Below are 140,564 nucleotides of genomic sequence, written 5' to 3'. Positions count from 1 at the left end.
GGGATAGAGCATCCTTGGAGAGCTAGTATGGTGTACTGGAATGCAGATGGGAAAGCAAATTAACTGTAATGCAAGGCAATGTGGTATTAGCATAATTTCTGAACTAGATCTTTTTTCCATAAATAGACTAGCACAACAGTGCCCCAACAATTCAGCAGGACAAGGATAATCTTCAGTGGGTTTGGAGGTAGTATAGTTTATTTCTTCTCTGTTATACTGGTTACCCTTGAATTTATAACATGTGCACTTGATGTGCAAACCCTTAAAATTAATCACTATCTCTGCACTACTTCAGCCTCTGCATTTTTGACATTTTGGACCAGATAATCCTCTGAACCATAAGATGTTTAGCAGCATCCCTAGCCTCCACCCAGTGGAGATGAGTTGCCAGTGGTATCCTTACTCTCCCCACCAGTCACCGCAACCCAGGCAGAACCAGATGTTCCCTGAGCAGCAGAACCTTCTGGTTGACAACCACTGGCTTAAATAAAATACAGTGTCTTCTGTTGGATCTGGTGATCAGTTTGACTTTTTTCCCCCCACAGATTTTAAAACTGAGGAAGAGCTACTATCTCACATACATGAAAATTACCAAAAGACTGTGGCCGCAGGAGACACCATGCTGTACTCATGTGCTCGAAACACCATCTCAAACATTAAAGCGTTCCTAAAGTCCCAGGGAACCAAGGAATTAGAAGAAGCCAGTCTGGAGGTTGTCGTTTGTCCTAACTATGTTGGTTCCTTGTTGTTGGGTCTGGCTCATGTGTTTTGTAAAATGTCTCTTATGCAACGTGCATTTCAGAAATGATGAGGGAGAAGGGTGAGTCCAGTCAGTTCTAGGTCTTGGAGGGTGGACATGGTCCACTGGGAAGGCGAAAATCAAGGGAAGGGGCCAATTAGGAATAATTACATGTATTTCTTTTCAAATGGAAGCTTTGTCCTCATCCGAGCTGCATGTTAGCTGCATGAATTAAACCAGTAGCTCTTAACCCTGTCTGCACTTTAGAGTCACCTGGAACATTTCTTTAAAATGTTGATGTATTTTGCTTAGACTTCTCAGTCACTACTTAATGAAATCTTCCTTTTATGGAAGTTCAAACCTGCAGACTTGCTGTATCCACGCCCACTTGCTCTCAAATGCTTTCAACATTTTTTTTAAATGTTCTTTTAAAATATATAAAAGAATAGTATACTATTTTTCACTCAAATGAAAGAAAGAAGATATACTTCCGTTCTTAGGGCATTAGAAAATTGTGTGAAAATTAGAAATAATGATAAACATTAATATTAATACTCTCCTATGTAATTTATATTTTTAGATGAACTGCCTGTATCAAGTAAGAAACAACTTCTTGAAAACTAGCAAAAGTCTTCGACAGAACGTAGGAAAACTGGATAAAGAAGGCAAAATCAGAGAGTAATTAACTACCTTTTCTTTTAAACAGTTACTCCAAAAACAGAGCTCTGAAGATTTGCTTGTATTGATTTTAATATTTTTTAAATTTTTAAAAAATTCTTTTTTATTATAGGATATTGAATATTGTTCCCTGTGCTGCACATCGGGACATAATTTTTTGTCTATTTTATAAATAATAGTTTGTATCTGCTAATCCCAAACTCTCAAATTATCCCTTCCCCACCTCCTTTCTCCTTTGGTAACCGTAAGTTTTCTATATTTGTGAGTCTTTTTCATAGGTAAGTTCATTTTGTGACATATTTCGGTTTCTATATGTATGAGTGATCATGGGATATTTGTTTTTCTCTTCCTGACTTCACTTAGTGTGATAATCTCTCAGTCCATTAATGTTGCTGCAAATAACATTATTTCTTTTTTTTCTATGGCTGAAAAAATATCAGTTTAAAATAGATTGCCTATTGCTTGAAGAGGCTTTTGTGGCTGATTCTTTATAATGTCCTCATGTGCAGTCTTGGAGAAGGAAATGGCAACCCACTCCAGTGTTCTTGCTGGAGAATCTCTTGGACAGAGGAGCCTGGAGGGCTACGATCCATTGGGTCGCAGAGTCGGACACGACTGAGCGGCTAAACCTCCAGCACCACCGTGTGCAGTCTGCATCACCTACTCACCTAATAACCCTGCGCTATTCAGAAAGCCATGGCTCTTCTTTTTTTGTTGTTGTTGTTGTTTCTTCTATAAACAGCTCTCTACATAAAGAAAATATTTTCATTTTAGTTAGGTGACACTCGAAGTAGATATGACTGAGTGTTTTTTTTCTCTCAAGGTGCCAACTTCAGGTGTTTCTTCGTTTGGAGCTGTGTCTGCAGTGCCCTTCAGTGCATGAACGTGCAGAGGATCTGGAGCAAGTAGTGGAAGAGGCAAGTATACTTCTTAGTGCCACTGGGCCATGCTGTGTACAGATTGCTTCTGCTTCCCTGCAGAGGCCATGTGGTAATTTTCTAAAATCTTCAGGTGACAGATTTGCTGCGCATGGTGTGTTTAACTGAAGATTCAGCATACCTAGCAAAGTTTCTGGAAGAAATTTTGGAATTGTAAGTTTGATGACTAATTTAAATTTTACATTACTTTACCAAGTACTGTATGGGTATTGTCTCAGAGCTGTGGGATTGTAGGGACTATTTCTCATCCTAGGTGAGGGAGGGATTAGAGACGGTGGAATGGTGACTGACAGTTGCACATTTAACCAACCTCTTCCACAGGTATATTGACTCAATCCCAAAGATACTGGGAAGTCTTTATGACAGCCTAGGATTTGTGATTCCTCAGAAGCTGGCTGGTGTCCTTCCTGCAGATTTTTTCAGTGATGACTCCATGACCCAGGAGAGCAAATCACCCCTTTCTGTGCCTCTTACATCAAACGCTCATAGGTCAGTATCTGGCGGCACTGAATCTGACCAACTGGAGGAGCTTCGTACCAGATCAGCCAAGAAGAGAAGGTAGGAGTGCAAGGGTTTAAAGGAATTTTCTTGCACTGTTACCGTCCTGGCATAGGGCACGTTTAAGCCCACAGTCCAGTTGTCTTTGTCTATAATTTATTGAGTTAATCACAGAAGCCAATTATTAAGGGGTCTTAACAAGGAGCATCTGACGCGCTTTATATTATCTTGGGAACATACAGTATAATATGTATTGTATAGCCATAGTCTTCTCTTTACTGTCCATATGAAGTCTTCAAGAACTAGGAGCCTTCCATGAGATAAGCTTAGGGTTTTAGCTTTTTATTTTTGTGATGCTATTCACTGTTCTTAACTACTTAAATTTGTAGTTGTTATTTTAGAAATTCTGGGGTTGACTTGTTTGGCTGTAAGTTCAGGCTAACCTTAAGATAATTGACTTTTATTTAAATGTATTATTTTAAACTCTAGTTCCATTCTAATCTAACTAGTTGTCACCTGTATTAAGTGTATATTGACTGTTTCTTTCTATTTTTAAAAGGAAAAATGGAATCAGACATAAAAGCATCACGGAGGTTTCACAAAATCTGCGACAAATTGAAATTCCCAAAGTTGCCAAGAGAGCTACCAAAAATGTAAGTCATTTCCAGGAGATAGAAAGTGGTGCTATGCCAGAGTTGTTCCTTTGGTCATGAATTGATGCAATAAATAAGAATGAACGGCAGTATCTTCACTTTTAAGAAATGAATGTTAGTGGATACAGAACTAAAATTAGGTATTTTTATGAATGTGTGGTCCACAACCGTGGTCGAAGGAGTAAATACATATAAATTTGTTAAAGATTAATCACTTTTCCCAAAAGTGTGACAGAGGTAATATTAAAGGGAGAAAAAATCGCTAGTAAAAGTTAGGGATAAGTTAACGAAAAATCTTTAACGTAGTTAAGAAAACTCATGAAATAATAACTAACATAAGCAAAGAGACCGTTGAAAAAGTAATGTGCAATCATATTAGGACTTTTAGGTACCAGAAAATACTTTTCAGTGAATATGTGTTACTTCAATAACAAGTTAAAAAAACAAAACACATGAAGCCAGGTGTAATTATTTTTCTATGTCAGTAGATTTAGGACTTGTTGGTTACCAAAAAAAAAAAAAGAAATCCAGCTGGAGTCTATTTACTAAATAGAATTAATGTCTAAGAGGAGAGAGACAAAGAATGCATTGAAATTTTTGAACTGCATGAATTATGAGAAGAGTTAGAATTCTAGGAGAACTAGCTTTCAAGCATTAGTCATTACAATAGTGGTTTGTTTCTTGAGATTTATAGCTGTGCTTTAGAATAGGAGGTGGGGTTTCTTTTGAAGAGTTAATGGTGTTCACTTTGTTGTTGTTTAGGCGCTAAAAATTCATGTCTGACTCTATTGCGATGCCATGGACTACAGCCCTCCATGCTTCTCTGTCCATGGGATTTTCCCAGGCAAGAATACTGGAGTGGGTTGCCATTTTTTCCTCCAAGGGATCTTCCTGACCCAGGGATTAAACCTGCATCTCCTGCATTTGGCAGGCAGGTTTTTTACCACCAAGGAAGCCTGTTCACTTTCTTAGTATACCTGAATACATATAAGTAAATAAGATTCAAATTTTAGATTTTGTTTGGAGAGTGTGAATTCCAAAGTGTCAGAACACCTCTGTCAGTAGATTCTATATGATAGGTCTCCTTTCTGAAAACTTTTGTTTCAGATTGGGCTAGAAAGTGTATTTCTTTAAGACCAGGTTTTGTGATCAGGATTTGATTTTGGTTAAAGAGTATCATTTGTTAAATTTTTCTCTTCTATGACTTTGCTTCTTCAGTGATTACAGTGGCATACTTGAAAAAAAGCAAGAAAATCTTTAAAACAATTCTCTCATTTAGATGCCATTTGATCTTGGGCACTTGAATTCTCTACTGTAATAGCAAATAAATAGCAATAATATTTTTTTTGTTTTTTGGCAACACCACATGGCATGTGGGATCTTAGTTAATTCCCTGACCAGGGATGGAGCCCAAGCCCCCCTGCAGTGGAGGTGAGGAGTTGTCTTAACCACTGGACTGCCAGAGAAGTCCCCAAATAGCAGTTTAATATGGAGACGTTCCTCAGAGTATAGCCATCCTCTATTGGGGTTTTCCTTATATTTTAGTTATAAAAGGTATACAGAAACATTGTTTAAAAATTGAAATTAGGGACTTCCCTGGTGGTCCAGTTGTTCAGACCCCAAACTTCCACCACAGGGGTTGCAAGTTCAACCCCTGGTCAGATGGGTAAGATCCCATCTGCTGTGCGGCCAAAATATAAAATTAATGCAATTTTTTTAAAAATAGAAATTATATAAAGTTAAATGTTAGTACTTCTTCACCATCCACTCTTCGGAAGTAGTCACTGATCGCAGTTTGTTGTGTATATTCCCAGACCCTGTTTTTGTCCATTTTACAACGGTTTCTGTTACAGATTCCTACAAGTGAAATTGCAAGGATCAAAGGGGTTTCTTTTGTGGAATTCCTATTCTTTTAAATGAGTACCCGTTGAAGTTTTCTTATTGGATTTTCTCATCTTTCAGGCTACCTTTCAGCAGCCTCCACTCCCAGTGAAAGACACAGTACAAGGTATGCTTCTGTTTCCTTGTTATGGCCAATGACAAGTTTATTTCGGTTACATATATTTAAGCAGCTGCATACAGTATATATAGTTTTGTAGTATATGTAGTATATAGTTTTGGAATATATATAGTATTTAATTTTGTAGTTGCATGTGGTGTATGTAGTTTTATAGTGTATATGAGTATATAGCTTTGCAGTTGCATGTTGCAACTGCATGTTGCAGTATATATAATACCTAGTTTGGTATAATTATCAGTTGGTGAAACGTCTATATACTGTGTGCTAGGAGAGTAAGATGTTCACATGGGCTCAAAATACCGCATTTTGTAAAATAACTGGCTGAAATATACATATATTTTTAAATACCATTCACATGAAAGCCCAAAAAGAAAAGAGGCAGCAGAACTGGTTTAGATAAAAGGAGTTTAGGTGTGACATTCATGCCCCACATGATCCCTGCTTGGATCTTAAATTTAGGGCAGAAAAGCTGTAAAGGATGTTACTGAGTGATGAGAGCAGATGGGTTAGATAGTGTGCCCCTGTTCTTTGGAGATACCTGCTGAAGTACAGGAAGCTGCAGAGTTGTGATGTCTGCAGGTCACCCCACACCGTTTTGGGATGGGCAACTGTATAAACGTAGAGAGAGAGGACAAGGGAGAAAGTGAATGTCCACAGTTGATAAATTTTAGTGACGATTCTATTTATTGTATTACTTTTTGAAATTTTCTATCGATATTAAACTTTTCCAAAACTAGGGAAAAACAGAAAGTAATAGATCAAATTTGAGTGTCAGATCATAGATTAGTTTCATAGAACAGCCTAAGGCAGGTTACAGAGGCTTTCATAATGGAGACAGAGAAACACTTTTTGGAAACTTTGTATATTATTGATATTCTTAATGTTTATGTTGTTGATGGGTAAACAAAGAGGCTTCTCCCAGTTTGTGAATCCCAGTTTATTTGGTTTTTGTGTAAATGACTTGCTCTTAGAAATTTTTTTTAGGATAATTTTATTCATTTTTATTTTTGGCTGTGCTGCATCTTCGTTGCTATGCACGGGCTTCCTCTAGTTGTGGCAAGCAGCATCTGCTGTCTAGCTGTGGTGTGCAGGCTTCTCATTGCAGTGGCTTCTCTTGTGGAGCACGGGCTCTAGAGGGCACTTGGGCTTCAGTAGTTGCGGCTCACAGGCTCTAGAGCACAGACTCAATAGTTGTGGCACAATGTTTTATTTGCTCTGCCTCATGTGGGATCTTCGCAGATCAGGTATCAAACCTGTGTCTCCTACATTGGCAGGTGGATTTTTTACCACTGAGCCACCAGGGAGACCTGGTCTTAGAATTTTTTTTACCCTGAGTGAGTTTTTGAGTATAATCCACTAGGCCATCTTGCTTAAGTTTAAGATGCTATCCCGCTCGCCTTGTTAAGTATTTCTTGACTCTTAAGCTTTTTTTTTTTTTTTTTTTTTACTAACTTTGAGTTTAGGTGGTTGCAACTCTTATGCTCTGGAGTCAGGAAGAGGATTTCAAATATAGTAGTTCCCCCTTGTCCACCCTGATGGCTCAGACAGTAAAGAATCTGCCTGCAATGCAGGAGACCCAGGTTCGATCCCTGGGTCGGGAAGATCCCCTGGAGAAGGGAATGACTACCCACTCCAGCATCATGCCTGGAGAATTCCAGACAGTGAAGCCTGGTGGGCTACAGTCCATGTGGTCTCAAAGAGTCAGACACAACTGAGCGACTAACACACACACACACACACACACCACCCCCCCGAGTTCCCCCTTAACCACAGGGGAGTATCCACAGTGGACACCTGAAACTTCAGTCGTATACATACATGGAGCTTCCCAGGTGGCGCTAGTGGTAAAGAACTTGCCTGCCAATGTAGGAGACATAAGAGATGTGGGTTTGATCCCTGGGTCAGGAAGATACCCTGGAGGAGGGCATGCAATCTACTCTAGTATTCTTGCCTGGAGAATCCCATAGACAGAGGAGCCTAGTGGGCTACAGTCCATGGGCTCAGAAAGAATTGGACACAACTGAAGCAACTTAGCATGCACATACATACATGCCGAGGATAAAATTTAACTTCTAAATTAGGCACGGTAGGAATTAATACCTTATAAAATAGAACAGTCATAACAAAAGTTAACATGCATTTGGTCTCTTGCTCTCAAAATATCTTATACAGGTTTAATGCCTCTTCGATCCTAATGAAACACTTTCATGCATAATTTTTGCAGTTTGAGATGTGACAGCAAATCTAGCATGAATTTTTCCTTCACCGTTTCACAAATGATTCATTCTTAATCATAAATCGTAGCAACTTCAGCATATAATTTTTTTTCTTTCCTTAAGTAGAGAAACTTTTCATTTAAAGAAAGCACTTTGCAACTTCTTTTCGGCATATCCCAGTTGCCAGCATCACTACTTTGTGCTTTGGGGCTCAAGAGGTATTTGGGTAAAATAGGGGTTACTTGAACACAGCACTGCTATATATTACGATAGTTGATCTAATAACCCAGATGGCTACTAAGTGACTAATGGAATGGTTTGAGTGGGACAGAGCAGAATGGCATGAGATTTTATCATGCTATTCAGAAAGGCACACAACTTTGATCCTTATGCATTGTTTATTTCTAGGATATTTCATTTGATATTTTCAGACCATAATTGGCTGTGGATAAGTGAAAACTTGGAAAGTGAAACCGTGGATAGGGTGGGACTACTGTTACCCAGTAAACTAGTAAAATACTCGAAAGAAGAAAAATGAAATCTTTTCTAATTTAAGCGATGTGGGCCTTCCGTGTATTCCCAGAAGGTTGGGTTTAAATTAAATTTATAAGAATAAATAGTTTTGATATGCCATGTGAGTGTACTATTTAAGGAAATCCTATTACTAAATGTAAATATATAATAGCAATCAGTCTATAAAATAGTTTCCTCAAGCAGATTCTCTGTTTTGGATATCTTTCTTTTCTCATGTGTGGCATTTACTAACGATAATGTTTGAATTTTTCTTTTTTTAATGCTTTCAGAAGTAACCAAAGTTCGAAGAAATCTCTTCAACCAGGAAATGATTTCTCCTTCAAAGAGATCTGTAAAGAAGGGGTTGCCCAGAAGCCATTCAGTGTCAGCTGTGGAAGATCTGGAGTATAAACATGACAACTTTAAGAGGACCAAAGGTACCTCATTGTAGGATAACCAAGAGAAGGGGTTCTCGACCTCAAACCAGTCTCTGGGCTCTTTGTTGCAGGAGCTCATTAATCTCATGTTTTCCTCTCTTCTGTGGTTGCCATCAGTTAATTTTCCACTTGGGATCTCTCTCCCTCCAAGCTTACATGAAGAATTAATCCTGGTATTTTTCTCATTCCTCCCTTCTGAAAGACAACAGACAAATACCTATTTTATAGAACCAGTTAAACAGAAATGAAAGACGGTGACTATCTGTTTTCTAATCTTTCTAATCTGTTTTCTGATCTAATCTTTCAGCGTGTTTATTTTTGTTGTTGCTTGTTTGTTGTAATTGAGGTAATTCATGTATCATAAAGTTAACATTTAGTAGTTTTCAGTATGTTCACAATGTTGTACACATCATGACACATTCCAGAACATTTTCATCATTCCTGAAAGAAACCCTGAACCCATTACTAACTAGTCACTCTCCATTTCTCCCAATCCTTCCAGCTGTAGGCAACCACCAGTCTACTTTATATTTTTATAGATTTCTTATGGGTATTATAAGAGGAATCATATGGTCTTTGTAACTGGCTTCTTTTACTTTAGCATAATGTTTTCAAGGTTTATACATGGTGTAGTGTGTCTCAGTATTTCATTTCTTTCTGTTGGCAATAGTATACCATTATATGGATAAGCTCCATTTTACTAATCCATTCATCAGTTGATGGTCATTTAAGTTGTTTCTACCTTTGGCTATTGTGAGTGATACTACTGTAAACATTCATATACAAGGTTGTGTGTAGACATGTTGTTAATTCTCAGGCATATGCCTAGAAATGAAATTCGCTGGGCCATATAATAACTCTGTTTAACTTTTGAGCAGTTACCAAACTGTTATCCAAAGTGGCTATATTCCCACTAACAATGTGTGAGGGTTTTGATTTCTCCACATCCTTACCACCGCTGTCCATTGTCCCTTTTTGATTCTACTCATCCAGTGGGTGTAAAGTGGTGTGTAATTGTGATTATGAATTGCATTCCCTTGATGACTAATGTTACTAACCTTCTTTTCTTGTGCTCGCTGGCTACTTGTATAGCCTCTTTTTGTTTTTTGTTTTTTTTGGTCTCACCACTGCACGGCATGCAGGATCTTCGTTTCCTGACTAGGGATCAAACCTACACCTAGTGCAATGATAGCACAGATTCTTAACCAATGGGCTGCCAGGGAAGTCCCTGTATAGCTTCTTATGAGAAATCTTTGCCCGCTTTTAAATTGGGTTGCTTTCCAGTCCTCTAATGAAAAGGACATCTTTTTTGAGTGTTAGTTCTAGGAGATCTTGAAGATCTTCATAAAACTGTTCAACTTCAGCTTCTTCAGCATTATTGGTTGGGGCATAGACTTGGATTACTGTGCTATTGAATGGTTTGCCTTGGAAATGAACAGAGATCATTCTGTCATTTTTGAGATTGCATCCAAATACTGCATTTCAGACTCTTTTGTTGACTATGATGGCTACTCCTTTTCTTCTAAGGGATTCTTGCCCACAGTAGTAGATAAAATGGTCATCTGAGTTAAATTCAGCCATTCTAGTCCATTTTAATTCACTGATTCCTAAAATGTCAGTGTTCACGCTTGCACTCTCATGTTTGACCACTTCCAATTTGTCTTGATTCATGGACCTAACATTCCAGGTTCCTATGCAATATTGCTCTTTATAGCATCAGACTTTACTTCCATCACCAGTCACATCCACAACTGGGTATTGTTCTTGCTTTGGCTTTGTCTCTTCATTCTTTCTGGAGTTATTTCTCTGCTGATCTCCAGTAGCATACTGGGCACCTACCAACCTGGGGAGTTAAAACTCAACATTTAGAAAACTGAGATCATGGCATCCGGTCTCATCACTTGATGACAAATAGACAGGGAAACAATGGAAACAGTGAGACTGTCTTTGGGGCTCCAAAATCACTGCAGATGGTGACTGCAGCCATGAAATTAAAAGACGCACTTGCTCCTTGGAAGAAAAGCTATGACCAACCGAGCCAGCATATTAAAAAGCAGAGACATTAAAAAGTCTGTCTAGTCAAAGCTATGGTTTTTCCACTAGTCATGTATGGGATATGAGAGTTGGAGTATAAAGAAAGCTGAGCACTGAAGAATTGATACTTTTGAACTGTGGTGTTGCAGAAGACTCTTGAGAGTCCCTTGGACTGCAAGGAGATCCAACCAGTCTACCCTAAAGGAAATCAGTCTTGAATATTCATCGGAAGGACTGATGCTGATGCTGAAACTCCAATACTTTGGCTACCTGATGCGAAGAACTGACTTTTTGGAAAAGCCCCTGATGCTGGGAAAGATTGAAGGCGGGAGGCGAAGGGGACGACAGAAGATGAGATGGTTGGATGGCATCACCGACTCAGTGGACATGAGTTTGAGCAAGCTCTGGGGGTTGGTGATAGGTAGGGAAGCCTGGCCGGAGAAGGCAATGGCAAGCCACTCCAGTACTCTTGCCTAGAAAATCCCATGGATGGAGGAGCCTGGTAGGCTGCAGTCCGTGGGGTCGCTAAGGGTCAGACACGACTGAGTGACTTTACTTTCCACTTTTCACTTTCACACATTGGAGAAGGAAATGGCAGCCCACCCCAGTGTTCTTGCCTGGATAATCCCAGGGAAGGGGGAGCCTGGTGGGCTTCCGTCTATAGGGTCACACACAGTCGGACACGACTGAAGTGACTTAGCAGCAGCAGCAGCAGGGAAGCCTGGCATGCTGCGGTCCGTGGGTTCACAAAGAGTTGGGTGAGACTGAGCGACTGAACGGAACTGAAATTGGATTGTGTGTCTTTTTACTATGAGTTGTAAGAGTTCTTTATATGATAGTCTAGATACTAATCTCTTATCAGGTATGTGATTTGCAAATATTTTACCCCAATTTGTTGGGTTCCCTTTTTGTATTCTTGATAGTGTCCTTTGATATATAAAATATTTTTAATTTTGACGCTATCCAGTTTAATCTATTTTGTTGTTATTTGTGCTTTTGGTGGCATGTTTAAAAGTCCATTATTCAACCCAAGTTTTATGGCTTAAAATCTTAAATGAGGTCTTTGACTCATTTCCAGTTAGTTTTTGTGTATTGTGTGAGGTGAGTATAGTGTCATTCTTGGGCCTGTGGTTATCCAGCTATACCAGCCTCATGCATTGAAAAGACTGTTCTTTCCTCCTTGAGTTGTTTTAGGTGCTTTTTTAATTGCTTAGGTGTTAGGGTGTTAATTCTTTTTTTAATGTGAGGTAGAATTCATCAATGAAGCCATCTAGTCCTTTTTTTTCATTCTGCTCAGATTGGATAATTTTGGTTGTCTTTAGCTTCAAGTTTATTGATTCTTCTGCCTGCTCAAATCTAAGGTTGTGAACTCTAGTGAACTTTTCCATTATCGTACTTTTCAGCTCTGAAGTTTCTGTTTGGTTCCTTTTTGTAATTTCTGTTATGTTATTGATATTCTCACTGTGTTTATCCATTGTTTTCCTTATTTCTTTCAGTTCTGTGTTCATTTTTTTCCCCTGAGCTCATTTTATATTTTTAAACAGTGATTCCAACATCTGGGATTTCTCAAAGGTACTTTCTATCAAATTCTCTTCTTCCTGGACAGATTTTCCTGTTTCTTTGTAATTCTTTGTTGAGAGTTAGGTATTCTGAATATTATAGTCTATTGACTCTGGAGATAAGATTCTCCCACTCCTGTGAAATCACTGATCTTTGCTTATTGAGAGCCTGTCCATTTGTGCCTTTTCCCAGCTATTTTTACAAAGCATGTATTCCTCTCTGTGGTCACTGAAGTTTCTGTTCTGTTATCTCTGTGATTAGCTGGTAACCTGAAAAAGATTTCCTTAAATGTCTGGCTCCAAAAAGGGACAAACAAAAAGTTGTTCCTGTCCCTTTAAGTCACTTGTTGGATGCAGTGAGGGAAAGCTGCTGGCACCCAAGGGCAGAAATCAGGGCAGATGTCTGCTCCGGCCCCACGGGGCTCCACTCTCCAAGCACACTGACTGCACCTTATAACCCAGAGTTAGAAGACAGGGTCCCCACTGTGCTCTACCACCCACCAGCTGCTCCTAGGATGTGGGCCACTGCCCCCACCGCTGCAGCCGGGCTGAGGAAAGAGGGCTGGTAGCTGTTCCGGGCACGTCATCCCCTTACTAAATATCAGGCTCTCCCTTCATTAGGCTCTTTCCTGGTTGTCATTAGTGCTAGTCAGGTTCCAGGCATTCCAAAATATTTCACTCTGATCATTTTTTTCCTAGTTTACTAGTTGTTTTAGGGGAGGGACCAAACCTTAGAGCTTCCTACTTCACTGTTTTGTATGGTGTCCCTTTCCATGGGGGTTGCAATTAATTTCTTAATTTATCCAGTCAAGGTTAGTATCAACTTAATTTCAGGAGTTCAGCAAACACTGTGCTCCTCTGTGTAACTGTTTTCAACCCCCTTCTGTGTGCTGTCTTATACAAATTACATCTTGATTCATTGTGTGCCCATCAGCACATTTATAATCCTGCTTTATCTTTAAACTCAAAGGAGAAAACATAGAGAAGTAACAATACTGTTATTCTGTTGTTGGCATTTACTTGTATGATTGCCTTTACCAGTGCTCTTTAATTATTCATGTGAACTCATGGTACTCTCCACTGCCCTTTTCTTTCAGCCTAAAGCACTCCCTAGAGTATGGTTATTACTTTTAGGGCTGGTCTGCCAGTGTCAGATTCTCTTAGTGTTGTTTTTTGGGTGTATCTTTGAGGGTGGGGAGGATGTGCTTATTTCTGCTTCATGTTTGAGTAATAGTTTACAGGATTTATTGGTGGTGGTGATTTAGTCCTTAAGTCGTGTCTGACTCTTGCAACCTATGGACAGTGGCCCTCCAGGCTCCTCTGTCCATGGGATTCTCCATACAAGAATACTTGAGTGGGTTGCCATTTCCTTCTCCAGGGGATCTTCCTGATCCAGATATCAAATCCGCATTTCCTGCATTGCAGGCAGATTCCTTACTGCCGAGCCATCAGGGATTCCCTTACAGGATATGTTGGGTGGGACAAAAAGTTCATTCAGGTTTTTCTGTAAGATGTTATAATAGAATTCTTGATTAAGTCTTTTTCTTTCAGGCCTGTGCCTTTCATCACCCCGCATTTTTGTCATCCTATGTTTCTGAGGAGAAATCAGCTGTTAGTCTTATCGAGGACTGCTTGTACATGATGGATCACTGCTTTCTTGATTCTTTCAAGAGTCTCTCTTCCCCTTTGACTTCTGATGATTTGATCGTGATTTGTCTGGTGTGGATCTCTGTCTTTATCCTATTTAGGTTTATTGAGCTACGTGGCTATGTAATGTCTTTCATCAGACATCAAAAGTTTTCAACCAGTATTTCTTCAAAGTTTTCCACATCTTTCTCTGGAACTCCCACTATGTCTTATGTTATTATGCTTGATTGTGTCCCACGGGTGTCTAAGACTGTTTGTTTTTCTTTCTGTCCCTCACACTGGATAATCTTAATTACCTGTCTTCAACTTTGATTCTTTCTTTTGCCTGCTCATATCAACTTCTAGGTCCCTCTAATGAGTTTTTTATTTTAGATAGTGTACTTTTCGATTTTAGAATTTCTACTTGGTTCTTTTTAACGACATCTCTCTATTGATATTCTGTACTTGGCAAGTCATCAGGCTCATACATTCCTTTAGATATTATTTTTTTCTTTTTTAATTCTTTGAACATATTGCAGATTGCCAGGGTCCAGCCTTGGCAAGAGTCCAGGGATACCCTCAGGATGAGTGGCGTCGGCGAGAAAAGAAAGAAAAAAAAGCAAGTCGAGTCTTGGTAGAGTGCAGGATCAAGACCGCTTTATTTTTCTACATCAGTGCTTATATACCCTAAAACCAGCAATACTAAAGTGAGGAGGGATTGTCTTGATAAAATTGTGCCAGGAATGTAGTCATAGACCATCTTCTAGAACAGTCAGTACCTTCACACATAACTCTTAAACAATGGGTTCTTAGGACATCAAGGCCACAAGGCATGAGAAAATGGCTTTATCTGTGTAGCAGTTAGTCAACTGTAAAAACTATTAACAAGCCTTATCTTGGGAGCCTCAGTTCTGCGCAGACTTCGTGACTACCTAGGTAGCGTGGTATCTGTTTTTGGGCTCTACCCCCATACATCTGCAGAGACAATTTTCTACACTTAATACTATATGCTTATTCATTTTGTTAGCAACCTTTATCTCTATGTTTTCTTCTAGTGTACTCCCAGGCATACCATAGACAGGGGGCAGGGAGACATATCAGCAAGCACTGGTATGTGATCTTGAGGGCCAAGAGTCTCATGAGCTCCTTCCAGATCTCATTCTAAGGGGCCCTTCTAAACTCGTGAATGGCTTTGTATCTATTTTGCTTGTGGAATGTTTAGGCCTATTGTTAGCCGACTTAGTTTTATGCCAGGGGTGCTTTGTGCAGTCCTGAGCATTCCAAATTCTAAATTGACAATTATAACTCCAACAGGGCCAGAAGGATTAGGATGTTCTGTGTAAAAATATTTTTTTCATTCCTGGCCTGTTTATAGGGCCCAGACACCCTCAGGGATTGTATTGCTGCCATGCAAAGGCTTCAAGGGGGATATTTGAGCAGGAGTCAGAATTCTTAGAAAACACAGAGGACTACCAAGCATCAGAAGAAGAAAAGATGGAGGCCCAGGAGTAGATGATGGGGTGGCCCTGAGAAATCCCCAGAGGTCTGTATGGCGTTGCGTGCCAGCTCCTCAAGCCAAGACCTTGTCATGGGCGGGGTCTCTCATGCCGGCTCCCGACAGTAGATAGCTGATTTAAAGTCTTGTGCTAATGAATCCATGTCTGAACTTCTTCAAGAATGCTTTCTATTGAATGGGTTTCCCCCGACCCACCCCGTGTTTATGGGCCATACTTTCTTATTTTTTGTCTCATATTTTTTGTTGACAACTGGACATGTTAAATATTGAGTCAGCTCTGACAATCAGATTGCCACAGTGCCAGGGCAGAGTTTGTTTTTACTCTTAACTGCTTTTGTTTATTTACTGAACTAGTTCTTTCAAGTCTGTATTCTGTCATGTGTAACCACTAAAATCTCTGCTTGGTCAGCTAAGGGTTGGACAGAGATTTTCTTCCATGCCTGGAACTAGTAAGTTTCCCAGCTTTTGCTGAGGGGCCCTATGTGTGCATTGGCTCATGTCTTCAAAACTTAGCCAGACATTTTACAACTCTTTCTGTTTTCTAGAGCCTTGGGGTCAGCCAAAGGTGACAGCCAAGAGGAAATGGTAACCCACTCCAGTATTCTTGCCTGGAGAATTCCATGGACAGGGGAGCTTGAGGGCTGCAGTCCATGGTGTCACAAAGAGTTGGACATGACTAAGCACACATGCAAGGGCCTTCTTGGGTCCATCCTGGGCATGCACACAGCCCTACCACACATGGACTTGTAGGTTCCCGGGAGTTTGTCAGAAGTTAACAGAGTCCCTTGTGATGTATCATTCCCCGGTTTTCACATCTAGACTTTTGGTTATCTTGTCTGCCCCAAGAGTTATCACCACCTCAGGCAGCTGTGGTGTTTACAGTTGCTGCTGATTGTTTTTAGTAAATGGATCCCTGGGAAAAAGTTGTTTGCATTGGAGTTCTGAGGCAGGTCAAACAGAGACAGGCCCAGTGAGTGGGATTTTCCAGGGAACCACCAGATAGGCCAAATAGACCTGGGAATGGGGCTGTGGAGGAGCTTAGACACCATTTATTCATCCAGGGGCCACTGGGCTGTTGGTGCTCAAGGCTGCCGCAGGGCCAGGGAGAGGAGGTCAGGGCCAGGGGAGTTAAAGTTGTGCAGGGCTTGCTATTCTTAATGAGGTTCAGCTGTTTTTGTTGACTAACTACTCCTTGGATTACTCCAAACTGGTCAATTTCCAGAGTTCTGGAGAAATTAATGTTCACTTTTGGTCAGTGTTCTCATTCCTTTTATGGGGGAGTTTTCTCAGAGGTCCTTACCCCACATTCCTGCTGACATCAATCCTCTTCCTAGTCATTTTTATCTCACTTAAAACCAGTCCTCCCATGAGTAACTTGTCTGCCCTACGCTATTGAGAAAATTTATGCCAGAGCATAAATTAGATTTATCTTTGTATTGAATATCTTAACATTGCATGACATATCAGCATTTTCACATGCCTTATTTAATCATAAATGCAATAATTTAATCATAAAAGAACCACCAACTCGGTGGACAGAAATATTAGCCCTAATAAATAAGAACTTTTTTTTCAGGATCATTATTTTAAATTTTCATTATATTTTATATTGGATTATTTATTGTTAAACTCTAATAGTGCTGATAAACTATAATGTCATGTTAAGTCAAATCTTATGGTTAGACCTTGGTCCACGAGACCATTAAGAGCCACTCTGGCTAAGTGTTAAACCGTATTTAAGTTCAAATTGCTTCCATTGCCTTGCTTTTTCTGCTTGATAAGATTATGTGAAATTTATCCTGTTTACATTTTAGGTTATCGCAAGCTGTTGACCAAGAGTGTGGCCGAGACGCCAGTACACAAGCAAATCTCCGGAAGGCTGCTTCACAGACAGATGAAGGGCAGGTGAGTGACACCCTTGTCTAGCTTCTCGGTGCTCCCACGCAGCCTCCTGATCTTAGGGCCACACTTACCCTCTCGTGACATTTGTGACCCAGCCTCAACCGTGTTACCTATCAGCAGAGAGCGTTCTGAAAATTCCATGAGGGCTGCAGGACCATACAGAGTGCACTCTGGTGTCCAGCCTCTTTCATTGGCATAATTATTTTGAGATTTATCTGTGTTGTTGTATATATCAATAGTTCGTTCCATTTTATAGCTGAGTAGTGTTCTTGCCTGGAGAATCCCAGAGATGGGGGAGCCTGGTGGGCTTCCGTCTATGGGGTCACGCATAGTTGGACACAACTGAAGTGACTTAGCAGAAGCAGCAGTATTCTATTGAATGAATATTGCCTAATTTTAAAATCTGTTCATGTGTTGACCTGGGGAAGGAGGGAGTCTGGCTGCCAGGCCTGGGATGATCCCAGCTAGGCCTGTTCAGGGGTGTGGTGGGGCCGCAGTTTTCCATGGCAATTGGTTGGAGTAGGGCAGCTCTTGCTGAATGTTTCTGTCTTACTTGGCTGCCCCTTTCCTGGTTCTTTGTCTAAAGAGAACTAACTCTCCTCAGGGCAGTTTTTGTCAGCATCTCTTGGTATATTGGGGTTGCCAGCTTGTTGAGCACCCGATCCAGGATCTATGAAGCAAATCAGAAACTCCCAGAGCTCACTGCCCTATGTCTGTCTCTTCAGGTCCTGAGGTCCTAAGTCTTCTCTCCACCTTTGAGAGCCTTCTGCTTGCTCTGTATGTAATATCCGGGGTTCTTAACTTACATGAGAGGAAGAATGGGGAGAAGTACATCTACTCCTCCTGGTCAGGGCTACATCTGGACATTATTCGTGTGTGGATTTTACACACTTGTGCTCATTTATCTACAGGGTAAATTATAAGAAGTGAAATTCGTGGATCAAACGGTATACAAATTTAACTTCATCAAACTGCTTTCAAAAAGAAAATGTTCTTACCCTTTCACTCCTGACAGTAATGTCTGAGTGCTCCTGCCTATAGCGCTGTCACCATTTGTGGTCTTTGTTGCCTTGTGAAGTAAGAGCCTGTAGGTCTGTGATGTGCATTATTTATGAGTGATGCTGAATAGTCCTTGTACCCGCTGTTCCTCAAGGTCCTCTGATCCTGGTCCTGATATCGACATCGTTGAAGAGTCCCCAGAGAAAGGAGAAGATGGTATTACTGACTTTTGTTTGTTTCGGGGTTCTGGGCTTTTGCGTTTTCTCTGCTTTATATCAAAACTTTTCTGAACTTGTATTCTTGCTCAGCATATCCATTATGACAGCTCTGGGCCCACAGTGTATATCAGTACATGTTAACTGGTGAATGATCTGTTACACAGAGTGTACTGAGTTTCTGGAGAAGAAATATGTTTACATAATAGAAATGGGATTCAGAGTGAACGCTAAACTACTATGTTAATATAAGGTACTGTGGGGCTATCCTGGTGGCTCAGTGGTAAAGAATGTTTACTGCAGGAGACATAGGTTCTATCCCTGATGGGGAAGGTCCCACATGCTGCGGAGCAGCTAAGCCATGTGCCACAACTATGAGCCTGTGCTCTAGAGCCCAGGAACCACAACAAAAGAAGCCTATGCAGCGCAACTAGAGAGTGGCCCCCACCTGCTGCAACTGGAGAATAGCTCGTGAAGTAACAAAGATCAAGCTCAGCCAAAAATGAAAAAAAAACAAACCTGTGGCTTATTTTTAAAGTATACATGAAGGAGGGGTTTCCAAAAACATATTTTTTTAAAATCAAGTAGTTTATTGGAGAAAAATTAGAAAACATAGAGAAGCCAAAAAACACTTAGTAATCCCACAAATCAGAAATAGTCTAATGTTTAGCTTTAATAATACTCTTACAGGTGTTGTTTCTGTACAAATATATGTAACATAAGTATGAAAACCGTGATTTAAAACTTTAATGAAAGTCAGACTCTACAAACCTTTTTTATCACTCTGCATAATGCTTCAGGTGGCAGTTCATAATACTTACGCAGATTACAGTCTGGAGGGGTTGGGTTTTTTGGGTTGTTTTTTTTTTTGGAACTTTGCTGGGGCCACATATCATAGCCCTCCCCTAGCTTTGTCACACTTCAAAGATCTCAAAACCAAGAGCTTGTCCAGTTTCCATCTGGTACATGAAAGTGTTAGTCGCTCAGTCATGTCCGACTCTGCAACCCCATAGACTGTGGCCCACCAGGCTTCTCTGTCCATGGAATTCTTCAGGCAAGAATACTGGAGTGGGTAGCTAATCCTTTCTCCAGGAGGATCTTCGCGACCCAGGGATGGAACCCAGGTCTCCTGCATTGCAGGCGGATTCTTTACTGCCTGAGGCACCAGGGAAGCCCCTCTTGTACATGGTGTCACATAGATCTTACCCGTTTCATAGGGGAAACCCCAAGCTTGCATTTCTTCTCAGTTACTAACTGTGATTCTGGTCTTACAGTGGTGAGTTTGAGACGAAGTCCTCGAATCAAGCAGTTGGCGTTCAGCAGGACGAACTCTGCTTCCTTCTACTCTGTGTCTCAACCAAAGTCTCGAAGTATACAAAGAGTTCACTCGTTCCAGCAAATGAAGTCAGGTAACACACTTTGCCTGCCTGTCTTCAGAGGTCCACACAAACTTGGTGGGAAGAGAATGAGATTTGGTATTGGAGAAACAGGTCAGGTACAGTACATTGCCTACGTTTGAACCTCCAGACTGAGCTTTCAAAGGTGCTAACGCGCGTTAGAATGTCCAGTCGTGTAAGTTCATGTGTCTGGTATACGTTGTCATGTGCGTGCATCTTCTACAAGTGGTTGTATTTGTATGTACTTTACTGTATAGGGTACTGTAGTACAGTATCTTTATTTCAAGCCCAGGACGTCTGGAAGCAAGCATAAAAACAGTGGTGATATAGCTGGTAGTTGTTGCTTGATGCCAGCTGTTATACTGTACTTTGCAAGGTACTGTACTCCAAGGCTAAGAATATTTTAATTTTTGTGTGAAAAATGTTACAAACCAATTATAATACAGTAGTACATAGCCAATTGTGTTGGCTGGGTACCTCGGCTGACTTTGGACTTACGAACAAGTTGGACTTAACGAATGCGCTCTCAGAACGGAACTCGTTTGCATGCAGGGGACTTACAGTATAAACATTTGAGGTTCAGAGTGATGACCAGATGAACAGGTGACCATGGCTACCATTATCATAGTCATCCCTTTGGCTTTCTACGACTGGCTGTCCACACTATGCTTGTAGGTACTTCATTCAAGAGGAAATGACCTGTAATTTCCTCCATACATTTAGATACTATGGGAAGGTATCCCCAGGTTGAAGGTACTATATGACCTTCATTCTTTTATCCATTGTGAACTTGGCTCATCAGATGTATCTTTTTATATTTGTCTTTTCAAATTAAATTATTTCAGTTGCTCACACCTCCTAACATAGGAACTGGGCTTGATAATGCAGTCTCACAATGCAGTAAAGCAGCACTTGTTACCACTGCTGTCAATTAGGTGGGACTTCCCCCCATTTGCTCCCAAATTGTCATCTTTCTTATATAGACTGGCTGTTTTATGAGTATTGGGTCGGGGGTGAGAGGGCAGGAATTGAGAAAGAATTAAATATTGTCACTGTTTTTGACTTGCAGACCAAAGAGAAAACTCTCCAGTCCAAAGTATTCGGTCTCCCAAGAGACTTCTATTCGGGGCAGTGTCTGAGATGATCAGTCCCTCAGAGAAGGGCTCAGCACGGATTAAAAGGCCTTCAGGAAACACTCTGGGTTCTGAAATACCTACAGCCTATCAGGTATAAAATTACTGTGATGTTTAAAATAGTATAGTTTGGGGAACATGTAGACGTGGGCAAGGAAAGCCACTGAGGCCAGTAAGGAAGAGAAGACAATAATAGAGATTTGAGGTGGTGGAGGCTGACTTGGTGAGTGAGTATTGGGTGTATGGGGACTTGAGGCAGCAGCTGGACTGAGCAGATAGATCTCGTTGGCTTCATCTCCATGTATATTGGGCACTAGGTCTGTGTCTGTCTGCAGTGTGCAGTAGCACTCTCACCTGTCCCGTGAGGTTGCCCACTCGATCCAGTCACCCATGTTAGAGACCGGGTAGTCATCCTGGACTTCTCCCTCTCCTCAGGCTTGGCTGATCGATCGGTCCTGCCCCTTTTATTGACAGCCTATGTGCTACCCATCCCTCCTCTCCATCCCTTCAGTTCCTACCCCAGTTCGCGTCTGCCGGCACCACTTCTGTAACCTCTTCCCTCTCAAATCCGTCCCACCCCCAGAGGTTGGCGGGACCTCGGTGACCCCGTTGGGTGCTCCTCTGACTACCTCACTGAGCTAGAAGCTCTACAGACTCTGCCCCAAAACCACTTAGGGGATTGGGGGGACACAGAGGAAGCTGTGGGGAAGGGTCCATAGGACCGTGTTCCGTCTCCTCCCTGGACAGGCAAGGACCTCTGTGATCTGATCCCTGCTCGCCCATCTCTGCTTCACACTCCACCCTCCCAGCCGCCTCAGGACGCACGCAGCTGCTGTTTTCACTTCTGTGCCTTTGCTCAGACTGCTGTCTGTGCCTCAAGTCCTCTCTCCCGCACTGTCCACCTTGTCTTCACCTGCCAACACCCATTCTTTTAAGACCTGACTCACTGTCCGTCGCCTCCCCAACCCCCAGCTGGGTTAGACAGCCAACCCTTCTGTGCTCCCGTAGTGTCCCTTGTTCACCCTGTCGTTACATCAGCCAGTGTATTATCATCCATCCGTGTGCTAAGTTGCTTCAGTCATGTCTCTTTGCGACCCTATTGACTGTAGCCCACCAGGCTCCTCTGTCCATGGAATTTTCCAGGCAAGAATACTGGAGTGGGTTGCCATTTCCTCCTCCAGAGAATCTTCCCCTCATCTGTCTATACCCCACATGAAATGCCAACTGGACCAGGACTCTTGAGATAATAAGATTAAACAATAGTTGTCAGAGCTCCTTACCTGTTGGAATTAACTGCAATTTTTGCAAGAAGGGAAGTTTTTTTGTTGGGAAGGTTCCTCTCTGAGATGTTATCTTTGTTGCTGTGTATCCATAGAGTCCATGTTTCACCTTATCCTCCTCCCCAACCCTGGCTTTCTGCACACATTTTGCCTGAGGCATATCAGCTGCTTAAAAGCACATGTTGAAGGCGGGTGAATAGCAGATGACATGGCTCCTAAAGGTTACTTCAGGCAAAGATCAGAAATAGTTTTCTCCTTGGAGGATAAGACAGCTGTGAATGGAGTGATGTAGAGGCAAAGCATATTTGCACTGTAGTGTGCAAATTATTAAAACAATTTGTCTTAGAAGAAATGAAGCTTGGATACAGTGCTCAGTGCTAGAAAATGTTGACAGGTAAAACCTGGGTCATGTTTTGGAAGTGGAAACATGTCACTGTATGAAATCCAACTTATCATTCCTTTGGCTGATGATAAGAAACCTCCCACTGTACTTTTTAATCTTCTTAGAGATCATTAAAACATTTCCGAGACTATAGGTTATGATGTTCAAAGCACTGAAATAAGCATCTTTCTTTACAGACGCCTGAGAAGAGTTACTGGAAGTCTCCAAGCTCTTGTAAAGCCACACCAAGAAAGGTCCCTCAGACACCACAGACTCCACTGCGCACCCCGGAAAGGCTGCAGAAATCCCCTGCGGAAATGACCCCTGCCAAACAGGTCATCTTTAAGGAATTCTTGAAAGACTTCTCTCCACATGACTGGGATTCACCATCACGACCAAAAGTCACCCCTCGGAAAGGACACTTCCTGGCAGAAGGTTCCTCTCCTCTTGAAAAGGTACCGAGAACTCCCCAGAGACAAGGTGGTCAGCCCCCCAGATTTTTGCAGAATTCTTCTTGGCCACGTTTGGTGGACTCCAGTCCGGAAAGCCGTCCAGCAGCCCTGGTTTCATCAACTGCCCAGACTAGGAGTGAGTGTCTGACCCCCAGCAGATCCTCTGCTCGAGCACCTCCCAGGACAGCAGCCTCTGGGCTCCAGAGACAAGCCACTTCCGAGGACACATCTCCAAGTCAGAAACACCAGCTCCCCCGGGGCTCTGGAGCACCTTGGGCAGAGAAGCTGCCGCAGCTGTGGAATAACAAAGCTGTCAAAACCCCAGAGAGACCAGGGAACACAGCTCTGACTTCTCCAGAAAAAGCTGTTACCTCTCCTTCATGTGGTATTTCCAAGAAGAGTTCACTTGGGGAATTTCCCATAGCATCTCCTTCCTCTGGACAAGTGGGCTGGCAAGAGGTCCAGAGATCACCCAGTGTCACACCTCCCTCTTGTTCTGCTCCCTTGACGCCCCTCAGTGCTGCACAGGTAGCTCTGTCTGACCTCTGGCCCCCTCCGCCCCCTTCCAAACATGGGAAACGCCATAAAAAGATCTCAGAAACAGAACGAGACTTCCTGGAGGGCCAGCCTGACAGCTTGGCTGCTCTGAGAGTTGCCATAACTGACAACCCAGCTGCCATCACAGACACTGGAAAGAACCAGAAGGCAGCGACCCTCTCTCCTCCAACTTCGCCTGAAAGACACGGTTACCCTGGAACTGACTTTGAGGGTGACTGGCATACATCCTCTCCTTTGCTTATTGCAACAGACTCAGACTGTCTCACTCTCCTGGATGAAGCTGAGCACCATGGCCATGATAACTTAAAAAGCAACATTTCACCCCTGAACGAAGGTGAGGGGTTAAGGACGGGTACATGTGAGAAGCTGTCTCCGTGTGACCCTGGGATTGCTCCCACCTCTCCTTCCTCTGGGCCCCGTTCTCCCCTGATGCCCCCCTACGACCCGCACTGCACGGCAGACATGAAGCAGCACCAGGCGGCCACGCAGCTAGAGGATCAGCAGGCATCAACCTGGCCCTGCAGAGCCCCTGCCAGCCCACAGGCCTATGAGGTTGAGCTGGAGATGCAAGCTTCTGGCCTTCCCAAGCTCCGAATTAAAAAGATAGACTCCAGCTCTTTGCCAGAAGCCGAACCCCCGCCAAGGGAGGAGAGCTCCCTCCCGGGTCCCAGTGTGCCCAGGACCAGCAAGTCCTCAAGCAAACCTGAAGCCACCTGCCTGTCGGCCCCCTGCCTTCGCCCCTCACACAGCACCCCTGGCAAGAGTCGGGGACAGACCTATATCTGCCAGTCATGCACCCCCACCCGCTGCCCCTGCGGTACCCCCTCTCCGTTCCAGACAGAAGTTGGGGTTCCTTGGACCCCATCCCCCAAGCACAGTGGGAAGACAACTCCTGACACAATTAAAGACTGGCCCCGCAGGAAGAGGGCGGTGGACTGCAGCCTCGGCCCCTCTGCTGGGAGGAGCGAGGTCAGTGCCGACCTTCCCGGGGGAGTGTCATCACTGGAGCCGGAGGGCAAGGAGCGAGGCCTAGAACTTGGCATCAGCAGGCCCCCCATCCTGGGGGATTTTGAGCTAGAGGGCGTGTGTCAGCTGCCAGACCAGTCGCCTCCCAGGGACAGCGTGCCCCAGGCTGAGGAGGCCTTCTCCTGGGGACAGTTTGGCTTGGGATCTAGGAAGAGATGCCTTTCTGCTAAGGAGGAGGCTGAACGTCAAGTGAAGAGGGCCTGCGACCAGCAGGGAGACTCGGAAGGGTGGTCTCCAGGCACGAGCGTTCGCCAGTTGCCCTCTGCAGCTGACGATGAGGCGTTCGTCCCAGGTGAGTTGGCCATGTTGGGCCGTGTGGGCGTGGGGACACCAGGGGAAGGCTCGGGCTTCCTCGTCGGGGCCGCGGGCTGCACTGACTGTGCCATCGCTCCAGGTGCCACCTCGCCTCCCGGCTGTGCCCTGCGGAGCTGCCTCTCTACCAGCGGGCTGCAGGCGCTGACCCACTCTCCACTGCTGTTCCCGGGGAAGACACCCTCCTCTCAGCGTAAAGACACCAGAGGTAATTTGTTGGAGGTCCTAGAGACATCACCAGGATCTAACTTCTGTCCTTTGGTTAGCTCAATCTCAAGTTACCTCCAGGGTTTTCAGGCAGTTGAATCTCGGAGGGGTCGTCGGGTTAGGGTGGCTTTATCCCCCGCCTTGTCATGGACTCCCAGAGAAATACCACGTTAGAACTTACATGCTTTGGAACCATCACCACCAAAAAAAATAAACCCTCAAAACCCTACCAGATTACTTTAGCTTCTTGGAGACAGTGACAGCAGTGGGCACAACCACTTACTGCTCGTCTGTGGTCCCTGGGATCAGAGGGGCAAGCAACGCAAGCGGCAGGTTTGCATGGTTTGTGTCGAGCCAGCCAGCCATTTCTCATTTGGAGAAACCTGTTTCCATCCATTTGGCCTGAAGGACTGGCTATTATAATCACCCTTCAGACTCTAGGATTCCCCTCGACCCTCTCTGGGAAGAATGGGATTGAACCTATTAACTGCACCGTGTACCTAGAATTGTTGAGGGGGGTGCAGGAGGCGGGGGTCTTCAATGGTTCTCCTTTCTCAAGACCATGATATAAACCCCCACCATCTGAGACAAAAAGAAGGTGCAGAAAACTGAAGTGCCACAGGCTTTCTGCATTTTCAGTTACTTGTTGCCATTTGCTCAGTGCTTACATTAAGAGTAGAGGGCCTGATAAACAGTGAATGAATGCTTCCACGGACTGAGCATGTCTACAAGCAGTGCTGGTTTTCTTAAGTCCATCTTCACACGTAACCCCCTCTGCAGGTCAAGCCCACTTTCCTCTGTTGTATTCGCGGTTACGTCCTGCATGCTGTCTTTCCGCCTTTTTCTAGATGAGGATGTGGATGTGTTTCCCCCTACGGCAGAAGACTCTCCTTTCAGCCAAGCATTCTCCAGGAGACGCCCTATTGGCAGAACTTATTCACGGAAGAAGCTGCTCAGCTAGTGAGAATGGAACCATCTGGGGGATGTGTAACTACAAACACTACCGACTTTTCCCGGAGCCACTGCGCTTCCTCACAGAAGTGCTCTGAGAGCAGTTTTTTTCTGGACATACATGGAATTCCAGACGTGTAGAATAAACACATTCTTAGTCATGTACCCAGAAACCCAGTCCATCTGAGCCAGGGCCCTGATGGTCCACCCCTCATATGTAACCCTCAGCTTGCTGCACAGAAACAGGAATAACCAGGGCTTAATGGAACTGAGGAAATTTAAAACATGAGGGTGGGGTCAGCCAGGTCCCCACAGGCAGAAAGAAACTGGTGGCCTGGTCCCAAGCCTCTTTTACCAGGATCAGCTTTCAGAGTCCCAGTAGAATGCTTTCAAGTTTTCAAATCCCCCCTCTGGAATCCATCCATCCCCCAAGCCCAGCCCTAATCCACCACACCTGCCTGGCCTTAGTGAGGTGGTAGAGCTGGTGGTATAACTCAGAGGTGGCCTGGGTGTCCAGAATCAGACAAGGAACTGTAAGGGCAGGATCCCGTTCCAGCCCCACATCAACAGTGACCATGGCAAGTTCAGAACACTCTGTGTCACTTGTGAAATGGGAGAAGGACCCCTATGTCGGTCCCTCGAGTTGCTATAAGGCCAGGACCCCAAGTCAGAGGCAGCACTTGGAGATAGAAGCAGCGTACACAAAACCAGGCTGTGTCACAGGGGTAGAATAAAGGTTTGCATTCCCTGTGTAACAGTAAAATCATCTCTAGCATTTGGTGCATTTCTGTGTAACATTACAGCCTGAGGTTAAACATGACCAAGGTCCAGCTCTAGTGGTTTCCAGAGCAGCCGTATCTCAAGGTCTGCCCTGGGAGCTGGCCAGTCCCCAGTACAGTTCCTGTCCTTCACAGGGAAACTCACCTTAGTCGAGCTGTCCAGGGCACCCCGCAGCCCAGCTGGCTGCCAAGTCCAGGCCAGGGCCTGGGCTAACAGAGCTGATTCAGAACCGTCTCATGGTCTCTGAGAAGCTTTCAAGTCTGTTGTGTTTCCAAATCTGAGTCCTACTATGATCTTATAAATAAAACCCTTAAGTTAAAAACTCCCATTATTTTTTCCCTCCAGAGATTATTTTCATTTATTATAAAATAGTTTTCTGAAACTCAAGCCAAAAGGTGAGAGAGAGAGACAGGACAGTGGAGTAGAAGGACTTGAGCTCGTCTCCTCTCAGGAAAACACCAAAATCACAACTGCTGAACAACCATCAACAAGGCTCGAACCTACCAAAAAAGATACTCTACACCCAAAGACCAAGAAGAACCACAAGACAGGGAGGAGCACTTTCATGATGTAATCAGATCCCACACGTGCAGCGGTTCTCCCACAGGAGTGAGGTCTGAGCCCACGTTAGGCTCCCAGCCTGGGGGTCTGGCATCAGGGGAAGGAGCCCCCAGAGCATTTAGCCTGAGTGCAGGAGCTCCACAGGACTGGGGGAGACAGACTCCACTCTTGAGGGCACGCACAAGGTTTCATGAGCACTGGGGCCCAGGGCAGAGCAGTGACTCCATTAGAGCCTGAACCAGACCTACCTGCAGGTCTTGGAGGGTCTCCTGGAGAGGCAGGAATTGGCTGTGGCTCACCATGGGGACAAAGACATAGGTGGCAGACACCTCAGAAAATACTCATTGGTGTGAGTTCTGGAGGTCACCATTTTTCCACCAAGACCTGGCCCCACCCGACAGCCTGCCGGCTCCAGTGCTGGCACGTCTCAGGCCAAACCAACAGGGTAGAAACAGTGCCTCCCATCAGCACACAGGCTGCCTAAAACAGGAGCCAGCAGCCACCCACAAACACCCCTGACAGAGTCCTGAGCCAGAGGGACAACCCCGCTCCACCCACCAGTGGGCAGGCACCAGTCCCTCCTATGGGAAGCCTGCATAAGCCTCTTAGACCAGCCTCATCCACCAGGGGGCAGATACCAGAATCAAGAAGAATTGCAATCCTCCAGCCAGAATGGAGACCACAAACACACAACAAAAAATTAGACAAAAGGATATGGCACAGAAATAGTTCCAGATGAAGGAAGAAGATAGTAAAACTGCAGAAGAACAACTAAGTGAAGTGGAGACAGGCCGTCACCTTGACTGTTCTGCCTGTGTTTTATAGAACTCTTAGAGGAAAGCGGAGGCAGAACATTCTTCGACATAGATCACAGTAGTATCCTTTAAGATCCACCTCCCAGGATGATAAAAATAAATGGTACCTAAATTAAACTTAAAAGCTTTTGCACAGCAAAGGAGACCATAAACAGACAACCCACAGAATGGGAGAAAATATTTGTAAATGAAGCAACTGACAAAGGCTTAATCTTCAAAATACACAAATAGCTCATACAGCTTTACATTAAAAAAACAACAACAGACAACCCAATCAAAAAATGGGTAGAAAAAATAGACATTTCTCTAAAGAAGACATACAGGTGGCCAGAAAACATGAAAAGATGTTCAACATTGCTGAGTATTACAGAAATGCAAATCAAAACTACAAGGCATCACCTCACACCAGTCAGAATGGCCATCATCAGAAAGTCTGCAAACAGTAAATGTTGGCGAGGGTGTGGAGAAAACGGAACCCTCTTGCACTGTCAGTGGGAATGTAAGCTGGGACACCCATTATGGAGGACAGTATGGAGGCTCCTTAAACTAAAAACAGGACTACCATATGATCCAGCAGCCCGACCCCTAGGCATATATCTGGAGAAAACTATAATTTGAAAAGATAAACACATGCATTCCAATGTTCACTGCAGCACTATTTACACTAGATAAAACATGGAAGCCATCTAAATTTCCATCAGCAGAGAAACAGATAAAAGACACGGTACATATATACAATGCAATATTACTCAGCTATAAAAAAATGAATGCCATTTGCAGCAACACGGACCTAGAGATTATCATACTAAGTGAAATAAACCAGACAGACAAATACATCACTTATATGTAGAATCTAAAAATACAGATGAACTTATTTACAGAACAGAAACAAACTCACAGACTCTGAAAACAAACTTATGGTTACCAAACGGGAAAGGGAAGGGAAGGGATAAATTAGGAGTTTGGGATTAACATATACACACTACTATATATAAAATAGATAACCAACAAGGACCTACTGTATAGCACAAAGAACTCAAAAATCTGTAGTAAGCTGTATGAGAAAAAAATCGGAAAAAGAGTGGACATATGCATATGCATAAACATTCTGCTTCACATTTGAAACTAACAATGCTATAAATCAACTATAAATTTTTAAAAATTATATTAAAAAAAAGCTAAAACATGGCAACTGGGTACCGCATCCTAAAGGAAGTGACTGGTAGAAATCTGCACCTTTTTTAAACAAGTGATTCAAGTCCAGTTCTGGGCAGTAGCCCAAATTTGTTGACTCTTAACGAGAAAGATCAGGACCTGATTTAGAGCTTGAGGTAAGAACTCCTTCACAGAAGGGAGCGTCAACACCACACCTTTGGGCAGGCCCCAGATCTCCTAGGTGTGCCTACAGGGGGTTTTTCCTGACGTCAATCATCCCTGGGCTGACCCTCCGCAGTTCCCGCCGGGGCTTGGCCAAGGGCCCAAGGTTCCAGGGCAGACCTGCCTCACCCACTGGCAGCACCCGCCCCACCGGGGGCTCAGCGGCCTCCCGCTGCCGCAGCTCCTCAGGAGAGCCCTGCTCCTCACTGCACAGGCTCGAGCGTTTCCATGTCAACGGTAATGGGGCGTGGACCAAGTCCCGCATCTCCTCCCGTGGGCGGGGGGCACCCTCCGTGCCGGTGGGCTGCCAGAGAGGCTCAGGCGCTGGGTAGAGCTCATCCTCGCTTCCAGGGGCTTGTCTGTTCTCCAGGCACGGGGTCCTCTTCTCCCCGCCCATCACTGGCAATAACAACATCCTTGTCAGAAATGGAGGTAGCCAGCCACCCCTTCCTGAAGCCCCAGCCTTCTTCCAACACCCCTGTGCAATCAACATGTGAAATGACCCAAGAGCTGAAGGCAGAGTGGTTTCTAAGCTTTGCCCGGAACAAAGAAGACCCGACGTCAGGGCTGAGCCCCCGCAGGCCTGGTGACGGCACGCAGCAATTACCCCTGCTCTGGCCGGCGGCACTCAGGCTACTGAGCTTCTGCTTCAGCTCCTGGTTCAGCCGCACGTGGCGGGCCAGCTCCTTCTCCAGAGCTTGGATTCTGGTCTCGTACTGCCTCCTGCTGTCCGCCAGCCCTTCACCAAGATGGTCTGGAGGGAAAAAGGCAGGAGGAGGTGGTGAGACACTAGGGGGGCGGGCAGCGGCCCCCGCGGCAGGCCCAGGCCCCACCTCGGCTCTGCTGCAGCAGCAGCTGCACGTGCTGCTCATGTCCCCTCTGCTGCAGGGTCAGCTGGCGGTCCATCTCCAGGCGCTGCCGCTCCAGGGCCGCCTCCAGCCAGTACACCAGCCTCTGCTGCTCCTCCAGCTGCAATTCGAGCTCCGAGAAGGCCACCTGCTGCTGGTGCTGCTCCTCGCGGAGCGTCACCACCTGTCCCCAACAGCCAGGCTCAGCCCCCAGCGCCGGGTCCCTTCACCCGGGACTGTTCTCGCAGGGGCAGCAGGCGTGTGGCCGGCTCACCGCCCGTGCCGTCCACCTCCCCCCACCCCGGTGGACGCGGGGGTCTGCAAGCTCCGTGACCCACTTTGTCGAAGTACTTGCAGAGCAGGGCTCGGGTCTCCGAGGACGAGAGGTAGCTGAGCTTGGCCATGAGGTTCATCTCGCACTGGGACAGCAAGGAGGCCGAGGCCCGTAGCACCCGCTGGCGGCACGTGATGGCCTCGTTCTTGTACTCAATGGCGGCGTCCAGGGCCTCAATGGCCTCATCCAGCTGGAACAGCGTCCGCTCCTCCTGCGGGAACACAGGGATGGGTGGAGGGAGGCACGAACTACCCGTTCCATGGGACATCTGCCCCCTGAACACCGAGGTCCTGGGCAGTTGTGATGGCTACACGCAGCCACAACCCAGCCCTTAAGTGCCCGCTTATCCTCAGAGCCAGAGAGGTGCCCCCGCCCACTACAGCAGGAGCAGGGACACTTACATCTCAGCCTTGGCTCGGGTTGGGGAGGCAGGGGCTCTGCTAGGAGGCTGCTCTCTGAAGCTCACAGCCTCTGGAGTGACCTGTGCTTGGGAGACCCTGCTCTGAAGGGAAGGCGAGGTGGGGCTGCAAAGGCACCCAGGGTCTGCTGGGGCCCACTTCCAATTCTTTTAAATTTTAACTTTGGCTGCACCATGCAACATACAGGATCTTAGTTCCCCAACCAGGGATCAAACCTATGCCCCCTGCAGTGGAAGCACAGTCTTAACCACTAGACTGCCAGGTAAGTCCCCGGGGGTCCGCTGCTCTAACACAGGCTCTCTGCTGGCAGGAGGGCAAACCTATGTGGCTGTGAGGTGTGCTGACATGGTCCCGACTTGCGTCCCATGTTGGGAGTTGAGAGGTGTGAGCACGTGCTATATGCCTGAGGTCAATGTGATGCAGGACACAGGACGAGTCCCGAGTCCAGCTGGGGCAACCGAGAGCAGCGAGGCCCAGCTGGTGCCCCAGGCCCAGGGGCTGGACCAGCGGCGGGAGAGCTAATCCTGCGCCTTCTTTGGGGACTGACACCCGGGAGGGATGTGTGTCCCGAAGCAGGGAGGCCTGCACCCAGCGGAGAGCCGGAGCCAGCGGCGGAGGGGAGCAGGCGGCCAGACTGGCCCGCAGAGCGCACCTCAGGTGACAGCAGGCTGCCCTGCCTCAGCTTGCTGTCGATCTCCAGCCGCTGTTTCAGCAGCGAGTCCTTCTCCTGGCGCAGCGCGTCAATCTCCCCACGGATCTGCTGCTGGCTCTGGGCACTGCCCTGCCGCAGCTGCCCGCTCTTCTCGGACAGCTCCTTCTCCAGGTGCTCCAGCCGGCTGGACACTCGCACAATGTCCTCGTTGAGGGCCTGGGGGCGGCACCACCGGTGATGAGGGAAGGGGCAGGTGCCACCCTCCCAGGGGCCACAGGAACAGGCCAGCCCTGCCATGGAGGCTAAGGAGGCGTGCTGTCCAGCAGGAGCCCTGACTCTCAGTTCTGTACAAGCTGGGGAGTGGGAACCTAGGGGACCCAAGCCTCTGAAGAGGGGCCCCCAGAGATGGCCCAGAAGGAGGATACAGAGAAGCTGAGGACAAGAGGGGCAACATGGGCAAAGGCAGAGCGGGGTGGTGGTGGCCTGTCACTGAGATGACCTGACTTCAGTTGGTGATGGGAAGGACGGGGGATTAGTGGCCAACCCCAAAGGCCCTTGGGGAACCTAATGTGGAAGGAAGTGAGGGTTCTAATGGCCAAGGGACATTCCAAAAAATCCAGCTGAAACCCTCTAGGACTCCATGACAGCAGAAGAGGGTCTGGAACCCTGTAGGCACATAGCCCGAGCACCGGCTTCTGGGACAGCTCTGGGCTCTGTGTGAAGTGATGTACCCCTTCTCCAATCCCCAGGGCAACGCTGTGGTTCCTTCTGAGAGGAGGAAACTTGGCTCCGAAACTTCCTACTCAAGAGGGAGCAAGGAAGCCAAGTGGAGCTGGGTGGGGCCAGGTGCAACTGCCTCCAGCCCCGGTGAAGGCTTTCTCTCTGGCCAAACCACCTCTCCACACCTGCGGTTCCTCGTTCTCCCTGCACAGAGCAGGTGGTTAACGAGGTACAGTGCGTTGTGGGAGAGATACCAGGAGAGGTTCTTCTACCCACATGTCAGAACCCACATCACAGACACTCTGAAGACCCATAGGGTAGGGCCCGGGAGGACAGGGACCTGGCTGGAACTTACCCAGCAGGGACATCACCTAGAAGAACCTCATCTGTCTAGAACTCACCTGGCAGGGTTGTCATCTGGAGAGATCTCACTTGGAAGGACTTCATCTGCTGGAATCTCACCTGGGTGGGCCTCACCTGGCAGGATCTCACCCGACTGGACCTCACCTGGCTGGGCCTCACTTGGCAGGATCTCACCTGGCTGGGCCTCACCTGGCAGGATTTCATCTGGTTGAGCCTCACCTGACTGGACCTCAGCCGCTTGCTCTCCAGCCCCGTCTTCTCCTGCATCAGGGCTTCCTTCTTGGCCAGGATGGCCTCCCGCTTGTGGAGCTCCTCCCCCAGCTCCTCCAGCGCCCGCCGCTGCTGTAGAACCTTCTCCATTTCCTGGTCCAGCCACTTCTTCTGCTCCTCAATTTTCTGAGGGACAGCGGGGGAGGCGGGAGGGAACTCAGCTCCCCACTCTGGCCATGTGGGTGGTGTGGATGGCCACCCGACTCAGAAGGGAAGAATGGTGTGCCCACCAGCTGACCTCACAGGGCACTCTAGCAACTAGCCAGGCTGCCGGGCCAGGCTATGGGGTGCCCCGGGGGGTTTGGTTCAGCCCAGACCCCACCTGCTGCTGCTCCAGGCTGACCACAGAGCCATTGCTGCCGCTGCGCCGCTTCCTCTGAAATGCCGCGATCTCTTCTGTCTTGATCCTCAGGATCTTCTGCTGCTGCTCGTGCTTCAGCTCCAGCTCCTGGGCATGAAGTTCAGGGTGAGTTCGGTGGGCAGGGCCCTGGGGGGTACCAGTGTCCTCCCAGAGTCCGTGATCCCCAAAGCCCATGGGAGTGCCTGCCCCGCTCCCAGGACAACCCTGCCCAGCACCCCCCAGCCTCGCTACCCTCAAGTTCTGCTGGGGACCTGCCAGCCGAAGCAAACACAAGATTGCTGGACCCCTTATCTGGTTCATCTCACTGAATTCTCACCCTAGCCCTGAGTTTCCTATAACTCGCATTTTCAAGTGAAGAAACAAACTCAGGGAGGCCACGTGACCAGCCTTCTACGGTCACGTGGCGGTACGCGCCCCCCTCAGCCTCCTGGCTGGGACGCAGGCACCCCACCAGCCAAGCACCCGACCTTGACACGGTGCTGCCGCTTGTTCATCTCCGTCTCCAGGCGTCGCTTCTGCTCTGTCTCCTCGCGAAGCCGCCTCTGCAGCTGCCCCTGCTGCTGCCGCATGAGCTGCACGTTCCTCTCCAGCTCCTGCAGCCGCTTCTCGCTCTGGGCTGACAGTGATGCCAGCCGCTCCGTTGCCTGCTTCTTCTCCTTCAGTACCTGGACCAACACAGCTTCCGCTGGGCCGCTCATGGCAGCTGCCAAGAGCCAGGCATGGCACCTGGCACTCAACAAGGATGGGCAGGACAGAAGGATGATGAAGAGGGACAGACAGAGGGGAAGAGGGGCCAATGGACAATAGACTAATAAAAATAGCAAATTATAAAAATGTCAAAACACTGACATTTACTACATACCATGAGCACACTAAGTGAACTCAGTATATTAAGTGATCCTTAGAACCCTACAAAATGACTTTCAAAGTTTCCTACTTAACAGATTAAGGAAACTGAGGTGCAGAGAGGTTAGGAAACTTGACCCAGGACCCACAGCTAGTAAATGGGAGAGCTGGGATTCAAACGCAAGCAGTCAAGGCTCCTGAACCTGCGCTCTTAATCACTCTACTGTAGTGGAGGGACAGGTGCAAAGATGAACGGATGGAAGGGTGGGTGGACAGACAGATGATGCGCTCATATAAAGGTAAGAAACAGGGGACTTCCCTGGTGGTCCATGGCTAAGACTCTGAGCTCCCAAAGCAGGGGACCTGGGTTTGATCACTGCTCAAGGGAACTAGATCGCACATGCCTACAACTAAAAGGATCCTGTGTGACAACTAAAGATCCCGCATGCTGCAACTGAGACCCAGTGCAGCCAAATAAATTAAAAACTTTTTTTTTAAAAAAAAGTAAAAAATAGGACGAACAGACAATGCAAGGATCAATAAACAGAAATAGAAAGACAAATAAACAGACACACAAATAGTCACATCAACTGATAAAAGGAAAACTGGATGGATGGATTAGACAGACACCTGGACTGGTGGGTGGATGGACAGAGTGATGATGGGCTGGAGGGATGGATGAACAGACAGCTGGAAGGGTAGACGTATGGAGGGAGCGGAGGGCTATAGGAGGGAGGGTTAGTTTCTTCCCATACCCTTCCCTCATCCTTGCTGGTCTCCTAAGGTGGTCTTCAGGCAGGGCCCGCCTCTGCCTCTGCTGTGTTCAAAGATCCCCAGCACTGCCAGCTCCTACCTAATACCAGCCTCACTCTGGAAGGCCAGGAGGGCGTTCGCACCACCAGCTGGGGCTGGGGCACTCCCTGGTTCCACAGTGGGCGTGGGCTCTGGGGCTCACACATGTCTTGATCCCAGGACCCCAGCCTGGGAGGCTGCAGCTACCACACCAGGGTCCTGACACTGACCTGCACTTGGTTCTGAGCGGCAGCAACCCTCTTGCGGAACTCCTGGAGCTGCGAGCGTTCACCGGCATCCTGGAGCTCCCTGCCCTCGAGCTCCCGCAGCTGCCTCTGGCCCTCGCTCAGCTCAGCCCGCACCCGCTCTGCCTCCCGCTCCAGCTCCTGGATGCGCTGGCCGTGCTGACGGTTCAGGGCCTGGGCGGCCTTCCCTGGAAGAACCGGGGCGCAGTCAGCACTGGAGGTCCCTCCCTGAAGCATCGCAGCTCCTTCCCCAGTGGCTTTCCCAGACATCTGTCGGTCCCCGGCACCTACAAGGACTTCACGACGACTCTGTACCCCCCAGTACTGTGACCATTTACTCCTTTTCTTTGACTTATTTTTTTAAAATAGCCTTCTCCATAGCAGTGACCCAGGGGAAATACGGGTTAACGAGTTTTCCTTTTACCTAACACATGCTGAAATAAATATGTAACTTGAGCCGGCACACAACTAAGCCTCTAGAACTAACTTCCATTTGTAGGAAATAGGGAGAACAAAGGAACAAGCTAAATGACACCACAAGGAAGCTAATAGACAAACCCAGAATATCTGGGATCTGGAACATTCTACAGGATGACTGTGAAAAGGTGAGAGAAGGGAGATTTCAGAGACCTAATGAGCAAATGTGTGGACAAGCCCAGAGCTGCACACAGACACTGCTGAGCTGCTTCTGTTCTGAGTCTGTGAGGGCGTTAGTTCAGTTAGATATGCTAATGGCATTTTGGTTAAAATATCCAAAAAGAGACATACTGAAAGGTACAGGAATGAAATGACATGAAGTCTTGGATTTGCTTCAGAATACTTCAGCAAAAAAGGACTTCCCTGGTGGTCCGATGGCTAAGACTCCATGCTCCAAATTCAGGGGGCTCAGGTTCAGTCCCTGGTCAAGGAACTAGATCCAGCATGCCACAGCTATTAATGACTTTGCGTGTTGCAAGCAAAGATCTGGCACAGCCAATAAGTTAGAAACAAAAAATATCAGCAAAGAAAAAAGGGAGAGATGAAGCAAATGTGGGCCAAGCTTGGAAATGCTAAATCTGAATGACGGGTATGTAGGGACTCTCATATGTCTGTCTGCAATTGTTCCCAATACATTTTATAATAAACTCGCTCAGTCGTGTCCAGCTCTTTGCGACCCATGGACTATACAGTCCATGGAATTATCCAGGCCAGAATACTGGAGTGGGTAGCCGTTCCCTTCTCCAGGGGATCCTCCCAACAGGTCTTCCGCATTGCAGGCGAATTCTTTACCAGCTGAGCCACAAGGGAAGCCCAATAAACTCATAGCTATTAAAAAGCTTGACCAGTCACCACCTAAAACCATCCCCTGCTCATTCGCCTGTGTCACCAGTAGCAGATGTACTGCTGTGACTGGGGGACGCTGTTTGCCCTCCAGGACCGCTGTTTGTGCCCCATGCAGTGTCTGACACACAGCAGGCAACTGATTAAAATAACAGAAATAACGCTTCCTGAAAACTAGTCTAAGCATTTTACCTGAATTAACTCATCCCAACAACCTATAAAACAGGTGCAGTTACTATCTCCATTTCAGAGCACACAGCGGTTATCCTACCTGCTCAAAGTCACCCATCTGGAAGAAGCTGAGTGGGCAAACCTAGGGCACCTGGACCCTGCTCCTAACCACCCACCCTCAGGTGGGAGGCCCGGCCCAAAGCCCCTCCCTCACCTGTGCGCACCAGCTCGCCAATGAGCTCCTCCTTCATGCGGATGTTGATGGCCAGCTCACGGATCTTCTGCTGGGCTTGGGCCAGTCGCCACTCAGAGGCCATGGCCGTGGGGGCCTGGCGGGGCTGAGCCAGGGCCTTGCTCCCACCAACCACTGTAATGGGCTGATGGTCAGGGCGGCTGCCGCGACAGACAGTGGGGGAAGCAGGGGTGGGCGGAAGAGAGGGAAGGGGAGTAATGCCTTGGCCAGGGGCAACCAGGGATGGTATATGGACTCTCCAGGGTGGCCAGTCCAGGACCATGAGTGGGTCAACAGGTCAGGACCCTCTCTACGCCCCACTCAGCTCACCTCTGGGTCCAGGGATAGCCACACCCAGCTCCTCCAGGCAAAGATCTGGGCCCTTCCTGTTGAGTGGACTCCCTGGGCGGGCCCCCATCCTCTGGTTCCACTTGCTGATCCCATTCCTGGAGGGCAGAAGGTGAGTCTGTACCCCTCCCCAGCCCAGCCACCTCCCAGGCCCAGAGGGGAAGAGAGAACCCCAGGCCTTCCATCACCCTAGGGTCACCTTGACCCCAAGATGTCCGTCTAGTAGAACTCAGAGGCCAGTGGCTGAGCTGAGAGGGTGCAAGGCACCGAAGCCCACCTTGGAGGCCGAGAACCAGGAGGCCAGGTCCATCCCTCAGCACACCCACCCCAGCAAGAATGCCTGATTCAGAGCCCACAGCCCCTGCCTGCTCTCCCCCAAGGGCTGGCCAGGGCGATGGAGGCAAGGGCACGCTGAGACTACAGTGGGATCACCCTCTTGCCCAGCTGAGGCCCTGAGCTGGTCCTTGCCAGGTGGGCCATGGGTCCCACCCACCTTCGTGGGTGCAGGCTCTGTCGGGGCAGCCCCTCCTTCTCCCCTTCCTCTTCCTCCTCTTCTTCTGATGCATCTGAAGAGCCGCTTCCCAGCCTGAGTCCCTCTGTCAGAAACTTGGCTGCAGCCTCCCTGCCATTTTTCATCTGCTGGGGAATGCCAGGGTTTCAGGCCAGGCTCCCAGGGCCTCTCCATCAGCCATCTCCCCCCACCCAGTCTTCGGCCCGCCTCGTGTGCTCCTTACGTCTCTGCCTCTTCAAGCCCGACCTCACCTTCAGGATCTAGCTCCAGTGATCTCTGAGAGGCCTTTCCAATCTCAAGTTGGAGCAGAAACTTCTCCCCTCCTCCCCTGTTCCTTCCTCTACTCCTGTTCTCTTGCCCCCCACCACCCCCACCCTGCTCCAGCTCCCACAGCTAAACTAGCACCCCTCAGGGGACAATCTCCCCTTTCCACCTGTATATAAGTCACCTGCAGCAAGTCTTATCTCACCAACAACGCCCCACCAGAGTGGGGGTGGGGGGCCCGTAACAGGCTTCTTCCAAACCCATGTCCTCCCACCCCTCAGCCCCTCTGGCCTTTAGAGCTCAGATGTCCCAGAGCTTTCAGGCAGATGCAGGGGGAGCCTTTGTCCAAAAGGCCCCAAGGGGCAGAACTAGAAACAAGAGACCAAGCACAAGGAGCTCAGAGCTCATGGAAAACTGAGCTTGCAGAGGAAGGCATCCAAAGATGGGGTGTGTGTGTAGGGGGGGGGACTTCAGAGGTGATGAGCTCCCCATCCCTGGAGGTAGGCAAGCATTCCATTCCATACTGGAAACCAGAACCCCCTCTGTAGTCCTCACTCCAAGCAATCTCCAACTACTCCAAGGATGCTCCATGGCACCAGATCCCTCTGAGAGGTCCTACCCAAACTTGGGCCATTCCTCCAGGAACACCAGAAAGGGGCATCTCATAGCTGGTCCCGTGAAAGCACGAGGTGAGGGACACATTCCCCAGGATTGCCCCTCCCCTGCCTGAGCCTGCCCAGCTCAACCAGCAGACACCCAGCCTTGCCACCTTCTCACCTCTCCCCGATTCTCAGGGCCAATTTCATCTCCAGGAATGCAGGCAGGGGGAACCACGCCCAGCACATGGGTGTGGGCACCTCCCAGGGGGGCTGTGTGAGGCCGGGGCACAAAAGACCCAGGAGGCAAGCCCTGCAAGATCCCTGGGGCCCCCCAGCCTGGCCGCACCAGCTCCAGCCGCAGTCGCAGCTCTGCCATCTCCTCCTGCTGCTCACGGAGACGGTCACTCTGCAAGACACGGTACAGGTACTGATGGAAGACGTGGATGAGACAGAGGTGGGGTGCCGGGGTGCTGACAGGCAGAAGTGCAGGAAAATGAAGAACACATCTGAGACCACCCTGCCCTCTCTGTGCCAAAACGGAGGAGGGCCAAATGCCTCTGACCACCTCTTGGTGTCCCTCTGGAATACACAGTGCATTAGCTCAGGTTTAAACTCTCCCCCAACTCGATGGACGTGAGTTTGAGCAAGCTCCAAGAGTTGGTGATAGACAAGGAGGCCTGGTGTGCTGCAGTCCACGGGGTCGCGGAGTCGGACAGAGTGACCGACTGAACTGACCCTGCCCCATCTATCACTCCCTCCATATTCATGCCACCAGGGGGCGCCAGGAGCAACGCCGACCTGGTTATCTTTCCGTTCGGTTCAGTCGCTCAGTCGTGTCAGACTCTTTGCGACCCCGTGGACTGTAGCCTACCAGGCTTCTCCGTCCATGGGATTCTCCAGGCAAGAATACTGGAGTGGGTTACCATTTCCTTCTCCAGGGGATCTTCCCGACCCAGGGATCGAACCCGGGTCTCCCGCATTGGGGGCAGACGCTTTAACCTCTGAGCCACCAGGGAGGCCCAAAAGGAAATGCAGCGCTCAGGAGTCTCATGAGGCTGCCCCTCCAGTCCCCCCCAATTGCAACCCGCCCTCGCACACCCACTTGCACCAATCTGTTCCTTTCCTCTGCACTTCTGCTCACATCTCTACCCATCCTGCCAGAACCCACTTCCCTCACTCCGACACAGCTGTTTAGCCTCCGGGAAGAAGTCCCCCCTACCCACCATCACTGTGGCAGGGGGCGCCCCACCTGAAGTTTGTACTGCTCCATGGCGTCCTCCAGCGCAGCCAGAAAGTCTCGGTTCTCCTCTTCCAGCCGGGCCACCTGGCTCTGCAGGGCCAGCAGCTGCAGTGGCCCCTCATCTTCCTAGGGGGGCAGGGAGAGCAGCTTCAGGGGAACAGTCAGGACGAGCCTGCCTGTCCCTGAGTCATCCCGCCGGCCCTGCTTGCTATTCTGCTCCAAAGCCTGCCTGCAAGGGGGAAGGGGTCCAGACCCCCATATGGCCTGCAATCACCTCCACAAGCCACTGGGCTATCTCTTGTCATTATTAATCATATTTTCATTAACAGTAATATCACCACCACAATTATTAAGAACTAGCCTTCACCAGCACTTATGACACCCTTGGTCCTTACCTCCCAAGGAGGTAGATACTCCTGTTATCTTTAACAGATGGAAACACTGAGGATACATCAAGGTCATCAGCAGAAATGCCTCTGAATCCCTGTATGGAAAACCTTTTTCCTCACCCCCCCAGCCCACTCCCAGGCCACCCCCGGCCCGTGGTCACCTTTCGCCCGCCGGGTCCCTGGGTGGCCTGCTCCTCGGCAGAGGCGCTCTCAATGCCGCTGTCGGGCCCGGAGGCGGAGCTCAGGGCGCTGCGCTCGCCCTCGACGGCGCACAGCCAGTCGCGCACCTTGCGGGCGGCGGCGCCGGGCAGCCCGGGCTCGGCCTGCAGCTCTCGCAGGAGGCTGTAGGCGGCGTCGGTGCGGGCTCGGTAACGCGCACACTCGGCGCCCAGGCGGGCAGCGGCCGCGGCGGAGGCGGAGGCAGGGCCCGGGGCGCGCCGGCCCCGGTGGATGATGCGTGTCTCCGACCGATGCCTAGGCGGCCCACGGGCGCTGGCTGCAGTCTCCTCCGGCCCCCGCTCAGCCTCGGGCCGCCAGTTGACAGTGGCGCGGTTGCGAATGTTCTGGGCGCGGCTGGCGTAGTTGAGGGTGTTGAGGGTCTCGTCAAAGTCGGAGGAGGAAGGGCTGACGCAAGCGATCATCATTGTCTTGGCGTTCCCGCCCAGGGAGTCTTTGAGGATCCTGAGGGGGCCAGGGAGATGCGTCAGGGGCCCCAAAGTGCCAGAGCCAGAGGTTCAGACCCCAAAGAGGGTTTGAATCTCTGTGTGGCTCCCTGTGGGCCCCAGACTTCAACCACATGTAGACTGCGCCCCAGAAATCAGAGGGGGACCCATCTCTTGTCGCCTCAGCCCAGCCAGAGAGGCCAGACAGGAGCCAGGACAGACTAGGGGGCTCACGGGGCCTCTTTTCCTCGGGCCAGCAGCAGTGGCAGCTCACCGGGTGATCTTGGAGTCCCGGTAAGGGATGTGGCTGCCCCGGCGCTGGGGCTCACCCAGGGCACTGATGACGTTGCCTAGCGCCAAGAGGCTGCTGTTGATCTGGATGCTCTCCTTGAGTCGCTCGCCTGTGCTGCCTGTCTTGAGCACCCTCTCCGAGCCCGCCAAGTCCACAAAGTGGAACTTGGAGACAAGCAGCTGGCCGGCTGCAGGTCGGGGCAGGCGGCTGGGGGCGCGACCCCGCTGCTCCAGGGTCACGGTGAAGATGGTGTGGGAGCGGCTGGAGAGGCGGTTGAGATGTGTGGCTCCCGTGTGCCGCGCTGCATTGCCCATCTCCAGGAGGCTCAGCACCTCGTCCAGGCCCTCCACGTCCACTTCCTTCACCCCACACAGCACTGCGGGCACAGAAGGCTGTGAGCCCAAGGCAGGGCAGCCAGGAGGGCAGGCTGAGCAGGACTGGTTCTCTACGGCTCTTCCTGACTCAGGGGCCCCTTCTGCATGCACAGGGGGTCCTGCCCATCCTGCTTGGGGATTAAAGGGGCTCCAGCTTCCCTGGTGGCTCAGATGGTAAAGAATCTGCCTGCAATGCAAGAGACCAGGGTTCGATCCCTGGGTTGGGAAGATCCTCTGGAGGAGGGCACAGCAACCCACTCCAGTATTCTTGCCTGAAGAATTCCATGGACTGAGGAGCCTGTCAGGCTACAGTCCATGGGGCTGCAAAGAGTTGGACATGACTTAGCAACTAACACTTTCACTTTTATCAGCTTCCCCCATGCCCACCTCAGTGACTCTCACTCTCGGTACACCAGTGTATACCGAGCTCAGCAGAGACAGGGAAATGAAAGCAAGACTTCCCAGAGCTTGAATTTCCTAGTTAGGAGGTACCCCTCTCCAGACAGGGTATCCACCCTAAGCAGGTAAAGCCTCCCCAAGCCAGGTTCCCCACTCCCAACCAGAGGAGGACCCAGAAGTTTCTTACCAACATTCCCACGATCGTCCTCCCGGAGCTGGATGTCCCGGCTGGCAGTGCCCACCTCCAGCAGGTCTCGGAACTCCTCCTTGTACACTTCCAGGTAGGACACATGCACCAGACAGTCCAGCAAGTCATTCTCATCAATCAGCTTGAAGGCCTCGGCCATGGCCCGTGGGATGATGCCCTGCTCATCCTCGTGAAGGGAGGCTGGGGAGACACCGCAGGGCCACCTGCCATGGTGCTTTCACTGGGGCATGGCGCCCACAAGGCCCAGAGGCTCCTGCCAGAAGCTGGCAGATGGAGCTCCAGTGTGGAGAAGGTAGAGGCAGAGGCCAGCATGGGCTGGGCAGCCAGGCTAGGCTCCAGGGTGCTCAGGCAGGATTTCAGAGTTGGAAGCAACCTCTCAAGGTTCAACCAACCACTTTCATGATGTAAGCATCCCTACTACATCCCTGCCAGACAGTCAGATACCCTTTGTTTGATGACTCCTGGGGACTCATTATCATAGTCTATGCTCAGTTATTTAAAGAAGCCCCTAAATTTATACCAAGGAAGTAATAAAAGGATGTTCAGAACACCCTCATAACTTAAAAAAAACAAAACATAAACACCCTCAGTGTCCATTGCAACATCCAAGAGGGGGTCTGATTAAATAAATTACCTTATATTCACAATGGCACACTAGGCAGGCATTAAAGTTTTTGCTTGAATAATAATTAATGATATAGAGAAATGTTCATAATATTAATATATTATTAAGAAAATAAAACAGGATACAAAAGAATGGTACATTGGTACCATATTTTTTTAAGTATAAAAATTTTCACCAGGAAAAACTGAATGTTAACAGGGTGAGTGAAAGGCAATTATCAGAAAGTGTGAAAGTGTTAGTCCCTCAGTTGTGTCCAACTCTTTGCGACCCTACAGACTGCAGCCCACCAGGTTCCACTGTCCTTGGAATTCTCCAGGCAAGAATACTGGAGTGGGTAGCTATCCCCTTCTCCAGGGGATCTTCTCAACCCAGGGATCAAACCCGGGTCTCCTGCATTACAGGCAGATTCTTTACCATCTGAGCTACCAGGGAAAGGCAGTTATCAACTAAGTTTTCTTTTGTGGATATGCTTTTCTGTATTTCCCTAATTTTCTACAACAAACATGTACACTTTTCAAATCATGTGCCTTAGAAGCAGGCAATCCCTTCAATTGGCCCAAAGCATCTCTGCAAAACTCTGCTCCAGAGCCTCATGGAACCAGCCCGCTTCCCTGCTATGCAGCCCCCGGAGCATGTCTCTTCCAGGACAGTCTCCCTTCCAGCCATCCTGACCCTTGACAATGATCCTGACAACCTCCAGAGACAAGACAACTTCCCATGCCCTTCCTCCCCTTGAGGTCCCCAGAACCAGACAATACGATCCCATCTCTATGGTCTTGAGAGGGCCACTCACCTCTGAGGACTCTTCTTCCTGCCCGACCCAGCCCAGTGACACAGCTGATCCTACCCTGGGCTGCAGATTGACTTAGAAAACCCACCCTCCCTCCTCCAGCCTCCTCATCTTCAACAGGAAATGGCAGAGGCAGAAATTCAGGAGATGTTTGAGGCCCCTCAACGAGGGCAGGGGGTCTCAAGCCAGGTCACTCACCCACACTGGCCTCCCCCATGGTGTACGTCTTTCCGGAGCCTGTCTGACCGTAGGCAAAGACGGTGACATTGAAGCCTTCAAAGAAAGCCTCGAGGAGGGGCTGCACACAAGCCTGGTATACAGCCTCCTGCCCGGCGTCCTCATCCAGCACTACGTGGAAGCCGAAGTGGCGGTCTCGGCCCAAGGTGACCCGGCCGTGTCCCGGCTCCACCGTCAGGCAGCTCTGGTGCCCGTGCAGCAGCTCCTTGGGCAGGAGTGGGCGGACTCGAAGGGCCACCCTCACAGGGGCCTCCTCGGCCCCTGGCAGCCTCTGGGCCTCCAGCCCCATGTTGAGAGACTGCTGCTCCTGGCCCTGCGGAGAGAGGAAGAGGCCCCGGCCATCAGCGCCTGGACTCACCTTGCAGGTGACCCAGAGCCAGTTCCTGCAGCTCCTGACCTTGGAGGGATTAAAAGGTGATCAAAGTTCAAAACATCCTCTGTGCCCCAACCTGATGCCCAGATGCTGCAAGGGCCACAACAGAATCCTACATGGGAACATTTCACGGCTCCCACCACTGACCAAATGAGGCCCGAACTCCTCCACTTGACACCCAAGGGCGTCTGTGTTCCCGCTGGGACCCCATCTCCTAGAAGACACACACACAAGCAGCACTGCACAAGGATCTCTTTTCCCTTTCACCCACCCATAGTCTCTGCCTTCGTAAAGCTCAACACTCAGAAAACTAAGATTATGGCATCTGGTCCCATCACCTCATGGCAAGTAGATGGGGAGACAGTGGAAACAGTGACAGACTTTTATTTTCTTGGGATCCAAAATCACTGCAGATGGTGACTGTAGCCATGAAATTAAAAGACACTTGCTCAGCATATTAAAAAGCAGAGACATTACTTTGCCGACAAAGGTCTGTCTAGTCAAAAATATGGTTTTACCAGTAGTCATGTACGGATGTGACAGCTGGACTATAAAGAAAGCTGAGCGCTGAAGAATTGATGCTCTTGAACTGTGGTGTTGGAGAAGACTCTTGAGAGTCCCTTAGACAGCAAGGAGATCCAAACTGTATACTCTAAAGGAAATCAGTGCTGAATATTCATTGGAAGGACTGATGCTGAAGCAGAAACTCCAATACTTTGGCACTTGATGTGAAGAACTGACTCATTGGAAAAGACCCTGATACTGGGAAAGATTGAAGGCGGGAGGTGAAGGGGATGACAGAGGATGAGATGGTTGGATGGCATCACTGATTCGATGGACATGAGTTTGAGTAAACTCCAGGAGTTAGTGAAGGACAGGGAAGTCTGACGTGCTGCAGTCCATGGGGTCACAAAGAGTCGGACATGACTAAGTGACTGAACTGTTTGCCTTTGTCACAGCACAGTCCCCACTCCACCTTCTTAAAGAGAGTCAGCACATCCTTTGAGGCCAAGCCCCCACCACCAGATACTGCCAATTCCATCTCCTAAATATCAAGTCCACCTGCTTCTCTCCATCCTATTACCCAAGCCCGGATACCGCCCACTGGACAGAATATTTACCAACCTCCTCACTGGCTTCAGCCTCCCTGCACTTTCCTATGTGGCAACCAGGGGCATCTTTCAAAAATGCAAATGTGACCACTCCACTCTCCTCCTTAAACTGCCCCCAAAAGAGGAAAAGGGGTTCCCTAATGCTCTAGATTCAAAACCTTAACAGGAAAAACAACTTTTAATGGGCCCTGCCTACCTTGATGACTTACCCCCTCCCTGCTGCTGCTGCTAAGTCACTTCAGTCGTGTCCGACTCTGTGCGACCCCATAGATGGCAGCCCACCAGGCTCCCCCATCCCCAGGATTCTCCAGGCAAGAACACTGGAGTGGGTTGCCATGTCCTTCTCCAATCATGAAAGTGAAAGTGAAGTCGCTCAGTCGTGTCCGACTCTGAGCGACCCCATGGACCGCAGCCCACCAGGCTCCTCTGCCCATGGGATTTTCCAGGCAAGAGCACTGGAGTGGGTTGCCATCGCCTTCTCCGGACTTTCCGCTAATATCCAAGGCTTCCTCACCTTTCTCTGCCTGCAGCACACTCAGCTGTTGTTAGTCCCACCTCCAGGGAGCGCCCTCCCCTCCAAGGAGGGGCGTCTAATCTGTGGCCCCCACCACCCACCCACACCCAGCGCTTTAGCTCTCCCATCAGCCACTGACCACTCCCTTCCCTTGCAAAAGACCAATGGATTATCCATTGGCCTCCCCTCACCTCCCAAACTGGGGGCTGGGAGGCAGGGACCCGCCTGTCCCCTTCATGCTGTATCTCCAGCACCCAGCACAAGGTCCGACGCTGAGTAGCTGATGAGTAGTTTACATCCAGGGAACTTTCCCCATCCCCACTCCTCGCCCCCACCCCGAGGGTCACAGCTCTTTATTTTTCACTACTTCTCTCAGCACCTGTAATCGTTCGCTCGTTCGTTCACTCTTCAGTCCCAGCTGGGTGGCCGGCCCTGGGGCCGCAGCGGTAACTGCCACGCAATACTACGGGCGCCTTCGGGCATCCCTCAGCCATAGCTTTTCCAGCCCCGCGGTCCCGGCTTCTCCGCGCCCGGGCTCGGGGCCCAGTGCTCTGCGCACCGAAGGCGCCGGGACAACACCGAGGGTGCCGGAGTCGGAGGCGCCGGGCACGGGACAGGAGCTCCGGGAAAGTTGGGAGAAGTGATTACAAAGGCGAACCCGACTCTCGAGGCGTGGGTGCTCGCTCCTCCTGGCCAGGCCCCGAATACCGGCCTCAGGCCCCGACTTAAGGAAGGGGAGTCTCCGGTCCACTCGGAGAGGGGCCTGGAGGAGGTTAGCAAAGATGGGGAGGGAGGGAGTGGTCCTCGTGCTCGGTCCAGGGTCCCCGGGGTGCCGACGCCCAGTGCCACCCAGCCCAGGCGTGCGCAGGGAAGGGGCGAGCGCGCGCCTCCTCCCTCCCACCCGCGTCCTGGACCTCCACCCCTCCCCGACCCGCACCCACCTGCTAGGGTGCGCGCGTCGTCCCCCCGCGGGGCACCGAGGCTATGAGCCCGAGCGCGGCGCGGTCAGATGCCGTCACCGGGACCCCCGCCCACCAAAACATCCCGCCCCTCATCCTCAACTCCTCCCGCCTGGGCGCTCCCGGGAGGAGGCGCGGGCTGCGCGGCGCCGGGGAGTCTGTCCGCAGACGGGGCGGAGCGGGGGCCGGAGGGGCGGGGAATCGGGTGTGGCCTAGGCTGAGCGGCTGGACCACCGGTCCCGCTACCCCCAGCACCACCTGGAGTCGCGAGCGCTGCGCGCCGATATTAGCATCTCCTCGCCGAATGCTGGGGACACAGCAACCAACAAGGCCTCCCGGATTCTCCGAGCTGGAGAAGCCCAGCAGTTCGTGGAGGGGGGCATCTTGGTTTATGATACAAGTTGTAACAGATGAATGAAAACTAACTAGGAGACAGCTTCGTTCCACGAGCATTTTCTGAGACTCCGGTTAACAGTGGCCTAAAAATCAACTCCTGCAGAAGGAAATGGCAAGCCACTCCAGTATTCTTGCCTGGGAAATCCCATGGACAGAGGAGCCTGGCGGGTTACAGATAATGGGGTCTCAAAGAATCGGACACGACTGAGCGACTAACGCTAACTAAAGATCAGCGACTGTAGTTCGATTGTTCATTCTCACGCAGAGACCTTCCCCCTTCCTTTCTATCGCAGCCCTCCCCACGCCCGATCAAAGCGCAGCAAGCTCTTCTTCCTAGGCCCTAGGAAGCCTCCAGCCTTGTTTTCCTCTTATTTCGCTGCCTCTTCTAAAGCCGAGAAGGACTCATCCCCTCTGAGATATTCGGGGTTGGGATGGTGTAGCAGAGGCCCTGGCTGTACCTTGGTCACTCACACCAGGAAGTCACCGCCGCACCCCTTCTCTGCCCCAGAGCCGGGGTGACCCCAGAGTAGGGGTGGATGGATGAAAGCACGAGGGAGCTCCTCTTCAGGCCTTCTAGCAAGCTGGGCAGAGAGCAGAATGGCCTGAGGAATTCTGGCCCCACAGTTCTGGCTTGTAAGTCCCCAGTTTGGAATGGGCATGGGATCCACTGGTGGACCACACTGCCAGCCAGTCTTGGGTTCCTGGCTGGACAACTGGCCCCAGAAGAGTCTAGCAGGAGGTGGGGGCTGCCACAAAGTTCTTAGCCAGCCTCTCCAGTCGAGGAGGCAATTCTGTGGGTGAACAGCCAGTGGAAATCCTACAGAGGGAGTTCATCCTGCATCTTCCTGAGCAGGGACTGTCCAGGAAACCGCCCTCAAACATCTCTTCCAGCATGCCCCGCACGATCCACCCCATCACTCAAGCCATATTTGACTCTTGTCTTCTCCGATATACCAGCAAGTTCCAATGTTTAGGAAAACTATGCTTAATACAATGAGCATTAAAACCCAGGTTGTAGGACTTCCCTATTAGTCCAGTGGTTAGGAATCCTCCGCCTGTGTTCCATGGACATGCATTCAATCTCTGGTCTGGGAAGATCCCACATGCCGGGAAGCAACTAAGCACGTGCACCCTAGAGCCTGTGCTCTGCCACAAGAGAAGCCACTGCAATGAGAAGCCCGAGAACCACAAAGAAGACCCAACACAGACAAAAAAAAAAAAAAAAGCATGATAAATGTATGTTATTAAGTGTAACGGCTGTTTTTCCATCTCCAAAACTGTGATTCAGCTGGAGGTGCATTTTGTGAGCTACAATAGAAGAGTCAGGACAATGTATTTCTCTGGAGAGGGACCTTGGCATCCCAGTGTGAAGGGGAGGTCTTCCTAAGGTCCAGCATGTGGGTGAGCCATCACACCCACATGAGCAGGAAAGCCAGCCAAACTGATGTCTCTCAGAAGAAAAGCCCCACATCCAGCCTGGAGCCAACGAAGCAAATTTCTGTCATTTAGAAAAGATGCTTCACTCTCATTTCTCACCAGAAAGTATTCAGAAAGACTGAGGGCAAGGCTCAGAGCACTTTGCTATCAGTTTAATGATAAAAACAGAATTTTGTGGGTAAGTTGTTTGCCTCCTGGGCTGTCCTGTGCCATATGTTGGTTCCCAGCACCCTGGTTGGGATCCAGGACAGGGTGATGGGTCTGGGTCTGGCCATTGGGTATGTTGACTTCTATGGCTTTCCTAGCAGGAAGAGCCCCAGGGCTATGGAGGAACAGACAGTTAGGAGTGTGGATTCTAGAACTCCAGGAAGAAGGCGGCACGGGCAGGTGATGCCCAGGATAGCTGGGTGTTTCTATCTACACCACCAGGCCCGAGGCCAGGTCTCCAACAGCTGCCCATGGGAGCCCTGCCAGGGCTAGGCTGGACTCTGTCTTCTTAGCCATGTCATATCAGCTTCTAAAGGCCCCACTTGCCAGATCCACACCCCCCATCCCCAGGAAACTGATGAGTGTGGTGTGGATTGTGAGCGTGAGGTAGGGGGAGAGGGTGGAGGTGGGGGGTGAGGTGGGTGAGCTTGATCCCAAAGCTAATTCAAGGTCCTGACCATGTCCACCTGTGTATGTCCATCAACACTCCCCTTTCCTCATTCTGGACTTCCCCAGATTCCAAAACCATGGGTCAAGGCCAACGACTCATTACACCAAAGATCTGCCAGGGTCCAGAGTCGGTGTCAGGGAGAGTCAGGGAGCTGGACTCTTAGGTGTGTGATAGAGTGGAGGCCAAGAGGGCACTCATGGGTGAGGGGATCAGCGTGTGTATACAGATGTCGAAAAGGATGGACAGAAATGTCAGAATTACCTGTGCAGGTGCAGATGACAATAACAAGGAAAACCGAGTTTGGTTTGGAAAGCTACTTGGCATTATCTAGCAGTATTTTCTCTTATTTAGAATGCATTTATATTTTGGTTGTTTTGGGTCTTTTTGCAGCACAGGCTTTCTCGAGTTGTGGTGAGAGGGCTACTCTTTCTCGAGTGCTCGGGGCTCTCATTGTGGTGGCTTCTCTTGCTGTGAAGCAGGGGCTCTAGGGGCACAGGCTTCAGTGGCTGCAGCACTTGGGCGGCAGGGGTTTCCAGAGCACGAGCTCAGTAACTGTGGCACATGGGACTCAGTCCATGTGCCACACACATGTCCCACATCCCACGGCATGCGGGATCTTCCCGCGCCTGAAATCGAACCCACATCCCCTGTGGTGGCAGGCAGATTCTCATCCACTGTGCCACCTATCAGTATTTTTAAATGAATGTGCTCTTTCACTCAGTATGTCATGGTTTCGAGTTATAAATGTACCCTATAGATATAAGCACACATCTACATGAAACATTGTTGTATAAAGATATTTATTGCAGCCCTGTTCCTGGGAGCAAAAAAAAAAAAAAAAAGGAAATAACAGAAAAGTTCATGATTAAGGAACTGGTTTAATCAAATATAGCACGTCTGTATTATGAAGTACTTACTATGTGGCTGTTAAAAACAGCAAGGAGGATTTATGATACTGCTTACAGAAATACTTCTAAGATGTACTGCTGAGTGAAAAAGCAGGGAGTATAACACCGCACAGCTTGTATAAAGGGTGGGAGGGTATACATGTCTGCTTGCGCACCCAGTCTGTAATGGAGAGGGTACACAAGACTGGTGCCAAGACTGCTCTGGGGAAGGGGAACCAGGGAACTCAGGGAGGAAAGCACACACTCTTTTGCAATGTTTGAATTTTAACTTATATGTATGCATTTCTAAATGTAGCAAATATTAGCGTTTTCAAAAATAGGTTTGGAATGAACTATGGCTATAGGGTCTATGCTGTTGTTGTTCAGTCCCTCAGTCATGTCTGACTGTTTGCGACCCCATGGACTGTAGCCCACCAGGCTCCTCTGTCTAAGGGATTCCCAAGCAAGAATACTGGAGTGGGTTGCCATTTCCTACTCTAAGGGATTTCCCAACCAAGGACCAAACCTGTATCTCCTGCATTGCAGGTGGAGTCCTTATCGCTGAGCCACCAAGGGACGCCCCATGGATTCTATATATATTGTTTATATAACTAACGTTCTCTATTGTCTCCTAGGACTGGGAGTGCCAGCACTCAAAACTCGGAAGGAAGAGTGAACATCTAGGTGTAAAACCGGAACGGTGCGAATGGCAATGTGGCTGGGAACAGAAAGGTGGCGCTACAGAGCACAGGTCAGGACTCAGCCTGTGAAGAGGGCCGGGTTCTCAGAAAATGACGCTAATATGTATCTAGGTGCTTCCCAGGTGGCACTAGTGGTAAAGAACCCGCTTGCCAATGCAGGAGACATAAGGGACACTGGTTCAATCCTGGGTCCGGAAGATTCCTCTGGAGGAGAGGGCATGGCAACCCACTCCAGTATTCTTGCCTGGAGAATCACATGGACAGAGGAGCCTAGCGGGCTACAGACTATGGGGTCGCGAAGAGTCAGACACGACTGAAGCGACTTACCACACACGCACGCTGTTCCCTTCAAAGGAGGCAGCTGAGAGCCTGTGTACTCATAGGAATCTCTGCATTCGGGGCTTGAACATGTGTCAGAATCGCCTGCTTGAACTCTTGGCGTGGTGACACGTTACTGGTAGCAAATATTTGTCTACAGAGGATAGATGTAAATATTGGAAACAGTTAAATGTCAGCAGGCCACAAGTCTGGTGGAAGAAGTGAGAGATGAGTTAGGCAATTAATCTTTTGGTAAAAAAAATAAAAATAAAAAAACCAAGGCCTAGAATCAAAGCAGACTGCTACTCTGATGTTTCTCAAAAATGGGCTCTGACAGCTAAGCCCAAAAAGGATGCTCAAAAGATGTGTGCCTTGACAGCATCCTTGGAAGGAGGCTCGGGACCCAACGGGACTACTTTGAGGAAGCCAACGCTCACTTCTTCGTAGCTTCTGTTTGTCTGCTGGCGACAACGGCCCGGCCTGGGGTGGGGGAAGAGCGCCAGGCCGGGAGGGCGGTGGGGAGGTGGCTCAGCTCTTCTTGCGCAGCTGGCTGTACTGCGCTCGGCCCAGGATGGGCTCCATGACGCTGGGCCGGAAGAAGCTGTCGCTGACCCGGCGCGTGGGCTTCTCGCGGGGCAAGGCCGGGAAGGCGGCGCGCGGCAAGGCGGCCGCGTCCACGCGTTCCTCCGCACCCGGGCCCCGAGCGCTCCGCAGGCTGCCGCGGGGCGGCGCTGGGCGCGGGGCGGGCTCCGAGCAAGCGGGCGGCGCCCCGGACCCTCTGCGCTCCGCCTCCCGGCGCTCGGCCTCGGCCGGAGGGTTGTCGATGTCCCGGAATTCGCTCTCGGGTTCCATCAGCGACAGCCTGGGGAGCTGAGGGCCCGGCAGCCACGTTAGGGCCCTCGGCTTGGCTCTTGTCCCTGCACCTCCCACCGCCGCCTCGTCTGCGGCCCCGCGGTCACGCGCGATCCAGAGGGCACAGGCGGGGGTAGGACGGGGATAGAGGATGCAGGGGAACCTGCCGAGGATGGCCACCCCTGCCGGCGTGCAAGTGCGGACCCCAAGGCAAGGCAGGCCGCCACCCTCTAGTTTCCGGACCCCGGGGTCCCTTTCAGAGGTCCCTCAGTCGGAGGTCAGGGGCTTTCCTGACCCTCCCTTGGCCCAATTCTGTGAGCTAAGGACAGCCCACATCTTGCCCCTGCCTGGGTCAGAGTAACCACAGCTGGCTCCATTTTGGGTCCAAAGTGAAGGGAGCTCTCTGCCAAGACCCCTGTTTAAGCCTCTTGGTGAGAATGAGTGACTAGTAACCCATTCCCCACCCCTACCCTCCCAGACCTCCCACCCTCAGCTTGAAGGGGCCTCCTGCTCTGACCAGCTCTCTAGTGCCTGCATGACCTGTTAACTTGCTCTGGGAAGGGACCCAGGGACCCCCAAAGTGATAGTAGGCACCCCCTGTAGTTTTCCTGCTGAGAACAGGTATTGGAATTGGGATGGGGACAGCTGCTGTCCCCTGGAACACAGCCCACCCCCCAAGGGGTCCCGGAAGCCTCCCTCCAACACTTCCCCAGGGAGCAGCATGCAAACCTGCCAGGCCCCTCGGTTGGGAGCTGAAGGGTGAGGGCTGGGCCACTGGGGGCCCCGGACTTGTGACTGGTGACCTCTCCAGCAGCAGGTAGGAAGGATGGATGTGGGGGAAGGTCTCAGGCCGAGGCCACTGGTCTATATTCTTGGGGCTGCGAAGGCCCCCAGTCAAAGCCACAGTATGTCAGAATGTTTCTGGGGCACCGAGGATCAGAGACTGGGGAAGGGAGAGCCGCTGTCGCCCCTTCAGTCTAGTCTGCTTTTTTGGGGGGTGGGCATTAGCCAGAAGGGTGGGGGGCGCTCACCGGCACGTAGTGCACCACTGTGTCCACCACGTTGTCAGTAACACCCTTCAGGGCGTCAGACAGGGACATGGCCCTGCCCTTGGTTGAGGAGGTGGCCTGGGCCGGCGTGAGGTGCAGCATCCTCCCCGCCGTGCCCAGCACAGCTGCCGGTGCCCACATCACGACTGAGACGGTGCTCTGGAGGGCCTTCTGCAGGGTGTGCGCCACGCTGCCCAGGAGGCCCTGCGGGCCGGGCAGGGCTGCTCCCTGGTGACCAGAGCAGGGTCAGTGCCTCCACAGCAACTCCCCTGACCCATCCCCTCCTCACCATCCCCAGAGCTAGAGGTGAAAGAATCTGGACACTAAATCGGAAAAAAAAAAAACCTATTGCCCAGGCTCTTGGGCAGGTCACTTCTGTGCTCTGAACCTCAGTTTCTTCATCTGCAAAATGGGGATGACAGTCTCTGTCCTGCCTATTTTGTGGGGTTGTTGTGAGGATCTGCTGAGAGAACTATTAGCTGGGTGCTCAGGGGAGAGGGGAAGAGTGCTGCACCCACATACATGTCCCTGGGCCTGGGGGCAGAGACCCTTGTGTCACCCTGTGCCTCTGCGGCTCACACCCTCAGGGGGCTGCGGGACCGCCAGGTTCCTATATGCCCGCTCGGCTTGCCCTCTCCCCCTTACCTCACTGAGCTTGCTCTCCTCGGTCTCTGAGTCCTCCTCCTCCTCGGTTTCCTCCCCTTCAGTGTCCGAGTGGTCCTCGTGGGCCTCCTCCCGGGTGGCGGTGAGGCTGTGCAGCCAGGGCACCCGCACCTCGCTCCGCCGCCGCGACACCACCTGCATGGCTGCCGACGCGCCCCACTGGGCCAGGCTGCTCTGAGGGCAGGAAGGCGGCGGTCCGCTGGCTTAACCGCCCCTGCCAGAGGCCAGGCAGCCCCAGCAGGCAAAGCCCTGCATCCCCAGGGTCAGGGTAGGGGGAGGCGCTCAGGGCCTGGCCCCAGCGGACTGTCGCAACTTTTTATGGAGTGATAACTTACACTCACTGAGGTGCGCACGGCTTTAGTGTAGAGCTCTGGGAATTTTTAGAAACACATGCGAGTGTGACCAGCACAGATCAAGACAGAGCCATTTTCAACACCCCAGAAAACTGTCCCCTCACCCAGTCAGTACGCCTAAGGGGACCACATGCTGGCCTCTATCACCAAGCATTAATTCTGCCCATTTGTGAATGGACTCACACGTGTTTTCTTTCATGCATAGATTTTGCTCAATGTTATGTTGTAAGATTCACCCACATTACTGAGTAGTTCCTCCTTTTTCATTTCTGTGTCACACTCCACTGAATAAATATACTGAAATTTCCCTATTCTACCGCTGATGGACATTTGTGTTGTTTCCATTTCTTAGCTAAGGATAAAGCTGATAGTAGCATTTCCAACATGTCTTTGGGGGATATAAGCTCTCCTCTCTGTTGGGTAGAGTTGCTGAGTCATAGGGGATGTGTGTGTTTAGCTTTCAGAGGTACTCCTTGCAGTTCTTTAAAGAGTGAAAAAAATCAAGTGGGCCAGAGGGTCCCATGGGAGGAAACTGACCTGGGCAGGTGGGCAGGTGTCTGCTGAGGCACAGCCCAGCTCATTTCAAACCCCTAGGGGGCCCCACAAACAGAGTTTCCTTGTTATACATCCTTAGGGGACACCATTATTTTCTATGTAAATGGTGGTGTCTGAGGTGCTGTAGAGTGGCCTCTGTCCACTCTGGGCTAGGCTAGGGCACAGGAGTTAGTCTAGCCCCCATGGGGAAGTGACCCCCAGTGCAGGGGACAGGGGAGAACTACTGCTCCCTATAGGACCAGGCATGTGGTGGGCTCTCAGCAAACATTTGCTTGAATGAATGAGCCAGGTTTGACAGTGCTTTTAAAAGTACCACCCTCATGATGGCTGAAAAGTAGTTATCGTGTTCACTGACCTTTATGCTATAATGTTTTTATTTCCTTTTTTGGTGGGGGCAGGGGGCTTAGTTTCTTATTAAAGTTCCTATGAAAAAAATCCAGGCTATCCCTGCGAAAATACACAGAGAGTGTGGTGTGGGGGGAGTAAGCTCTATCTGGGGCTAGAGAAGACAACTTTACCAGAGGTGCAGTGGGATGCCAATTAGAAGCCTCTAGAAGGGAAACCAGGAGCCTGGGGGCAGTCAGGGATAAGGCCCAGCTGGGGCTCTCTGCCCCACAGGAGGGGTTTGGTGCCTTGCACCTTGCTTATTCAGAGGTGACACTCCCTAGTGCCTACAGAGAAGATGGGTGGGGGAGGTCTCTGCTTTCTCCCAAGAAGGTTGGGGGATAGAGTGGAACCTAGAGGGAGAATGGGAGATATAGAAGGGGGTGGGGTGGGGTAGGATGATCCTAACAAGCAGGCCTGTCCTCTTCTCCCCTTGCATCCTAGAGGGTTAGCCCTCCACCCCACCTAAGGTCTCTTATCCTTAGACCTAATGTTCCACCCACCCCCCACCCCTAGCTGGAAGACACGATGTTCTCAGGACAGGAGGTGGAATTGGATAGGGGATGGGAGGGACCAGGAGGTCCACAGGGTTCCCAGGCCATGGCAACTCAGGGCAGACACTCACCAGAGGCGCCACACCTGGTATCCACATGGCCAAGGCATGGCCCTGTTTCAGTGCCCGGGCTGTGGTCTGGAAAGTGTGTCTAGAGAGAGTGTTGGCCAGGGTCCCAACCCTGCTCATGAGGCTCGGCTTGGCCTTGGGAGGTTTCTGAGCATCCTGGAGTCCTGGGGCAGGGGCTAGGTGGGAGTTGCGGGGGGAAGGAGAGGAAAGCAGATCAGAGAGGGGCTGGACAAAGCTGGGTTGTGTCTAGGGTTGGAAAGGGATCACCCTACTCTAACACAAGCTCACTGGAGATTTGGGGAAGTCACTTTCTCCACTTAAAACTGGGGAGAGGGGCCAAATGAAAATGGAGCCCTCTGGAAATCTTGCTGGGCCTTCCCTGCAGTGGCTGTGTGCTCAGTCACTTCAGTCGTGTCTGACTCTTTGTGACCCTAAGGACTATACCCAGCCAGGCTCCTCTGTACATGGGATTCTCCAGGCAAGAATACTGGCGTGGGTTGCCATGCCCTCTTCCAGGGGATCTTCCCAACCTAGGAATAGAACCTGTGTCTCCTGCATTGCAGGCAGATTCTTTAATCTCCCTGAGATTCTTTAACTGAGCCACCAGGGAGAGCAGTGGCTAGATGAGCCCTGGCTGCCTCTTCCTAATTCACAAGCAGCAGGGCAAGAATGGGGGGGATCTCCCTTTCCAGTACCCCCCACAATGGCAGATACCTGACTCTTCATTGGCTGGAGGGAGGAGAAACTCTACCATCTTCTCAACACCACCCAAGGCCAAGTCAGCCCCTCCAGAGGCCAGCCGGCCAGCTCGGGTGTTGGCGGCATACTCGGCAGTGTCTTTGGCCATCCCCCAGGCAAGCTCACAGCCGGCCAGAGCGGCCCCTAGGACTTTGTCTGAAGTGCTGGCAATGGGCACGCTGATGCTGTTCCTGGCACTGCGAAGGCGGGTGGAGATGGTGTCCTTCAGCTCAGAGGCGATCTGGTGGAAGCAGGGATGGGGAGTCAGGCATGAGGTTCTGGCAGGGCCTACATCCCGCTTCAGGAAAGCCTCATTTAAAGGCTCAGGGGACTGGTGCCAGTACTGGGGCATCTTGATTGAGCTCAACTTTAAAGGGAAAGGGCTCCAGTCCTTTCTGCACCAACCACTTAGATCTCCTGGCTTCTCTGCACCCCATTTCTGCCTGTCGAGATGCGAATCATCCTTCAAGAATCACCCCAGTGACCACCTTCTTGATAACACTTGTCCTGATATCCTCAAGGCGCCTCCTCCACGGTCTCTTCTGTCCTGCCCTTAGAGCACTCCTCACATTCCCATCTGTGCTTAGGTGAACGGACGGATGTGGCTGGCCCTCATACAGTTTCTGCACTAAAATAATGTCTTTCTCTCCTTTGACTTTTTGCCTTTTAATACTGTTCCTTGGGTTCCTGAATATTCCTTGGAAGGACGGGTGCTGACGCTAAAGCTCCACTACTTTGGCCACCTGATGCAAAGAACCAACTCATTAGAAAAGACCCTGATGCTGGGAAAGATTAAAGGCAGGAGGAGAAGGGGACGACAGAGGATGAGATGGTTGGATGGCATCACTAACTCAATGGACATTAGTTTGAGCAAAATCCGGGAGACAGTGAAGACAGAGAAGCCTGGTGTGCTGCAGTCCATGGGTCTCAAAGAGTCAGACACAACTGAGCGACTGAACAACTCCTTTGACTCGGGAGCTTCTTTGTGACAAAGGCATTGCCCTTTATCTGGAAAAATAAGTGAAGAGCAAGACCTCAGAGCTGAATAGCCCTGATCTCCTGTGGCCTCCACTTCAGGCTGTGTGGTCAGGGGGAAGTCACTAGTTTTCTCTGTCAAATGGGGATACCACCCTTATCCCAGAAGGTTGAAAGTGTTAGTTGCTCAGTTGTGTCCGATTCTTTGTAACCCCACGGACTGTAGCCTGCCAGACACCTCTGTCCATGGGATTCTCCAGGCAAGAATACTGGGGTGGGGTGCCATTCCCTCCTCTAGGGGATCTTCCTGACCCAGGGAACAAACCTGGGTCTCCTGTATTACATTCTTTACCATCTGAGCCACCAGGGGGAAAGAGGATTAAAGGAGAAGACTCTATAATCACGTGTCATGACTCCTGGCATCGGATAGGGCTCACTCAGTAAATGTGAGATGAGTGGTAGTTTATCAGTGAGATGGATGAGGTCTGGGAGTGAAATGTATTCCCCTAAAGCACCAGACCTGGCCCTTACCACGGCAAATACCCAATGAATAGATATCCAGGTGAAATGACTTTTTCAGTCTCACGGTTCATAAGGTGTTGGATTGTGAAGACATGGGACTGCAATCCTGAGGCCTGGTGAATGTGACGCATGATCTTAGGCATCTGTAGTCATCAAATGGTCTGATGTAGGCCCATGGGGTATCTCATAGAGGGGGGGATCAGAAGCAGTGGACCCCACCCCAAGCTCCTGTATTAGTCTGCCTCTGGGTTGTGCCTGCTCGTTTCAGAAAGCCTGCCTTCATCTGGTCCCACAGGGAGAGGAAGAAGCCCGTTGTGCAGTTTTAGGGGCAGGCAGTGGCCAGCAGCCTGGGAAGGCATGTGCCATGCCATCCTACATCACGGGCTCATGCCTGTTCCTCCACTGAGAGCAGTGGCAACAGAAGGTGGAAATGCTGGAGCAGAGCAGAGGGGCTCACCTTTTCAGGAGGATACTGGAGGGCGGGGATCTTTTCCTCCAGGTGGTCCAGGCCTCGGCAGGCCAGCTCGTTGGCAGCTATGACTGGAAGCAAAAGGCCGTGGTGGGGTGAGCCCTGCCTTCACTGTGAGGACCTAGCAGGGACCTCTGTGCTGAGGAAGGCACTTTGGAGCCCTCAAAACCCCCAGCCCTGCCACCTCCAAAGCACCGGGCAGCCTGAGGCCCTCTGCCACCACTGGCCCCCATCCACTGTGACTCCTTCAGACCAGGATGTCTTCCCTCTGGGTAGAAGCTCTGCGGTCATGCAGACCTGCTCTCAGAGCCCGGTGCCTGCATCCGCAGTGTGACTTCAGGCAAGTCATAACCTGGCTAAGCCTCAAGTTCCTTATTTGTCAAGTGTGGATTAATATGGACAAACCTTGCAAGGTTGACATGAGGAGGAAGTGACAGAATCTATGGGAATCACCAATGGATCTTGGTCTCTCGTTCTATGACCCCTGGGTGAGCGCTGGGTGAGCACGACAGGGGAACGCAGAAGTGGCAGTGGGAAAGGAAAGGCACTCAGGCCCTAGGGGAAGACCTTGGTGGGAGCTGGCCTGGTACCGCTTAGGTCCAGAGATGACAGGCTGGTCTAGAGTTCCAGATGGTCCGTGGCCCTTCATTTTAACCTTGAGGAGTGAAATGGTCAACAGTGGGAAGAGGGTCACAGGGAAGAGAAAGCAGCAAGTGACAGAGGATGCCAATGCTCCTGGAAGACGTGGCCCAGGGGCTACTGAGGACATCAGCTCTGCACCCATGATCATGGAGATCACAGTTTCAAAGGATACCTACATCTTCTCTTTCACATATTCTTTCTCCAGGTATCTTAGGTTTTCACAAAATTCTCAAGCAGCAGAGAAAGCCAGATGACTCAGCTGACTTCTGATATTGGGCCAAATGAGACCCAGGGAGAGTGTTTAAGGAACTTGCAGGCAGGGAGGTGGGCCCAGGCCCAATTCTTCTTTATATCTTTCCTCTCCTGTCTGCTGTGCCAAATCCACAGGTACCCATAACTCTCTTCAGGATGGTGGAAGGTCCTAGACTGGTGGAATTTCCCTCAGTCCTGTCAAGAGCTGTGCCAGGGAGACCATATTTTCAAATGAGGCGGAACAAATTGAGCAGGGGCAGGCCTGGTAAGCTGTCCTCCACCTTCAGGACCCTGGCTGGCAGCTCTCTTCTGCCGCTGCCTGTCATGGGACCAGTACCATCAGCTGCGGGACCCAGAGGGCTTCCCCTCTCCCTCCACTCCCCCCAGCCCTGCCAGGCCAGCCCTCCTGCCCACTGGCTCTGTGCCAGACTCTGCCAGTTTCTGCTGCTGCTGGATCTGGAGCTAAACTGTGTGTCTGGTCTGCCGGATGCCCCACACCCCCCACTGCCCACCCCATAACTCTGTCCACCCCTTCTCCTGCCAGTTATCATCCTAGGAAAATGCTAGCTGGATCAGAGGTGTGGCGTTATAGATGAGATGAGACCTATGTCTGTATCGATCTCTCACCTCTCACTTAGTAACATGCTTGCATGCTAAGTCTCTTCAATCGTGTCCGACTCCCTGTGACCCCATGGACCACAGCCCTCCAGGCTCCTCTGGCCATGGGATTCTCCAGGCAAGAATACTGGAGTGGGTTGCCATGCCCTCCTCCTGGGAATCTTCCAGACCGAGGGATTGAACCTGCATCTCCTGTATTGGCAGGCAGTTTCTTTACCATTAGTGCCATATATCTACATCTAAATTATCTGTATCTATAAATGAAACAACTATGCAATGGGATGTAGAGAGTTAGGAAGGTAGTCAGATACAAACAAAAAGGCAAACAGACAAGCTGGCTATCAGACAGACTGGCAGACAGGTAAAAGATTGGCAGGCAGTCAGCCTCCGAGTGCCACGAGGACTCACACTGGGTGGACAGCCTGCGGACCACTGGCTCCATGCTCCAGGCCGCCAGGCTGCTGGCGCCCTGCACGCCCTTCTCGTAGGCATTGCATACAGAGGCCACCAGGGGGTGGGCTTCCTTGGTGCTGGCGTAGGTCTTCTGGAAGCACTCGCAGGTGCCACTCACCACCGGCAGCTGCAGGACCCGCTGCAGCACATTCTCCTGCTCCTGGCATGGAAGGAAAGCAGCGAAAGAAATCAGCCTACCTCCTTCTCCCACCTCCCGGGGAGGCAGTCTCAGAGCCGTGGCACCCTCTAGGGCTGGCCTGGGTCCAGATGACCTAGGAGGAATCCAGACTAGAGAGGCATCTGCAGGCCTCACAGGAAACATAAGAGCCGGGTGGCCGCGCTCTCCTGGTCATAATCCTGGCTCTAGAGAGCTCCTGGGGCAGCCTCCATCCTCCAGGGGCCACCCCACCCTGCAGCCACTCAACTTGAACTTCATGGCCAGGAGTGAGTGTGCCAGTGCACCTGTCTAGAGCTTTAGTCCACTGTGGATTGGGAGTTTCGCCTGAACATCTTTCGGGTCTTTCTGGGACACACCTCCTTGTCTCCAGTGCTGGTCCCACTGCCTGCAGTGCTCCCCTTCCCTCCCACAGCCCTTTCTGTCTGGCAGAAGACACAGCTTGAGCATCGTTTCTTCTGAGAAACTTCCTAACTCTCCCTCATATCAGAAGTCACCATCTCCCTCCCTGGGGATGTGCCCATACTCGCACATGCTTGTGCTGATCACCTGTGTACTTGGCTCCATCCCAGGAGACTCTCACCAATGTATCTCCAGGGCCTCACTGAAAGCCTGTACAGTCACGTTAGCTGACGAGGTGACAGGGCTGCACCTAAGGTGTTTAGACCTGCCCAACTGGACAGAATGACAGAATCCTAGGCCTCCAGGGGCCTCTGAAGCAAGAGTGCTTCCCACATCCCTCTGGGAGGCTTGCATTTGGAATTCTCCTCGAATGGAGCTCACTCCTCATAGAGTGGCCTATGCCCCTTGTTGGACAGCGTGGCTGAACCAGAATCCACCTCCACCCACTGCCCTGTGGAATGATGCTGAGCACATCTATTTCATCATTCATGGGCTGGCCTTTCACACACTTGAAGATAAGCATCTCTGCCTTTAGCAGTTCCTTCTGTATTCTAAATAGCTGTAGTTCCTAACTTAGCTTATGAATGACTCAGTGCCCTGATCTGCTAACTCCATCCTCTGCCCACACTACATTTTGACATAGCCTTTATAGCATTCAAGCTTGAAGACAGCATTCCAGGTGTGATCTGAATGTGTGGGGTCCAGTGAGACCATCACCTCTCATTATTGGGATGCTGGGCTCTTATTAATCCATTCTAAATTTAGCAGCAGCCACATAATTAAACTTTGGATCACCTAGGAATCTTAGTTAAAATTTAAAAAGTGGTCTTTGAGTTAAAAAAAAATGCAGATTCTAATTGTGCAGAGACAATATTTACTCAGTGCCATTATGTTCCAGGAACTGATTGAGGTGCTTCGGTAACATAACCTCATGTAACTCTAACAGCAACCCTCTGAGGTCAGCATTGTCACCAGCACTTTGCCAATGAGAAGACAAAGACTCAGAGATATGAAGTGACTTACCCAACAACACACAGTTAACAAGTGGCAGAGCCAGGCTTCCAACTCAGGCCTGAAATGGCAAATCTGTGATTTGCTTCAAAATAACAGAAGATGGGTGAGAAGAAGGCAGTATGTCCATGGGATTCGGTTGCTGGGCTAGTGAAGGGTATTGTATTTTTCCGTCTATTCTTAGGAATGTTAGGAATTCTCCACATAAATATCCCCAGTCTGGCTCAGATGTTCAGGTTCTTTTTTTTAGTTTTGAATTTGCACTGCTACATAGTTTTTCTCCAGAGGGGAGGACCTAGCTTCTTCTGATTGTAGCAGATTTGCATGTACACCAGACCGAAGGCTACAATATTTCAGATTTTGGTCTTGCAGATGAGTTTGACAATTTGAACTAGAAAAAGGTTATGACTATAAACAAGAAAAATTTTCTCTAATATTTTAGACAAAGCCTTTGGGAGTTGATTTAGGCAAAGCCAAAGAAGGAGAGAGGTCCTGGGATGGAAATACACTACCATCTGTTAGGATAGCTTAACTATGCACATGACCATTTTATGCCTCTCTGTGTTCTATGATCAAATACAACACATGGCGATTCCTATTGCAAAGGTTAGTTGAAGCCTAACTCGGGACAAGATGGATATTATATGGGCTCACAATTTTTCAGTTTCATTATTTGAACCATGCCTAAGTTGGAGAGGCCTTGCCAGGAGGCATCAATACACCTAAACGTGTTAAACCTCTCTGAGTCATGCTGAAGGCCAGGCTCCACATGCATTACTTGACATTCTGCCCTGTAGTCCCTTCTCACGTACATAACGTGTGCTGTGTAGCTCTAAATGGTGCCATTTACATAGACTAACATATCCAAGATGGCTCTGGAGTTACAGAATGTAGAGTCTCAGCCCTGAGAATTCAATTTTGCCTGGATGGACAAAGCATGGACTTCTATGTCAGGCTTTAGAAAACAGTAGTTCCCTTCCTCTCCTTGTCCCCCACCAGCCAATTGTTTCTCCAAGGTGCTTAGTTTTTAATAGGCATCCTTCCCCCCACCCCTCACATTCTCTAACAGCCTTCTGCAAAAGCAAGAATAGTGAAGATGTAATGCTCATGAGTTATGAATATAACCTAGACATATTTTGCTCTAAGCCCCCTGAACCCTTCCTCCCAGCTCCTCCTTCCCCCTAGAGTTGTCTACTGCTTCATATTAAGCCCAAGTTACTTACAGGGAGGTCTCCATCCAGCAAGGTGGGGCCCTTGTTGACTGCCATTGGAGCTCTTCAAGCTGCAAAGCAGAAGGTTTTAGGTCCATGAGAAAGTCCTCAGCCTGAGAGCCACAGGGTCAGTCCCTATCCCTCAAGGCCATCAAGGGGACCTAGGCTTCAAGTTCCCTGAAGAGAAGGTATTTGGAGGATGAATGTCACAGACAAGTGGCCAGTCCTTAGAGTCCCACAAGGATGAGGCCTGGCAGCCTACTTGTCAAGACTGAAGTTTCTTAAAAGTATTCAGGGTAAGAAACAAAAAATGAAAGTAGCTTCTAAGAGATAAGAGGTTTTAGATGAAGTTTAGGAGCTCTTAGATGAGGGTCCAAGAGACTAAAAGAATGAGTTTCAGGTTTAGTCTTTTTTTCTTTTTTTTTAATGAAAAAGTTCTGCATTAATTCCTCTCTTTTTAAGCAAGCATAGCTGCTAGTCGTTCCTCTGCTCAGCCAGATAATAAAGTAGCCATTCGTAAAATCAGCCATTTCAGTTGTGTTCTGGAAAAGCCAGTGGCTTCAGAGTATTTACATTCTTGGTCATTCACCCTCAATAACCTCTCCCTCAGGGGTTTCCCTGCAGGCCTCTTCATCCTCAGTAAAATTCCCAGAAGACCCTTACCCTCAACTTCTTTACTTCTCAGAAACCAACCAGGTAAGGTTGTCTCCGAAGCCCCACACTCACTCCAGCTGATGTTGTCTCAGTGCCCCAGAGCCCAGGCTGCCGAGTGTCTCGTCCGGAGGAAACAAATCCAATTGCTCTTGAGCAAAGCTATTAACACCTCCCAGCTAGAGGAGGGCAGAGAGGAAGAGAAAGTACGGTCAGCCTGTTGTCATGGTTATTTGACCCAGGGTCCCCTGGGCATATCCTGACTTCTGTAAGGAGATTTAGCCAACTAGGGGGTAGAGAGCAGGGCTGAGGGAAAACCAGACTCAGAGGAGTTATTATTCCTGAGCAATGAAATATATGCTCTGTGACCCATTTCTGACCCTCTCTTCTCAAAAAAAGCTGTTTTCCAGAAAGAAGATGTTGGGGTATATGTCATTAAACTCATAACCTCTAAAGTTTTATAATCTTTGACTCCTTTTCCATAGAGGGTCCTGTGGAATGGTTTTCAATCCATTTCCCTCACCCTTATTTTTTACTATCAAGAATGACTTTTGAATAGTAAGATTTAAGCCCACACAGGAACATAGTTTACCTGAACGTGTTAGTCTTTTGATTATGAAGATAAATTACTCTCAGTGAAGAAGAGAACCAGAGCTGGGGTAGATTAGTTGACAATCTAGGCTTTAATGGAGCTATTTCAATCTTTGTAAATCCCAGATTTCCAGAAAGTTTATTGAACTCTACCTGGTTTAAGATGCCACCAGAATATGCAGTGAGAAAGCCAACTGGATTTTGTCAAGTCTGGAAAAGACAATGTTGACCAAGATTCAGTTACTGATCAACAGCATCCAGACAGCCACTCTCCTCCTTTCCTTAGAGATGAATCAGACAGGACCCCAAGTGCTAATCCCTGGCTTCAGAGATGATGGAGGGTTGTGGTGTAAGCCATAGTTTTCAGATTATCTAAGAAGGGCTTTTTAATTAACATAGGTAATAGGACAAAACTCATTTCCCTTATTTTTTGCACTATCACACCTACTGTTGGCTCTCTGCTAAGCTGTATACTGTGGGCAATCAGAGAAAGAGGCAGCAAGTGGAGAGGAATAGAGACGTGTAATAGATCCTCTGTAATCAATTCTATGTATAGGATATGATAAGGCAGGAAACTAAAAGTTAGGAAGGGGAGGAAAGAGTCAAACGGAGTCTCCAAAAAGAATAATAAATATGTGATATGATAAAAAGTCTTCAGAAAGTGGGCTTAGAAGGATCCTACCTCAACATAATAAAGGATACTACTACACCTAATAAACATATGACACACCTACAGCTAACATCAAACTCAATGGTGAAAAGGTGAAAGTATTTCCTCTAAGGTAAGGAACAAGACAAGGATGTCCACTCTAGACACTTTTATTCAACACAGTTTTGGAAGTTCTAGCTATGGCTATCAGAGAAGAAAAAGAAACAAAAGGAATCTAAATTGGAAAAGAATTAAAACCGTCTGTTTGCAGATGACATGATACAATACCTAAGAAATCCTAAAGATGCTGCCAGAAAACTACTAGAGCTCATCAGTGAATCTGGTAAAGTTGCAAGATACAAAACTAATACATAAAAATTTCTTGCAATCCTATACACTAACAATGAAAGACCAGAAATATAGATTACAGAAACAATCTCATTTACCATCACATCAAAAAGAATAAAATACCTAGGAATAAAACCTAAGGAGGCAAAACTATAGGATACTGATGAAAAAAATCAAAGATGACACAAATGGAAAGCTATACCATGTTCTTGGATTGGCAGAATCAATATTGTAAAAATTACTATACTACCCAAAGCAATCTACAAATTCAGTGCAATCCCTATCAGATTACCAAGGGCATTTTTCACAGAATTAGAACAAAAAATTTTATACTTTGTATGGAAACACAGAAGACCCTGAATAGTAAAAGCAATGTTGAGAAAGAACAGAGCTGCAGGAATGAGGCACCCTGACTTCAGATTATACTACAAAGTTACAGTAATCAAAACAGCATGGTACAGGCACAAAACCAGACATATAGATCAGGGAAACAAGATAGAAGTCCAGCGATAAACCCATGTACCTGCACCTATTACCACCTCAGTTCAGTTCAGTTGCTCAGTCATGTCCAACTCTTTGCAGCCCTATGGACTGAAGCATGTCAGGCCTCCCTGTCTATCACCAACTCCTGGAGTTTACTCAAACTCATGTCCATTGAGTCAGTGATTCCATCCAAGCATTTCATCCGCTGTCATCCCATTCTCTTCCCACATTCAATCTTTCCCAGCATCAGGCTCTTTTTCAAATGACTCCATTCTTTGCATTAGGTGGCCAAAATATTGGAGTTTCAGCTTCAGCATCAGTCCTTCCAACAAATATTTAGGACTGATTTCCTTTAGGATGGACTGGTTGGATCTCCTTGCCATCCAAGGGACTCTCAAGAGTCTTCTCCAACACCACAGTTCAAAAGCATCAATTCTTCTGCGCTTAGCTTTCTTTATAGTCCAACTCTCATATCCATACATGACTACTGGGAAAACCATACCTTTGACTAGATGAACCTTTGTTGGCAAAGTAATGTCTCTACTTTTTAATATGCTGTCTATGTTGGTTATAACTTTTCTTCCAAGGAGCAAATGTCTTTTAATTTCATGGCTGTAGTCACCATCTGCAGTGATTTTGGAGCCCCCCCCAAAATATAATCTCTTACTGTTTCCCCATCTATTTGCCATGAAGTGATGGGACCAGAGGCCATGATCTTTTTCTGAACATTGAGTTTTAAGCCAACTTTTTCACTCTCCTCTTTCACTTTCATCAAGAGGCTCTTTAGTTCTTCTTCACTTTCTGCCATAAGGGTGGTGTCATCTGCATATCTGAGGTTATTGATAATTCTCCCGGCAATCTTGATTCCAGCTTGTGCTTCATCCAGCCCAGCATTTCTCATGATGTACTCTGCATATTAGTTAAATAAGCAGGGTGACAATATACAACCTTGACATACTCCTTTCCCAATTTGGAACCAGTCTGTTGTTCCATGTCCAGTTCTAAATGTTGCTTCTTGACCTGCATACAGATTTCTCAGGAGGCAGATCAGGTGGTCTGATATTCCCATCTTTTGAAGAATTTTCCATAGTTTGTTGTGAACCACACAGTCAAAGGCTTTGGCACAGTCAATGAAGCAGATGTTTTTTCTGGAACTCTCTTGCTTTTTCAATGTTCCAGCGGATGTTGGCAATTTGATCTCTGGTTCCTCTGTCTTTTCTAAATCCAGCTTGAACATCTGGAAGTTCATGGTTCACGTACTGTTGAAGCCTGGCTTGGAGAATTTTGAGCATTTTCTATGACAAAGGAGGTAAGAATATACAGTGAAGAAAAGATAGTCTCTTCAATAAGTGGTACTGCAAAAACTAGACAGTTACATGTACAAAAATGAAATCAGAACACTCCCTAACACCATACACAAAAACAAACTCAAAATAGATTAAAGACCTAAATGTAAGGCTGCTGCTGCTGCTGGTGTGTCACTACAGTCGGGTCCGACTCTGTGTGACCCCATAGACAGAAGCCCACCAGGCTCCCCCGTCCCTGGGATTCTCCAGGCAAGAACACTGGAGTGGGTTGCCATTTCCTTCTCCAATGTGTGAAAGTGAAAAGTGAAAGTGAAGTTGCTCAGTTGTGTCCTACCCTTAGTGACCCCACGGACTGCAGCCTACCAGGCTTCTCCATCCATGGGATTTTCTAGGCAATAGTACCGGAGTGGCTTGCCATTGCCTTCTCCAAATGTAAGGCTAGGTACTATAAAACTCTTAGAGGAAAATATATGCAGAACATCCTCTGATATAAGTCACAGCAAGATCTCTTTCAAACCACTGCTTAGAATAATGAAAATAAAAACAAAAATTAAAAAATGGGACCTAAGCTTAAAAGCTTTGCACAGTAAAGCAAACCCTAAAAAAAACGAAATGATAACCCTCAGAATGGGAGAAAATATTTGTAAATGAAGCAACCAACAAGGGATTAATCTCCAAAATACACAAATAGCTCATGCAGCTCAATATCAAAAACAAACAAATAACCCAATCAAAAAATGGGTGGAAGACCTAAATAGACATTTCTCTAAAGAAGACATAGAAATGGCCAACAAACATCTGAAAAGATTCTCAACATTGCGAATTATTAGAGAAATGTAAATCAAAACTACAATGAGATATCACCTCACATCAGTTAGAACGGCCATCATCAAATGGTCTATAAACAATAAATGCTGGAGAGAGTGTGGAGAAAAGGGAACCCTCTTGTACTGTCAGTGGGAATGTATACTGGTACAATAATTATAGAGAACAGTATGGAGGTTCCTTAAAAAACTAAAAATAGAACTACCATATGACCCAGCAGCCCCATTCCTAAGCATCTATCTAGAGAAAACCATAATTCTAAAGGATTCACACACCCTGTTCACTGAAGGACTATTTACGGTAGCCAGGACACAAAAGCAAGGTAAAAGTACATTGAGAGAGGAAAGGATAAAAAAGATGTGGTACATATATATAATGGAATATTACACAGCCATAAAAAGGAATGACATTTGCAGAGATGTGGGTGGACCTAGAGTAGTTATGTCAGAAAGAGAAAAACACTGTATAATATCACTTATATATGGAATCTAGAAAGTAGAGTTATTTCAGAAAGAGAAAAACACTGTATAATATCACTTATATATGGAATCTAGAAAAATAGTAGAGATGTACTTGTCTGCAAAGCAAAAATATTTATAGAGTCACAAATGTAGAGAAGAAACTTATGGTTATCAAAGGGGGAGGGGGGAAGATGAGTTGGGAGATTGGGATTGACATATATTTATAATTGATACAATGTATAAAATAGGTAAATAATGAGGGCCTACAGTTTAGCACAGGGAACTCAGTGCTCTGTGGTGATCTAAACGGAAAGAAAATCTAAAAATGACTGGATATATATATTGGTATAACTGATTCACTTTGCTGTACAGCAAGAACCAAATACAGCATTGCAAAGCAACTACATTCCAATAAAAATTACTAAAAAATTTAAAATATGTGATACATTTAATACTTATTGATCCAACCTGGGCTTTGAAAATATAAGACAGTAATAGAGAGAAAGGGAAGTACCTAAAGAAGTGGCCTCTGCCTTCACCTCACTTCAATGTTAGGTCAAACTATCTATGTGTCAAGAGAGCAACCTGGGCCAAAGGGCAGTGTTAAGACTTTGAAGTCATGGCTTTGGGCCAGAGGGAGTACAGGGCTCTGTGCCTGAAAGCTCTGTTGACAAAGCTGGCTCTTTGGCCGTTTCAGCTCTGTTGACAAAGCTGGCTCTTTGGCCATTTCAGCTCTGTTGACAAAGCTGGCTCTTTGGCCGTTTCAGCTGGGCATCCAGAATGTGGGTGAGAAGTGAGAAGTGGTGAAAAGGGTCTAACAGAGTCCCTTGGGAAGAGTCCACTTTCCAGCAGAAGCTTGAAGGACATAGTTATTTCCTTTTATTCCCCATTCCTATATGCCCCACCCCCAACCCTGTCCAACTACCCCATGAGCACAGGGACCTCGGTCATCCTGTATACAAATAGATCCCAGATCTAAGCATGGCACTCAAATATTTGTTGTTGAATAAACAAATTCTAGGAAACAATGTTCAGCTGTGAATGTGCTGGTCTATACATCTAAGAAATGTCTTCAGACAAATATTCTATGGTATCACTTAGTGGTAAAGAACCTGCCTGCTAATGCAGGAGACATAAACGATGTGGGTTCAATCCCTGGGTTGAGAAGATCCCCTGGAGGGTATGGCAACCCACTCCACTATTCTTGCCTGAAGAATCCCTTGGACAGAGGAGTCTGGCAGGCTATAGTCCATACAGTCACGAAGTTGGACATGATTGAAGTGACTTAGCATGCACGCACATATGGAATCTAAAAAATAATACAAATGAATTTATATACAAAAGAGAAACAGATTCACTGACATAGAAATCAAACTTATTCTTAGCAAAGGGGAACAGGGGTAGGTATAAATTAGGAGTATGGGATTAACAAACTACTATACATAAAACACATACATAAGGATTTTTTGTATAGCACAGGGAACTATATTCAATATCTTATAATAACCTATAATGGAAAATAATCTAAAAAATACATATGTATCACTGATTCACTTTGCTGTACGCCTGAAACTAACAATACTGTAAACCAGCTATACTTCAATTTTTTAAAAAAGAAAAACAGAAATACAGTTATTAAGAATACTTACCATTTGAGGTGAGGGTATGGGGTAGAAGAGCAAATAGGTGAGGAAGATTAACAAACTTCTTACAGTTATAAAATAAATGTGTCACAGGTATGGAATGTCCAATGTGGAAAATTTAATCAATAAATATATAATACCTTTGTCTGGTGACAGATGACTAGATTTATTGTGGTGATCATTTTGAAATGTGTAGAAATATCAAATTACTATGTTCTGAACCAGGAAATAACACTGTGCTGTAGGTCACTTTTACTTCAAAAGCAAACTTGTAGAAAAACAAATCAGATTTGTGGTTATCAGAGGCAGGGGGTGGGGAGAGGGGTAACTGGAGGAAGGCAGTCAAAAAGTACAAACTTCCAGTTATCAGACAAATAAGTACTAGGGATGTATGCACAACATGATAAATATAATTAACACTGTTGTATGTTATTTATGGAAGTTCTTTAGTGAGTAAACCCTGAGGGTTCTAAATGTAAGGAAAAAAATTTCTATTTCTTTAATTTTGTATCTATATGAGATGATGGATATTTACTAAACTTACTGTGGTGATCATTTCATGAGGTATGTAAGTCAAATCATTATGCTGTACACCTTATACAGTACTGTGTCAATTATATCTCAGTAAAACTGGAAAAGAAAAAAAATATCTTTGATTTTTAGAATCCCTCCTGAATGAATATGGAGGATTGAAGGTGGGGATGGTTAGTTAGAAAGGAGAAAGGTGCACAGGGAAGGAGGTACCACTAAGGTTTTCACAAATTCTAGAAGAGGTGGCTTTTCCCAAGCTCCCTATCACCCACTCTAACTTGCAAAGGACAAAACTACCAAGATGGACACACTGTTAAAATGCCATTACAGATTCAAGCTTTACCAGGCAGAAGCAAAAACACCACTGACAGGGATAATATATGGGACCCTCAGCAGTCTGGACAAGATTGTCTTAGAGGTCTCTTTCAACCAGGATGTTCTATACTTAAATCTTTCTTCATCCTTCTCCTGCACTTGGACCTTCCAGCCAAGAGTTTATTTTACCAGAACTCACTCTATCAACTGTGTAGACTGTTTATCTTAGGACCATCTTACTTTAACTCTTGTCCATTCCCAGAACACATTCACAGATACATGAGTAAATTTCATCCACAGATTTATTAGACATAATTTATTACAGTAGAAGATATGGACAAAGTAAATACAGTTAATATTTATTTGCCCCGATCTAGCAGCTTTCATTTCTCTTAAAATTCCCAAAATGTTGTCAAATCTTGTCCTTGATTGGTTACTCAAAAAATAGACAGCCAAGTACCTGAATCTAATTTTTAAGAATCTCAATCACATATATAGAAAATTTACTGAGTGTACATTTCTCATTGCTGTTCAGATAAATGTGATGGTAAGGCTCACACTGGCCTCTTATCTGATGCTACCCTATTTCTCTACCTCATTTGCCCCAAATTAAGAGGATCTGCAATCACAAGAAAGAACCCAACACCCTGCAGGAGCAAGTGGCATCCACTCAGTATTCTGGTGTCTTCATCACTCACAGCTCACTGCCCTTTTCCACTTTTCCCAACCACTCCTCAAATATGAAGTCTGACTTACAGAATGTTATGATCCCTCTACTTTATAGTATTCATGACATTTCTTAACTTCATAAATTTCAATGAAAATTAATGTATAAATGCCCATACTGTTATATGGCTTTAAATAAAACAATCCAGTTGGTGGATCTAGATACAGTTTTAAATTCTGTAGAACAGAATATGAACAACTGGCCAACAAATGTTCTTTTAAAAAAAAGGCTTTTTGTATGGGATTCTGGAGAGTCTCACACTTCTACCCAGTCAGGAAGGCAATGACACATGGAAAGAGCACTGGATTGGGAGTCAGAGAAACGAGGTCTGGCCTCAGTTTTTGCTTTTTGTTTTTTTGGCTGTGATAGGTCTTAGTTGTGGCATGTAGGATCTTTAATTGCAGCATGTGGAACCTAGTTCCCCAACCAGGAATTGAACCCTGGACCCCCTGCATTGGGAGCAGAGTCCCAGCCAATGGACTACCAGGGAAGTCCCTGTCCTCAGTTTTAACCTCAGTCTCCTCATCTGTCACAAGCTGACCCACAGGTACCAACTGTGACTTTCCACATTATTTTCACTTCATGTCCGTTCTATCTGCTTTTTGTTTTACCTCACTGCATTACCTAAAGACACGATTTATACCATGAAGACACCTGATGCATTTCTGATTTTACTCCTGGACAGAAGAAGGATAGGAGTGCAGTGATGTGAAAGGTAAGTTAAGAGGCTAGAAAGCCAGCTCTGCTCCATCCTGGCACTGACAGCTATGGAGGAAGTGGGGGTAACTGAGATCAGGGGCCTCTACTAGATCTGAGAGAGGGTTATGCATCAGACCTACTGGAGTTGTGAAAAGTAGCCAGGCACACGGACTCAGTCATGTCCAACTCTGTGCGAGTCCATGGACTGTAGCCCACCAGGCTCCTCTGTCCATGGGATTCTCCAGGCAAGAATACTAAAGTGGGTTACCATGCCCTTCTCCAGGGATCTTCCCTACCAAGGGGTCAAACCCAGGTCTCCCGAATTGCAGTCGCTATATATTAGTGCCCACTTGTTAGTTTCAGTTCAGTTCAGTTCAGTCGCTCAGTCGTGTCCGACTCTCCGCGACTTGTTAGTTTAGATCTTCTCAATTTTTCTCTTTCAATTTTTATTCACTTAGCAAACACTGAGCTCCTAATATACACATAAGAGTTGCTCAATAAATGTGAGATGAAGGAAAAATACACAGAAATTTAGAAGTCACTCCCGCAGTCTAGAAAACATATAAATCTTCAAGCTCTCCCCTTCACCATCCTTGGCCCCACCTCTGTTCATGTCACAGTCACTAAATGTTCATGTGAATAAGTCCTCAAGCACAGTATGACATGGCTGTGCCTAGTGCAAATGTCCATTTCACTTACAGCTTGTCTTCAAAACAGGTACTGGTCTTCAGCCTGAAACCATGTCACTGGGTCTTCAGTTTCATCTGAGGATATGCCACAATGATGATGCCTGCTAGAGAGGACACGAGGCCTCCAAGGCCTATGATGCCAGGATTGGACTTATAGATCCCCAACTGGTCCAAGGGGTTCAGGATGTCACAGAAGTTCTTCACTGTGTCCAGAAACAAGGGAGGATGCCTCTTCAGAGAGTGGAATAAGAGAAGAAGAAGGGACTGGAGCCACTCTGTCTCCTCGTCAGTCACACTGTACCCGAGGGGATCCTGGAATGGCGACTTCTCCCTCTTTGCCCTGTCGTGTGCAACCTGTTTCATCTGCAGGGAGACTTCATACAGATCCCTGACCAGGTTCAGCAGAAGAGAATAGTAGTAACAGCGGGCAGCCCACCTTCGCCATTTCTCTTTGTTAATGCCAGAGGTGAGCCCTGTACTCCTCACGAAGAGGACGGTGTCACAGATGAAATAAATCACACGGTTCAAGCTGGCTAATGTTAGGCATACACGGGGCACCAGGTCAGCGGCACGAATGCTCTGCTGTGTCGCCTGGACAGCATGCACCACATTGCCTATTCTGAACCCTGCAAGAAGAACCCACAAGAATTAATGGTTATTTAATCAGATGTAACAGGATTTTACAGGCAGAAGCCCTGTATCAGGGTGAGAGGTCAGCACTGCTTTTTTTAACAACTGACTGTCATCTGTGACTCAGTCTTTGCTCAGGAAAGGAAAAGCACTTTACAGTAGGTTAAGGACGCCTAAGAAGATCCTGGAAGGCAAAAAAAACAGCGACCCTTTAAACTTATTGCCTTCATTTGAATGACTACATTAACAAATGACAACATACTTTAGGCCAGGTCAATCATTAAGTGTGGGTTGTTACAATTTTCATATTACCAGCTATACTTCTTTAGAAGGAAGGTACTGCAGTAACATGAACTCCAGAATACAACATTCTTTTGGAGAGTCTGATGCCTTACAGTTATTTACTTTCCAGTTAAAAGACTGCTTTTTAAAAAAACACTTTCCTTGGTGGCTCAGCAGTAAAGAATCCACCTGCCAGTGCAGGAGACATGGGTTCAATCCCTGGATTGGGAAGATCCACTGGAGAAGGAAATGGCAACCTATGCCAGTATTCTTGCCTGGGAAATCCCATGGACAGAGGAGCCTCGAGGGCTACAGTCCATGAGGTTACAAACAGCTGGACACAACTTAGCGACTTAACAAAACATAATCCTGCAATTTCTCTGGTCCAAAGCCCCTACGGCTCCCTACTGTCAAAAAGTCAAAGTAGAGAGAGCAGGATTTAGTGGGTAGCACAACTAATAATACTGTCATATGTGACGCCTAAGTCAATTAAGTCAATCATCGCCAGGGCATTTCCTTTATCAGAGCACATAACTCGATCAGTGATGCACCAATCAATAAATATTTGTATATATTACAATCTGAAACATTATGGAGGATACAAAAGAAGTATTTCCATACATGAATATATCTTAGCGACTCAGTAAATTCTCAAAAGTAGCTACCCTCAGGAAACACTGATCTCAGAAAAATGTTTGGTATTGTTTTATCAAAATAACACAAAATATGTAATGAATAATCCAGATTTCCAGTTCCAGCTGTCGCACTAACTAGCTTAGTGACCTTGGCTAAGTCCTTTCTAAACTTCAGAGACCAGTGATTTTTAAAGGACCTTTGAGCCCCAACATTCCGAAGAGGGAGAACTTCTAATCTTGACTTTCCAATCCATCCAGAAGACCTCCTTCCCATCCCTCTGCTTGAAAAATTAAGTTTTCTGCTCATCAAACTAGTTTCCTCATTGATCGTCCAACACAATGGTTTGCTCAGAACAGTCCTGAGCCTCCACTAGAGGAAACCACCTTTCAAGAATGCTCTACTAAGCCTTCTCTCTCTTGCCACACCTCAAGTTGCACCTCCTCAAAACACCTTTCTTTTTCTCAACCAACATATTTGGTACTAAATCTTAAATCATTAGACCATGTGATCTTAGTTCTTCCATAAAGCTCAGAACTATACCTACATGAAGCAGATACTCAAAATGAATTAAATGAGTACAAAACACTGACTGCTTTTTGCCTTTTACATGAAAACAACCCCACAAATGACTTAAGAAAAAGCATCCATCCATTTCCTCCAGCAATCCCTCAAGAAAAAGGAAAAGGGAAGGGGGTCAAGGATATAGCTATTATATTCTTTCAGGGCTCCCAGGAGCCAGAAGTTCAAGTCAGAGATTGCCAGAACATTTTGTGATTCTAAGAACTAAAGGTGAACTAACACATTGTATGTCCCACTGGTTACGATGAAGCAGAAAGACAAGATGTTGCACCAAATGTGAACAGAGGAGAGTGTTTGTGAATCATTTGCAACAAAATATTCCATCTTTATGGCCTATCATTCCATGAGGGCAGCCTTACTAGTGATCTTCATCAATAAGCTTGACTGAAATTCATGACCCAGGAAGTACTTCTGTGAATTACAAGGTCTGAGGATTCTAAACCAGGAGCCACTGACCCTCAAGAGACAGGGTACTTACATTTACGGCCAGTGCTCACACTGGATTCCAGTTTCTTGAGCTTCATTACAACCTTCTCATTGTCAGCTTTAGGCTCTAACAAATATCTAAGCAACATGCATGTGTACTGAGTGGCTCTGAAATGGAAAAGAAAAATGAAGGAGAATGATTTACAAGCCAAATAAAATTTGATTCATGAAGTAAAGGAAAGAGAAACATGTCTTGCCGAAAACAAAGTTTCCAAGACAACCCCTTATGCAGCAGCTCTTACAAGAGCAAAATTCTGCAACACTCATTTCACAGGGCCAAAGGGTAGAACATGTGATGAAAATGCAACACAAAGGTGATGAAAGAGAACTCTGCAAAAACAGAGTGAACGGTGTTCCTCAGAACGCCCGTTGCTGGCACAGGCAAATGGACACAGTCAAAAGAGTAAACTGCAGAAAAGTCTACCTCATGTTAAGTCTGAAAAGATCTATATTCTTTATTTTCTCCAATGTAAATTTCTAAAAGATTTTCATATTTCTAAAAGGAAATTTTTACCTACTACTTAATGTGACAGGTCACACACTCAAACCAGAACCAATGAAAAGTTCACCACTGGCATACTATTTAGCTTTTTATAAAAGAACCAAATACAGACCAACACATAAATATGTATAGATTTGTCTTTCAAACTAATTAGCATTTTATATAAAATACAGACTTCTGTTTAATAATACTAAATATTCAATAAAGTGATTACTGTCGTGAGTACAAACAGCAATGCCTTACTGACAGAAACATAACAAATGAAAAATTTTATATCATATAACCCAACATCTAAATGCATTTGGCATTCTAGTAAATAAAGTAGGTAGATGCCTCTTTCCTGCTGTCCTGTAACTGCATCTGAATCTCCTTATGCTATAAATATTATTCTCGATAAAAATGGTGAATGTGTTACTATGCCTAAATTAATAAGAAACAATCTCTCTTTCTCTTGTAAGTATGTTTCCTGGCTAAAGGGCTCAAGCTGGTCAGGTCAATGATCCCTTTTTCTCAGATCAGGCCTAATAATAGGAATGCATCCAAAAACAAGACATTATTTTCTGAATGACAGTTTATTCACAAAAGCTGTAGATCACCAAAGGGATTAGGAAATGAATACTAGAAATCTCAGATCTTGAAATAAGTATATGCTGAGTGAAGTGAAGTGAGTGAAGTCACTCAGTCGTGTCCGACTCTTTGCAACCCCATGGAGTCCACCAGGCTCCTCTGTCCATGGGATTCTCCAGGCAAGAATACTGGAGTGGGTTGCCATTTCCTTCTTCAAGTATATGCTAAGTACATATAATATCATTCTAAAGAAGGTCAATCCTGGGTGTTCATTGGAAGAACTGATGCTAAAGCTGAAACTCCAATACTTTGGCCACCTCATGCGACGAGTTGACTCACTGGAAAAGACTCTGATGCTGGGAGGGCTTGGGGGTGGGAGGAGAAGGGGACGACAGAGAATGAGGTGGCTGGATGGCATCACCGACTCGATGGACATGAGTTTGAGTGAATTCCGGGAATTGGTGATGGACAGGGAGGCCTGGCGTGCTGTGATTCATGGGGTCACAAAAAGTCGGACACGACTGAGCGACTGAACTGAACTGAAGCAATTATTTATTAACCAACCTCATTGATAAAATTTACAGGGTATATTCTAAGCACGCTGGAACTGGAGGCTTCTGTTTTAATGAAGTTTGTATATAATGCGACCATTTTGAAAATCTATCAAATTAGTTAGAAAGATAGCATGGCTTGATAGTTAAAGAACTGGGTCCTGAAGTCAACTGTGTGGTTTTAAATCTCTCAGTTCAGTCACTTAGTCCCTATTAAACTCCTTCTGCTTCAGTTTCCCCATTTCTGTGAAACAGGAATGATTTCAAGAATTTAACTTAATAGAGTTGTTTTGACAGTTAAGTGGGTTAATAGTTGTAATACTGGCAAAACATCTGGCATTAAGCCCTGTTCCAAAAGTCTCATAATTGTTGGGGTTACTATTGATCTCTATGAATCAGCACTTGGACACTCAGAAGAAAAAATCGTTAAATAAAACTGCAATTGTGACTAATTTCTTTTTATTGAGCACGACTCAACCAAATCCCTAAAAGAAACGTTCAGTTCAGTCCCTCAGTTGTGTCCGACTCTTTGCGACCCCATGAATCACAGCACGCCAGGCCTCCCTGTCCATCACCAACTCCCGGAATTCACTCAAACTCATGTCCATCGAGTCGGTGATGCCATCCAGCCACCTCATTCTCTGTCGTCCCCATCTCCTCCCGCCCCCAATCCCCCCCAGCATCAGAGTCTTTTCCAGTGAGTCAACTCTTCGCATGAGGTGGCCAAAGTATTGGAGTTTCAGCTTCAGCATTAGTCCTTCCAATGAACACCCAGGACTGATCTCCTTCAGAATGGACTGGTTGGATCTCCTGTTAGGAGCTAGTATTAAAGCCACAATCTCTTTAATATTTTCAGCTGCACGGCGTGTACCTCGGAAGGGTGGTCAGTTCTTTCCGAGGCTCTCCACACTGCATTTTACGGTTCACAAAACCATTTCACAGGCGGTATCTCGCTGACATACGGATGACAAACACAATTCCTCCTCGTTAAGTATTTCATGGAGCTTTTCAAGATACTACCAAGTGCTCAGATGTCAATCCCGAGTTTGTCTTAATTCCTTGGAGGAATACTGAGCGGAGAAAACCCACTCTTCCTGGGGTCAGAAGAGGAAGGTTCGTCGGCTGGTTTACCGCAGCCAGCGGCCGGGAGGCGCGGGACCGGACGGGAAGGGAGGCGTGTTCGGCCCAACCTCACGGAAGTTAGGGTAAGGAGGCGCTCCTGGGCCACGCTACCGCCGGGAGCCGGCAGCGACTTTCCCAGTTTCGTCCACTGGGCTACTACCGCCCTCTCCGGGTGTGGAGAACTGGGAACCGTCGACCCGGGTGAGGGGACCCGGGAAAGGGTAGAGACCGCAGGCCCCCAACTCACCTGAAGAGTCGGTCCCGGCCCTGGGTCTGGTTGGTGAAGCGGATGAAGGCGTCCATGGCACCCAGCCCAAGGACACGCGTCGCACCGGGCTCTGTCACTAGTCCTCAGGGGCGGCCGACGGTTCCCCGCGGGAGCGCCAGCTTCTCCACACCCGAGGGACCGAGTCTCCCCGCCCCCACGGGGGCGTGTACACCTTCCAAAGGGAGACTTAGTGGACGTCCGGTTGGGACCGGAAGTTGTGGTTACTACGGCGACGCCACGCTGCTGGTCCAGGTGAGAGAAACATCTGCTTCTGATCGGGGTGCCGCGGCTCCTCACATGTCGCAGGACTCCCCTCTATCTCTAGGATCTCCTAGCGGGGGATCTGAGGGGACCTGTCTCCTCAACCTCAGGAGTCCCTGGGACGCCCTGCGCCTCCCCGCAGATCCCGGGTACCCAGGGACCTCCACAGCGGAGTCCCGAAAGGAGGTTTCCCTTAACTTTTTGCTTGGGGACTGAGGCGCCTAATCATTTCCCAGCTCTGTACCTCTGTTTTTTCTTGAGCATCAGCAGTTCCAGATCTGGGGAAGGAAATGGTTAGAACAGAGATAAGCCAATCCATGGGGTGTATTTTAGCATGAGAGCTAGGTAAAGTGAGAGAATTTTTTGTTAGGATTATTGAATGAACACTGAAAGAAGATTGCTCCTTGAGGGAATTCTGAAAAAGGGTTAATATGAAGGAAGTGGGGGCTAAAAGAGGTTACAATAAAACTACACTACTGAACTTTGCTTTTTGAGGCTTGAAGACATGAAGCCCCACTCTTCGGTAAGCAGTAATTTTATAGAATTCTCCAGTATTCTTGGACTTCCCTTGTGGCTCAACTGGTAAAGAATCCGCCTGCAATGCAGGACACCTGGGTTCGATCCCTAGGTTGGAAAGATCCCCTGGAGAAGGGAAGGGCTACCCAGTTCTGCTCTGGAGAATTCCATGGACTGTATAGTCCATGGGGTCACAAAGAGTTGGACACGACTGAGCGACTTACACTCACTTATTGTCACAAAGTAAGGGCATCAATTTTTTTAAACTTTATTCCCATGATCAGGTCTGCCCCTCACATTTGTAGGCCCTGGGTAAAAGTACAAATAGAGACCCACAAACCATATATTTAAATATTTAAATTTTAAACCAAGGTAACAATTGTTGTATAAGATATGTTCTTTTCTCCTACCTTGACAATGTACCATCATAATGATCTAGAAGACCAGTTTCACGTTCAGGATTCTTGGACTCCTTGGAATACCTGAAAACCCAGCTGGAATATGGCACTGTGGAGAAAGCTGATCTCTAGTTCTTTCCCAGTTGTAACAGAGCAGGATGAGCACAGCCCTTCAGTTCAGTTCAGTTTAGTTGCTCAGTCGTGTCCAAAGTTTTGTGACACCATGGATGGACTGCAGCACTCCAGGCCTCCTTGTCTATCACCAACTCCTGGAGCTTCTTCAATCTCATGTCCATCAAGTCAGTGATCCCATCCAACCATCTCATTCTCTGTCATCCCTTTCTCCTCCAGCCTTCAATCTTTCCCAGCATCAGGGTCTTTTCCAATGAGTCAGTTCTTCACATCAAGTGCCAAAGTATTGGAGTTTCAGCTTTAGCATCAGTCCCTCCAATGAACACCCAGGACTGATCTCCTTTAGGATGGACTGGTTGGATCTCCTTGCAGTCCAAGGGACTCTCAAGAGTCTTCTCCAACACCACAGTTCAAAAGCATCAATTCTTCGGCGCTCAGCTTTCTTTATGGTCCAACTCTCACATCCATACATGACTACTGGAAAAACCATAGCTTTGACTAGACGGACTTTTGTTGGCAAAATAATGTCCCTGCTTTTTAATATGCTGTCTAGTTTGGTCATAGCTTTTCTTCCAAGGAGCGTCTTTTAATTTCATGGTTGCAGTGACCATCCTCAGTGACTTTGGAGCCCAAGAAAATAAAGTTTCTCACTATTTCCATTGTTTCTCCATCTATTTCCCATGAAGTGATGGGACCAGATGCCATGATCTTCATTTTTTGAATGTTGAGCTTTAAGCCAACTTTTCCACTCTCTTCTTTCACTTTCATCAAGAGGCTCTTTAGTTCCTCTTTGCTTTCTGCCATAAGGATGGTGTTATCTGCATATCTGAGGTTACTGATATTTCTCCCGGCAATCTTGATTTCAACTTGTGCTTCATCCAGCCGGGCATTTCGCATGATATACTCTGCTTATAAGTTAAATAAGCAGGGTAACAATATACAGCCTTGAGGCACTCATTTCCCAATTGCTGTGCCTCATTTACTCTGTACCCTGTTACTAGGCAACAGGTCTTGCTCAGCCATTGGTCAGTGCCTCAGTGGGCCTTGCCCACAAGCAACCAACTGTCAATGAGCCACAGTTAGTGGTCCTGCCCAGCTATTGGTCAGCACCGAAGTGGACCCTGCCCACTGGTAACTGTCAAGAGGGACCATTGGAGAAGAGATTGAGTCAGGGGTTGGTGGTGTGGTGGTCGTCAGGTGGAGAGTGAGGTAAGAGGCAGATTCAGGCTTTCTCTTGGAGGCCCTCCAGCTTACCACCTTGTGCTAGTGGGGGAGCTGGAAGGCCCAGGGAACAGATTGGGGCCTATGTCCTGAGGGCTCCAGAGCCCTCACTAAGGCCCTCCACTAGCCTTGGCCCAAGGAGGAGCAGTGAACCTCTCCCCCATCCCTGTCTCTGTGACCCTCTAGCAGTGGCCATCTGTCTGAGTCACAGTCTGTGAGACCTGGTCTCCCCATTTGGGCGGCCTGAGGAGCTGAGAGCTAGTTGGGTTGGATGCCTGGCTTCCTCAGGGATGAGAGCTGGGCAGGATGTGAGAACCTGGCCCCGAAGCAACTAAACTGTACCACCCACTGTGCTAAGCTCTAGGCCTATGGCAATAGATTTAATGAGGGATACAAGAAAAGAGGAAAGTACAGCGCAGTGATATGTTAGACAATAGAGATGAGCATAGAGTGCTGATAAACACAGATTTGTATAGTTTGTTTTGCTATACCTATAATTCTGCCTTTTCTAAAGTATCATGAATTGAATCATTCAGTATGTAGCCTTTGTTTTTTTTTTAGGCCACACTGTGAAGCGTGTGGTACATCCGAAATCAGGGATCAAACCCATGCCCATACACTGGAAGTGCAGAGTGTTAACCTCTGGACCAAGAAAGTCCAGCATGTAGCTTTTCTATTTGATTTCTTTCACTTAGCATAATGCATTTGAGTTTCACCCATGTTGTGTATATCAGTAGTTTGCAAATTTTTAATCACGGAGTAGTATTCCATTGTATGGATGTACCATAGTTTATTGTCTCCTTACCCACTGAAGTACATTTTTGGTTGTTTCCAGTTTGAGGCAGTTATAAATAGAGCTGCTATAAATATTTTAAGTACAGATTTTCATATGAAACATTTTAATTTTTCTTGCATACATATGTAGAAATGGGATTGCTGAATCCTGTTAAGTGTGTTTTCAACTTTGTAGGAAACTGCTAAGCTGTTTTCCAAAGTGGCTCTACTGTTTCATGTTCCCACTGATGTGAATGTGATGTGAATGTGTAGGAGTTTGTCTGTTCACCTGCTGATACACATTTAGATTGTTTTCAGTTTGGGGCTCCTGGAAGTAAAGCTGTAATGAATGTTCATTTACAAGTCTATGTATGGACATGTGATTTCTGTTCCCTTATATCACACCTAGGAGGAGAATGACTGGATATTGTGGTAGATGTAAATTTAACTTTTTAAGAAAATGCTAAACTGTTTTCTAAACTGTAGTGTTTTACTTTCCCAGCAGCAACTGGAAGAGTTCCAGGTTTCCTCATCTTCAACAACATTTGCTATGGTCTATCTTTCTAACTTCAGACATTCTAATACATGGGTAGTACTGTCTCACTGTAATTATGATTTGCACTTCCCTAATGATTAACCATGAAGACCATCTTTAATATGCCTGTTTGCCATCTGTATATCTTCTTTTGTTATGTGTGGATGCAAATCTTTTGCCCATTTAAAAAAATTGTATCATTTTCTTATTATTGAGTTTTAAGAATTTTCAAAATATTTTGAATACAAGCATTTTGCCTACAAGTATTTTCTCCTAGTCTTTGGGCTACCTGTTTTTTGAGGAGCATAAGTTTGTTTTTGAAAGGTATAAATTATCAGTTTGTTCTTATGGAGTGTGTACTTTAATATCATATCTAAATAAACTTCGTCTAACTGAAGATTGCATAGGTTTTTCCTTATGTTTTCTTCTAGAAGTTTTATAGTTTTAAGTTTTACATTTAGGCCTATGGTCTACTTTGAATTCTTGCCTGGGAAATCCAATGGACAGAGGAACCTGGCAGGTTATAGTCCTTGGAGCTGCAAAAGAGTCGGACACGACTTAGTGACTAAACAACAACTACTTTGAATTAATTTTTGAATATAGTGCAAGGTATGGATCAGAGTTCTTTTTTCCCCAATATAGATATTTAACCAATGCAACATTATTTATTGAAAGGATTGTCCTTTCTTCACTGAATTATCTTTGTCAAAAACAAACTGTCCATATATGTGTGAATCTAAATCTGTCTTCTCTATTTAGTTTCATTGATATATTTGTCTTTTTTTTTTTTACCTCTCCATCTCCCTGACCTATTTTACATATCTCTCCATCCCCTACTGTTTCTGGCAGCCACCTATTTGTTTTCTGTATCTGTGACTATTTTGTTTTGTTTGTTCACTTGTATTTTAAGTATTTTTAATTTAATTTATTTGGCTGCACCGGGTCTTAGTTGCAGAGTGTGAACTCTTAGTTGTGGCATCTGGGCTCTAGTTCCCTGACCAGGGATCAAACCCAGGCCCCCTGCATTGGGAGCATGGAGTCTCAGCCCCTGGACCACCAGGGAAGTCCCTGTATTGTTTTTTTAGATTCCACATATAAATGAAATCATATGGAATTTGTCTTTCTTGTCTGACTTATTTCACTTAGCATAGTTCACTCTAGGTCTAGTGTTATTCACTCAGTCGTGCCCAACCCCATGGACTGCAACCCACCAGGCTCTTCTGTCCATGGGATTTTCCAGGCAAGGATACTGGAGTGGCTTGCCATTTTCTTCTCCAGGGGATCTTCCCGACCCAGGGATCGAACCCAAGTCTCCTGCACTGCAGTCAGATTCTTTACTGACTGAGCTACCAGAGCAGTCCCTAGGTCTATCCATGTTGTTGCAAATGCAAGGTTTTATTCTTTTTTATGACTGAGTAATATTCCATTTTGAACTGTGGTGTTGGAGAAGACTCTTGAGAGTTCCTTGTACTGCAAGGAGATCCAACCAGTCCATTCTAAGGGAGATCAATCCTGGATGTTCATTGGAAGGACTGATGCTAAAGCTGAAACTGCAATACTTTGGCCACCTCATGCAACGAGTTGACTCACTGGAAAAGACTCTGATGCTGGGAAAGGTTGGGGGTGGGAGGAGAAGGGGACGACAGAGAATGAGATGGCTGGATGGCATCCCCGACTCTGTGGACATGAGTTTGAGTGAACTCTGGGAGTTGGTGATGGACAGGGAGGCCTGGCGTGCTGTGATTCATGGGGTCACAGAAAGTCAGACACGACTGAGCGACTGAACTGAACTGAACTGAACTGAATATTCCATTATGTATATCACATCTTCTTTTTCCATTCATCTATCGATAGGAACTTGGGTTGCTTCTATATTTTGGCTATTGTGAATTATGCTGCAATGAACCTAGGGATACATATATCTTTTCAAAACAGTTTTTTTGTTTGTTTGTTTTCTTTGAAAAAATACCCAAAAGTGGAATTGCTGGATCATATGGTAGTTCTTTGGGACTGGACTGAAAACTGACCTTTTCCAGTCCTGTGGCCACTGTTGAGTTTTCAAAATTTGCGGACATATTGAGTGCAGTACTTTAACAGCATCCTCTTTCAGTATTTTAAATAGCTCAGCTAGAATTGCATCACCTCTACTAGCTTTGTTCCTAGTAATGCTACCTAAGACCCACTTGACTTCACACTCCAGGGTGTCTACCTCTGCGTGAGTGACCTCACCAACCTGGTTATGCAGGTCATTAAGACCTTTTTTGTGTAGTTCTGCAGTCTGTGGCGTTGCAGAGTCAGATACGACTTAGCAACTGAACAACAACAACAATGGTAATTCTACTTTTATTTTTTTTTACGAACTTCCATACTATTTTCTGTAATGACTTCACTAATTTATATTCCCACCAGCAGTGTATGAGGGTTCCCTTTTCTGCACATCCTCACCAACACTTGTTATCTGTTGTCTTTTTTTTTAAGTGCCAATATCATACGGCCTTGATTACTGTAGCTTTTTAAGTCTTGAAGTAGGTAATGTTAATTTTCTAATTCTTTCTTTTTCTAAGTAATTTTGGCTATTCTAGGTACTTTGCATTTCCATATGAAGTGTAACATCAACTTCTTAATTTCTAAAAAATAATGCTAACTGGGATTATCATAGGGATTATTTTAATTTTTTATAAATCAATTTGGGGAGAATTGACACCCTAAAAACATTGTCTTCCAGCCCGTGAATAAGATCTCTTTCTCCATTTATTTAGGTCTTCTCTCAGTGATATTTTATGGGCTTCCCTGGTGGCTCAGACAGTTAAGAATCTGCCTGCAATGCAGGAGACCTGGGTTCGATCCCTGGGTCAGGAAAATCCCCTAGAGAAGAGAACAGCTACCCACTCCAGTATTCTTGCCTGGAGAACTCCATGAATAGAGGAGCCAGGCTGGCTACAATCCATGGGGTCACAAGCAGTCAGACATGACTAAGCGACTAACACACATACACTCAGTGGTATTTTATAGCTGTCAGGGTACAGGTCTTGTATATCTTTTGTCTGATTTAACCCTAAGTATTTCATATTTTTATACTATTATCAATAGCATTTTTAATTTTAATTTTTGAAATAGAGTAGATTTTTGTATATTGAACTTTTATTCTGAAACCTTGCTAGCTTTATTAGCTCTAGTAAAAATTTTTTAAAAAGATTCCATCAGGTTTTCTCTATAGATAATCATATTGTCTGGGAATAGCTCTGCACTCTTTCCAATCTGAATGAAAGAGTCCCACTATCCCCAAAATTCCCTCATGCTCTTCTATTTTAAATAACATCACCCCCCACCTATAATTCCTGACAACTACTGTTCTGTTCCCCACTATTCGTTTTGATTTTCAAGAATGCCTTATAGATGGAGTCACTGCACATAGTTTTTAGACTGGTTCCTTTCATTCAGCATAATTCCTTTGAGGTTCATCCATGTTTTTGTGTTTATCAGTAGTCTTTTTATTTTTATTACTGAGTAGTATCCCATAATGTGGATATACCACAGTCATTTTTTAATTGGATCTTAGACATTGTGAATTTTACTTCATTGGATGCTGATTATTTTTGTAACTGAGCAAGGGCTCATGTGTCCATGACACAGAAAGCCAAATTCTGACAGCAAGTGTTTACAGCAAAGTAAGGGTTTATTGCAGGGCACCAAGCAAGGGAGTGGGAAATGAGTCTTGGATCCACTCCTTCCTGGGTTTTGGGTTAGGAATATTTTAAAGTGGAAAAACAAAGAAATTGGGACTTTCGTTGTCTTGTGACATTTCTGTGACATGTCTTAGTCATAGTTTTGGGAGTTAGGATGACCCAGTTCATGATTCTCTGGCTGGGTAGTACATGGCTTGGGGATCTAAGAGCTTAATCTTGCCCGGGAGAACCTGAGTTTGTATGTTAATGATGATATCTATAACGGCAATCTTAGTACATTCACGATGTTATCAGCAACTGCAATTTTAGTCATCTGATTCTGGATGACTAGTGTTCAGGATTGAGGTCAGAGGGGAGAAGAAACAGAGTGAAGTCAAAGGTGAGAGGCAAGGGAGTAAAGTTTTAGGTAGAAAGATTAATCAGAAACTCAGTAAGGGAACTTAGTTTTATCGGGGCTTGGTTTCATATTTGTATTCCTATAAATACTTGTTCTGGTGTGTAGCCAAGTTACTTCATTAAGTTTGATCTTCTGACTTCCAAGGTTTGTTGGGCAATACCGGAACAGGATTTGAATAGCATTAATTTTTCCCACTACTTGGCTAGATTCTCCTGAGTAATCTACCCGGTGTTTGTGAATAATGAGGTTTTCTGTTCTTGCTGGTGGAAACAGGCATTATTTGTGGCCCTGTGTGAGCTCAGTTTAGTGTTCCCACTGATGATTTCAGATGGTTCTTTCCTTTCAGACTCAGACCCAGATAGTCTCTTCTCACTTTGCACAGAAACATCACAAATATACTCTCACACGTGAGAAAAGATGATGGTAGCAGGGCCTTTATAAGGCTTCCAGGGCCCCAAGGCACTCCAACAGTGCAAGACCCTACTCCACTACCTATTAAACATCTTAAAATGTACCCTGTGTTCCACATTAAATGCCTTTTCTTAACTGTAACATTTGAAAACCTTTTTATAATTGTACAGTTTTGAGTTTTATAAAGTACAGATTGCTTGTTCTTTCCTTATAGACTTAGATATTATGTGCACACAGTGGAGTTGATAATCTGTCAATGTTTTCATAAATATTGATTTTGATTTTGTGGGATTTTCTTTTTTAGTCAATTTCTTTTCAGGTCTCAGATATTTCTGTAAGTCCTTGAAAAATCTCATAGGCTCTGGGCACTGAGCCTACAGAGCTGGTGGCAGCAGGGGGAATAGACAGGAAGGAGTAAACTGGACAGCAAGGAATGGAAGTGTTTGAGCTGTACCTGACTGGAGGTGAAAGGAAAGCAAGCAGAGAATCATGGCCCCCTACCCAGCCACTTGCAGAGGTGGAAGAGCCAGGAGAAGGCATAAGTTGCAGAGAAAGGGTATATTCATTTTGGGACAGAAAGCCACTCTCTTATCAGGAGGTGAAGAAAGGCAGCAAGAAGTCAAATTCCTTTCCTTTCATCATAGCACATGTCATCTTGGGGTGGCCTGAAAGATAGGAATAGTCAAAACCTGTCCCTGCTGATATCCTTATTAAAATGAAGAGCATATCTTAGTGATGGAGTAATGAGGAAGGTGCCAGGCTCTAGACTAAATAGCGCCCATAAGCAAATACGCTAAGGAGGATGATATGCTGTCTTCTGATAACTTCCCCTTTTTATCTCTAAGTACCCTGGCTTACTTCTTTGACCAGCTTTTCAGAATTTCATAGACATTTCCAAAGCTATCTTCTGTGATGGCAAGTCCCAAAGGAAGTCGAAGTCAGAAGATGAAGCTCCCCATCTTTACCCGAAAGGGGACACTGGAGGTGCCGTCCCCAACAGAGAAGGACTGGTCTAAGGACGATGAAGATGATTGGGTCTTCAAGGATCCAGATCAAGAGCAAGATTCCCTACCCCAGCCATATCGAATGATCAACAAGATGGTGAACTCACTGTTTGACCGTTCGTGGGAAATTATTGAGGAGAGGGACACCTCAAAGAAAGCTGAGTTCTGCCAGACCCAGCCCCCCATCTACCAACCACTTAGAGAAAGTAAGGTATGGAGCAGCTGCCTTGTTTCTCAACTGAGTGGTGGCTTTAACATTTATTTTATTAATTACTTATTTATTTAGCTGTGTTGGGTCTCAGCTGCACCATGTGGGACCTTCATTTTGTCATGTGGGTTCTTCTGTTACAGCACAGGGCTCCAGGGCACATGGGCTCACTAACTGGGGCATGTGGGCTCTCTCGCTGATCAGGGATCGAACCCGTGTCCCCTGCATTTCAAGGCAGAGTCTTAGCCACTGGACCACCAGGGAAGTCCCCTCAACTGAGTGTTAAGGTAATAAATGAAAACACCTGATCCAGGGAAGGAATTCCTGCCAGGAACCTTCATTCACCTGTAGGACAGGTGCATGTTGGAAAGATTACAGGCATGCTGATGTTGATTAAAATGGATCTAGTCATTGCCTGGGTAAATGGGTGTTCTGGTTAACTGAAGATTATGCACATCTACCTTTTACATCCTATTGTTATTTGAAAATCTTTCAGAGTGTATCAATCGCTGTCTTCCTTAGTGGTTGAGAATCTGCCCAGGTGTCAGCTACAACTCTTTCCACAGTGTTCTAGAAGAACAAGTACAGGGAATGGGGCCACGGGGCCACTTATCACAGGTCTGTGGCCATGCTTGGTGTTGTGAATGAGCACTTCTTCCTAACTTCCTTGCTTTCTCTTGCCCCTTTCCCCTAAATGGAGAATACTACGACTTTCTTGATATCTGGGCAAGATATTTAGATGGGCACTGCATTTGGGTGGGATACCATAACTAGGAAGGACCTGTATCCCTTTTTGAAGAGTTAGCTCAGGACTTCTCTAGTGGTCCAGTGGTTAAGGCTCCATGCTCCCCTTGCAGGGGGCAAAGGTTCGATCCTGGCTGGAGAACTGAGAATTCTATAAGCTGCACAGTGCTGCCAAAAGAGAAAATTTAGCTCATATTACTTGCAGATGGCAGTAACTGAAAACTGTTCCTTTTCTCTTTGTTTTGCTTTTTCCAGCTCAACGCAATGCCAAACTGCATGGATGTTTCCCAAGACTATGTGTTTATTGGAGGAAGCAAAGGATTCTCTATCTATAATCTGCATAACGCTAAACAGTTATATGTTTGGGAGAAATTTAAGGTTGATGTCATTTCCATCTGGGTCACAGATTTGGGTAGTGAAATACTTATTGCTCCTGTGGATGAAACGGGTACATGTTCCTCTCTTTCCTTTTTAGCCTAATTTACAGGTACCTGTAGACTGTTGTTCAGTTTAATCTTCTTTCCAGGCATGGGAGGGATCAGACATGGAGAGTTCTCCCTGGTCATGTAGTAGCAGCCAACATCTTCAGGACAGTGTGGTGTGCCAGGCACTGTTCTAACATTGCACATGTGTTGGTCCATTTCACCTTCACAATAGCCTAGGAGATGGGTATAGTTTATTATTGTTTTTCTGAAAAGGTAACGCAGAAAGCGGGCTTCCTGGGTGACTCAGTGATAAAGAATCTGCCTGCCAATGCAGGAGATGCGGGTTTGATCCCTGAGTTGGGAAGATCCCCTGGAGGAGGAAATGGTAACCCACTCCAGTATTCTTGCCTGGACAGAGGAGCCTGGCAGGCTATAGTCCATGGGTTTGCAAAGAGTCAGACATGACTTAGCAACTAAGTAACAACAGAGAAAGTGGCACAGGCAGGATTTGAACCAGACAGTGTAGCCCCAGAGTCCACACCCTTTCCAGCACTCAGCAGTCCTGCTGCTCACATACGCGAGGCTTGCTTTCCCCCCTCAGCCTAAGGATGAACCAGGCAGGGGAACCTTTGTGCAGAGAACTATGGACGGTGTCCTGGAAGATACTCTTTTTGTAGGAGAATGACCTGATTCCATTGACATTTTAGGAAGAGCACCCTGATAGGAGTTTGAAAAACCCAAATGGAAAGGTAGAGAGACCAGGAAGAGCTAGTGTGTCCATTGAGGAGAGAAATTATGAAGGTCTGAACTAAGGCTGCTGCTGCTGCTGCTAAGTCACTTCAGTCGTGTCCGACTCTGTGTGACCCCATAGACGGCAGCCCACCAGGCTCCCCCATCCCTGGGATTCTCCAGGCAAGAACACTGGAGTGGGTTGCCATTTCCTTCTCCAATGCATGAAAGTGAAAAGTGAAAGTGAAGTCGCTCAGTTGTGTCCAAACCTTAGTGACCCCACGGACTGCAGCCTACCAGGCTCCTCCGTCCACTGGAGTGGCTTGCCATTGCCTTCTCTGTGAACTAAGGCAGGAGCTGTTTAAATGAAAAGTGCACTATGGTTCTGTAAGATGTTAACACTTGGGGAAGTGAGGGGTGTAAGGGAATGCTTTGTAGTATTTTTGAAGTTTTTCTGTATGTCTAAAATTAGTTCAAAATAAAGACCTTAAAAAATGAAAAGGAAACTATAATGGAAAAACTTGGTGAGAGATAGAACATATGTGTGGAGTTGGGGAGTGGGGGTGTGAAGAAAAATGACTCCTTTCTGCCTTTAGATAATGGGGTAGAAGATGATACCATTCCTTGAAAAGCAGTTATAGGAGAGTAAGGTTCCAGGGGACTGAGTTGAAAGCTTCCATTTGCACATGTACCTGTTTGAGGCACCTGGAGTAGGAATGTTGATATTCAGGAGGAGTTTGGTCTGACGATAGGATTGCATTTATCACACTGCCTTATATCCAGTTGGTTTCATGTCTGTGTGATTCTGAATGTGATAAACTGGAGGGCGGAGACTGCCTTGGTTGTCCTTCGCACCTTTGTGGTCTTGGAGCAGATATCCCATGAATATTTATTGGGTTGAGTTAGACTTTGACCCACAGCGGGCCAGGTGCCTCTTCAAAGTCTGTATTATGGCAATAGAGGTTGGTTATGAGTGTCTGGGAGGCACCTCAAGAAAGTGGCAAGTTCGTGGGTGATGATCATATACTAGAGCCCTTAGGTTAAATGGGAATTAGAATGACCGAATTACTTACTGAATTGACAAAATTAACTTCATGAGGAGCTTGCTGGGGTTTGAGAGATGAGGCACATAGAAGAGGAAGAAATCATCCTTTCCCTCAGAGAATCCATGCACTCGCAAGAGGAATAATGAACACTCACAGGAAGTGAGGGCTTCTCTCTTAGCTCAGTCAGTAAAGAATCCGCCTGCAATGCAGGAGACCCGGGTTCGATTCCTGGGTCTGGAAGATCCCCTGGAGAAGGAAATGCAACTCACTCCAGTATTCTTGCCTGGAAAATCCCATCGACAGAGGAGCCTGGTGGGCTGCAGTCCATGGGGTCACAAGAGTCAGACACGACTTGGGGACTAAACCACCACTGCCACAGGAAGTGATTGGATGACAATGTGAAACACTGGGGTGATGTGCTGAAACAGGAGGACGGAAATCAGGGAGTGGATCAGTGTAGCTGAAGTGCTTACAGATTCTAAAAGAAGAAGGTAGGGCCACTGTAGCTAGATATGACCTAAGAGCGAGAATAGCTTGAACATCTCAAGTGAGGGGTGGAAAGAAGGCCAGGAAACCAAGATGATCACGGGCAGTGGAGGGGCTAGGGAGGAAGCCTAATAATGAGCTTATGATGTTTCAGAAAGTCAAATATATAAAATTCCAACTTGTCTTCAGCTCACTTGTCTGTCTCTCAATCTTCCTTATTTTTCTGTTTCAGGTATCGTTCGACTGTTTTATTTTTATAAGGATGGTCTTTACCTCATCAAAGCCATCAATGAATCGGTAAGCTCCTGTTCCTTCATCAGTAGCTGGGCCAAAAGCTGTAGCAAATCAAGTTTACTTTTAACATGGAGGCAATGACAGCTATCCTAGAGTAGAGAGAAGTAGAGACCTCCCTGGCCAGGGAGCCTCCTCCAGAATATCCAACTGAAAGATCCCTCACCATCAGAAAGTACGTACTGAATGCCTTGGATTTATTTACCCTCTCGTCAAGAGAATAAAAGTACTAAGAAACTCCAGTCCAAATTGGCACCAGATCAACATATCTAATAACGAATTTGTTGTTGTCGTTTAGTTGCTATGTCATGTCCGACTCTTTTGCGACTCCATGGACTATAACCCACCAGGCTCCTCTGTCCATGGAATTCTCCAGGCAAGAATATTGCAGTGGATAGCCATTTCCTTCTCCAGAGGATCTTCCCAACCCAGGCATTGAACCAATGTCTCCTGCATTGGCAGGCGGATTCTTTACCACTGAGCCAGGGAAGCCCTAATAACTACTTACAAGTCCCTAAATTTTCCAGGCTGCTTCACATCCTGTTCTCTTATCCATACTCTTCTGTCTGCTTCAAAAGCTCTCCTTGTTTCCCTGCCTACTATGTGTGCCTCTTCAATTGCTCTCACTCCTCAGGACCAGCTCAGACATCCTCTTCTCTGAGATACTTTCCCAAGAGAAGTTGACCTTTCCCTTCTGTGTCACCACCATATAGGACAGAATTTCCATCACAGTGTTTTTCCACCCTCCATACTTATTTGTTTATATGACTGTTTCTTCTCCTGGATGTAAGTTCCTCGAGAGCAGAGGACATGGACCCATATATTTCTTATTCCTAGTACCTTGTCTGCATACTGTAGGTTTTTGAAAGTGTTTTTTAAATTAACAAACCCAAAAAGGAGGTATTGCTAAGAGTATATTTTTAATTGCAGTTTATTTTATAAAAAATATTACCGATGAGCACCAAAGCAATTCAATGTGTGTGTGGGATGCTGGAATGATGCTGGAATGCTGGATAATCAAATTGGAAGGAATGAAGCTCAACCCTATATCACATCATATATAAAAATTAGAGATGAATTATAGACTTAATTTTAAAGGGCAAAGACATTATCCTTTTTAAAGAAAATACAGGAAATGGTTTATACAACCTTGGGGCAAGCAAAGATTTCTTAGGACATAAAAGGCACTAATTGTAAGAGAAAAAAACTGAAATGGGACTTCATCAAAGAAACTTCTCATGCCTCTTGTGAGTGAATGAAAGTTTCTCAGTTGCATCTGACTCTTTGTGACCCCATGGATTATGCAGTCCATGGAATTCTCCAGGCCAGAATACTAGAGTGGGTAACTATTCCCTTATCCAGGGGGTCTTCCCAACCCAGGGACTGAACACAGGTCTCCCGCATTGCGGGCAGATTCTTTACCAGCTGAGCTACCAGGGAAGCCCAAGAATACTGGAATGGGTAGCCTATCCCTTCTCCAGTGGATCTTCCTAGCCCAGTAATTGAACTGGGGTCTCTTGCATTGCAGGTGGATTTTTTACCAACCAAGCTATCAGGAAGCTCTCAGGCCTCATGTGATATGCAAAAATTAATCATTTGAGCTATATGAAAAATCAAAAACTGTAAAACTTCTAGAAGAAAATATAGGAGCAAGTCTTTGTGACCTTTGTTAGGCAAAGATTTTTTTAAACTACAATACCGAAACTGTGTTTCATACAAGAAAAAAAATTGATAAATCAGACTTCATCAAAACTAAAACCTTCTGTTCTACAAAAGACACTGTTAAAAGAATAAAAAGGCATATTATAGACTAGGAGCAAGTAATTGCAAATCACATATCTGATAAAAGACTTCTAGAAGATATAAAGAACTCTCAAAACTCAAAAATAAGAAAAACAACACAGGTTTTTAAAATGAGCAAGTATCTTGAAAAAAAAAAAAAGACAGTTCACCAAAGAATATATAGAAGATAAATAAGATGTTCACTACCATTAGTCATTAGGGAAAATGCAAATTAGAATCATGACCTGTCACTGCATGTGTACTGCTGCTGCTGCTAAGTCACTTCAGTCATGTCCGACTCTGTGTGACCCCATAAACGGAAGCCCACCAGGCTCCCCCATCCCTGGGATTCTCCAGGCAAGAACACTGGAGTGGGTTGCCATTTCCTTCTCCAATGTGTGAAAGTGAAAAGTGAAAGTGAAGTCGCTCAGTCGTGTCTGACCCTTAGCAACCCCATGGACTGCAGCCTACCAGACTAGAATGCCTAAAATTGAAAAGACAGACCATACCAAGTGTTGGCAGAACCATGAAACAGCTGGGACTCTCATACACTGATGGTGTGAAGACTAGCGCCACAACCACTTTGGCAGTTATTTTTAAAAAAGACGTTAAAGGTACACCCACCATATGATGTGGTCATTCTACTCCCAGATATTTGTCTGGGAGAAATGAAAGTATATTTCCATATGAAGATTTGTACATGGACGTTCCTAGCAGCTTTCTTTGTCATAGCCAGAAATCAGAAACCACTCCGCACCCATCAACAGGTGAATGGCTAAGTCGATCTTGGCACATACTGCTCAGCAGTAAAAAGGGAAACATAAAACAACATGGCTACATCTCAGAATAATTAGGCTGAGTGAAAGAAGTCTGACAAAAAAGAATACATATATACTGTATCGTTCTGTTTCTATAAAATTCAAGAAGATACAAAACTAATCTAGGGACAGGGAATGCCAGTTTTTGCCTGGGGTAGGTTGGGAGAGGGGTGGAAGGAAGTCTTACAAAGGGGCAGGAGGAATGGATACGTTCCTTATCTTGATTGCGGTGCTGGTTTCAAGTGATCTATATATGTCTAAACTAAACAAATTGTACAGTTTAAATATGTGTAGTTTATTATGTTATTATCATATCCCTAATAAAACGAATTTAAAATTTATGCTCATCAAAAGATGCTGTTGGGGACTTCCTTGGTAGTACAGAAGATTGGAATCTGCCTGCCAATGCAGGGGACACAGGTTTGATCCCTGGCCCGGGAAGATCCCATATGCGGCCGAGCAGCTCAGCCCATGCACCACAACTACTGAGCTGGAGTTCTAGAGCCCACGAGCAGCTACTGCAGCTACTGAGGCGCTGGAGCCCATGTTCCACAACAAAAGAAGCCACCACAATGAAAGCCCAGGCTCTGCAACAGAGTAACCCCCACTTGCCCAACTGGATAAAGCCCGTGCATAACCATGAAGACCCAGCACAGTCAAAAACAGTTAATTAAGAGATGCTGTTAGAGTTTAATCAGCATTAGGGGCAGAGAGTGGACCCCAGAGAGCTCTGAGAAACCCCACTGCCGCCCTGCCTGCTGCTGCTGCTGCTGCTAAGTCACTTCAGTCGTGTCCGACTCTGTGCGAGTCCATAGACGGCAGCCGACCAGGCTCCGCCGTCCCTGGGATTCTCCAGGCAAGAACACTGGAGTGGGTCGCCATTTCCCTCTCCAATGTGTGAAATAGTGACCCTATAATAGAAAATGTCCAAACTCATCATGTAAATATGTCCAAGCTCATCAAGTTGTACCTTTAATATCTGTGCCTTTGTGAAGTTGCTCAGTCGTGTCCGACTCTTTGTGATCCTGTGGACTGTAGCCTACCAGGCTCCTCCATCCATGGAATTTTCCAGACAAGAGTACTGGAGTGGGTTGCCATTTCCTTTTCCAGGGGATCTTCCTGACCCAGGGATCGAACCCAGGGATCGAACCCAGGTCTCCCACATTTCAGGTAGACACTTTTCCATCCGAACCACCAGGGAAAACTGTTTTTAAATTTCATGTAAAAAGAAATCTCTTTAAAAAAAAGATACAAGGAATACTCATCAACTCATTTCAGAACTGTGACCAGCAGAACCGTGATATCTAAACTTGACAGGGACATTATACACAAAGTAATGTTAGTGAATTACAACACATCAGTAGTGTTTAAAAAATTAATTCATAACATATATATCTTTTAGGGACTTCATTATTGCCTTTGGAAGTTGCTAGGGTACAAAGTCTGTATCCTGAAAACTCATCAGCGAGAGCATCAAGCATTTCTCTTGACTTTCCCACATAGGCCATATTTCTGGATAATCAAATCAATGATGACAGAAAAAAATGGAGAGATTATCTTTATAGAATTCTAACAAATGTGGATTCCCTGATAGCTCAGTTGGTAAAGAATCCACCTGCAATGCAGGAGACCTGGGTTTGATTCCTAGGTTGGGAAGATCCCCTGGAGAAAGGAAAGGCTACCCACTCCAGCATTCTGGCCTGGAGAATTCTATGGAATATATAGCCCATGGGGTCACAAAGAGTCGGACATGACTGAGAGATTTTTAGTTTCAACAAATGTGAAAGGAATGATAGAATTGGACTTTCTCAATTTTTAGCCATTTTGCAGAGGAATGGTCTAGATCATTCAGTTCAGTTCAGTCTCTCAGTCGTGTCCGACTCTTTGCGACCCCATGAATCACAGCATGCCAGGCCTCCCTGTCCATCACCAACTCCCAAAGTTTACACAAACTCATGTCCATCGAGTCAGTGATGCCATCCAGCCATCTCATCCTCTGTCATCCCCTTCTCCTGCCCCCAATCTCTCCCAGCATCAGGGTCTTTTCCAATGAGTCAACTCTTTGCATGAGGTGGCCAAAGTATTGGGGTTTCAGCTTCAGCATCAGTCCTTCCAACAGTGCTAATGGGGAACTTTATAATTGATGAGCCAGGATGACACCTGTTGTCAGTGATCAGTGTGAACTTTATTAAAAGAAAGACCAGCTAGCTATTATGAGCTTCCTGGTGTGATGCTGGAGGGAGACAAAGAACACCTGTGTAGTATTCTTCCCTTTGTTTTAATTGTACCTAGGGCTTCCCTGGTGGCTCAGAGGTTAAAGCGTCTGCCTCCAATGCGGGAGACCCGGGTTCGATCCCTGGGTCGGGAAGATCCCCTGGAGAAGGAAACGGTAACCCACTCCAGGATTCTTGCCTGGAGAATCTCATGGCCGGAGAAGCCTGGTAGGCTACAGTCCACGGGGTCGCAAAGAGTCGGACACAACTGAGCGACGGAACGGAATGGAAAGCTAATCAAACCTCTAGATCTGGTTACTGGTTTATAGGAAATACAAGGGATCCCAAGAACATATTAAATAATGCCATGGGATGCAATCAGTCCAATCCAGAAAGTAAAAAAATGCATAGGACAAATGACCTGATTTATTCAACGAAAAAATGGCAAAAAGAAAAACAAATGGGGTAACAGTTATAAATCAAAAGATACTTAAGAGATAAATTAACTAAATATACTACATGGACTTTATTTGAATCCTGATTTGAACAAACCAATTGTGGAGAGACACTTATGAGATAATTGAGGAAATTTGAAAACAGACTGGCTAGTAAGTGATATTAAAGAGTTAGGATTAATTAAATAAAAATGTTTAGTGAAGTCAGGAAGTAATAAAATAAGATTTCCCATATATTATAACTGATGAAGTTGAGTAATGGATACATGGGGTTCATTATACTATTTTCTGTCTTCATGTGCATTTGAAATTTCTATAAAACCTACAAGTTGATATTAAAATATATAAATAAAAATGTTTTAAAAATGACCATACTACCCAAGACAATCTACAGATTCAATGCAATCCCTATCACAATACCAATGGCATTTTTCACAGAACTAGAATAAACAATTTTAAAATTTATATGGAGAAACACAAAAGACCCCAAATGTCAAAGCAAGTTGAGAAAGAAGAGCAGAGCTGGAGGAATCACGATTCCTGACTTTATACTAAGCTGCTGCTGCTGCTGCTAAGTCACTTCAGTCGTGTCCGACTCTGTGTGACCCCATAGACGGAAGTCCACCAGGCTCCCCTGTCCCTGGGATTCTCCAGGCAAGAACACTGGAGTGGGTTGCCATTTCCTTCTCCAATGTGTGAAAGTGAAAAGTGAAAGTGAAGTCGCTCAGTCGTGTCTGACCCCTAGCGACCCCATGGACTGCAGCCCACCAGACTCCTCCATCCATGGGATTTTCCAGGCAAGAGTACTGGAGTGTCTTGCCATTGCCTTCTCCGTTATACTAAGCTACAGTAATCAAAACAGTAGGTACTGGCACAAAAACAGACACATAGGTCAACTAAACAGGATAGAAAGCCCATGCAATCATGGTCAGTTAATCTATGACAAAGGAGGCAAGATTATACAATGGAGGAAAGGCAGTCTCTTCAATAAGTGGTGCTGGGAAAACTGGACAGCTACATGTAAAAGAATGAAATTCAAACATTCTCTAATACTATATACAAAAATAAACTCAAAATTATACATAAATACATACACACTGGAATAATAATAAGCCATAAAAAGAATGAAATTTTGCCATTTGCTGCAACATGGATGGATTTGGAGGGTATTATGCTAAGTGAAAAAAGACAGAGACAAATATTGTACGATATCACTTTTATGTGGAATCTAAAAAATATAGCAAACTAGTTAATATGACCAAAAAAAAAAACAGAAATAGAGAACAAACTAATACTTACCAGGGGTAGGGAGAAGTAGGGAGGAGTAATATAGGATTATGGAATTAAGAGATACAAACTATTATGTGTAAAATGAGCTACAAGGATATTTTGAACAATATGGGAAATATAGCCAATATTTTATAATAACTATAAATGGAGTATACACTTTAAAAATTGTGAATCACTATATTATACATCAAATATACTTCCATTTTTAAACAAGGAAGTGAAAAACAAATGTTTAAAACTCCCTCTCCTTAAATAACTTAGGGGGCTTACTAGCCTAATTCTTCTAGGCACCTAATTTTGCTAGTCTTAGAGCCTCTGAAAGGTATAGCACATCTGTATACATTGAGGCTTTGTCACCTTGCTGAAAATTCGAGCAGGTTTTATACTAGGGTTCCATTCAGTCTCTACTTGATATGGACTGAATATTTTTGTGCCCCTAAAATTCATGTTGAAATTCTGATCCCCAGTGTGGGAGATGATTAGGTCATGAAGGCAGAGTTCTCATGAGTGGAATTACAGCCCAAGAGAGCTCCCTCAACCCTTCCACCATGTGAGGACACAGAGGTGGCAGGCAGTCCATGAGCCAGGAAGCTAGTCTTAGCAGACACTGAATCTGCCAGAAATCCTTGGAAATCATGGATCATGAGAAATAGATGTTGTTTATGAGCCAAATCAGACTATGGCAGTACTATAGCCTCAGTTCAGTTCAGTTCAATTGCTCAGTCATGTCCGACTCTTTGTGACCCCATGAATCACAGCACGCCAGGCCTCCCTGTCCATCACCAACTCCCAGAGTTTACCCAAACTCATGTCCATCAAGTCGGTGATGCCATCCAGCCATTTCATCCTCTGTCGTCCCCATCTCCTCCTGCCCCCAATCCCTCCCAGCATCAGGGTCTTTTCCAGTGAGTCAACTCTACGCATGAGGTGGCCAAAGTATTGGAGTTTCAACTTCAGCATCAGTCCTTCCAGTGAAAACCCAGGACTGATCTCCTTTAGGATGGACTGGTTGGATCTCCTTGCAGTCCAAGGGACTCTCAAGAGTCTTCTCCAACACTACTATAGCTTAGACAGAGCCTTTTTTTCAAGCAACTGACCAGAGTTTTCATTGTCATGTAGAGCTCTTTTCAACACATTTTGAAAAGAGTTATTCATAGGTCTGTAGGATTTGCAACCTGACCAGGAGATCAGATAGTATGAAATCACTGCAAATGATCAGGAGTATTTATGAAACCAGGAAATAAGTCCAAAATCCTTTAGATGGAAAATTGAGTTCTACTTTACATGCAATCTTGTCTAATTCCTATACAAAAATGGAAAGTCTGAAGCAATTTGAGGCATCTTTTTATGCCTCAATCTTTAAAAGGATTTTTTTCCTGATGTGAACTACAAAAGGCCCTGAAATACACTCTCCTCTATCATCAGGCTAAACTTACTCTATCAGCTTCTCTCTTCTTTTCAGGAGGATGCCAGCAAGCAAACCACCTGTATAAAGATGGAAATTTCTAAAGAAGGGAACTTTGCAGCCTTTCTCCTACAAGGTAAGACTGACCAAAGGCTCTTCAGAAGATTCAGATTTCCAGTATCTTCCAGATAATCACTTTCCCCAAAAAAACATTTTACTTTTAAAAATAATTTTACTTATTTATTTTTGGATGTGCTGGGCCTTTGTTACTGCGTGTGCTTTTCTATAGTTTTGAAGAGCAGGGGCTACTCTGTAGTTGCAGTGCGTAGTCTTCTTATTGTGGTGGGTTCTCTTGTTGCTGAGCATGGACTCTAGGATGTGCTGGCTTCAGTAGTTGCAGGATGCGGGCTCAGTAGTTGCAGCTCCCAGGCTCTAGAGTGCAGGCTCGGTGGCTGTGGTGCTCCACAGGAGCTTAGTTGCTCCTTACCACGTGGGATCTTCCCAGACCAGGGATCAAACTCATGTCCCCTGGTTGGCAGGCAGATTCTTTACCACTGAGCCAAGGGAAGCCCTCCAACGCTTTTATTTAGAAATAATTTACAGAAGAGTTGCAAAGATATGACTGAGCTCCCTTATATCCTTCACCCAGTTTCCCTAATACCAACATTTAATATAACCATGGTACATTTGTCAAAATTGAGCAAATAACGTTGGTATAATACAATAAACTACAGATTTTTTTTTCAGGTTTTGCCAGTTTTTCCTAGATAATTTTTTTGGCTCCAGGGTACAATCCAGGATATCATGTTGCATTCAGTCATCATCTTTTTACACTGTACCTATATGTGTGATGTCTTGGTCTTACCTTGTTTTTCATGACCTCGACACGTTTGAGGAGTACCAGTCAGGTATTTTGTGCAATGGCCCTGATTTTCAGTTTGAATTTTCCCTCATGATTCAGACTGGGGTTAAGAATTTGGGGGAAGATCTCACAGAGGTGAAATGCTCTTTTCATTGAATTATATTGGGGGGTATGTGATAGCTCTACTGCTGATGTTAACCCTGATCACCCAAAGCGATCTGCCAGCTTTCTGTACTGTTGAGCGACTGTTTTTCCCTGTCCCTGCTCTAGGCCCAGACCACACTCATGGGGAGAGAATGTCAACACCATTTTCTGGATGTAGGATGATCAGAGAATTTTGAGACCTATGTTGAAACCTCCACAGTGACTGATAAACATTTAGGGGGAGATACTTGGAGATTATGCAGATATCCTGTTTGTCATTAAAGTTTTACCCACCAATTTTAGCATTCAACATTGGATCTTGCTTGTTGCAATTATTCCTGTGGTAATAGAATGTATTTTATCCAAATAATTATTAGCTTAACTTTTAACTTTTAAATAATTAGACATTTGGCGTCTAGGCCTCTATTTAGATTCTTGCCCCAGGTCCTTCAGATGTTAGGCACTGGAGAAAGATACATATTTTGTAATGCTTTATGCACCAAAGGAAACTTTATACTATCTGTAGTAGTTTCTTAGGGTTGTTATAGCAAAGTACCACAAACTGGCTGGCTTAAAATTATAGACATTTGTTCCCTCACAGCTCTGGAGTCCAAAAGTCTGAAAACAAGATGTCTATATGATCACTCTTTTTACGGAAACATTTAGCTAGAATCCCATTCTAGGAAAGTAACCTTTCCTGGGTTGGCAGGTATTCAGTACAGAAGCTGAGCTTGTTTCTTTGGCAAGATAAAGTTCTCACAGCCACCCCATGGGTTGTCATCTCCTCAAATATTGGTCAGAAGAACCCTCTTGAGCCATCTCTCACAATTCGATTCTAGCCCTTTCTCAGCCACACCCTCTGTTACTGATTCTGTATATGCCACTTTCCTCCCCAGGTGGGAATAGCTGTAACACAAAACATCAGTGGAATTTACCATTTGGAACCTAGAAAACGTGGGGACCAGGCAGCGTGGACGGTTAGGTTAAAACTGTCACATCTGCACTGTGAGGGGGAGAAGCCCATCTGCAGGTAGAGGCAGTGGCCTGCGGAGGGGAGCTCAGGGCTCTCTGTGAGCGAGGACTGGCAGCAACCGCTACAGAACTACGTCTCCTTCCGTTTGTCAAAGCTGCTGTTCCGAAGGTGCCCACTGGCCTCTGTGCCAGTGATTCTGAGAAAATGGGCCATTTCTCTGAGGAAACTCGTTGCCTGCTTGCGGCTGCTCAATGATTCCTCGGTTTCCCAATGCAGGAGCCGGGGACATTTGGCTGGATGTGTATAAACTGCCCAAGGAGTCTTGGGTCAAGGAAGTGCAGTACCCCCAACTTGCCGTAAATACAAAGAAAAAAGTCAGACAGCAGCTGCAATTGGTAGGTAACACCTGTCTTCAACTGATATGTTTCTCCCTGTCCACATCTAACGCACCTCCTCCTTGCAATTTCAAGATGAATGAGCCCGTCTGGAGGCTGTAAGACAGGACAAGAGGCACCCTGGCCTGTATCTCTCAAGTCAGTTTGCTTTGGTTAAAATAAGATGGTTAAAAAGCCGAGGGGTCTTAAACGGTGGAACATGGTATCTCTCTCGTCTGGGAGTTACCTCTCCACCAAGACCACTCCCAGGCATTTCTCTGGGAGAGTGTTGTTTTGGTTGTTGTTGTTTTTTTTTAACTCTGATAGATATATTTTTTCCCCTCCTGGGCTGAAATAATCCTTTCATGTTTCCTGTTCCACTACACTCTCCATATTATGGTATAAAAGAGTTATTCTAAATATTTGGGAATATATGTATTTGTCATATTATTCTTAGAAGGTAGGTAGAATTCTACTATTTCAGTTTAATTATATGTGATCCCTGGGACTCATGCCATCTCTTTAAAATACAATATTTTAAGCAAAAAATATTTTAAGGCAATTTTCTCATCTATCTGATGTGCAGTTATTATATATATTGGCTGCATTGTGTGTGGCATGTAGGACCTGAGCTCCCCGACCAGGGATCGAATCAATGCCCCCTGCAGTGGAAGTGCACAGTCCTAACCACTGGACCACCAGGGAATTCCCAAAGTACACTTATTATTTTTTTAATCAACAACAACAAATTCAATTGAGGACCCCTTTAAAACATATTGTGCTATGTGCTATAAAGTGTTAGTGAAATTAGTCTACGAGACCAAGATAGAGACTCACATTCGATGCCAAGTACATTGAGTGGCTTTGAATAAATGCCCTTTCTCTCCAGTGAATGTCTTCGTAGCAAGGTGTGATTTTTGTATCTCTGGGAGAGTTACTGGCCCAGAGACATCCCTCCTCTAAACTCTTACAGAAGCTATTCTTTGTACCTCTCTTTGACACTTTTCATATACTATCCTGTTGTGCATGAAAGTTCTTTTCTCCTAACTAGATGGTAAGTTTCTAAGTGGTTGTACCTTCTGCTTCTTTTTGTCAACCATCCCCATGGCATCCTACTCAGTGCCCAACAGATACATTTTTTGAGGGATTAACTTATTATCCAAGTTGGAAAGCACCTTGGAATGGGGGTGATTTCTAATAATTCACTCAGTTTCTATACACTGAAAAGCAATCAACTAATGCCTGTTACAGTGGTAGCTCTTGTACTATGAATTATATTTAGAGTTACTTATAAATAATAATTGTCAACATCACGGATATACTTTGCCAATCAGAAATATTCACTCTAACTTAGATTTTTATAATAGTCTCCTAGCTGACCCCTCCCTTCTACTCATATTCTCTCTTATGTCACTAATGATTTCTTGTTTCCCCAAATACGTTTTAAGATCCTAGAGAACAGGTATCATGTATTAAAATCGTACAGGCCAGAGGACCACACAAATACTGGCCCTCCATGTCTGTGGGGATGAGTTCACATCTCACAAGAGTAATTGGGGGGAAGAAGGAGCAACTCAAAAAATTAACGGAAGAAGGGGAGCATATACCAAGCCCATCATGAATTAATTTCTCATTTTTCTCCCCAGAACACTCCTGATTCTGTGACTGCAGATAGTTTAGATATGGTAAGAAACTTTAAAGAATATCTCCAAAGAGATTTAACTTGCATGTTAGAAATTTTTATTTTGATTTCAAAGGTACCTTTCATGTCAAATATATTAATAAAATATTCTTACCAGGGCCCTGTTTTCAGATTCTCTGTGACCTGATCTTGTGCCTCATTCTCTTGAAGATGGCTCCCTCTCCTTGTGGATAATTGACCCAAGCCATTTGTTCAGGGGTGGGTTTCCCTGAGCTAAGGGGCCCTACCAGTGTTTTCACATGGCTACGGACTTTTGTAAAATTGGAAAAAGTAACATGTTTTAACTGTAATGACCTAAGACCACCACCATCTCCTGTCACTCAAACTTCCCCTCTGTCACAATAGCCCCCAGACTGCGTTGTGTTAGGTGGTCATAGGCACTTTGTGTTCTCTTACAGAGGCCCCTAAATCATATATACTTCAGGCCCCATAGAATCCAACTTGTCTCTGCCAGTGTAAGCAGCCCAATCCACCAAACTGATGTTTGGGGGTTTTTGTTCTATTTTGGTATTGGAGGTCACCTTTGTATTGGGATACAGCGGAGCACAGACTGGCTTTCCTGGGGCTTCTTGACTCTGCCTCTGAGGCAAAGAGCACACCATGCTTTCCAGAGGCTTAGCTCTTGGGATTCAGGCCTATCAGAAGAGCAATGGTGAACTTCCAAATGGAAGTCTCTCTCCAGAGGCCTTTCCTTTATTCCTTTTAAAATTACATTTTGTCTCAAATTATACAAATGCTATGTGAACACATCACTTTGGGAAGAACCAAGTAATGCAGACTCAGCAGCCCTCTCCAGAGATCATCACCATTTTTAGCTTGGTGTGTGTTTTCTATAGGCCTTTAGTATATAGTTTGATTCAGATATCAGTTTATTTTGAAAAATATACTTTCATTTTATGGGAATTTTCTTCTATATAAGTAGCATCATACTATATAGATTTTCTTATGAACTTGCATTTTTATACTAATCAACTTATTGGCAAAGTTTTGCAATATCAAACAAACCTACCTTGTTCTTTTGATATCCTCTGTTCTATTCCTACTAAATATGTACCATAGTTTATTTGGTTGTTCATCCATTGATGATATTGAAGGTTTTCCTAACTTGTGGCTTTTATATAATGCAGTGAAAATCTTTGTTAACTCTTTTTTGTGTACCCAGTGCTTCTGAAGGATGTGTGCAATTTTAGTTTTATATAGATCCTGTTAAATTGTCCTCTAAAAATGACATGACAATTTACATTCCATCAATTTCTCCACAGCCTGGTTAACCTTGATATTATTAATTAATTTTTTGTGCAAATTGATGAAACAAAATACTGTCTCATGTTAATTTTCATTAATCTCCTCATATTTTTATTGGCTATTGAAGTTTTATCTTCTGTGAATTGCCTGTGAATTTTTTGCCAATTACATATTTTCTTCCCATCTGTTGTTTCCCTTTTTACTTTATGTGCTTTTCTGTTGTAAAGACATTTTAGATTCTGTTATAGTCAGAATTTTTAACCTTTTCTTTACAATCATTGCACTTAAGAAGGCTTTCTCTGTCTCAAGACTATAAACAAATTCTCCTGTGCTTTCTTCTAATACTTAGTAGGTTTTTTTTTCACATTTCATTCTTTTATACATATGGTAGTCTCATAGGTGAATGGGGCAAGGAAGAGATCAACTTTGATCTATCTTTGAAAAATAGCAATTGCAACACAAGTATCATTCCTATGTATATTTATACACTTTTGATCCTGTTACACTAAAATATTTGTGTGCCTGTACCAAGCACCAAGACCTTAGGAACTTCACATAGGCATTTAGTGCTATAAACTTACATCTAAGTAATGCTTTAGTTGCTTCCTTCAAATTTTGATATTTTATGTTTTCATTTTTGAAAATACTTCCTAATTTGCTTTTTTAAACTTCTTTTTTGAAATCAGTGGATTATTTTTGAAGCATATTACTTAGTGTCCAAATACTTGAGATGTTCTAGATAGCTTTCTTTTTTTTTTTTTTTTTCTGGTTTCTAACTGAATTCCATTGTGATCAGAGAACATACTTCATATAATTTGAAACCTTTCCAATTTATTAAGACTTGTTTTATGCCCCAAATATGGTTAATTCTATTAAGTATTCTATGTGCACTTGAAAAGACCATGTAGTCGGTTGTCATTGGTCCAAGGTATTCAAGTCTTCTATAACCTTACTGCTTTCCCCTCTATATTCTTACTGATTTTCTACTTAACCTATCAATTATTGAGGGAAGAGTGTTTAAATCTATGAGATTGTAGACTTATTTCTGCTTTCACACTAAGAATTTTTGCTTCATGTAATTTGAAGCTCTGTTATTAGGTGCAAGAAACATTTAGAATTTTATATCCCCTTGAGAATTGACCATTTTATCTTTATTCAATGACCCTTTGATCTCTGGTAACATTTTTTGCTCAGAAATCTATTTTGTCAGATATCAATATAGCCACCACAGCTTTCTTTTGATTAGTTTATAAGATATATTTTTTCTATACTTTTAAAATCGTTATATTTAAGATAAGTTTCTTTTTGATAGCATGTCATTAGGTCTTGCCTTTTTAATCCAATCTGTCAAACTCTACCTTTTAATTGGGGTGTTTAGGCCATTTAGGCCATTATATTTAATGTGATTTTTTATGTATTTATGTCTAAATCTACCACTTTGCTGTTTAGTTTCTATTTGTCCCACCTGTTTTTCTTTCTTTTTCTTCTTTTTTCACCTTCTTTTGAAATGAGTGTTTCTAATGAACCTGTTTTATCTCCTTTGTTGGCTTATTACCTGCGCTTTTTCCTTATTGTAGGATATGAACATTTCTTTTAGAGGAGATGTTAAGTTGAGTCTTCCAGTTCAAATAATGAAAATCAAACCACCCAAACCAATTACAGGTACGTATAACTCCATGAATACTGTTTTTCCTTTTGCCATTGATTTCTTAGTTTTTTCTTTCTCTTTCTCCACATTTTTCATTTATTAGCAGCAATATCTGATTTACAAGTCATAGGCTGTGGGACCTAAAGATTAAAAATATAAGTGTTACAAGGATACAGTTAACTAAAAGAATTGAGACATCAGGAAAGAAACCTTTCCCGAGTGCTGGTGGAGTTCACTCATTCCTACATTTCTGTGTTACTTCTTTCAACAGTATCTGCTGAGGGCCAATAATGCACCAGGCACAAAGATGAGTAAGACACATTCCTGTGCTCTAGAAGCTGCAGGTGAACAAAGGGAGACTTGGAGGAAACCATCATAGTAGGATTCGATTATGTGCAGCAGTGGGGAACATCCAGGACCATAAAAACATAGAGGAAGGAGTAACTAACTCTGCCTGGGGAATAGGCAGAGGCTCTATCAGAAGAGGGAACATTTAAGAAGGTTTTAAGAATAAGTGGGAGTTGGCTAAGAGGACCAGAGGGTAAGTCCACACTGTAGACAGAGGACTGAGAGTCTATCCTCTCAACATTCACACATGACCTTAGAGATATGCCTAGAAGGATGTTTACTACCACTCCTGCTAAGTTGCTTCAGTTGTGTCCGACTCTGTGCAACCCCATAGATGGCAGCCCACCAGGCTCCCCCATCCCTGGGATTCTCCAGGCAAGAGTACTGGAGTGGGGTGCCATTGCCTTCTCCGACAAGGATGTTTACTGCAGTGCTATTTATAGAGGCATAAGATGCTGGGAAGGATTGGGGGTGGGAGAAAAGGGGGACGACAGAGAATGAGATGGCTGGATGGCATCACCGACTCAATGGACATGAGTTTGAGTGAACTCCGGGAGTTGGCGATGGACAGGAAGGCCTGGCGTGCTGTGATTCATGGGGTTGCAAAGAGTCGGACACAACTGAGTGACTGAACTGAGCTGAACTGAACTGAAGACTAGTGAGGTAAATCTGGTACACTCAGAATACTTTGCAGCCATTGAAAACAAAGAGACAAATGCGAAAGATCAAGAATAGACAATTCACTCTCATAGAAGAACATGGTGATATGATTTCTCCATCAAGATTTATTACAAAGTCACAGTAATTAAAACAAGGTAGAAAACTGATGAGTGAGTAATAGATGGAAATATATATATAAAATATAGAAATAGTTGATAGAATATAGTAGAAAAAGATTAGATGAAAAACACAGGGTCGAGAGGGCAGGACAGAGTTGGGCCTAAATGGACCCTTGATATCTGATGAAGGTGGTGCTACAGAGCAGTGAATGGTCATTTCAGTAAGTGGTGCTGGTGGTCCATATGGCCCCTGCCTCACATGATATACAAAATTAAATTCCAGATGAATCATAAAAGTTAATATGAAAGACAAAGCAATAAAACTTTTAGAAAATAATATAAGGCAATATCTTTATGACCTCTGGGTAGCGAAAGACTTTTTAGACCAAAGACAAAAAGTACTTATGATAAAAGAAAAGTTGATAAGTCTGACTATATTAAAATTAAGGACTTCTAATCATCCAAGTACATCATTAACAGCATGAATGAGCAAATTATGTATTTGGAGAAGGCATTTTCATAACACATAAGACTTATGAATGGTCCATATCCAGACTCTATTAAGAATTCCTACAGATTGTTAGGAAAAAGACAGGTAATTTGGTATAAAATAGGTAAGAGAGTATTCAAATGGCCAATAAACATATGAAAAGATGCTCAGCATAGTTAGCTATCAGGGAAAGGCAAATTAAAACCATAATGAGAAAAAAAAAACCCATAATGAGATACCACTCAACACCTACCAGGATGGCTAAAAATAAAAGATATTGATTATAAAGAGATCTGCACACACACTGCAGGGTGTTTTCCTAACAAAAGGAGTGAGGAATAATGCTGCTAATAAAAAACAATGATGATATTATTTAAAAATAAATAAAAGATATTGATCATACCAAGTTGGCAAGGCTGTGAAACAATCAAACCTCCCATACATAGATAGCAATGAAAATCAGTACAACTACCCTGGAAAACAATTTAGTGTTAGTGTTAAAGAAAAGTTATATCCTCTGGCCCAGCGTTTACACTGGGTAACCAACTGTATCAGTTTGTCTGGGACTAAGGGATTTCCCTGGACATGGGGGTTTGGGTGCTAAAACTAGGAAACTCCTGCACAAACCAGAATGAGTTAGTCACCCTGCTTCTAGATGTATACCTGATTGGCTTGAAAGTAAAGGTATTTCAGGAAGAATGTACAGGAATAATAATAATGGCATGATTTCCAATAACCACAAACGATGAAACAACTGAAAATCCATCAACAAAAGAACATGTAAATAAACCTGAATATATATATACATATATATTTCCACCCAATGGAATGCTATACAGCAATGAAAAGGAACAAACCACAAATATACACAACAAAATGGATAAATCTCACAATATTAAGCAAAAGAGGGCACATATAGAGTTGACACTGTATAATTCCACTGTGTACAGCTCAAAAATCAGGCAAAACAAAGCTATAGTGTTTAGATGCATGTTTAGGTAGCAAAAGTAACATAAATATCATGAAGTGATTACCTAAAAGCCAAGAGAATTGTTGCTGCTTTTCTCAGGGGTTTATGACGGGAGCAGGGCCCTTGGGAAGCTTTTAGTAGGGAGATGTGATAATCTGTTTCTTGACCTCAGGAGAGACAGATGTTTTCCTTAGCATAATTTATTAAGATGTATTTAAAGGAAAAGATACATTTTATGCTCCTTTCTGAATGTGTTATAGTTCACAACAAGGAAAGGGTTTAATAAATGCAAATAAACAACAAACAATGAAGAAGATCTATAGTACTGAAATAAAGAGATCTCCCAAGATATTTCATTAAATCAAAAAGCAAAACAAACCAAAAAACAAAATGCAAGAGGTGTAAGATATGACAGCAATTCTCAAACTTTAGCTGGATCAGACTCACTTGGAGGATTTATAAAAACCCAAATTGCTGGGCCCTACCCACAGCGTTTCTGTTTCATTTCTAACCCTGCTGATCTGGGACCACATTTCAAGAACTGCTAGTTAATATATGGTACCATTTATCTTAAAAAATACATACAAATGTACGTGTTATACATATAATAATATATATTATACTATATACATCATATAATGTAGTAATATGCTACCATCTGGGGCTTCTCTGAGGGCTCAAATGGTCAAGAGTCTAACTGCAGTGCAGGAGACCCGGGTTTGATTCCCTGGGTCAAGAAGATTCCTTGGAGAAGGAAATGGCAACCCACTCCAGTATTCTTGCCAAGAGCCCACTGTTTGGTGGGCTACAGTCCAGGAGGTTGCAAAAGAGTCAGACACAACCGAGCAACTAACACACACATACTGCCATCCAGAAGGGCTGCTTCTAGAAAGTTGTACAAGAAACTGATAATAATGGTTGCCTCTGCAGAATGGGACTTGGGGCCCCGTGGGACCTCCTGGGCACCTTCCAAAGAGTAAAAGAGTTCTGAAAATTAGGGTTCATGCCCGGAAAATAGATCGCCTAGGTTTACTGTGGGTGTGCGTGCTCAGTCGCTCAGTCATGTCTGACTCTTTGTGACCCCATGGACTGTAGCCCACCAGGCTCCTCTGTCCAGGAGATTTCCCAGGAAAGAATACTAGAGTGGGCTGTCATTTCCTCCTCCAGGGGATTTTCCCAACCCAGGGATCAAACCTGTGGCTCCTGCATTGGCAGGTGGATTCTTTACCACTTGAGCCACCTGGGAAGTCCCCACTGTAGATTTATGAGCAGATGAGAAAGAAGGAAATGAAAGGTTATTGGGAACGAGAATGATAAAAATGATTGGCAGAGAAAGGAGAATTTTTAAAGGAAGGCAATTGGATCAGTTTAAGCAAAGGAGGAGGCTGGGACTGTGTATTGAGGGTCCTCAGCCACGGCTGAATAGTGCGAGTGACTGGAAGGTTTGGGGCCTTGCTGTGCTGGAGAGACAGCAATGGTGATCTACGGTCTCTAGTGACACTGTGACCATTTCCCTGGCCTCTGGAGAGTCTGTAGTCTGGAAGGAGGAAACGACAGCAGGATAGAGGTGGAGGAGTGGGAGGAGGGAGAGCAGCTGCCCTTCGCCTGTGCTCCGTGAGCTGGTGGAGTAGGAGGGGGGCCGGGGAGAAGGCTGAACACCTGGGCAGAGCAGGAACAGACTTCTGAGGATGAGGGGTTCTGCAGGAAACTGGGAAGCATAGAGGAGGAGGGAGAAACCCGGAAGGAGGACATCAGATGGTTTAACCAATGCTGGAATATTTTCAACCTAGGTACCACATTTAAGAGCCCCCTGGAAGCCTTTGCAAAGATAGCGGGCTGCCGCGGGCTGGGCTCTGGACAGAATCACTACATCAAGGCAAGCCAGTGGGAGAAGCGGGAGGCAATCTTAAAAGCCACCTACAAGAAGTACCTGGATGGGGAATGGGAGCCTGAGCCGATCAGGTGAGCCAGGAGGTGGGGGGTGCGGGGGTGAGGCCAGAACGACCCCTCCCTGGGAGCTTCTCCTCCATGAGCACATGCAGAAATCAACCCAAGGGCCTGAATTAATTCAGAGTCTCAAAGCTCTTGATAGTTTGGGGGACTTCTCTGAGAACTTCAGCAAAATCTTTTGAAAAGTTGGATGGAGGTTGTTTAAATATAATTAGAACAAAGGATGATAACATAGATTTAAAAGAAGGAATAGGCATTTATGGAGATACAAAGTAGAGTTTTAGAAATTTTTTGGCGGGGGGGGGGCATGCAGTACCCTAACCAGGGGTTGAACCCAGATCATGGCAGTGAAAGTGCCAAATCTAACCACTAGACCACCAGGGAACTTTTTTGTATGATAGCATCTCCTTAAAAAAAATATATTTTCCTGATTATCTAGACAACACAGATGATCTTGGAGAGGAAAAGAAAATTGACCACTAATAACATTTTCCTCCACTTCTATCCAGTCTTTCTAAATGTAATACATTAATGTGTAATTGTTAAAACATGCTACTTTCTAATCTCAGTGAGCAGGTAGGCCTCAGTGATTGTAAAACCTGAGCCTGAGTCCTTGAAGTATCTGGTAGAGCAGGTTCAGCAGCCAGCTCTCCTCACAACTATTGCAGATCTCAGAAATGTTCTTGCTTCACATGGGAAGTGAAACCTCTCATCTTGCCATCATGTGGACCTGAATTTTCTCACTTCACACAAAGTCCCAGGGCTAGCTAGGCCCTAACAGAAACTAAAAAAAAAACAGTACCAACTTAGTACACCCAGGATAGGAGCATTTATGTACTTCACCCAAGTCTGATCATGAAGGGGTCTTCCCCCAGGAGAGGAATGGCTCTGCCCATACTGGATGCTCTTCCTGGCCTAAGCATAACTCCCACCACTCTGCCTGTCTGACCCTCACCAAACTCCAAGGGCCCACACCCACCAGCACATAGACTATAATTTGCTTCATGGCCCTGAACGCCCTGGAAGGTCCTTCTGAACTACTCATTCCTGGTCTTAATACCAAGACGCTGCCAGCACTTCTCTTTGCCAAGGAGTCCGCCACGGCTCTGACCAGTGTCTCTTTCTTTCCCAGTATGGCTACGTTCTACTTCCTCCTTCCCAGTCGCATAATCCCAATGCCAGCGGGAGTCAAGAGACCCCCAGGTAAAGGAAGGGGAAGCAGGCGGTCATCCCCAGGGAATGCCCAGCAAGCCCTCCTAGAGAAGCTCTGCTCAGCACACCCTGCCTGCTGGGAGGGAATGAGGTGGAAAGTGGGTTGCCAGCTGCAGCTTAACGGTTTCTAGTTGCACCTGTGACCCCTGAGCCCAGATTCCTTGATGATGGACACTGACGCCATCTTCAGGTGTGAGCTGCCACAGAGGACGGTGTGCACACGTCCCGCCAGGCTGCTTCTGGATTTTTGTTGTTGTTCAGTCTCTTAAGTCACGTCCACATCTTTGCAACCCTGTGACCTGCAGCATGCCAGGCTTCCCTGTCCTTCACCATCTCCCGGAGTTTGCTCAAACTCACGTCCATTAAGTCAATGATGCCATCCAACTATCTCATCCTCTGTCACCCCCTTCTCCTGCCCTCAATCTTTCCCAGCATCAGGATCTTTTCCAGTGATTGGTTCTTCGCATCAGGTGGCCAAAGTATTGGAGCTTCAGCCTCAGCATCAGTCCTTCCAATGAATATTCAGGGTTGATTTCCTTTAGGATTGACTGGTTTGATCTCCTTGCAGTCCAAGGGACTCTCAGGAGTCTTCTCCAGCACCACAATCCAAAAGCATCCGTTCTTTGGCACTCAGCCTTTTTTATGGTCCAACTCTCTGGATATGAATTCCTTTCTGTTGAAAATGTTAGTTAAAACACTGACAGCCTAGTGGACTGGAATTTATCTAGAAGATGTGAAAGCAGCCGAGGGGTAGTAGTGACCATCCTCCCTGCACAGGAAGATGAGTTGGCCCCAGGAGAAGTCCTCCTGGGGGTGCCCAGCCCCTCAGCTGGTAGCTCACCCCTCAGTTGGGTGCTGCCCATTGGCACAGACCATTTCAAACTGACCTCCTCCTGGGCAAACCCGTCCACCCAGACTCCTTCCATGACGCCCCTTTCCTCTCTGCTTTCCCAGGGCTAGCCTGTGTCCTTGGTGTACACTGGACCGATCATCACAACTTCTTCTTCTATTCACTTAACCGGACGCTGAAGGATAAAGTTGGTACTTTACTGCTGGGATGGGAGTCACCTAAGCTCAGGGCTCTCAGATCATGTCCTTCTTCAGCTTAGCCAAGAGCACGTGACTGACATTCGCGTGGCTTTTAGGGGACCAGAGCTGTGCAAACAGAGTGGGTGGCTTGCTAGCTGTGGTGTGACCCCAAGGCTGTGTCTCTGAACTGTCATGTTCCTTAAAGATGATGTCCGTGGGGACAGAGCCCCGTCTGGTTTACAGGGCTCCTTAGGCAGTGAAGGTAAAAAAAAGGCGGGGGGTGGGGGGGCTTGGTTCCAGCACATGTCTGCAATCTATGTGGTTTCAGGCCAGTCACTTGATGCTCCAATCCCCTGTTTTCTCCTCCAAAGCAGAAGACCACTCAGTTACACCATCCTTATGTACTGCACGCATTAGTTGTGAATAGCAAAATCCAGTTGCTCTACGTGAAGGCTCTTTTGAAGTCAAAAGGCACTTAAGAAATATGAGTGGTGGTAGTTTGTTTTTGACAAACTCAGGGAGGCAGTTCCATGAGCAAATTCACTTTGTGTGAATTCCTTGAGCTAACACTATGCTGTCCTTCAGAGTTATACTCAGAAGTAATGTTTAAAAACTCACAAAGGAAGAATTTCTTTCCTTCCATCCCTCTCCCAGGAAACCTGGCTTCTAATCTCCACTTCTGTACTCACTGGCTCTTGTGACTTTGGGCAAGTCACTTGCTTCTCTGCCTCATTCTGCTCATCTGTAAAATGTGGGTTCTAATAGGACCCACCTCATAGGATCCCTGTGAGAATTAAATGAAATGAAGCCCATGAAGTGCCCAGTCCGGTGCTTACCATCTAGCAAGTACTCATTCAGTGTTCCTACTTATGCTCAGTCGCTCTGTCCTGTGGGACTCTCTTGCGATCCTATGGACTGCAGCCCTCCAGGCTCCTCTGTCCATGGGATTCTGCAGAATACGGAGGTGGATTGCCATTTCCTTCTCCAGGGAATCTTTCCAATCCAGGGATCAAACCCATGTCTCCTGCTTGGCAGGCGGATTCGTTACCGCTGACCCACCAGGGAAGCTCCAATCCCTGTTAACTGTAGTATAATAATCATATAACTTGTTATATTATCCTGAGGCAGGAGACAGCATGGCACAGAGAGGAGAGAGATGGTGAGTCCAGACAGGCAGAGCAGTCTGGGTCTCAGGTCGTCCAGGTGGCGGTGATGGGTGGGGACGCGGTCCGGGGGCGGCCTGGTGAGTGGCGTCCTCCCCTCTAGACCCCGAGGGCGTGTGGCCGTGCGCCGCGCCCATCGTGGAGTCTCAGCTCAGTCCCTGCTCGTCCTACCTGGTGCTGGCCTGCGAGGACGGCGTGCTCTCGCTCTGGGACCTGGCGCAAGGTAAGCTCCGCGCCGCCCCGCGCTGCCCCGCACCGCTGCGCCTCCGTTGCACACCCTGACCTGCCCGGGTTAACACTTCCTCCCTTCCTCTCCAGTGCTGGCTTGTCCTCTTCCTCGGGTTTGGTTCCCCCACATACTTAGAAGGGGTCCTCCTGAAGGGGGCTCCTTTCTCCCCGTGGGCGTTGGCTATGAATCCCTTTCTGTAGGAAATGTTAGTTGAAACACAGCCTAGTGGGCAGGCTGCCTTCACTCTGAAGGATGCTCGCTGCCTGGGTTTTGTTCGGTTTTTCTTCTGGTTCCGCTGGATCTTTACTGCAGCACACAGGCTTCCCTAGTTGTGGTGCGCGCTTAGTTGCCCCGCGGGCTGTGGGATCTTAGTTCCCCAACCAGGGATCATCCCCTGCCCTGGAAGGTGGGTTCTTAGCCACTGGACCACTAGGGAAGCCCCTCCGTGCTTGGCTTTGCCTCCTGCTCCTCACACACTCGCTGGCCACAGACCTGGCGCCCAGGGCTGCCTCCCTCGCCCCTTGCCTGACCTGCTCATGCCCTCCCTCCCTCCAGGGCTCACTCTTGGAGTTGTTGCTCTTCCTGAAAAGTGCTTCTGCCAAAGCATCCACTTCCTGAAATACTTCCTAGTCCACAAAGGACAGAATGTGTATCCGGAGGGCTCAGTGAAATGCCACATGAAATGCGTGGTGCTGTGTACGGACGCGTCTCTCCATCTGGTGACAGCCTCGGGGATCCACAACTCCACCATCAGCCTGTTGGTGGAGAGGTGGGTGGTCTGGGGGAAGTGCGGGGTACATGATCTGCCAGACATAGTGCCCTGTTTAATAGTAAAAAACTGAAACAATCTCTCAGACTAGAGTTCGCTGTCCCTCTGATCATCACTGTCTCAATGAGCTTCTCAGAATCACTAAAGTCTTTTACTGGGTTGGCTGAAAAGTTCGTTTGGGTTTATTTTCTGTAACATTTTATGGAAAAACCCAAATGAACTTTTTGGCCAACCCTATACATGTGGAGATATATATATGAGTTCTATGTATATAAATTGTGTGTTGGCACAAATGACATCTTTCCTATCCCACATGACCAAGAAGAGGGTCGTTTTTGCCAAAATATTGTCTGTAGTCAGTTTCTTCAAAGGCCTTCCTCTTTTAAATTGTGAAATATTTTATGCGTGCAAATAACCTGTATAGTATGTGTGAGGGTGTGTATTTAGCATACATACGGGGTGGGGGTGGGAACCCCACTGGCCCCATCACCAAGCTTAAGAAATAGATCATCTCCAATTCAGTTAAGGCTCTCTGGATCTCTGTGTGCCTCTCCTGGATCACATCCTTCTCTCTTCCACCTCAAAAGTGGTTGTCGTTGTTTGGTCACTAAATCGTGTCTAACTCTCTGCAACCTCGTGGACTGCAGTGTGCCAGGCTTCTGTCCTTCACCGTCTCTCAGAGTTTGCTCAAAGTCATGTCCATTGAGTTGATGATGCCATCCAACCATCTCACCCTCTGTCATCCCCTTTTCCTCCTGCCCTCCATCTTTCCCAGCATCAGGGTCTTTTCCAATGAGTCGGCTCTTCACATTAGGTGGCCAAAGTGTTGGAGCTTCAGCCTCAGCATCAGTCCTTCCAATGAATATTCAGGGTTGATTTTAATTATCTGTTGCTGCATATAACAAACCACTCCACAATTTAGCGACTTAAGGGAACAGTCACCATTTAGCCTCTGATGCTGTAGGTCAGCACTTGGGGCTGGGCTCAGTTGGACAGTCCCTCCTCTGGGCTTGCCTTGACTCTCACAGATGCCCATGGGCAAGGGGCCAACTAGTGGGCCTTACTCACATACAGGCAGCTGGCAGCTGGTGGCCGAGGCACTCCTCCTTGCAGCCTCTCCTGCAGGCTGTCTCAGGCTCCTTGGTAAACCTCAGGCCTCCCAGCCGCCATTGAGGCTCACTGATGCTTTCCAAGCCTTGTGCACTGTTTGTGGTACACCGGACACAGCATGGCATCTGGCCATGCCCACATTTAAGCAGTAGAAAAGCAGACTCCACATTTTCCCCCTTGATTTATTTATTTTTAATCGAAGGATAATTACAGTATTGTGTTGTTTTCTGCCATATGTCAACGTGGATCAGTCATAAGTATACATATGTCCCCTCCCTCTTGAGCCTCCCTCCCACCTCCCATTCCATCCCACCCCTCTAGGTTGTCCCAGAGCCTTGGTTTGCGTTCCCTGAGTCATACAGCAAATTCCCAGTGGCTATCTATTTTACATATGTTAGTGCATATGTCAGAGAAGGCAATGGCAAGCCACTCCAGTACTCTTGCCTGGAAAATCCCATGGACGGAGGAGCCTGGTGGGCTGCAGTCCGTGGGGTCGCTAAGGGTCGGACACAACTGAGCAACTTCACTTTCACACATTGGAGAAGGAAATGGCAACCCACTCCAGTGTTCTTGCCTGGAGAATCCCAGGGACAGGGGAGCCTGGTGGGCTTCCGTCTGTGGGGTCACACAGAGTCGGACACGCCTGAAGTGACTTAGCAGCAGCAGCAGCAGTGCATATGTGTCCATGCAAATCTCTCCATTCATCCCGCCCTTCCCTTCCCCACCCTGTGGCCACAAGTCTGTTCCCTTTGTCTGTGTCTCCATTGCTGCCCTGTGAATAGGCTCACCAGACCATCTTTTTAATTCCATATATACGCATCAATATACAGTATTTGTTTTTCTCTTTCTGACTTGCTTCACTCTGTATAATAGACTCCACCTTTTTTTAAATGGGAGTTACTGCTAAATATTATGTCTAATTTTTTTTTGAATCAACCACACTGTTTTCCTAAATTCATCATTTCTTTGTTTTCCTTCAAGAATTAACCACATTCATATGGCTGCATCCCCAAGCCATATACAGTCCAGCTGTGCGTATTTTAGGGAACTTGCTAATGGGATCATATTCTGTGTTTTCTCCAATCTGCTTTCCAATGCCATTTATTCTGTGACTTGCTTTGCAGTATTGTTCAGGAGAATGGTATATGTTGCCTGCAGCTCCAGCTCTTTTATTTTCATTGCTATATAGTATCCCATCATATAATGTAACACAATTACTTAAGCACTCTCCTACCAATGGATATTTAGAGGGTTCCCAGTTTTTGCTACTGTGAACATCTCTGACATACCTCCTGATGCTTCTAGAGAAGAACTTGTCTGTATTGGATATAGGTATATGCCTAGGAGAGGATGGCAAAACCTGAAAGCTTCTCCCTCTGGATGTCCATGTGTCTGTTTGCTACAGGCCAGTGAAGTACCTGGATGAAGCCATCTGTGCTGTGGCCCCGGTGCAAGCCTTACCTGGCATGGTAGGTTCCTCCGGCCCCTCATTCTTTAGTCAATGTGTTTATTATTCCTTCCAAAAAATCTCTGCCAAAGGCCTGTTGAGTGCTGGGCACTAGACCAGCTTTGGACACAGATTGGGAGGAGAAAGCACGTGCCCTCGTGGAGCTCACAGTTCAGTGGGGAAGACAGGTGAGCCCCGGCAGGCGGGTTCTTTACCACTGCTGCCGGCAGCTCCACAGGAGCAGACACACACTTTCCTGCTGCCCCCCGAACGGCTCCACCTGGATCCAGAGGCTGGGTGCCCAAGGGTGAATCAATGCTCCGTTTGTTTTTTATTTCTAGCTGCTTTTCTTATTTCATACTGGGATGAGAAGTCCCCACTCACCATCTCTTTGCTCCCCAGGTGCTGACCTTTTCCAGAGATGGCTCTGTGTTCCTCATGGATGTGGCCAAGTCGCAGATTGTCTGCTCCTTTGCTCTCCCCAGATCCTACTCTCTGGCGGCCCCCTGGAAGCCAGTGTTTGTCGTGTCTTTACACCACCCATGTTTCCTGCTCCGAGGTAAAGAGGGGGACCGCGAGGGCTACCGCCCAGACCTGTGGCCTGGTGACCACCTCCAACTCTCTCAGTCCTTGCATAAAGCACAGGGTGACCCAATCCAGTCTCCTCCCCACTCCTCATCCCGGCCCCCACAGGCCAGGACACCACTGCTCAGTCCTCACTGGCGCTTAGATAAAATGCTGGACAAGTCTCCCGTCTGGACACCTGCTCCTCCAGATCAAGTGAGCCCCTCTTAGCCCAAGCCCAGTGATCCAGGCTTTGTAGGCAGAGAGCAGCCCCCTGGCGCCCACCCTGACCACACGGCACACGGACAAGGTAATCACTGAAACAGCACTGTGTTCCTGTTCCATCCAGGAGACCACCCGGATGAGATTGGATCTGCCAGCAAAGCTGAAGACATCCCAAATTCTATTTTCTATTTTAATTTTGAGGACTACCCACTCCTAGAAAACTTCTCAAGAAACTGCACCATTCCTCAAGCTAGCATATTGAACCACCCAACATTTGTCCAGGCACTGCCCCTGGAGGAGAGATGCGAGAAATTCTTCCAAAAGAGGTAAAGTTCTGGGTCTCTGCACCTGGGGTGGTCTCTGGACCATGGAATAAGTGGTTTGCTTGATCATAAGATCCTTTTCAGCATTTAAATCCCATTTAGGTTGGAAGAAAAGGAATAATGAATTCAGACTGGTAGAAAAGAAAGGCTGCAAGTTGGTGTTTTCTTCCTGTTAAGGCTGTCTTTTTCTCGTTGCTTTTTCAGTTCTTTTTTTTAAGTATATTTGTATTATCAGACACGGTCATCTAACACAGGGGTTGGCAAACTACAGCCAAATTTGGTCCACTGCCTGTTTTTGTGACTAGTTTCACTGGAGGACACCATGCCCACTGCTTTATGTCTCATCTGCTTATGTAAGAGTTACAGAGCTGCTGAGCAGCTGCAGCAGAGTTGCTATGACCCACAAAGCCTAAGTCATTTCCTAGCTGGCCTTTAGAGAAAATGTTTGCCAGCCCCTTGTCTGAGCCTCCTTTCCTTTCTCCATCATCCATATAAACAATTATGTGATACACTCTCCTCTTTCCCTGTCTGTAACCCCCAGCCCCAAGGGGACTCTGCTTGTGTTCCTTCCTGCTGCTGCTGCTGCTAAGTCGCTTCAGTCGTGTCTGACTCTGTGCGACCCCACAGACAGCAGCCCACCAGGCTCCCCCGTCCCTGGGATTCTCCAGGCAAGAACACTGGAGTGGGTTGCAATTTCCTTCTCCAATGCAGGAAAGTGAAAAGTGAAAGTGAAGTCACTCAGTTGTGTCCGACTCTCCGTGACCCCATGGACCGCAGCCCACCAGGCTCCTCCATCCATGGGATTTTCCAGGCAAGAGTACTGGAGGGGTTGCCATTGCCTTCTCCCCCTTCCTGCTATAAAAGCATCATTAATGGTACTCGGTCCCTTCTGAGAAAGCAGGGCTCTCTTTTTTTTTTAATTTCATTTATTTACTTATTTATTTTTGGCTGCACTGGGTCTTCACTGCTGCACACGGGACTTTCTCTAGTTGCACTGCGAGGGCCTCTTATTGAGTGGCTTCTCTCATGGTGGAGCAGGGGCTCTAAGCGCACGGCCTTCAGTAGTTGCAGTCCCAGGCTCTAGAGTGAGCGCTCAGTAGTTGAGGCCCGTGGGCTCAGTTGCTCTGAGGCATGTGGAATCTCCCCAGACCAGGGATCAAATCTGTGTCCCCTGCATTAGCAGGCAGAGTCTTAACCACTGGATCACCGGGGAAGTCCAGCTGGGGTCTCTTCTAGTTCATCACATTATATTGGATAATGAAGCATGTGTGATGTTTTTTCTTTGTATTTTTCCTATTTGCAACTTTTCTACCCAACATATGAATGTTTTTGGAAAATTTCAAACAATGGCTTTAAAAAAAAAATGTTGAGAGAATGAGGTCAGGTCATGACTGTAGTGGGGCCGTTCTCCTGGGCTGAGGGTCATGGTGTGGAGCTTCCTGGTGCTCTCGCATTATGAGGCTCAGAGAAGTTGTTTAATGAGCATGTTCCTCTTTCTGTCCTCTCGGTCTAACCCCTCCTTTCACTAGCCTAGGAAAGGTGAGCCTTCCCACTTCACCCAAAATCCAACTGACTGCCCTCCCAGTGGGAAAGGGACCAGAAACCAGTGGCTCCAGCTCCGGGCAGCTCACCTCCTGCCTGGCAGTCGAGGACTTGAACAACTCAGGATGCCTTAGCCCCTGACCATTTCCTCCGTCAGTCTGGGTGCAGGTGGACATTACCACTCAGACATCTGCTTAACTAACCCTGCTCAGCCTGAGAAGTTTGCTTCTCACGTAGAGCTACTACCATAACAGAGTAATTGCTACTGCTCTGCTGCTAAGTCACTTCAGTCGTGTCCAACTCTGTGTGACCCCATAGATGGCAGCCCACCAGGCTCCCCCACCCCTGGGATTCTCCAGGCAAGAACACTGGAGTGGGTTGCCATTTCCTTCTCCAATGCATGAAAGTGAAAATTGAAAGTGAAGTCGCTCAGTTGTGTCCGACCCTCAGCGACCTCATGGACTGCAGCCTTCCAGGCTCCTCCGTCCATGGGATTTTCCAGGCAAGAGTACTGGAGTGGGGTGCCATCGCCTTCTCCAAACAGAGTAATCACCCACTGAAAAAATGTTACTCATTATTTCTCAGTTTTATGTTGTTGTTCAGTTGCTCAGTCGTGTCTGACTCTTTGCCACCCCATGGACTGCAGCACACCAGGCCTCCCTGTCCTTCACCATCTCCCAGAGTTTACTCAAACTCATGTCCATTGAGTCGGTGATGCCATCCACCCATCTCATCCTCTGTCGTCCTCTTCTCCTCCTGTCTTCAGTCTTTCCCAGCATCAGATTCTTTTCCAATAAGTCAGCTCTTTGCATCATGTGGCCAAAGTATTGAAGCTTCAGCTTCAGCATCAGTCCTTCCAGTGAATATTCAGGGCTGGTTTCCTTTAGGATGGACTGGTTGGATCTCCTTGCAGTCCAAGCGTCTCTGCAGAATCTTCTCCAGCACCACAGTTCGAAAGCATCAGTTCTTCAGTGCTCAGTCTTCTGAGCTTTATGTACATATATGTGCACTTATAGAAATTTGGGAAACAGGACAACAAAGGACATTTAATTTCTTTATTGAATTAAATAGTAATTTATTATTATTTTAGAGAACAAATCATTTAATTTTTATTACAAATTTCTAATTTATATTAATTATTATTATTTAAATTAATATCACCCCAGATCCCAGTGCTGCCATTAATGCAGCAGTACACTTCCTTAAGGCTTTATCATTAGCATTTTTACTATGTTGAGATCATGTTCACTTTTTTCATCTGGCTTTATGTCACTCCAGAATACAACGTAATGACTTTTTAATTTTAAGAAAAACTTCCTTGTTGCTCTGGTTTTTAATGTCTATGTACATAAATTTCCATGGGAAGGGTGTCTATAATATCCTTCCCACTCCCCCATGGCTGGGTCTCCTCTCTTAAGAAGGCAGCTCCTTCTGCCCTGACCCCCTCCAGTCTCCAGATACCCATCCTGGCCCCCATCGGGTATAGAAGGGGTTCCTCTATCTCCCCTTCCCAACCGTGTCTCTTCCTTTATCAACACATCTTAGCTCCTAGGTCCCACACCCCAGCCCCTCCCCAGGAGGGACTGCAGAAGTGGGGTGGGGTGGAAGGACCTGCCTCCCAGGGAACCTTCTGCGTGAAGTGGGTCGGAGTCAGCAGGGCTGACCAGGTTGGGGCTGGGGGGCCAGGTGCAGGGCTCTGGGCTGAACAAGCAGTGGGAGCTTGGGGAAGGGAAAAGCTCAGGGAGGTGCTCCCTGGGTCCAAGGACCCAGCAGGAGCCGGGAGGGGTTGCATGGTGTGGTTGGGGCAGCTCAGCTTGAAGGGACATTTACTTGGGCCTGATCACAGGATTCAACCATTTCCCTTGAGGTCCCAGAGATAAATTACGAAACACTGATTTAGACAAGGCATTTCCTGTTCCCTGGTGGCTCAGACAGTAAAGAATCTGCCTGCAGTGCAGGAGACCCAGGTTCGATCCCTGAGTCGGGAAGGTCCCCTGGAGAAGGGAATGGCAAACCCACTCCAGTACCCTTGCCTGAAAAATCCCATGGACAGAGGAGCCTGACAGGCTTCATCCATAGGGTCGCAAACAGTTGGATATGACTGAGTGACTAACACCTCCACTTTCCCTGTTCTACTTGCTCTGAGGTCTGACATCTGGGGCTTTTCCAAAGTGTATCCTCCCTCCAGTACTCTATTATGTTAACTAGACCTCAGTTTTGGAAAAAAGTTGGTAAGCATTTATATTCCCACAACCTAGATTCTGTCATTAACATTTTACTCTCATTGTTTCTTGCACATAAATATGTCCGAGGATTTTAATCATTTTTTTGGTCTCTGTTTACTCCTTGTGACTGAAACAGTTTTCCTTGGCCCTAAAACTAGGTGAAACTTTAATGCAATGGATTTATGCAGCAATAGATTCAAAGTTCAAATTTAAGATAGTCTGTCCAAAGTGTTTTTGCAAAACGTGCACTTGGGACTTTTATAAATAGCCAGTGTGAAACTGAAGCATGCCTTTTGGACTTGGGAAGAAAGCCAGTTAGCACCCAGTGCGCCACCCCCCGCCCCCTCCACAGGCCCGGCTTCTGTTCCCATCCCTCCTGGGCCTCCAGGGCACCATTCCCATCTGGTTCCACTCCCTGATGTCAGGTCGGCCATCTTGGCTGGGTCAGACTTTTGATCACAAGACAGAAATTTTAGGACACAGGAAGCTGCTTGAAACAACCCCCTCACCCCTCTTTCTTCCCTCCGTGCCCCCTTTATTCCCTGTAGCCAAGCAGAAGGTGGGCTTCTGGGCTGACCCAACAGTCCACAAGGCACACACCCCCTTGGCGAGGGATTGGATAGATCCCATGTGGACACCAGATGACATCTCCCTTGAGGGTGGAGGAAGAATACACCCACGGCCCAGTCTTCACTGTCCCTAGGAGGGAAATCCTGGGCCCGCCCTAACCTTCCTTTGCCTTTCTTTTATTATTATTAATTGATTAATATATTTATTTTACTTTGGCTGTGCTAGGTCTTCGTTGCTATACTCAGGCTTTCTTTAGTTGTAGCGAGTAGGAGCTTCTCTCCAGCTGCGGTGCAAGGGCTCCAGGGCACACAGGCTTGAGTAGCTGTGGCATGTGGGCTTTAGCTGCCCTGCGGCATGTGGAATCTGCCCAGACCAGGGATTGAATCCGTGTACCCTGCATTGGCAGGCAAACTCTTAACAACTGCACCACCAGGGAAGTTCCACTTTTCTCGAGAAACAGAGGGACAAACCTCTGGAAAACTATTTATAGCCCCATAGACCCCACAGGTGCAGGCTGTAAGGCTACTGGAATCCAGAGGTCTTGCCTGAGGCCTGCTCTCCTGCTTTGCAGATGGACAGCCCATCTTTTTGGAAGTTGGATGCACACACATTGCTTCAAAACAATAGACAGCAGTCATATTTGTTATGCCATCATGGGGAAGGAAAATCCTTTCTTTGCCTGATGGTGGAGGGAGGGTGTCTGGAGCTCCAGAGAGGGCTGTCCCCAGGGACAGTCAGTACCTAGCCTCAGCGGGGCAGGCATCCTCCCGGGTCCCTCCTCACTGCTGAGCACCAGCACTCAGCCAGAGGGAAGGGCACTGATGCCACGAGAGCCACCTGCCCAGTTTCCACGTGCTCCCCACACTTCTGCAGTGCCGTTGGTGGATACACTTGCCTCCCACTTCCCAGAGCACCCAGGACCTTGGCTGCCCTCTCACCCAGGTCACCCCCACCCCCACACCCTGTCTCCCTCCTGATTCAGAGAAAGCGGCATCCTGCTCCTCCTCCCCCAGGCACCCAGACTTTCTAGTCCATCGGGTTGGTGACCTTTTCCGTCCATTGTCTTAGTCACAGGCATGTGTCCCCACTGCATTCCCGAGTTAGGAAACAAGCCAGCACCTTCCCAGTTCTGAGCCCCCTTTTCCTCCTCTGCCTAGAGCCTGGCTCCCAGTGACAACACCCCACTCCTGAGCCCTCTTCCCCCATCTGCGTCCCAGCCCACTGCAGACTCCACCATGGGGGTCATCTGGCCCCATTTCCCAGCCAACATCCTCTCACAGTCATTTCTGTGAGTTTTTCCTAGTATTTCTGTGGGATAAATTGGAGGTGGGCTTTCAGAGTTACGGGGGAGGTACGTCTGAAAGGGCAGATTCACCCTGCATCCTTACCCCCTCCCCAGACTGGCCAAGAAATGAGGGACAAAACTGATAGTTCGTAACTATTTTAATTTGGAAGTTAAGGAGGTTGAGCATCTTTATATCTATTCTATGTTTCTCTGTCTCCTTCTGCAGACCGACCTGGCTCTTTTGCTCATGGCTGAGTTCTTTTTCATTTATTTTTGTATATGGCTATGCCAGGTCTTAGTTGTGGCATGTGGGATCTGGTTCTCTGACCAGGAAGCGAACACGGGCCCCCTGCACTTGGTGCGGGAAATCTTAGCCACTGGGCCACCAAGGAAGTCCTCATTTTCTTTTGATTTTAAAGAGTTCTTTGTTAATACGTTGTAAATCATTTTGCCTGATTTGTCTTTGGTTAGGAGTAATTCTGGTTGCCTGTTTAGCCAAACAGAAGTTGTGGAGTGGGATGTTTCCCCCTCCTCCCTCAGGCTTTGCTGACGGGTGGTATGTAACTGAATCACTTTGCTGTTCAGCAGTAATTCACACAACATTGTAAATCAACTATCTTCAATTTTTAAAAATGAAAAGAATTAACCTTTCCTGAGCACCTGCTGTGTACCACGTACTATGCTAAGTACTTTGAGGCACATCTTGTTTCTCACTATGTTTAACTTTATCCCCACGGTACAGCCAGGAAGCTAAGGCTGACAGAGGTCAAGTCACCCGTCCAGGGTCACCAGCTTCTAAGTGAAGGAGCTGGGTTTGCACACAAACTGTGAGGGGCCAAGGCCTGCACACCCTCTGCCTGCCCCCTGCCCACCGACTCCCACACACACCCCACACACGGGACTGGAAACTCCAAGGGTCGTCAATAGGGAAAGAGAAAGAGGCAGATCCGAGTGTTGCCAGGATGCAACTGCCAGGATACATTTTCAGTGAAAAAGGCAGACAGTGTGTTGCACTCTTCCTTTTAAGTTTAAAACGAGAGATGCTCTGCATGTCTGTACTTGTGTGTCTGAACAGTTTTCAAGGATTTACAAGGAGCCATTCATTACAGTTTCTTTGGGAACAGAAAATAAGGGTCTGAGGTGAGAAGGCGGTTTACTTTTAATTGTATACCCACTTTTGAATCCTTTGATTTTTTTTAAAGCAAAGCATAGGTTACTTACACTAAAAAAAAAAACGCTTTAATGCACTGAGTACCAAACATCTCCATGTGGCTGTCCCACTGGCAGAGCCGCCTTGTCTTTCACCCAGAAATGTCCCTCTTCCCATTTGCTCTAAGCTTTTAAACGTTGTTTGCTCACTCAGGCACCCGAGGTGGAAACCTGGCAGCAGCCCGCACCCCCTCCCCAGAAGGAACGCCACCTCTCTCCTGCCTACTCCTGGTGGCCAGCTCTGCATGCAGCCTGAAGGGTGACCCTGGGCTTCTCTGATTCTGCCACACTGACTGTGCATTTATTTTTTTTTTAAAGACTCAACTCAAACATCTTATCCTCTGGGAGGACTCCCCAGGCAGGAAGTGCTCTTCCCTACAGTTTTCTTCTATTGCTCTTAAATGCCTCCTGTAACAAATGTTCTTTTCCTCTTGTCACCTCACTAAACTGGGCTTCCCAGGGCTAGTGGTAAAGAATCTGCCTGCCAATGCAGGAGACAGCAAGAGACAAGAGTTTGATCCCTGGGTCAGGAAGATCCCCTGGAGTAGGAAATGGCAACCCATTCCAATATTCTTGCCTGGGAAATTCCGTGGACAGAGGAGCCTGGGGGGCTACAGCCCATGGGGTCGCAAAGAGTCAGACATGACTTAGTGACTGATCACCTCACTAAACTGAGGTGGGGGAGAGGGCAGCTGTTTTAGTCACTTTGATCTTTCCAACACTTCCCCCAGTGCTGGTCACTAGTAGGTGCTCAAGAAATGTTACATGTAACTAGTGGCATTCGGATGTATTTAACGCTGGTCCTGCAAATAGACTTTCGGTTCATAAATTCACCTTCCATCACTCCTATTATTCCTTCTTCTAAGCTGATTCAGGTACCTTCTGTGCACCAGGCTGAGTCCTGAGAACACAGACAGGAAGCAGACGTGTCATCTGGGGAGTTTCTTGTATCAGCCCAGGGTGGTCAGGGTCTGCCCTGGGGACCTAGGAGCCCTGAGTGGGGGGTGGGTTGGGGGGGAATAGGGAATGGGGGGACGCGGTACAAAGCAGGTTCCTCTCATCAACTGCCTGCCCCACAGTATTCAGAACCTGGCGAAGTACAAGGTGAAAGAGGAAGAGCACTGGACCCGGCTTCGGAGGTATTCCTTGCTTCTCCAAAAAGAGGACCTTAAGAAGTGACCGGGCTCTGAAGGCCCTAGGCTCTGGAGAGGTTGGCAGCAGGCAGGCTTTGCCCTGGAACGCTCTGAGGTCAACAGACAAGACAAAGGGCTGCAGCTCAGTAGGCCTCAGGGGCCTGGCTTGCAGTCTGGGACTTCTGCAAGCCAGCAAGGGGAGAGACATGATTGGGGGAGGGGGCTTCAACCTGTAAGCCACTTGTCAGAATGCTCAGGGGGTTGGATGTCACCTAAATAAACAGCGATATTGTTTCCAGACTCCAAAGCTGCTGTGGTGTGTATTCTTCGTTCCCACTCAGTCCAGACCCCCAGCAGGGCCCAGGCAATGAGGTCAGCCAGAGTCCCAGGCCTGGTGAGAACCATTCGCCTCATAGGCCCACAAGGAGAGCAGGAGCCACTCTGCTCAAATAAGCAAGACACCCAGTCCACCAGGCTCTGCGTGGCCCCCTTTTCTCCTGGCCCACTTGTTTGCCCTCTCTTTGCTGTTTCATAACCTTTGTGGAATCACTCTGGAGAGGCTGAGGCTCCGAGTGGTTGACTGACTGCCTGAGGTCACAGTTGTGAGAGGCAAAGTGGGGGTAGGCAGGAATTTTGCCACTGCTGCCTCTTGTCTGCTGCCTGGGAACCCTAGAGGAGACTGGGGGGCTGGAGGCCCAGGAGGGAGGTGCAGAAGTACCTTTTTCTTTTCTAGAAACTGCCCTTCCCAGGAAAATTGGGTGGAGTCAGTCCCCTGCCACTCAAAGCTTACGCCTGCCTCTCTGAGGACACCGTGTGGTGCCTTTGAGAACTGCAGGTGGTTAGTGCACCCCAGCCTCTCCCAAGACTGAATGCTTGCACGGTTTGTGACCATACCTAGACAGGATATTAAAAAGCAGAGACATTACTTTGTCAACAAAGGTCTGTCTAGTCAAGGCTATGGTTTTTCCAGTAGTCATGTACGGATGTGAGAGTTGGACTATAAAGAAAGTTGAGCGCCAAAGAATTGATGCTTTTGAACTGTGGTGTTGGAGAAGTCTCTTGAGAGTCCCTTGGACTGCAAGGAGATCCAACCAGTCCATCCTAAAGGAGATCAGTCCTGAATATTCATTGGAAGGACTGATGTTGAAGCTGAAACTCCAATACTTTGGCCACCTGATATGAAGAACTCACTCATTTGAAAAGACCCTGATGCTGGAAAATCTGAAGGTGGGAGGGGAAGGGGACAACAGAGAATGAGATGGTTGGATGGCATCACTGACTCAATGGACATGGGTATGAGTGAACTCCTGGAGTTGGTGATGGACAGGGAGGCCTGGTGTGCTGTAGTCCACGGGGTCGCAAAGAAGTGACTGAACTGCACTGTTTCTGTGTCCGCATCCACCTTCTCCCGAGTCATACACAGTCTTTGTTGGCGTGACAGCTGCCTCATGGCGCTGATACTGACTAGTTGAATGCCCCCTGGATGAAGAGATCCCCACCCGAAACACTCTGCCCCTCGCCATCCTCACTATGAGTATGAAAACACAGCAGGAAAAAAAAACAAAACAGTCTACAGTATCCTTTTCCTCTACACAGTAAGTATGGTGGCTGGCAGGTCTCTCTGAGATGAGGAAGGAAAATTTAGGACAATTGTCTTGGCTCTACATGCCACCTAAATGTGACAGGGAACTGACATTTACAGGGCATCTACCGGGGTCTCTGTATTTTAGATAAAAGCCTTAAGTCACTTTGTGAAATGTAAATATGATTATCCCCATCTAACAAAGAGGGAAACTGAGACTGCAGTCAAGTCTTGGAACAAACTTATCAAATCCTGGTGGACTTTTTCAATAGCAAAATTCAGAAACCCAACTCGAACTAACTTCAGCAACAAGAATTTGTTGGCTCATGGAGTGTAAAAGTCTAGACATAATGCTTTCCCTGTGGTTGGCCCCAGGTCATGTTGTTTATTTTTGTTTTGTTTTGTTTTAGTATCTATTTTTCTTTATTTACTTATTTGGCTATACCAGGTCTTAGTTTTAGTATGCAGGATCTAGTTCCCTGACCAGGGATTGAACCTGGGTCCTCTGCATTGGGAGCATAGAGTCTTAGCTACTGGACCACCAGGGAAGTCCCCACCCCCCAGTTTTGATTCCCTTTTTTAGCAGACCCTTCTGCTTGGGTGGCAAAATGACCACTAACAGCGCCCACGGTGACTGTCCCTTTCTCAGTGGTTCCAGCAAAGTCCTGAGCCTGCTCCTCACTGGCCTGCACATGGTCACGTCCCTGAAGCACTCACTGTGATGACCATTTAAACCTGCACGCGTACCCATCCCTAGAAGGGCATGGAGGTCACGGCCACCCAAACTAAGGAAGGGAGAGCTGTCTGGAGAAAAGAAAATGACAGGCTGCAAGGGACAAGAGTAGGAGGGGTGCTGAGCAGGCCAAGACAATGGAGGTGCCCTGTACACCCTTTCCAAAGTCACATGCTGCCAACACCAGGCACCTCCTCACTTCCTAGTGTGGGTGGGGAGAGCAATGGGGGGTTGGGGCATTCACAGGGAATGCTGGATCCACAGAGGGATAAGGGAGAGGGAACCAGGGCTGGCAAAGTACCAGAAGGTGGGCAGAAGAGGCTCAGGTGGCACTAGGGTGGGGAACCCAGGGCTCTAGCCCCACCCTCCATGGAGCTGGTGCACTACAGGGGCTGTGCCAGTGGCCCCCAAAGAGGTCCCTGCCCTCTGGGAGATAGGGCCCCTGAGAAGCACCAGGAACCCTGAGAAGCACCAGGAACCAAAATGCTCTTGGGGAGCATTAGGACGCAGGTAAGTGTCCACGACACAGAGTTTAGGAGGCACTCACCCTCAGGGTTGTGCAAAGGCAGGGTCTGTACCTGGATGGGGAGGGGGCAGAGGAGGAGAGTGGACAAAGTGGCCCTGGCCTCACCCTGGGACAATCGGGGCCTTGCAGTTAGGGCTGACTTCCTTCCCGAGCCCTGGGCCAGCCTGGTTCTCCAAACAGGGTTGTTTCAGAATCCTGAGAATCCTGGGGCATCCATGTGCTCCGCCCCTCAGGTGGGCCGGTTCATTTAGCACAGCATGGCCCTCCACCAGGCGCACCACCCACTCGCCCAACTTTGAGCCCAGCTTTCCAGCCCGGCTCCTGGGCCAGTCTGCCCTCTGCCGATACAGATAACTCCTGACCACCAGCCCTCCCCTCCAGCCCTGGGTTCATCTGGTGACACATGTGGTGTGTCCTTGAATCAATGTCTTCAGTGTCAACTGATCCGCTTAGCTGCCCCTCCTGAAAACACTGAGCCGTCCAGCATCAGCGTCTACAAAATACGGCTGTCTCACGGGAGCAATACATGTGGTCAGCAGGCAGCGGCAGATCCCTGCTGGTGATGGCACTGGTGGCCCATGTGCTTTAGAAGCTTTATTTCAGACCCCTCAACACACATACACACTACTTGCTTGACAGGCTCCAGCAAAGACCAGATCTGTTAAGTACCACTCACCAATGTTGCCATCCAATAAACAGCTATATTTTGTTGTTGCTTAGTCGCTCAGTCGTGTCCAACTTTTTGAGACCCCATGGACTGTACCCCACCAGGCTCCTCTGTCCATGGGGATTCTCCAGGCAAAGATACTGCAGTGGGTTGCCATGTCCTTCTCCAGGGGATTTTCCCAACCCACGTCTCTTGCATCTCCTGCGTTGGCTGGTGGAGTGTTTATCACTGCACCACCTGGGGACCCCCAACCAGGTATACTAGCTTTGTGAAAATTTCCTTGTTCTTTTTCTGTGCTCCAGTGTCCTCATCTGTAAAACAGCTACAGGTGCCCCACCACCTGCCCCCTCACCTGTGGATCTGAGGCTAAAATGACTTGAAATTAGTTGTTGGATTTTTTTAAACATTTTATTTTTTAGCAATATATATAAATAGCATTCTCCTTTTGACCTTTCCTCAGGGCTGGTGGAATTCTGTCTAGGTTCCTGACCCCGGATGGAACCCTCATTGGAAGCCTGGAGTCTTAACCCCTGACCAGCCAGGGAAGCGCCCCCAGTTGGTGAATTTAAAGACTTAAACACAGCCCCGGCTCGCTTGGTTGCTCCGTGTAGTAGATGTGCTTCTCCAACATAACGGTTCTGACCCCTGGGGGCTGCGAAGGCGGTCAGCGGCGACCAGAGCTGGGCAGGATCCGCCGCTGATGCCATCCTCCGCCCCACCCCACCCCACCCCACTTCCAGCAGGCCTGCGCTCCGGACCCCCCCCCCCACGGTGAGGGGACGCGCCACCCAGCACCCTCTGTCCTGCTCAGCTGTCGCAAAGGCGATGCGCCCGTGGGGAAGCACACCGGCCCTGGAGTCACAACCGCGCCCCAGTCTCAACACGGCCCCTGATCGTCCTCACTCAACTTCCCATCCTCCACACGGCCCCGCTAACGGCTTAGCTCAACCGGTTAGCAGAGAACTGATAGCGCCCCCTCGCCCAGGATCTCGGCCCTCCTCCCGGTGGGTGCGAGCGGGGCCCCCCAGGAAGGGGGTGGGGCGCGGGAGGGGTGGGAGGCACCCCTTCCCATCTCCAGCCCTCTTATTAGCGGGGACGTGTTAATGGAAATTCACACCCAGGTGCTAATAAACAGTGGGCCGCTTCTGGGCTCGGAGAGCGAGGGGAGGCTCACCCCAGGGGAGGGGGCTGGCCGATGAGCCCCACTTATCTATGAAAAGACTTGCTAATAACTTTAATTCCCCGTCCTAAACCACGGGGCCTTTACCATGCAAACAGATTTTTCTAAGCTGGGCAGGGTCCTGGCGAAGACTTCCCGCTCAGCTCTTTAGGGCCCTGGTAGGGAAGAGAGTTGGGGGCAGAGGCGCGGGAAAGAGGGCGGATCAGTGAAGGTGTGAGGTCCCGCCCCCTGCGGGGCCTCTGCGTTTGGATCCCACTCTCTGCAACCAAATGCTGGTCAGGGTGTGCCAGGACTCCTGAATTACACACTGTGTCCCCCACCTAACTCTGAGTTACTGTCCCTCCTGGCCTAGGTCAGAGCATTGGGAATGATCTCTGAAGTGGTTTCAAAACAAATCAATATCAACCTATAAATAGATAAACTGTGCTACACCCATGCAATGGAATATTACCGAGCAATAAATATAAAGGAAGTACTGATACACGAGAAAATATGATGCTTTCATTCATATGAAAGTCCAGAACAGGCAAATCTGTAGAGCTAGAATAAAGCAGATTTGTGGGCTGGGGTGGAGAATAGGGGGATGGAGTAACAGGGAATCACTGCTAAATGGTTACAGGGTCTCTTTAAGGTGTAGTAAAAATGACCCAAAATAAGACAGTGGTGATGGTTACCTAACTATGAATATACTAAAACCATTGAATTATGTACTTGAAGAGAATACATTTCATGGTATAAATTATATCTCAATAAAGGTCTTTTTAAAAAATGCCAAGGTCGGTATTTCAAAGATGCTTGAGGGGGGCAGAGGGGAAGAACTGAGCAACCATAGATGGCTGGGAGACCCATTACCCCACCTCACCAACCCCCAGGCTTGTCTGCGCACCAGACTCCCTGACTGAACCCCTGTTTCCCCTTCTCCCATACAGCACTTCCCTGATCTGAATCCACGCCTAGATCCAGGTCAGTTCTGTGGATCTGGATACAACCGGTGGACCTCTCATCTTGCCTGAGCCAGGCGTCTGGGAGGTCACAGCTATTTAAAACTGGGACTGACCCACCTGTGTTACTTTATGGCCCTAAACATGGGAGAGAAACCAGAGTGAAGGGAGATGGGAGAATCCCAGGGTCCAGGCCTTGATGCTCCAGCACAAGGGCAGTAGGACACATGCAGAGCTGGTGTCCTGTCAGACCCCAGAAAGAATGGAGCCGGCAAAACCCAGCCAGGGCCGAGAGCTCAGATTCTGGAAGTCATACCTGGGTTTGAGTGCTGATCCTTCTGCAAAATAATTACTTAGGAATAAAATGTGTAAAGACCCGGAGCACAGTAAGTATGCACTAATGGAAACGCATTTTCTACAGAGATACTTGGTTTTATCCAGGTTCAAAGGTGGGCAGACTCAGCTTGCGGCCGCTTTCTCAAATGAAGCCCCGCCCCCTTCAGGCGGGCCCATGGGGAATAAGGCCTGGCGTGCTGTGATTCATGGGGTCGCAGAGTCGGACTCGACTGAGCGACTGAACTGAACTGAACTGAAGACGGGGCTGGGGGCAAGGAGGAAGGGGTCTGAGGCTGTGTGCTTTGGGGACTCCCAAATCCCTGATGTCCTTTGGAGGAGGGGAGGGAAGCTTTGTGTCCCTGTGGAGGAAGAACTTGCCAACTGACACCAGCACAGAGTTTATTCACAAATAAATAAATACATACTAGGCAGAGCTCCTGCCTGTCTTCAAGTGTCCACCCTCTGAGCCCTGCATCGCGGGAGGGGTTGCGGAAGTCCGTCCTAGGTGGGGACCGGCTCTCCCTTTCAGCGATGCCCACGCCGGTATCTCCGGTGCCCTCTTTCGGGGAGTCTGGAGAGGGACCTCTTCGAAGGCGCGGAGGCCAAAAAGGCGTCGGTGCTCACAGAACTGGGCGCCAGATGTCCGCCGTCACTTCAACTTCTCAGGCCGGCGGCCACTCCAGGGGCAAGAGGGGCATCGAGGTCTCCAGCAGGGCCAGGACGTCGCCGGGAAAGAGCTGGAGGAGACAGGGAACAGCGTGGTGCTCAGCGTGAGGCCGCCGAGCCTGGGTGTCCGCGCTCGCGAGCTCCGCTCTCAGGGGGTCCTTCTGAGTCCGCAGTGTCCCCCTCCCTCCCCTCGCCGCTCGGGCGCCCCGCGCACGCCAACCGTGTCGCTCCAGAGAGCGAGCAGGCGAGGCCGGGTCGCCAGTGGGGGAGCCCCACCGGGGGCTGATCCCCGGAATGTGAGGTGCGGATATGAGACGGTAGGTAGTGCCACCACACGACGGCGCTGAGCCGGGAGGGAGTCCGCGCAAAGGAGGGCGATACTAACCGGGGATGAGGGGCTCGGCTCCATCGCCGGTCCTTCCGGGCACGCCGCCCCGCGGTCGTAAAGTACCGGAGGGTCGCGCAGCTCGGGCGCTGCCAGGGCTCCGGGGCAGGCGGGCGGGGACCCCCAGGACACCGCGGCGCCGGCGGCCGAGCCGCAGCAGCAGCCTCGCGTCTGCGCCTCCGCAGGGCCGCCGTCGGGGCACAGCGCGCAGCCCCGAGGGGGCGCCGCGTCGCCGCGCTGCCGGCGCCGGCGCTGCAGGCTGTCCTCGCTGAGGCCCAGCACGGCCGACAGGTGTCCGATGTAGCGGATGGCCAGGCGCAGCGTCTCGATCTTGGTCAGGCTTTGGCCGGCGGGCGCCACCGACGGAGGCAGAAAGCGGCGCAGCTCGTGGAGGGCGCGGGCGAGCGTGCGCATGCGCAGCTTCTCGCGCTCGCTGGCGCTCTGCCGCTGCCCGGCGCCCAGGCGGCCGCCCCGGGCGCCTCGCCTCCCGGCTGCCGGGGCGCGGAGGGCGGCGCGGGTGGCCGGGCTCCCGGGGCTCGGCACGGGGCTGCAGGCCGGGACGCTGCCCCAAGAGTCCGGGGACGAAGCGGGGGAGCAGCCGCAGTCCGCGTCGGCGGCCGGCGGCGGCTGAGCTGGGCCCCAGCCTGCCGCGAGCATCCAGGACTCAGAGAGCGGAGGGCACAGGGACTGGGCCATGGCAGCGGCGGCGTGTCTGGAGGCTGGCGGCCGGCGACCGCTTTATCCCCGAGCCCCGAAGTGTGAAGTGGCCTCTTCCAGGCCGCATCAGCACTTCAAAGGGGGCTCGGGGGCCTGGCGGGGGCGGGGCTTGACCCTTTGAACCAACGTCGGGGTGGGGGTTGCGGGGGGCGAAGGTGTCGGCCTGTTGGCTGCGCCAGGTTGGCCCCACCTGGGCCCTCGCATGGACACCCGACCCGGACACTCCGGCCTTCTGCTCGCGCCAGTGGCGGGCGCTGTCCAGGGTGTTGGACCAGCTCAGCAGGCTAAAGGAAGCCAGGTCAGGGAACTGCAAGTTCTGGTACCTAGGTTTGGGGCTGCCTTCACCTGTCGGAAACCTTATGCAAATTTTTGTTTTCTTGAAGGTTTTCCTGGTGGTTCAGCGGTAAAGAATCTGCCTGCCAATGCAGGAGACATGGATTCGATCCCTGGTCCAGGAAGATCCCACACGCCTGGGAGTAACTAAGCTCAGTGCACCACATCTGTTGAGCCTGTGCTCCAGATAGAGCCCAGGAGCGGCAACTACTGGAGCCCCCGCGCACCCTAGAGCCGGTGCTCTGCAACAAGAGAAGCCACCGCAATGAGAAGCCCACGCACCACAACTAGAGAGTAGACCCCCGCTTACCCACAACTAGAGAAGAACCCACGCAGCAACCAAGATCCAGCACAGCCAGAAATAAATAAATGCTTAAAAAAAAAAGTTTTCTTGGATCTTCATTTCCAGTTTGTATAATGGGAGAGAAGGAAACGGCAACCCACTCCAGTATTCTTTCCTGGAGAATTCCATGGACAGAGGAGCCTGGCAGGTTCATACAGTTCCTGGGGTCGCAAAGAGTCGGGCATGACTGAGTGACTAACACAGGCACACTGTAGCAGCAGGTCCGTGGACTCCTGTAGAGGCCAGGAGGGAGTGGGGCCCTTATTCCATGTTCCTCCTCCAGGGCAGACTGGTCCTGGGTGCACCCTTCCCTGGTGGTGGTGAGTGGGAGGGACAAGCTATCCTAGGTAAATCCAGCAAGCTGGCAGAATCTGGGCAGGCTGGTGAACCATCTGAGCTGGAGGAGAGGAGCCCTGCTGCCCTCCAGGACACCCTCAGCCTGGCAGGCTCAAGGGCTTGGCCTGTTGCCACAGCTGCCACCTCTGGCCTTTAGCTGGTATCCCACCACTTTGGGGTGGGTATAACGGGCTTTGCCAATGAAATGTGAGTGACAATGACAGAGAAGAAGCACTTAAGAAAATTCAGAGTAATTCCCTGGTGGTCCAGGGGTTAGGACTCAGCGCTTTTACTGCAGGGGCCCCAGGTTCTATCCCTGGTTAGGAAATAAGATCCCACAAGCCACAGCATGGCAAAAAAAAAAAAAAAAACCACCCCTTCATGATAAAAATTCTCAGCAAATTTAGGCTAAAGGAGAACTTTCTCGGTCTGATGAGAGGCATCCTCAGAGATCCTACAGCTCACAGCATACTAAATAGGGAAAGACTGAAGGATTTCCTTTAATACTCAGAACAAGACGAGGGTATTGGCTCCTACCCACTCCATGTCAATGTTGGGAGATGGGGGTCTCACCTGTGGAATAAGGAGAGAGAAATAAAAGGCATATGGATTGGAAAGGAGGAAACGAAACTGTCTCCATTGATGGACAACGTGATTGTCCACATGGGAAAGCTCAGAGTATCTGCATCACCTGCCTGACCCCTCGGGTCTGAGTTGACACGTTGTCACAATAGCTCCTTCACGCATGAAGGTCTGCTCTCCAGCTGGACTGTGAAGTATGTGGTGTCTGGTATCATGTCTTCCAAAGAAATGGTGTCTAGGGTTTCTTTCAGAGGTCTACTGTTTTGCATCCCCCAAGCTTCCAGTTCTGTGAGACTCATGGGTGAGCTGCTTTGTAGCAAAGAAAGCCAGGTGACTTGGCACCTTCTTCCTGAGCACCTTTGCTCACCACCACCCCTCTTCCCTTGCCTCCTTTCTCTTCTGCTGCCCTTGGCACCTCTATACCCGCTGCTCTGCAGTCTGTCCCAGCAGCCCCAGATGCTTATGCCCATGATCACTTAGAGAGAGTGCCAACCCACCCCTGGAGAGAAGGGGTAGAGTCCATCCCATGGGCACATGCCACAGGGCCCATCGGCTCCCTAGGAGAGCCTGGCCTACGAGGACCCTCCCAGACCTGCAGCTGTCAGCATGGTCTGCCCTGTCTGGATCCTGGACAATGGATGGGGTTCTAGATCCAAGCCAAGAAACTGGCATTAGACGCCCCCCCGCCTTTAATCCCACTTGACTGGAGCTGACAAACAGTGGAAACAGGTTGTACATTCAAGTAGGAGGAGGTGCAGAGTCAAAACTGGTCAGGCAGGAGGGGAGTGATCCCAGGGGGTTCTGGGCATGCTGTTGCCAACCTCTGAATGTCAACAAATTCCTTCAATTCCCATATGATTCTGATTTCCACTTTGTAGCTAATAATTGAGAAAACTCAGAATGACCAGGCTTCCCTGGTGGCTCAGACGGTAAAGAATCCACCTGCAATGCAGGAGACCCAGGGTTTGATCCGTGGGTTGGGAACATATCCTGGAAAAGGGAATGGCTACCCACTCCAGTATTCTTGCTTGGAGATCCCATGGACATAGGAACCTAGTGGGCTACAGTACATGGGGTCACACAGAATCAGACACAATTGAGTGACTAATACTTTCACTTTCAGAATGACCAAAAGCTCCTAGGAAATCAGCCACCTTTTTCTTATATTGTTATATTATTATTTATTTGAAAATCTAATACATGTACATGATTAAAAGTTGAATGAGTACAGAGGGCATATCAAATCTCTTTACTCTTTTGCCTCTGAGGTCTCCAATTCCTAGTCCAGGGGAAACCACCATGACTGGTTTGTGGGCAACAATGCTCTTAAAGTGAATTTTTGTTAAGTACAAAATCAATTAGACATTCTTTAAACAAAGGGCCATATGTGTGTGGGAGGTAGACTGTTGATCCTGAAAACACAGCTCTGGCCCCTGAGGATGCTCAAATCTGAGTTAACATTCATTGCCCACTTCTGTGGGAGCCATCCAAAGCTATGGAGCAAGAGACGGACACCATGCGTGGCATGTGATGGGAAGATCTGTGGTATCAGGGTTGAGAGAGGGTTAAAAGGATTCAGGGCTGTCCATGGAGGCCGAGAACTCACAACAAAATGGCATGAGAGAGGCAGGGTAGTTGGGAGAGTTCCGCCCCCAACTCCAGTCTTTCCATCTTCAGCTCCAAGGCTGACAAATTGGAGGTGCCAGCTGGAATCCCTCCCTCTCCTGTGACCCTTCAAGGCCCAGTGTGTGCAAGGCTATGGGCCTGATGAAGTCAAGTGGGGGCAAAGGAGGGACCCCCAAGCCTGAGCCTGGGCTCCCGGGCTCGCATCAGCTGGCCTCCCTCTTCCCGGGCCCCCATGCCTCTCGCACCTTTGATCTTCTTATCACCAGCCCCTCCGGTGGGTTCATTAGGGAGCTGCCCCAGTTAATGAGTTCTCCGGGCAGCAGGGCCCACACGCCCTCCTGCTGGGCTGAGACCTTCACACCTCTGGGGCCTGTGTTTTGACAAGTGCCAGAACCAGTGGCTCCTGCTCCCCTGGCCTGAGCCTGCCTTCGCCTGCCAACGTGTAAGGCTGGGAAATGAGGCCTCGGGGCAGCCCCACTGAGCGGAGGTGAGAGTTCAGGGGGTCTTTGGCCAGGGTGGGGGCAGGCAGGACAGGGCAGCACCCCCTTGGGCTGGGGCCTGGGTCTCAGCCTTCCTTCTAGGAGCCAGCCGGCTGCCTCAGGTCGAGCCTGGATCCTGGGTGCTGCCCCCTCCCACCTCCCAGCCTCAGTGCCCTCATTTCCCCAGCCAGCCCCTCTGACAGGAGAGTGCTAATCAAAGGTGCAATGTCAGTCTTCCCCTTGCAGCCCCTAATCCCGACCCCGCCGGAGCCAGAGGCCCCAGGAGAAGGAAACAGCTCTCCTACCGCCAGCCTGTTTAGCATCAGCAGGGACACCTCCTGGGAGGCTCCTAATTTGGGTGTTCCCTGCTGCCAGGGATCTTCCCGCCACACCTCAGCACCGGTCTGAGAGAAAGGCCATTTCAAGGAGAGTGATTGTTGTTCATGAAGCCCCACCTTTAGGCAGCCTCGGACACCCCTCCTAGGGGCGTAGCTTAGAATTGAATCCCTGTCCTGCCACTCACTACCTGTGTCACTGGGGTAACTCAGTCCCCATCTCTTCCAGTGCCACATACACGTCCCTGCTGTCACTTGGGGCCTGGCCTCAGCCAGATTCCAGCTCACAAGCGTGCTGTGATGTGGATGTCACTGCTTCACCTGATAGTTAAGGAAATGGAGGAGCAGGGGGTGGTCCTATGTCACATGGCCAGTAGGGGCAGAGCCAGGGTCTGTCTGGTGCTGTTTGGGACCAAAGCGAGTGTCCTGTCCTCCCACTAGCTCCCCTGTCTCCTCTGGAAACTTCCAGTGGCTCCTTTCCTCCTGCAGGGCCGCCTCAAGAGTGATGGTGCAGGAAGAGGGAGCAATGCTCCCTAGTCCTCAAGGCCCCCTGAAACCTCGCCACTACAAGTCACCCAGATCTGTTGAGATGTTAAAAATGTAAAGCATTTCCAGATCCACCCTGGACCTGCTTGAGCCAGAATCCCTGGAGGAGATTCTGGGTATGTAAAGTGAAATGTCCTGAGAATGATAAAGCTCGGCCACTTTTGAGAAGCCGTGCCCTACAGTGAGCCCCCTCCAATCCAGAGAGTGGAAGAGGCATGGAGAGTGCCCAGCCCCCACCATGGAGGCTACACTCCACTATGTCATGGACAGATGAGGCCGTGCTTGTGTTGGAGGTGGGGCTGCAGGCGCCTGGAGCCCCAGAGCCATCAGAGGGCCCAGCAGGAAGGCTCCCAGCTTCCCCTCCACCTCCTTCCTT

At 47.3% G+C, this 140,564-nt stretch overlaps 6 protein-coding genes across 14 annotated transcripts in view; 2 read left to right on the top strand and 4 right to left on the bottom strand.

Annotated features, from left to right (window-relative positions):
- The window catches only part of TICRR (TOPBP1 interacting checkpoint and replication regulator), a 41,804-nt gene extending 14,938 nt beyond the window's left edge, over positions 1–26,866 (top strand). The window contains exons 8-22 of the mRNA XM_055417806.2: positions 546–712; positions 1,320–1,417; positions 2,241–2,334; positions 2,429–2,508; positions 2,677–2,913; positions 3,413–3,506; positions 5,469–5,514; positions 8,546–8,692; positions 17,242–17,332; positions 18,483–18,544; positions 19,818–19,952; positions 21,010–21,167; positions 22,933–25,063; positions 25,166–25,291; positions 26,139–26,866. Of these exons, the coding sequence (XP_055273781.2) occupies positions 546–712; positions 1,320–1,417; positions 2,241–2,334; positions 2,429–2,508; positions 2,677–2,913; positions 3,413–3,506; positions 5,469–5,514; positions 8,546–8,692; positions 17,242–17,332; positions 18,483–18,544; positions 19,818–19,952; positions 21,010–21,167; positions 22,933–25,063; positions 25,166–25,291; positions 26,139–26,251 (3,779 nt within the window). The 3' untranslated portion in view covers positions 26,252–26,866. The remainder of the gene's footprint in view (positions 1–545; positions 713–1,319; positions 1,418–2,240; positions 2,335–2,428; positions 2,509–2,676; positions 2,914–3,412; positions 3,507–5,468; positions 5,515–8,545; positions 8,693–17,241; positions 17,333–18,482; positions 18,545–19,817; positions 19,953–21,009; positions 21,168–22,932; positions 25,064–25,165; positions 25,292–26,138) is intronic.
- Positions 26,867–27,022: 156 nt separating this feature from the next.
- Positions 27,023–47,353, bottom strand: KIF7 (kinesin family member 7). Of its 4 annotated transcripts, none has more exons than XM_055417807.2 (19): positions 47,226–47,353; positions 44,247–44,598; positions 42,613–42,813; positions 41,635–42,028; positions 40,860–41,379; positions 40,319–40,435; positions 39,248–39,475; positions 38,189–38,334; positions 37,678–37,793; positions 37,330–37,482; positions 35,610–35,812; positions 34,209–34,406; positions 33,703–33,828; positions 33,330–33,506; positions 32,028–32,243; positions 30,961–31,167; positions 30,608–30,806; positions 30,382–30,528; positions 27,023–30,173 (listed from the first exon to the last, which is right to left on the bottom strand). In XM_055417807.2, exons 2-19 carry the CDS (start codon positions 44,572–44,574, stop codon positions 29,800–29,802), a joined length of 4,050 nt encoding a protein of 1,349 aa, XP_055273782.2. In that variant the 5' UTR covers positions 44,575–44,598; positions 47,226–47,353; the 3' UTR covers positions 27,023–29,799. The 4 variants fall into 4 exon arrangements, with proteins under 4 accessions (XP_055273782.2, XP_055273784.2, XP_055273785.2 ...); XM_055417809.2 differs by having other exon boundaries at positions 38,189–38,331; XM_055417810.2 differs by having other exon boundaries at positions 38,189–38,331; positions 39,416–39,475.
- Positions 47,354–50,535: 3,182 nt separating this feature from the next.
- On the bottom strand, positions 50,536–76,212 carry PLIN1 (perilipin 1). 5 transcript variants are annotated; one of them, XM_088829624.1, is made up of 11 exons: positions 66,349–67,602; positions 64,982–65,038; positions 64,313–64,416; positions 63,599–63,657; positions 60,743–60,947; positions 58,811–58,893; positions 56,833–57,097; positions 56,122–56,294; positions 54,187–54,378; positions 53,524–53,769; positions 50,536–52,510 (listed from the first exon to the last, which is right to left on the bottom strand). In XM_088829624.1, the coding sequence occupies exons 4-11, from the start codon at positions 63,641–63,643 to the stop codon at positions 52,169–52,171; spliced, it is 1,551 nt and encodes a 516-aa protein (XP_088685750.1). In that variant the 5' UTR covers positions 63,644–63,657; positions 64,313–64,416; positions 64,982–65,038; positions 66,349–67,602; the 3' UTR covers positions 50,536–52,168. The 5 variants fall into 5 exon arrangements, with proteins under 5 accessions (XP_088685750.1, XP_088685752.1, XP_088685749.1 ...); XM_088829626.1 differs by lacking the exons at positions 64,313–64,416; positions 64,982–65,038; positions 66,349–67,602 and adding an exon at positions 76,111–76,212; XM_088829623.1 differs by lacking the exons at positions 64,982–65,038; positions 66,349–67,602 and having other exon boundaries at positions 64,250–64,407.
- PEX11A (peroxisomal biogenesis factor 11 alpha) lies at positions 70,310–79,244 on the bottom strand. Of its 2 annotated transcripts, XM_088829629.1 has the most exons (3): positions 79,108–79,178; positions 76,111–76,226; positions 70,310–74,131 (listed from the first exon to the last, which is right to left on the bottom strand). In XM_088829629.1, the coding sequence occupies exons 1-3, from the start codon at positions 79,161–79,163 to the stop codon at positions 73,560–73,562; spliced, it is 744 nt and encodes a 247-aa protein (XP_088685755.1). In that variant the 5' UTR covers positions 79,164–79,178; the 3' UTR covers positions 70,310–73,559. The 2 variants fall into 2 exon arrangements, with proteins under 2 accessions (XP_088685755.1, XP_088685754.1); XM_088829628.1 differs by lacking the exon at positions 76,111–76,226 and having other exon boundaries at positions 79,108–79,244.
- A 22-nt stretch (positions 79,245–79,266) lies between these two features.
- On the top strand, positions 79,267–128,116 carry WDR93 (WD repeat domain 93). The gene is made up of 17 exons (XM_055417812.2): positions 79,267–79,380; positions 88,330–88,674; positions 89,671–89,863; positions 92,334–92,398; positions 100,413–100,491; positions 102,611–102,729; positions 104,355–104,393; positions 107,233–107,317; positions 111,681–111,852; positions 112,973–113,043; positions 114,007–114,093; positions 115,348–115,467; positions 116,029–116,242; positions 118,758–118,821; positions 119,202–119,358; positions 119,713–119,914; positions 127,822–128,116. The coding sequence occupies exons 2-17, from the start codon at positions 88,372–88,374 to the stop codon at positions 127,919–127,921; spliced, it is 2,070 nt and encodes a 689-aa protein (XP_055273787.2). The 5' UTR covers positions 79,267–79,380; positions 88,330–88,371; the 3' UTR covers positions 127,922–128,116.
- A 6,386-nt stretch (positions 128,117–134,502) lies between these two features.
- Positions 134,503–135,610, bottom strand: MESP1 (mesoderm posterior bHLH transcription factor 1). Its single transcript, XM_055417542.2, has 2 exons — positions 134,892–135,610; positions 134,503–134,577 (listed from the first exon to the last, which is right to left on the bottom strand). The coding sequence occupies exons 1-2, from the start codon at positions 135,585–135,587 to the stop codon at positions 134,503–134,505; spliced, it is 771 nt and encodes a 256-aa protein (XP_055273517.1). The 5' UTR covers positions 135,588–135,610.
- Positions 135,611–140,564: the final 4,954 nt, after the last annotated feature.

Source organism: Moschus berezovskii, chromosome 21 (assembly GCF_049115385.1).
Source record: "Moschus berezovskii isolate FMDL1 chromosome 21, NW_MosBer_1.0, whole genome shotgun sequence".
Lineage (NCBI taxonomy): Eukaryota > Metazoa > Chordata > Mammalia > Artiodactyla > Moschidae > Moschus > Moschus berezovskii.
The sequence above is the reverse complement of the archived record's forward strand: the minus strand, read 5'-3'. Positions and strand labels throughout refer to the sequence as shown.

Excerpts from the sequence above, each read along its gene's own strand:
- KIF7 (XM_055417807.2), bottom strand. The coding sequence starts at position 44,574 with ATGGGGCTGGAGGCCCAGAGGCTGCCAGGGGCCGAGGAGGCCCCTGTG. Across the intron at positions 41,380-41,634 it reads CGGGACTCCAAGATCACCCG|GATCCTCAAAGACTCCCTGG; the intron begins GTGAGCTGCCAC and ends TGGCCCCCTCAG. Across the intron at positions 37,794-38,188 it reads CAGAGCCTGCACCCACGAAG|GAATGGGATCAGCAAGTGGA; the intron begins GTGGGTGGGACC and ends TCTGCCCTCCAG.
- PLIN1 (XM_088829626.1), bottom strand. The coding sequence starts at position 63,643 with ATGGCAGTCAACAAGGGCCCCACCTTGCTGGATGGAGACCTCCCT. Across the intron at positions 60,948-63,598 it reads TGCTGGATGGAGACCTCCCT|GAGCAGGAGAATGTGCTGCA; the intron begins GTAAGTAACTTG and ends CTTCCATGCCAG. Across the intron at positions 58,894-60,742 it reads CCGCAGGCTGTCCACCCAGT|TCATAGCTGCCAACGAGCTG; the intron begins GTGAGTCCTCGT and ends TTTTGCTTCCAG.
- PEX11A (XM_088829629.1), bottom strand. The coding sequence starts at position 79,163 with ATGGACGCCTTCATCCGCTTCACCAACCAGACCCAGGGCCGGGACCGA. Across the intron at positions 76,227-79,107 it reads GGCCGGGACCGACTCTTCAG|AGCCACTCAGTACACATGCA; the intron begins GTGAGTTGGGGG and ends TTTCCATTTCAG. Across the intron at positions 74,132-76,110 it reads TGTGAGCACTGGCCGTAAAT|GGTTCAGAATAGGCAATGTG; the intron begins GTAAGTACCCTG and ends TTCTTCTTGCAG.
- WDR93 (XM_055417812.2), top strand. The coding sequence starts at position 88,372 with ATGGCAAGTCCCAAAGGAAGTCGAAGTCAGAAGATGAAGCTCCCCATC. Across the intron at positions 111,853-112,972 it reads TGGGAGCCTGAGCCGATCAG|TATGGCTACGTTCTACTTCC; the intron begins GTGAGCCAGGAG and ends TTTCTTTCCCAG. Across the intron at positions 116,243-118,757 it reads ATCAGCCTGTTGGTGGAGAG|GCCAGTGAAGTACCTGGATG; the intron begins GTGGGTGGTCTG and ends TGTTTGCTACAG.
- MESP1 (XM_055417542.2), bottom strand. The coding sequence starts at position 135,587 with ATGGCCCAGTCCCTGTGCCCTCCGCTCTCTGAGTCCTGGATGCTCGCG. Across the intron at positions 134,578-134,891 it reads AGCCGAGCCCCTCATCCCCG|CTCTTTCCCGGCGACGTCCT; the intron begins GTTAGTATCGCC and ends TGTCTCCTCCAG.